We start from the raw sequence: 124,589 nt of genomic DNA, 5'->3' as shown, positions 1-124,589 counted from the left end.
AAAGATAAATAAAATCAGGACCCTACCTTAAGCTTGTAGATTAAAACACACACACATTTCTACAGACAATTTTAATACAAGATAGTGTACTTGCACCAAAAGCGGTAGTTTGTTCTGGGAGTTCAGAGGGGAGAGAATCTATGGGATGAGGGACATTGGAGTGGTTTGGTTTAGGAAAGATTTAATGGAAAGTATAGCAGGAGGCAACCTTAAAAAGAATTGATGGCTAGAACAGTGGATAGCACGTGTAAGACTGTGGATTTGTCATAGGACAGCTGTGTGCAAGTACAATGGAATAATGCAGGTTTACTGAAGCATGAAGTAAGTATGGTGGTGCTAGATCCAAATCATAAAGCTAGTAGGGACCTGGAGACCATCTAATTTTATTATGTCCATTGCATTTTTTATTAAGTTTTCGAATCATAGTAAAATATACAGAACACAAATGTTACCATTTTAATCATTTTAGAGTGCACAATAAAGTTTTTAGTATCGTCAGAATTTGTGCAAACACCATCTAATTTCAGGACATTTCATCACCTCAAAAGACACCATAGGCACATTGAACAGTCACTCCTCATTACCCTCTCCATCCAGCCTCTAGGAACCTCCATTTTACTTTATGTCTATATGAATTTGCATATTCTAGACACCACATATAAATGGAATGATACAGTATTTGTCCTTTAGTGTCTGGTTTATTTCAGTTAGCATAATGTTTTCAAGGTTCATCCATGTTATAGCATGATCCATTTATCTCCTGTTGGACACTTGGTTGTTTTCACCTTTTGGCTGTTGTGAATACTGCTGCTATAAACATTGGTTATAAGTGACTGAGTCCTTGTTTTCAATTCTTTGGGGTATGTACCTAAGAGTGGAATTTCTGGATCACATGGTAATTCTATGTTCAACTATTTGAGGCATTGCCAAACTGTTTTCCACAGTGGCTGCACCATTTTACATTCCAATCAGGAATGCATGAGGGTTCCAGTTTCTCAACATCTTTGCTAACACCTATTTTCTGTTTTGAGGTTTGTTTTGTTTTGTTTTTTATTATAGCCATCCTAATGGGTATGAAATGGTATCTTGTGGTTCGGATTTGCATTTCACTAATGGCTAGTGATGCTGAGCATCTTGTCATGTGCTTATTTGTATATCTTCTTTGAAGAAATGTCTATTCATATCCTTTGTCCATTTTTGAATTGGGTTGTTTGTTTTTTTGCTGTTGAATTGTAAGAGTATTTATATATTATGGATATTAATCTCTTTTCAGATATATGATTTGCAGATATTTTCTCCCATTCTGAATGTTGTCTTTTCATTCTTTTGATAGTGTCCTTTGATGCACAAAAGTTTTTAAATTTTTAAATTGAGATATCACTGACATATAACATTATGTTATTTTCAGGGTACACATAATGATTCAATATTTGTATATACTGCAAAATGATCACCACAATAAATCTAGTTAACGTCCATCACCACACATCAATACATTTTTTTCTTGTGATGAGAACTTTTAAGATCTACTCTCCTAGCAACTTGGAAATATACAATACAGTATTATTAGCTATAGCCACCATACTGTACAAAATGTTTCTAATTTTGATGAGGTCCAGTTTATCTATATTTTTTAAAAGATTGGCACCTGAGCTAACAACACTTGCCAATCTTTTTTTTTTTTTTTGCTTTTTCTCCCCTTCTCCCCAACTCCCCCCAGTACATAGTTGTGTATTGTAGTTGTGGGTCCTTTTAGTTGTGGCATATGTGATGCCACCTCAACATGGCCTGATGAGCAGTGCCATCTCCGTGCCCAGGATCTGAACTGATGAAACCCTGGGCCGCTGAAGTGGAGTGCACGAACTTAACCACTTGGCCACGAATCTGGTCCCCCTATTTTCTTTTTGATGCCTGTGTTTTGTGTCATATTTAAGAAATTATTGTCTAATCCATCACCATGAAGATTTTTACCTATGTTTTACCCTAAGAATTTTATAGTTTTACTCTTAAATTTAGATTTTATACATTTTGAGTTAATTTTTGTATTTGGTGTAAAGTAAGGATACAACTTCATTATTTTGCATATGGATATCCAGTTTCCCATTGCCATTTGTTGAAAAGACTGTCCTTTCCCAATTGAATGGTCTCAGCACTAGTTGAAAATCAACTGACGTATATGTGAAGGTTTTTTTCTAGGCTCTCTTATCTATTCCATTGGTCCATATGTCTATCCCTATTCCAGTACTACACCATTTAGATTAATACTGTAGCTTTGTGGTAAATTTTGAAATTAGGAGGCATGAATTTTCCAACTTGTTCTCCTTTATCAAGATTGTTTTGATCTTTTGAGGTCCCTTGACATTCCATATGAATTTTAGGAGGGATTTTTCTATTTCTGTAAGAAAAACATTGTTGGAAGTTTGATAAAGAATACATTGAATCTGATTTGAGTAGTATTGTCATCTTAACAATATTGTCTTCCAACCCATGAACATGGTATGTCTTTCCATTTATTTAGGTCTTTATAATTTCTTTCAGCAATGTTTTGTAGTTTTCAGTTGCAATGATTTCTAAAAGTCTTTTGCCTCCTTGGTTAAATTTATTCATAAGTATTTTATTCTTTTTGATGCTATTGCAAGTAGAATTCTTTACTTTCCTTTTCAGATTGTTCATAGCAAATGTATAGAAATACAGCTGAGTTTTGCATGTTGATTTTATATTCATTTATTATCTGTAACAATATTTTTGTAGATTCTTTAGGGTTTTCTACGTATAAGATCATGTCATCTGTGAACATAGATAACTTTACTGCTTCTTTTCCAATTGGATGCCATTTTATTTTTTTTTCTTGTTTAATTGCTCCAGCTAGAACTATAGTACTATAATGAATAGAAGTGGGAAGAGTGGGCATCCTTTGTTCCTGATCTTAGGGGGAAGTTTTTCAGTGTTTTACCATTGAGGATAATGTTAGCTATGGGTTTTTTCACACATGGCTTTTATGATGTTGACGAATTTCCTTCTATTCCTAGTTTATTGAGTATTGTTATCATGAAAGGATATTGAATTTTCTCAAATGCTTTTTCTGCATCAATTAAGAAGATCCTGTGGTTTAATTCCTTCTAAAAATGTGGAAATTCATGTGTAATCTATTGCATTGGTTGACTTTGTATGTTCAATCATATTTGCATGCCATTTGGTCAAGATGTACCATCTTTTTTAATATGCTACTGAGGTGGGTTTGCTAGCATTTTCTCGAGGATTTTTCCACCTTTATTCATAAGGGATATTGGTATGTAGTTTTCTTTTTTGTTGTTGTCTGACTTTGGTATCAGGGTAATGCTGGCTTCATATAATGAATTGTGAAGTGTTCCCTCCTCTTCAATGTTTTGGAAGAGTTTCAGGAGAATTTATGTTAATTCTTTAAATATTTAGTAGAATTTATTAGTAAAGCCATCCAGTCCTTGACCTTGTTTTGTTAGGAGACTTTTGATTACTGATTCAATCTCCTTATAAATTATAGATCTATTTAGATTGTCTATTTCTTCTTTAGTAAGTTTTAGTAGATTTTGTATTTATAGGAATTTGTCCATTTCATCCAGGTTATCCAATTTCATTGTATTCTCTAAAAATTATTTTTGTTTCTGTAAAATCAGTAGTACTGTCCCCCTTTCATTTCTGATTTTAGTAATTTGAGTCTTTAGTAATTTGAGTCTCTCTCTTTTTTTGGCTTAGTCAATCTAGATAATGAGTTAGTTTTGCTGATCTTTTCAAAGAACCAACTTTTGGTTTTGTTGATTTTCTCTATTTTTCTATTCTCTATTTTACTTATCTTTGCTCGGACCTTTATTATTTCCTTTCTTCTAGTACCTTTGGCTTTAGTTTGCTCTTTTTTTCTTAGTTCCAGAAGAGTATAATTAAGTTATTGCTTTGAGATCCTTCTTTTTTAATGTTTGCACATACAGCTATAAATTTCCCTATTAGCACTGCCTTTGCTTCACCCCACACATTTTGGTGTGTCTTACTTTTGTTTTCATTCTTCTCAGGTTATTTTCTAATTTTTTTAATGATTTCTTCTTTGATCCATTAGTTGAGGCTGTTTTATTTAATTTCCACATACTTGTGAATTTTCTAGTTTTCCTTATGTTATGATTTCTGGTTTCATTCATTTTGATTAGAATAGATATGTGCATTATATCAATCTTTTAAAGTTTTTAACACTTTTATTGTGGCCTAACATATGCTCTATCCTGGAGAATGTTCCATGCGCACTTGAGAAGGCATATTCTGCTGTTGTTGGGTGAAGTGTTCTATATTTATTTTGTTAGGTCCAATTGGTTTATATTGTTGCTCAAATCTTCTATTTCCTTACTGATTTTCTGTCTGGTTGTTCTATCCATTACTGAAAGTGGGGTATTGAAGTTTTAATTATTGTGGAATTTTCTATTTCTCTTTTCAATTCTGTCAATTTTTGCTTCATATATTTTGAAGCTCTGTGGTTATGTGCACATGTTTATAATTGCTATATCTTCTTCCTGTGTTGAACTTTTTACCAGTATATAAGTTTCCTCTTTGTCTCTTGTAACCTTATTTGATTTAAAGTCAATTTTTTCCAACATTAATATAGGTACTTCAGGTCTTTTTTGGTCACTATTTGTAGGGAATGTCTTTTTCCATCCTTTGACTTTCAACCTTTTTATGTCCTTATATCTCAGTTGTGTCTCTTGTAGACATATTGGTGGATCTTATTTATCCAATCTGACAATCTTTGTCTTCAATAGGAGAGTCAATTTAGTTACATTAAATGTGATTACTGATAAAGAAGCTTTTACTCTGTCATTTATGTATTGTTTTCCATATGTCATATATTTTTTTCCTTATTTCCTCCATTACTGCCTTTTCTGTCTTGATTTTTTGGTGGTGTATGGTTGTGATTCCCTTCTTTCCTTTTCAGCATATTTTTTAGTTATTTTCTTAGTGATTGCCATGAGGATTACAACTAACATCTTAAACTAACAACCTAGTTTGAATACCAGCTTAGTTTTAATAGTATACAGACACTGTGCTCCTATATATCCCTGTCTTTCCTGTTTTGGTTCTTAATTTACAGATTACCTCTTTATTCACTATATGCCCACTAACATAGAATTATAATTATTTATAATTACTTTATGTAATTAGAATTAAGTCCCCTTTGGCTGCCTGCCATAGTTTTGGGTTATGGGGGATGGTAGCCACTACATGAAACAGTGATATTCACCAAAATTTACCAACCTCTCCATCAATCTCGCCTCTGGACTCTGCAAGTGTTTAACTGGGTCCAGAATTCCAAGAGTCGCTTCATACAGTCCTGCCAGCTCAATGGTAATTTCCATGGAGGGACAGATACCTGGACATTCCTACTCACCCATCTTCTATGACACCACTGTCATTTCCTTTTACAAATTGTGGGATGAAGAGTGAAATGACACAGCCAGAGACAAGACTAGAATTAAATCTTGTGTTTTTTAAGGGGGCTGGGGTCTCCTGGATATAAGGAGCTTGAGCAATAAAAGGACAGAAAATGTATGGAAAAAGAGGGACAAGGAAAGATTGTTTTCTAAATCTTAAAAACAGAAGAAATGCTGTACATACTTCCGTCTTTCTGTCTGACCTCTTGGGATTTTTGTGTTTACAGTTTTTTCACTGCAGAGAAATATGAAAGCCATTTGCAAACAATTCCTGATTTGAATTTTGAAATGGTACTTTTATGAATCTCCACCAAACTTACCTTTAAGTTTCTCCCTTTTGTATATTTATTGCTTCACGTAAAAGAACTTTTGAAATTGAATTTAAGAAAGCATTCTTCAATCAACTATGAGGGATGACAGATTGACAAACTCTGCTGAAGGTGAATATGCAACCAGGATAAGTTTTGTTAATCATTGAGAAATTTGCAGAAGACTCAAAAACAGAAACTATGATGTTATTCATTACTGCAACACAGTAATATGTAGGTAAAAGTTTTTTCATCTTTTCCCCAAAATACATTAACATAATTAAAAATAGCAACCTATTATTTAAAAACGTTTTGGCTTAAAAATTTTTTTACTGGCATAATTATATACGAAGTTCAGTAAAAAATATTTAACTGGCCGTTATTATTATTCATTCCATTTCAGGATTACGGTGTATTACTGAAAATAATTTTTCTTGTACAGAAGACGAAAGTTTAAAAATTATCCGCTCTGGATGTTAAATATGCCTTGGGGAGGGTACCCAGGTTATTTTCCTAAGCAACATAAATGGAACCTGAGACTCTTCGTCTAACGCAGGTGTTATTCTCTGCTGAGAAGCTGAAGGCGTGGGAGGATCAACCAAGACCCCCACTGCGACCAAGCAGACATGCACACTTAGCGCCCCCAGCGAGTCCCTGGGTTCTTAGGTCCAGATCAAAAGCCGCTGCAGTTAGCTCTGGGCCCAATCTAAACTGCGGAGGTAGCTGTTGTCATGGAAACGGCCTGCTGTTGACTGGCGCACCATTCTTGGCGCCTTTGTTGCGTCATTTCCGGTCACCAGCCCCGGGCGCGGTAGCCCTAGCCCGCCTTAGCTGTAGGGGTGAGTGTATAGTGGAGTTTGAATGCTGTCTCCCGGAATACTAGTTGACAGTACGCTTTTCCCTAGAGCTTTCTTTGGAGAATGCCCCATGGTCGGTCGGAAGGTTGTGGTCCCACAACGCTCCGGACCGAGTCGCCAGAACGTCTGGATGCGTCGCGGCGCATCCTGGCAACCGCCCGACCTCTGTGTAACCTCTCAGGTCCTTTAGCCAATTTCGGGGTTGGCTTGTGTGGAGTGTGTGCATGAAAGTCTTTCTTTAGCACCTTTCTGCCTTTTCCGTTCTCTTCTCCCTGATAGGTTTCCCCATTGTGGGATCTGCGTCGCATCCTTTTCAGAGGACCGTTTGGGACACACTCGTTGTGACTTTCTGCCTAAATGGTTTCAGAGACTTATGCTTTTTCTTTAATAACGACACCATGCACCTGCTTTACATCCTTAAAATGGACTTGATAAAAATGGTTCGACCATTCTCGTGACATCCTGAAGTAAGACAGACTTGGGGATGAAGGTCGGGGTATGCTTTCTCAAACTGTGCAGTGAAGGTCCTATCTACATTCATTTTCTGAGTGGGGCAGTTCTCATTGTTTCTTTGAATCTCCAGATCCCAGAAACACAGAAATAAAATACTTTTTCAAATTGAACGCATAGAAAACTTTTTTTTCCCCCAAAATAGAATAGGAAATATCAGAGTGCAACACATACAGAAAGGGCAAGTTTTTGTTTTGTGAAGCTTTTGTGTAATCTGTGTGTACTGGGTTGTAAAACATTTCTTACTGTGTGGTCAAAAGTTGAAAGACACTGGTGATGCTTCCAGTGAAATGTATGACATTCAGGCGGAGACACAGGAGACCCAGAGAACTCCCTTTGTCAGACTTCAGGAGATGACCTGGGTCTATAAAGGAGAGCTTTGATTCTTGAAATTGTCAGATGGACAAAGTCCACTGGTGCTAAGGAATGCTCTGAATAGCCTACCAGCAAAGATTAGCATTTGGATGGGGGCACAATATCCGGGGATCAGGGAAGACTATTGACTAGTGTTTTTCAAACTTTGGACCATTGTGAGTCATGAAATCAATTCAGTGGCTTGCAAACAATGTTTAAAAAAAAAAAAGAAGTAGTAGAATAGCAAATATGTATATCGGAGTAGCTAATACACATAAGAGTAAGAGCAAACATATACAGTATAATAATTGTATTGTGAAATTTGGTCCAGTTAAACACACACCATATACATACAAAGGCAAGTTTGTAGTAGGTTGCAAAGTAACATGTATTTCTGAATGGAAAAAAAAATATTTCATTAGTAGATGATAAACTGAAATGCTTGAGGGGAAAAGATGAGAATAAATAAATGAGGGAAGGGGGTTGGTGTTCTCGGAATGAGTAAAATACAGCCATTTCAGGTATTGTGGTAGAGGTGGAGGGATTCTCAAATGGAGATTTAAGGAAAGAAAAGTAACCCTATTCTTAGGATTGAAGATAGATACTATTGCCTTGTGTGGGGACCTGGAATTGGCCACCCCAAGATATGTCTCTTTGGCATCAGGATTATTTGAGGCTGATTGCTTTTGATAAACTGGGACAGGGAAGGAGGCTCTGAGGAATGGAACTTGCCCTTTGTTAGGACACATTTACATTTGTAAGGTAAATCTCTATCTGTAAAGGTGCCTCCCTCACTGTACCAGGAAGAAGAAAGGAGATGACCTTCTCTCTAAAAACTCTTAATCAATACCAAAGGCAAGGACTTAAAATCTGCATTTTATTGTGCTAGTCTGGTAACCTCCTGTAACTGACTTCCCTCCCCCTCCCAACGTTGGCATTTCTTAAGGATTAAGCATCTTTCCTTAGGCTAGGAACTGATTGCTGCGCTCACCTGTGACCGCCCAGCTCCAGACAATCAACTAGCCTCCTGCTACGCCCACCAAGATAGCCGACCACTACCTGCTGTGTCCATCAAGCCCTGTGCTGACAGGGCAATCTTGTGACTGTTGTGGGAGGGACATTTCAATCACATGTGAAACACCCCGTTTGGGGGTATATAACCACTCTGTGCACCCCACTTCTTCGGTGCCCTTTCTTCCTTCGGGGCGAAAGGCCCCGGGCCATGGTTCCTCATAAAGCTTTGTTTAATTTTCTCTTGCTATTCTGTCTCATGTGAATTTAATTCGTTCTCCGGCCAGACGAACCCACATTTGGGGAGAGGAAATGTCCTCCTCTCCTACGCTTGTATCAGTAAGAATGTATCACACTTTATTTCTTTCTCAGCTGTTATGTGTCAGCCAGCCACCGAACCAGGAGAGGGAAAACAATTTAGGAAAAGAATCTTGGAGATAATCATATATAATTTGCAGGATTATTTTTCTCCCTTCTTCTTTCCCTCTTTTTCCTTCTTTTTTTTTTTTTTTGTAGTATATCTGCTTAAGAGGAAGAAATTATCCTCCTTATTACTCATATTTAAAACAATTATGGAAAGACCCAACCACACAAAAGTATAGAGCTTTGTACAATTAACCCCTTAATACCAATCGGTCAGCTTCAACAAACAACAGCTTTCTGCTGTTGATCATATATTTTCTGTCCTCAGAGGTGTTTTGAGAGGTAGATGAGGCATACAGAAGGAAATTAAGACATCATCTCTCATTTCAAAGAGATAGCCTGAAGTCATAGGAACAGAGATGAAAATATAATAGAGGTCTTCAGAATCTTCCTATCTTCTTTCTGTGGATCATATATCCTATATTCATGCTTGTGTCATATTTTATCAGTCACTTTATTTAAGGGATAGGAAATTTGTTCTTTTCCCCCTGTATTCAAGTTTAGTGAAGTCTTTATTTTTCTTCCGGTTTTGTGTCTATTTCTTGTTTTGTGTTTCGTTTCTGGTCTTAGGTTTTGTATTTCTAATTCAAGGAATTCTTTCATATCACCAAAATGCTTGTTGGAGGATATCTAATGTAGTTTAGTTTTCCTCAGCTTCATGATTGGCTTTTTGGGAGGTTTTTCATTAGCAGAAAAGCTTTTAATCACATTTTCTGACTTTTTGCAGTAGTTTTGCGTGGGTGTGGTCTGGGTTTTTTTTTTCTATTCATATTTTTTTTTTAGATGGGGGAGACTCAGTGTGTCTTGTTTTTCCTTAATTTCTACAGAATCCTTAATTTTTTCCTCTTATTTCCTTCTTTCCCTTCACTGCCTTGTCTCCAAGAGGTACTGCATCTTCTCTCTACATAGCAGATTTTCTCTCAGTATCTGCTTCGCAGAGGCTGTCACTTCTTACTGAAACTGGCAGAGAGTTAGCCATTGATGATTAAGTAGCTAGGAACTAAAGTTTTTTTTCCTTTTTGCAATTACTGATTATAGCTTTTAGCTGTTTAACCCACCCATTGTTAACTGTGCTGTTTAGGCACTATGCTGACTCCCACTAGGTTCCTGTAGATAATATCTCCCTGGAGCCTGGGTCACCATGGTAATGGGTGGGTGAGCTGTTTTTCACGAATTAGAACTCCTTGTCCACTTCAGGCCGGTTGAGACCACCAACTCATCAACTGGACCCATGCAGATGTCCGATAGGAGACCTTTTGATGTCAAGACTAAAAACTCCACCCTCAGATCATGCTAATGCCACCGTTTTGTGAACACGGGTCCTATGAAGAGGCATGGAGTCTGACTACGCTTGCGCAGATCATCAGTTACCTCACCTCTCACCTCCAATCACCTCTCTCCGCATTTCAGACCACCTTGCCACCTATCCCGTAAATATCCCTAAGTCCCTATTTTCAGGGAAGCGAATTTGAGACTCATGCTCTCGCTCCCTCATGTGGCTTCCTTGTGAGTAAACTCTCTGCTCGGTGTTTGGCTTTCTGGGCAGTGGGCAAAAACAAACCTGGTTCAGTAACATTATACTGCATATTTTCAGCCCATTTCCCATAGCCAGGGCTGTTAACTGCCAAGTCCTGATCTGTGTTCAGTGTTTTGGCATTTATGGTTTCACTTTTTCTTTCTGGGGGTGATCTTTTCTGTGTAACTGTAAGCCCTTTGCTCTTTCATGAAGTCTTTTCAGCCTTGCTCACCCTCCTTTCTGCACCCACTGGCTTTAGTGGCAGTGGATGGACTTCAGGAGCTCTGTTGGAATTTGTTTCTTTTCTTCCTCCTCTACTTATTTGAAAGTTGCTGTGTAATGCTGAAGGCATAGGTCCTGAATGTTTTCTTTCTTCTCTTTGTTGACTTTACAGTTGTTTCGGGAGAGTAAGGAGGAGATTTGGAATTTGGTTACTGCCCTTGTTCTCCAAACCCAGAAGTTACAGAAAACATTTTTGATAAAATTTAATATCCATTCATGACAAGAATGCTTAATAAAGTAGGATTACAAGGAAATATACTTAATTAGATAATGGGTATTTATAAAAAAAACCCATAGTAAATATCATACCTTAACCTCAAAATGGAGAAAAATTTCCCTTTGAGTTCAGGAACAAGACAAGAATGTTTCCTCTAGCATCACTTCTATCAACATTGTACTGGTGGTCTTAGCTAGTAACAGAAAGGGAAGAAAAAGTATAAAGATAAGAAGGCATAAAAATGATTATTCACATATGGTTGTATACATAGAAAATCCAAAAGGATCAACAAACAAGTTATTAGAATTAATAAGCGAGTTTAGCAAGATTTCTGGATGCTTCATCAGTGTACAAAAATGAATTGCATTTGTCTGGACCAGCAGCAAGCACTTACAAGATGAAATAAGAAAGATACCATTTATAATAGAAATATAACAAATACCTGGGAATAAACCTAATAAAAAACGTTAAAGATCTCTATTCAGAGAACCATAGAACATTATTGTGAGTCATTAAAGAAGATTTAAATAAATAGAAGGTTATATTCATGACTTGATGTTTCAGTATTGTAAAAATACAATTTCTCCCCCAAGTGATCTAAAGATTCAGTTTGATTCTTGCTGCTGCTTTGTAGAAACTGTCGAGCTGATAATAAAATTCGTATAGAAATGCAAAAATCCACAATAGTCAAGATTCTCTGGAAGATGAAGAAAAGAAGGAGAGCTTGCCCTACCATCCATCAAGGTTTATTATAAAACTACAGTAATTACGACAGTGTTGTATTGGCACAAGGACAGACAAAAAGTATAGAATATAGAGCCCAGAAACAAACCAATGTACATTTAGATGCTTGATCTATGACCAAGGTGATACTGCAGGGCAGAGGAAAAAGGATATTCTTTTCATGGTTTGGGACAATTAGCTGTATGAATGAAAAAAGAGGGAAAATTTATCCCCATTTCACATTGAATACAAAAATCAATTTCAAGTGGATTAACACGCTAAATATGAGAGGTAAAACAATGAAGCTTCTAGTACATAATGTAGGAGAATATCTTTATGACCTTGCTATAGAGAAAAATTTCTTGATACCAAAGAAATCACTAATAGTTAAATTGGACTGCATTAAAATTAAGAACTGGTGTCAAAAGACACCATTAAGAGGATGAAATTGAAAATGATTTTGTAATACACAAGACTAAGAAAATTCCTATGCCCAGAATATTTAAAGGAGTCAAACAAATCAATAAGATAATCCAGTAGAAAACTGGGCCAGAGACTTAAATAGGTGCTCTATTAGAAGAGACATGCAAGTAGTTAATAAACTTATGAAAGGATGCTTAAAACTGGCTAGCAATTAAAGAAATACAAATTAAAACCACAATGAGACACTACTACACATCCACTGGAACGGCTAAAAGTAAAAAGACTAACTACTATTGGCAATGATGTGAAACAACCATAACTCTGATGAGATTTTAAATTGGTACGGCTTTGAGAATGAGTTTGGTATTAACTAAGTTGAACATATATGTTATGACCTCATAATTCCATTCCTGGATAAATTCTCAACAGTGATGCATGGACAAGTGCCCTAAGCCATGTAAATGAATGTTCATAGGTGAATAATTCATAGTAGTCAAAAACTGAAAATAATTTGAATGTCCAAAAAAGTAGAATAGATAAATAAATTGTGGCATAGAATACTGCATCTAATTTTTGTTTTATGACATTAACATTTTTGAAGAATCAAGGTCAGTTGTCTGGTAGAAAGTTCGCAGTCAAGATTTGGCTAATTATTTCCATAAAATTAGATTCTGATTAAGCAGTTTTGGCAGAAGTACCACATAGGTAATGTGTTCTTCCCAAAATATCACATCAGAAGGCACATGATGTCAGTTTGTCCCACTATTGATTGATTGTTCACTTAGGTTAATATGGTGTTTGTGTAATATGTTAAGTTATATCTCTCCCCTTTGATCACTATTTTTACATACTCAAGGGTTCTTTTAAATAATTCAACATGTTATACACCATTACTGTCATCCTTTTTGATTCTCAAATTATCTAAAATTTTGCTAATGGGAGGCCCTTCAAGTTTGCTTCTGTGACTTTTTGCTATATCTCCGTCAGTCTTTGAGACCTTGTTTTCTGGCATAACTGGTTTTCTGCTTACTTTATATATCCCTTGCCTGAGAGTTGGATCAGTTATTTCTTCAAGGGGGCCTTTTTTTTCAGTTGGTTTGTTTGAGTTAGAGCCAGTTGGGGTCCATACATTGTGCTTAAGTCTCTCTCTCTTTTTAAAAGTAAACTTTTTTATTGTAAAATAGTTTTAGATTTACAGGAACATTGCAAAGATAGTACAGAGAGGTCCTGTACACCCCTGACCTAGTTTCCCCTATTGTTAACATCTTATGTTACTGTGGTATGTTTGTCACAACTAGGAAACCAACATTGGTACATTACTATTAACTAAATTCTACACTTCATTAGGATTTCACTATTTTTGCTTCATGTTTTTTTTTTTTTTCTGTTCCAGGATTCTATCCAGGATAGCACTTTACATTTAGATGCCATGTCTCTTTAGCCTCCTCTGATTTATGACATTTCCTCAGACTTTCCATGTTTTTGATGACCTTGACATCAACATACTGGTCAAATGTTTTTGTAAAATATTCCTTAATTAGGACTTTTCCGATTTTTTTCTCATGGTTAGACTGGGATTATAGGTTTAGGGTATGAAGACCACAGAGGTGAAGTCCCATTCTCATCACATCATCTCAAGGATACGTGCTAGTAACATGACTTGTCACTGATGATATTATTTTTGATCACTTGGCTGAGGTACTATTTACCAGCTGTTCCAACTGTAAAGTTACCCCTCCCTCTATACTCCATTCTTTGAAGCAAGTTGCTAAGCATAGCCCACACACAATGAGTGGGAAGGAGGGAAATTCACTTCCCCATCCTGGAGGGGAGAGTGACTGCATAAATAATTTGGACTTCTCTGTAAGGGAGATTTGTCTTTTTTTCTCCTTTTATTTATTCAATCATTTATTTATATCAATATCAATTCATAGATATTTATTTTATACTTTGTGTTATAATACAATGGTACATTACGTTATTGCTCAAATTATTTTAACTTTGGCCATTGTGAGCTCTTTTAGGTTGGCTCCTATGTCTCTTTGACATCTCCTCTCCCCATATCCTCTTTTTCTTTTTCACTGAGGAAGATTAGCCCTGAACTAACATCTATGCCAGTCTTCCTCTACTGTATATGTGGGTCGCCACCACAGCATGGCTGATGAGTGGTGTAGATCTGTGCCCAGGATCCAAACTCATGGACCTGGGCCCCCAAAGTGAAATGCACTTACTTTAACCACTACACCACAGGGCTGGCCCCTTCTCATTATTTTTTTAAAGCATTTCTTTACTTGCTGTCACTACAAGATTCTCCAGTCCCATCTTGTATTTTCTCTGTCCCAATCCTAGAGTCAAACATTTCTTCAAGAGGCCCAGATTCCTTTTATTGGTGAATGGTTTTAGAAACTAAGATCTAGGTGCTGGGTGTGCTCATTGTTACTGGAGTGCCACTGCTTCTAGGCCCTCTCAGCTGACAGTATTAGAATATATATTTATATGTGTTTACCCATGTATGCATATCTATAATTATTTCTGTATCCATCCATATCTATATTAAGCTAAACATGAATTCATGTTGGCATCTCTGACTCTAATCCAGTACCACAGGTATCACTTTTGCCTGTTCTCTGGCTTATGTGTAACTTCCCTCTCCAACACTGAGAAACCTGGCATTCACAGTCTACCATCCATTTACTTATTATATCAACTCCAGGCTACATGTATATCTATTTCAGAATTTCTATCCACATATTCCCATGAGAAACAAATTTACCAGCTAGGGTACATTGCTTATGTATGGTTTTTGTCTTTACTTTTATAGTTCTCAGTCATTTCAGAAGTTACTTAAGTCATGTCCTTTAGTCCCCATCTCCCTTAGTGAGGTTATGTCATACATTTGTAATACAGTTAGAATCTTTTTTCACAGCTTGCATTCTATAGGATCTAAGATCCTCAACCTCCTGATTGGAGTTTTTTTAAATTCTAATTTATTAAGGTTCAATATTTATATTGTAAAGTTGTTGATTTTGAAAAATGCATAGTGTTGTTTTCAAAGGACAGTATGATACAGATTAGTTCCATCAGCCTAAAAAATCTTCTATGCCTCCCCTAGTCAAATGCCTTCCCCTCCCCAAACTACTGGCAACCCCGATCTGTTTCCCATCCATATAATCTTGTCTTTCTAGAATGTTATATGAATGGAATCATGTAATATGTAGGCTTTTCTTTCATTTAACAAAATGCACTTAAGATTCATCCATACTGTTGTGTAAATTAATAGCTCATTCCTTTATATTTTTGGATAGTATCCTATTGTATGAGTGTATCACAGTTTATTTATCCATTTACCTGTTGAAGAACATCTTGATTGCTTTGAATTTTTGAAGATTATGCATAAAGCAGCTGTAAACATTTGCATGCAAGTTTTTGTGTAGATTAAGCTTCTCTTGTTTTGTTGAGATAAAATTCACCTAACATAAAATTCACCATTTTAACCATTTTAAAGTGTATAATTCAGTAGTTTTAAGTATATTTACAATGTTGTGCAATCATCACAACTATCTAATTCCAGAACATTTCTATCATCCCAAAAGAAAGGTGGGGTCCATTGAGCAATTACTCCCTATTTCTCTCTTCCCCAACCCTGCCATGCACTAATCTATTTTGTCTCTATGGATTTGCATATTCTGGATGTTTCATATGAATAGAATCATACAATAGGTGGCCTTTTGTGTTTGGCTTCTTTCACTTAGCATAATGTTTTCAAGGTTCACACATGTTGTACCATCTATCAGTACTTTATTCCTTTTTACAGCTGAATAACATTCCATTGTATATATATATATACCACATGTTTATCCATTAATCTGCTGATGGACATTTGGATTGTTTCCACTTTTTGGCTATTATGAATAATGCTGCTATGAAAATTCATGTACAAGATTTTATGTGAATATGTTTTCAATTTTCTTGGGTTTATGCCTAGGAGTAGAATTGCTGGATCATATGGTAAAATGACATCTAAATTTACAAGGAACTGCCAAAGTTTTCCACAGCAGCTGGACCATTTTACTTTCTAACCATTAATGCATGAGGGTTCCAGTTTCTCCACATCCTTGCCAACATTCATTGTTTTTCATTGTTTTGATTATAGTTATCCTAGTGAATGTCAAATGGTATCTTGTGGTTTTGATTTGCATTTTCCTAATGACTAATGGCATTGAGCATATTTTATGTGCTTATTACTCATTTGTATATCTTCTTTGGAGAAATGACTATTCAGATCCTTTGCCTGTTTTTTTAAATTGGGCTGTCTTTTTGTTGCTGAGTTGTAAGAGTCCTTTATTTATTCTGTATACTAGACCCTTGTCAGATATATTATTTTCAAATATTTTCACCCATTATGTGGGTTATCATTTCACTCTTTTGATAGTGTCCTTTTATCCACAAAAGTTTTTAATTTTGATGAAATCCAATTTATCTATTTTTTCTTTTGTCGCTTGTGCTTTTGGTGCCATATTTAAGACGCTGTTGCCTAACTTAAGGTCTTGGAGATTTATTCATATGCTTCCTTTTAAGAATTCTACAGTTTTAGGTCTTACATTTAGGTCTTTGATCCACCTGGAATTAATTTCTCTATATGGTGTGTGTAGGCGTCCAAATTCATTCTTCTGCATGTGGATATCCTATTATCCCAGCACCATTTGTTGAAAAGATAATTCTTTCCCCATTGATTGGTCTTGGAGCTCTTGTCAAAAATCAATTGACCATGGACACATGGGTTTATATCTGGACCCTGAATTATGTTCCATTGATCTGCATGTCTATCCTTATGCCCATATCATACTATTTTGATTAGTGTAGCTGTGGTGAAATCAGGCACTGTGCATCTTCTTATTTTGTTCTTTTTCAAGATTGTTTTTACTATTTGGCATCTCTTGAAATTCCATATGAATTTTAGGATCAGCTTGTCCATTTCTGCAAAGAAGGCAGCTAAGACTTTTAATCATTGAATCTGTAGATCATTTTGGGAGTATTGACATTTTAACAATATTAAGTTTTCTACTCCATAAACATTGAGTATCTTTCCATTTATTTTGGTCTTCTTTAATTTCCTTCAACAATGTTTTATAGCTTTCATTGTACAATTTTTGCACTTATTTGGCTAAAGTTATTCCTAAGAATTTTTTCTTTTTCATGGAAAATGGAATTTTTTTAAATATCATTTTGGATTATTCATTGTTAGTATGAAGAAATACAACTGATTTTTGAATATTGATCTTGTATCCTGTAACTTTGCTGAACTCGTTTATTAGCTTTAATAGTTTGTGTGCGTTTATTCTTTAAGGCTTTCAAGATACAAGATCATGTCATCATGAATAGAGATAGTTTTACTTGTGCCTTTTAAATCTGCATGGCTTTTATTTATTTATTTATTTATTTATCTTCTAAATTTCCTTGGCTAAAGCTTCCAGTACAGTGTTGAATAGAAGTGGCAAGAATGGACATTCTTGTCTTGTTCCTGATCTTAGGGAGAAAGCTTTCAGTCTTTTACTGTTAAGTATGGTGTCAGCTGTGCATTTTTGCATAGATGCCCTTAAGCTGGTTGAGGAAGTTCCCTTCTTTTCCTAGTTTGTTGAGTGGTTTTTGTATATTCTTTTAATTGTGAAAGGGTGTTAGATTTTGTCAAAGCTTTTTCTGCATCTGTTGAGATGATCAAGTGTCTTTTTTTCCCCTTCATTCTATTAATAAGGTGTATTAGATTGATATTTTTGTGTTGAATCATCCTGCATTCCTGCTATAAATCCATTTAGCCATGGTATATAATACTTTCAATATGCTGCTGGAATCAGTTTACTCGTGTTTTGTTGAGGATTTTGTCATCTGTATTGATAGGAGATATTAGCTAGTCTTCATATTATTTTGGTGGCATCTTTTGTCTAGCTTTGATATTAGGGTAATATTGGCCTCATAAAATAAATTAGGAAGTGTTTCCTCTTCTTATATTTTCTTTGAGTCATTCGTCCATCAAGCCACTAGACAGGTCAAAACAACTACCCACAGTTCTTTGTGGATGAGGTTTGTTCTGCTCCCTCTAGTACCTAGGCTGCAAATAGGAGCCATTATCTTCAAGGCCACTGCTGAACTGGGGAGCATAGAATGGGACCAGTTAAAATGCCACAAAGTTAAATGCCACAAAGCTTGCTGTTCTTACTAAGATTCAGCTACTTTTCTTTGATTAAGCATTCCACTGGTTGCTGCAAGCTTTTGGTTAATTTCCAAAATTTCAAAAATGTTGATTCTAGAATTCAAAAGCAGTTTTTGTGGGGCCACCTCATGGCGGAGTGGTTAAGTTCATGTGCTCCACTTCAGTGACCCAGGGTTTTGCTGGTTTGGATCCTGGGTGCAGACATGGCACCGCTCATCAGGCCATGCTGAGGTGGCATCCCACATAGCACAACCAGAAGGATCTACAACTAGAATATACAACTGTGTACTGGGGGTGCTTTGGGGAGAAGAAGAAGGCAAAAAAAAAAAAAAAAAGGAGAGTGGCAACAGATGTTAGCTCAGGTGCCAATCTTTAAAAAAAAAGTTTTTGCTAGAATTGCTTTGGTTGCTTTTTGGAGGGGGGACTTTTGGAGTTCCTTACTCTGCCATTTTCTCTGCCATTTTCAAGTCTCTTAATTTATAACAGTCTCCTTTCTTTTTCCCCCATGTCATTTGCTTGTTGTTGAAGAAACAGGTCATTTGTCACGTAGAATTTCCTATAGTCTGGATTTTGATAATTACATGATAGTAATGTCATTCAATGATTCATTTGTCTGCTGTAATTTCTATAAACTGGAGGTTATAGCTAAAGACTGTATTAGATTCAGTTTCAGTTTTCTGACAAGAATCCATATATCTGGGGCTTTGTTCTTCTTATTTCAATACCTCAGGAGGCATGTGATGGCTTAATGTTTCACTGTTAATGATCAGTGGGTTCAGGTGTCATCAATCTGATTTATACATTATAAAGATCTCCATCTACCTTCCTCCTAATAGTGTAACATCTTTTACGTTTGGAATTCTAGGTCCTCTACAGAGTACTGTTCAGTAAATGTTCACAATTGTGCTTCTGCCCACAGGTTCTCTGGATAGAGGCCTCAGTTTGGAGGTTAAAAGTACAGCTCAAATGCCAGGGATGGAGGTGAGCCTCCAAGGAAATTGCACCTCTGAAGAGAAGTCGTAGTCTGAAGAGAAGCTTTAGCTTCCAGCTCCTTTCAGACATCTTCTGAACGGCTGTTTGGAGGAAAAGCTGGTAGTGCTGGATCAGTCAACAGACAAATAGGACAAAGCTGACTTAGAGGTCCTCAGAGCATTGGCACTGGCAAGATCAGAGAGATGGGGAATTACTTGTGCTGAAGCAATTCCAGACCCTCTTGAGCAAGGAATCTAAAATTCGTCTGAAAATAATGAAAACTCTGTGTCTCTGGAAGATTTAACCCAAATGAGGAGATAAGTATGACTTACAGAAAGCATACACTAATGGACTAGACTCAGAAGAAGGCAGTCGGCAAAGTGAAAGTAGGAAACATAATTTTTCCTTACCTTTCTTTAGGCATAGGGTCAATCCTAGGTAATTTTATTTTTTATTATTGCACAAGCTTTGTAACAGTAATGGAAAGGGGAAGAAATCAGCCAGAATCTCATTTCCATAACACATCAAGTGTATTTTCCATGTGTCCTTCCTGTCCTTGCCTATATAAATGCATACTTTTTACTCAGTTATAATTGTGGAGTAGAAACAATAATTGTTTCAGACTTTTCATTCTATCACAAGCATTTTATGCATTGGCTGTGTAGTTTTCATAATTACTTTGACAGTGGTGTGTTATTCCCTCAAGATGCCATTTCGATACTTTGTAAATTTTGTTTCTTTTTATGGGATATTTGCATTGTTTGGAATTTCTGATGTTTTCGTGATGCAGGACTCATCTTTTAGCGTGTGGTATTTTTCTGTTTTTGTTTTGTTTTGTTTTCTGCTAAGGAAGATTCACCCTGAGCTAACATCTCTGCCAATCTTCCTCTATTTTGTATGTGGGTTGCCACCACAGAATGGCTGCTGATGAGTGGTGTAGGTCCACGCCCAGGAACCAAACCCAGGCCGCCGGAGCAGAGTGTGCCAAACATAAATACTAGGCCACTGGGCTGGCCCCTGTTTTTTTTTTAAATGATTTCTTTATAAGTAATTGCTAACAGTACTATTACTGCAAAGAAATACTGAACAATTCTGTGATATGAGGGGCCAAATTGCTTTCCAAAGAGGTCATAACAATTTACACTGCTTGAGCACCTTAATGAAGTGGAGTTTCTCCTTAGTACTCTCATCTTCCTTTTTGTACCTATTTCTACCTCCTAGTGTTCCCCTGTCCAGGCAGCCTATGTCCTCATGATCCCCTTTCAGTTTCTGCCCGTAAGAGCATCCAGATAACTGTTGCCTGCAACCCACTTTGATAACAGAGATAGGAATTCTTTTCTCTGAATCTCGGGAACTGGAAATTACATCTATCCTTTTGCTTTCTTTGATAGCTTTCTTTGTAGAGCAGGTAGGGGTCACATCTGTTGTTCTGGTGGGCTTATTGACCAGTAATTTGTCTTTGGACTCCATGTTCTTCTGACATCTCTATCTTCGTAGGATTCTCCCTCCCCTCACAATGGTGCACAAAGGAGAGAGTCTGGCTACCATGCTTCTGACTGCAAGGCACCAGGTAAGTAAGAGTTTGTTCCCAACAGAAATGACATTCAAGTGTTCACAGCATTAACACGTTTTACTCTCTCACCTTGAAATTTATGTTCTCATATGAGAATTCTGAAATCAAATGTTATTTGGCTTATTGTGGTAAATGGTAGGTTCTGTAGAGAAAGCTCTCTCAACAGTACCATTCTTTAGTAATTAGCTCCTCAAGCCATGCATTTATTTATGCATCCAGTAAACATTTTATATTAGTTTCCTATTGCTGCATAACAAATTACCACAGATTTCGCAGCTGAAAACAACACCCATTTATTATCTCACATTTTTGTAGGTCAGAAGTCAGAGCAGGGCTCATCTAAGTTCTCTGTTGAGGTTTTCATATAAGCTGAAATCAGGGTGTCAGCTGAAGTCACGATCGCATCTGAGGCTTGCAATCCTCTTTTAAATAAACTCACTTTGTTTGTTTGGCAGAATTCAGTTCCTTGTTTGTAGGACTAAAGTCCCATTTTCTTTCTGGTTGTTTTCTGGGCATTGTTCTCACAACTAGAGGCTGTCCTCAGGTCTTAGACATGTGGCCCTTTCACCACATGGCAGCTTGCTTCTTCAAAGTCAGCAGGAGAATCTGTCCAGTCTGCTGCCATACAGTCTTATATAATGTAACCTAATGAAGGGAATGATTATCCAATTGTAGTCACGGGAGCTGCTCACACTCAAAGAGAAAAGATTATACAGAGTGAGTACAATGGGAGTAGAAAACTAGGAGACACCTAGAATTCTGCCTACCATACATTTATGGAAAACTTAGTAATTAATTCAAGCAGTGCTTATTAAGTATTCACTATGTGTTTTCTTGGGGATGCTAGAGAAGTAGGAAATAGAATTTCTACCTTCAAGGAGCTTGGCATCTGAGTGAGGAAGTCAACATACAAGTAATACCATTGTAGCAGTCTTAGGTAGTAAATGACTAGTATTTTTGAAAGGAGTGGTACAGAAAAGAAGTGCTCTAGGAATTTTAAGATAGAAGGTATGGACTGCAAGGATCAGGAAAATTTCAAGTAAGAGGTGGAATCTATGTTGAGATGTGAAGGATGCATAGAATTTGAAAAATCTGGGAAGTATGATGGAGACTGTGGTTGTCTCCCAGTATCCATATTCCTCTTCTCAGTAACAGAACCCCTAAATTTTAGCTAGCCACATGGCCAGAAAGAATAAATGCCATGCTTTTCCTGCTTCTTTTGCCCCTGTTTCATGTGACTAACTTCTAGTTGATGTATGCAAAAGTGTCAGGTGACAGCTTCTGGGAAACTTTCTGAAAAAATGGCTGATATGTGCCCTTCTTTTCCCTTCTGCCCTTCTGCAGCCATCTTGGATTATGAAGTCAAGTTCATACATGATGGACCAACAAGATAGAAGAGCCTGGGTCCCTGATGCTTTGGAATGCCACGGCAGCCCTCACCACCTACCTAGACTTTTTGTGTGGTCCCTGGTTAAGTCACTGTTATTTTGAGGTTTTGGTTAGTTATAAGTGAACTGAGTCTTAATTAATGAAAGTATATTTCCAACAAAGTGAATAATACAATCAAATGCTAAGAAATGAGACTAGTTCAGCTGATAAATGAGAAGTTCAGCTGGTAGAAATAAAGCAGTTGTGCTAGAAAATAGAAGAAAATAAGACTAAATTATATGGTAGTCTAGATTGTGACAAAAGAAGCACCAATGGGCCAGCTGAGTAATTTGTAATTTATCTTGCATATAAACTAGAGCCAATGGAGTATTTTTTAAAAGAAATAGGCCATAGTGAATGTAATGTTTGAGAATGAAATTATAACCAAATGGATATATGAGGTAAAGGAAAGTGAAGAATTGAAAATGGTATGCTGGTATCCTTGAGAAATGGAGTCCTGAGGAAGAAGGGACATATTTAGGATTGAGTTAGTTCTGAAGATATTGCTTTTGAGATGATAAGAACATGAAGTGAACATGGTTTATGGGTAACTGAAGATTCAGAACTAAAGCTTGAGGTGTCGGTTCTTTATTTAGAGGAACAGTGCTAATAGCTGAAACAAAAAGAATATAGAGAGAATTGCCATGCCCAAGGCCTGAGCTTTGAAAAATACTCCCATAAAAAGCATAAAAGGTAGAAGGTACCATGAAAGATCAGAGAGATAGAAGAGCCAGAATAAAAGGAAGGGGAATGTATGGACAAGGAGTGAGTTTCATGACATGAAGGATGTCATCAAATCCAGCAGAAAAATTGAAAAGAATGAGGACAAAGGTAGTGGACAAAGATAGTGGGTTTAGGTGTAGCAAAGGGAGTAATTGTTATCTCAAAGGCTGAATCTCAGAAATAGCCTGGGAAAACTAAAGATTTGCAGTTCCACAAGGAAGGAATTTTTCAGTCTTCAAGAAAAGAAATCCTAGCAGGCTGTAGTGTATAGAAGGAGAGACTAAAGTATAATTGGGGCTTTTGCTAGTTGGTCCCAAGCTTATTTATGTGGTTAATGAGATCATTTACTCACAGTGAGGGTGGAGTGTGGAGGAGATTGAAGAAAAATCTGAATGATAGCCATCAGAGAAGAGAATAACCTAGGGAGTCCATGTAATACAAATAGTAGTGTTGTCTAACAGCAGTGAGGGATATATTGAAGATGGTCTGAGAGAACTTTTATTTATTTATTTTTATCAAGTCAATATATCAATTGAGAATGCTTTTGGCTACAAATAACAGAACATTTAAACTATAGCTTAAACTATAGTCTACAGCAGAGTATGGCAAACTAGGGCCTATAGGCCAAATCTGGCCTGTTTACGTAAATAAAATTTTAATGGAACACAGCCATGCCATTTGTACATATTGTCTGTGGCTGCTAGAGCACTATAATGGCAGAATTGAGTAATTGGGACATAGACTGGATGGCCTGTAAAGCCTAAATTATTTACTGTCTTTTCCTTTACAGAAGACATTTGCCACCGCTGGTCTAGACTAGAGGAACATTTAGTGCCTACTCAACCAGAAGTCTAAAGATAGACAGATTCAAGGTTGATTCACTGGTTCAATAATATAAGGAAATTATTATCCCTGCATATCTCTTCCTTATTTCTTATTGTTGCAAGATGGCTGCCACAGCTCCAACCATCATTCTACAGTGTTTAATGCAGGAAGAAAAGGCAAGAGATATGTGGCAGATGGCCATTTTCTCCTAAAGTGATTTTTTTCCTTTTATTAAGGAGCAAAATTCTAAGAAGTGCCCATCAGTGCCCTTAACTTTTCATTGGCCCAAACCATGAGACACTGAGAAATATTACTGCATAGAATACACAAGTGATGATAGTTCTCTTTCCCTAAGATCCAGTAGGTCATATTTCCAGTGTTTAAGGGGTGAGGAGAGGAAAAGGAACACACAGAGGAGATATAGGAAGAGTAGTCCTTCAGCTACAAGAAGAAGTAGAAGTGAGAATTGTTGAGGAAGACAAGGAAGTGGAGAGTTAAAAGAAAGAGGAGCAACCAAGCAGAGATTCTATAAGATAAGGACAAAAAATGCCCACAATATTTGGCAATTGAGTGGCCGCTGCTGACTTTAGTCTTTGCCGCAGTCTTTTAGACTTTGAGAGCAGAAGTCAGACTGAAGTTGAAAGTAAGGAAGTCAAACAGTGTAAGAAAGGGGAAAAAAAAGACTGAATAAATATTAACCAGAAGAAAGATATGGGTTAAAGAAAGGGAATTTTAGGTTGAGAAATGACCTGAATATTTTTAAAGGACAAGGAGAAAGAGCCATTGAGATGAGAGAGTTGAGGATGCAAAGAAGAGACTGACTGCTGGAGTGAGATTCCAAAGGAGACGAGATGAGGTCAGAGGTGCAGAAGATAAGATTAGCCTGGGGCAGGAGGGATGCTTAATCTCTGGGGTTGGAGGAAAACAGGTGAAGCGATGTGTAGAAAGAAACAAAAGTACCAGTTTGGGTGCTTTCATATGCTAGTAACTGAATACTAATGAGAGGTATCTTTAGCAGGAATTTTTAAATCATACACAAGAAATCCAGAGGTAGTTACAGCGTTGATTAATTCAGCCACTAAATGTGGAAAGTTCTGGAATGGCTTCTCTATGATTCTCTTAGCTTTCTCCTCTTAGTTGCAAGATGCGTGCCACAGATTCAAGCCCCATGTCCTCTCATAACAATGTTCAAAGGTGGGCCGGGGTAAGAATTCTTATCTTTCCCTGTCTGTCTTTTTTTTCTTTTGTTCTTTTTATTTTAATGTTTCAAACCTATTAAAAATTTGCAATAATAATGCGAGGAACTCCCATATGCTCTTCATCTAGATTCAGCAATTGTTTACATTTTGCATCATTTGCTTTATAATTCTGTGTGTGTATAATTTTTTTCTGAATCATATCTAAGCATGTTGCCAGCCCGATGCTTTTTTTCACTCCCATATACTTCTATGTATTTCCTAAAAACAAGGATATTCTCTTACAGTCATAGTATAATATCAAAATGTGGAAAATTAACATTGATACAATATAATTATTTAATCCACAATCCATATTCAAATTTCTCCTTGGTTGTACCACTAATGTCCTATATAGCTACCTTTTCCCCTTGTCCAGGATCCAGGCTGGACTCACTTGTATTAAGTTGCCATGTATTTAGGCTCCTTTGGAATAGTTCCTTAGGTTACTTAGCTTCTTTGTCTTTCTTGTTTTAACATGTTTGAAGAGCACAGGCCAGTAATTTTGTAGACTGTCCCTCAATTTGGATCTTCCTGATATTTCCTCATGAATAGATTTAGGTCTCGCAGTTTGTGCAGGAATAACAGTGTGGTGTGGTGTCCTTCACCATGCATGATATCAGGGTTCACATGATATCTATTTGTCCCAATATTGGTGATATTAACCTTGATCACTTAACAGTTTTCACCACTGTTAAATTATTTTTTCCCTTAGTAGTTCGTAAGCAATTTGTGGTGAGACACTTTGACAGTATGTAAATATCCTATACTTCATCAACCTTTCACCCATTAGTGTTATTATCCATTGATGATTTTTAAATTCCGTCATTCCTTCTACATTTATTAGTTGGCATTCTCCTGTAGGGAAGAACTCTCCCTTCACTTATATTCATTTATTTATTTATATCAGTATAGCTTTATGGATTCTTATTTTAGTCAATGAGATATAATCCATTATTATCATTATTTATTTTAATGCTTAAAGCATCTCAGATTTGGCCAATGGCAGTCCCTACAGTCTGGCTTCTGTGTTCTTTTAACACGTCCTCATTATTTTTGGAGCAGTTCCTTGTTTTTTGGCACAAGATATTTGGGGCTTATCTTGTTCTTTCCCTGACCCAGCCAGTCTTCAAATCAGCTATTACTCTACAGAGCTCCATTTTAGTGGAGCATGAAATTTAGACATGAAGGTTGGGACACTAAGTGCCACTCTTCTTCTGGGGTGTCATTGCCTCTAGGCCCTGTCAGTAACAGAGCTAACAAATAAGTCCTCCCCACCCCATTTACATATATATACACACATCTATTTTTGTATCATCTGTAGATAGATATAAAGCCATGAATTTTTACTGATAACTCCAATTTCAGTCCATCAATAAAGAGTTCATTGTATTCTGCTGTCTTTCCGTAATTATTACTCACTTTTCTAAACCTGTCTCCCATTTGCCTCCACTTATTTAGTCATTTGCTCAAGCCTAGAATACACAGGCATTATTTTCAGATTTCCTAATCCATACAACTGTAATAGAAAACCTACTAACTAGAGTTTGACATTTGTTTACAGTTCTTTTTTGAGATAAGATTATATACAGTGAAATGCACAGATGATATGTTTAAATTTGATAAATTTTAATAAATGCTTATACCCATTTAATAACCACCTTAATCAAGATATAGAATATTTCTATTAACCCACAAAGTTTCTTCATTCTCCCAATCAGTTCCCACCCCACTCCCTGTAAGCAACCACTGTTCTGATTTTTATCTCAATAGATTTTGCCTGTTCTTGAACTTAATGTACATGGAATCCTATTATTATGTTCTCTATTGTGTCTGCTGTTTTCCCTCAACATAATGTTTTTCAGATTTATCCATATCCTGGGTGTATCAGTATTGCATTCCTATTTATTGCTGAGTAGTATTTATTGTGTGAATAGACCACAGTTTATTTGTTCATTTACTTTTTGATGGACAGTCAAGTTTTTTCCAGTTTTTGGCAATTAGGAATAAAGCTGTTATAAACATTCTTGTACAAGTCTTTTGTGTACATATATTTTACTTTCTTGTGGGTCAATACCTAGGAGGGGAGTTTTGGGGTCATAAGGTAGTTGTATATTTAACTTTATGTAGAACTGCTGAACAATTTTCCATTTACATTCCCCTTAGCAATATATGATAGATCTAGTTACTCCACATCCTTAACCAACAATCTTTTTAATTTTAACCATTCTAGTGGGGGCAAGTGATGTCAGTAAAATAGGGGCATAGGAATTTCTAACGCTCATTCCTCCCCCTCCCCCAACATCAGTTTGAACAACTATCCATGCACAAAAATACCTTCAAAGAGCCAAGGATTCTACTTGAGGGATTATAGCACCTGAGTGAAGCGCAGAAGTAAGAAAAGATGCATTGAGGAGGATCAGAAAGCTAGATTTACACTACTCCCATCACCCCTCCAATAAGCCCCAGGAGCCCAGCACAGAGAGAAACAGCCTCTTCACAGAAGAAGGAGAGTGAAGTGAGTGCCTGACTTCACCACAAACCCCAGAGCCAGCGGCCCCAGCACCAAGCTGACTTCCACAGTCCTAAGTGGCTTTCTGCTGGATCCCATAAATCCACGCCCCTGGCTCACCCCAGTGCCTGCTGGCTCCAGTGGCCTCAGGCATCCTCCGTGGCACCAGGCTCCTGGCAGTCTTCTTTGAATCCAAGCCCTAGGTTCACCCCAGAGCCTGACAGCTCCAGGGGCCCCAGGTGGCTCCTGTGGCTCCAGGTGGCCTCCTCTGTTCCAGACTCCCAGGAGGCCCTCATTAGCCAATTTCCTCAGCCCACCCAGGTGCTGGCTGGCTCCAGCAGCCCCAGGTAGCTTCTATAGCACCAAGCACCAGGTGGGCTCTCATGAACACAGGCCCCCAATCTGCCTTGGCACCTGCTGGCTCCTATGGCCCCTGGAGGCTCCTGTGGCCTCAGGCACCCAATCACTCCCCGTGAACCCAGGTGCCAAGTGAGCACCTATGAACCCAGGTTCCCAGGCAGGCCAAGCACAAGGCTAGTTACTGCAGTACCAGATTCTGATCTACCCTGGTACCAGGCTGGGTCCCATGGCCCCGGGCTCTCAAGTGCCCCAACATTAGGCCAGCCCACATGGTCCTAGCCTTGAGACTGGCTCTTACACACCCAGGCTCCTACCCTGCCCCAGTGCCAGACTGGCCCCTGCAGACGCAACCTCCAGGCTGGCCCCTAAGGCCGCTGGTTACAGGCTGACTCCTGTGGTCCCAGGCTCCAAGCTTACCCTAGTGCATATAAAATTACAAATTTCCCTCTAGGCAATCCCTTTTAGCTATATCTCATGAATTTTGCTAGGTTGTACTTTTACTATCATTTAATTTGAAATATTTTCTAATTCCCCTGGTGATTTTTCTTTTGACTCATGAGTTACTTAGAAATGTTTTTTTAAATTTCCAAATATTTCAGGCTTTTCTGGATACCATATTGTTACTGATTACAAATTTGGTTCTGCTGTGGTTAGAATATATTATATTCAAGATTTCAACTCTGAAATTTATTGAAACTTAGACATATGGTGAAATAGTCTACTTTGAAAGATAAAATCAGCTGAGTAACTGACTGGTATGTAATCATCAGACAGACCAAGCTGTCAGAAAAATCGAATTAAAGGAAAGGCATTCATCCATTCATTATGTATTTAGTAAGTATCTACTATTTACTCAGTTCTATTCAATATGCATAAATGAGCAAAAATTTCTGTTCTCATGGAATATGCAACTAATGGGAGGAGGAGAGACAATTAGCACAATAAGTAGACTAGTATATTAAAGGCTGGTTCTGCCACCAGTTTGGTGGGATTTTCAGTCTTTCTTGGAAGCTACTGTTTGTTTTTTTCTCTCAAATAGGGCCCTCCAGGTCACCCTTCTGACCTCAAGATACTTTGCACTCTCCAGTTCTCACCTCCTAGATAAATTAGAAGATAATTTCTCATGGTTTCCCCCAAAGACCTCCCTTTGTCCTTAGGATATTAACTGAACTGTGAATATGTTGCTCAGTCTGCTTCATGGCTTCTATCACCCCGACCCCAAGAAGGACTGAGAATCCCACCAATTTGATGGCCAAGCTAGCTTCTGTCTATATCCACAGAGAGAAGTTCAAGTTCCTGTAGGGCAGAAGTGAGTGGCATCATGTAGGATGAGAGATATGTACTCCCTAAACTTGCCCACTTCCAATCTTATATTTTTATTCTTAAGTAGAAGCCCATCTTTAAAATGCCACCCTCACCTTATATAAAATGAAGGAAAGAGGGTTGTCATGGTGGATTGGTACTCTCTGTACTCTTGGAATGTCCTCCAGAAACTGGGGCTAGCACAGAGTAAGAAGGGAAACCTAGAGGGCAGTGATGGTAACATCTGTTAGTGTTGCTCCTTCCTTCCTGGTGTCTGATGTTATGTACTGCTTCTGTGCTGTCTTCTCAGACATTTAAATTTCATCACAGCACTTGCTGCTCAGAAGCCTCCAGTGACTTCCCGTCTCACTCATGAGTGAAAGCCAAAGTCCTTACATTCACTTATTAGGCCTCTTATTTCTTACCACTCTCCTTCTCACTCATTTTGATTCAGCCATACTGACTTCCTTGATAAACCTCAAACCCACTCTTGTACTTGCCATTTCTTTTCTCTGGAATATTATTCCTATGTATCTGCAGCCTTGCTTCCTTACCTACTCCGTCTTTGCATAGGATTCACCCTCTCAGTGATACTTGCCTTGACCACCTTATTTAAAATCGCTACCCTCATCCACCCCCCCCCCATATTGTACCTACTCCTCCTGTTTGTGAAATAAAGCATCTTATAATATGTGGTTTATTAATTTTATTTTTATCACTGCACACACTAGAAAGTAAGCTCTATGAACACAGGGATTGTTCTGTGTCGTTTATGACTTTATGCCAGGCACCTGGTGCTTGGCACACAGTAGGAGTTGGACAAATATTTACTGAATGAATCTTGACCTCTGTGTTTTGAATTTTTTCTCCATTAAAACTCAGATTTTGGGGGAAATTTTTCTCAGATAAAAACTCAGCTTTTATCATACACAAAATATAATTATTCTATGTATTCTTTTTTTTTTTTTCTAAATGTTTGTCAAAACACAGTATTGGGGGCCAGCCCGGTGGTGCAGTGGTTAAGTTCGCACGTTCTGCTTTGGCGGACCAGGGGTTTGTTGGTTCGGATCCCATGTGCAGACCTAAGCACTGCTTGTCAAGCAATGCTGTGGCAAGCATCCCACGTTAAATAGAAGAAAATTGGCAAGAATGTTAGCTCAGGGCCAGTCTTCCTCAGCAAAAAAAGGAAGGAAGGTTGGCAGCAGATGTTAGCTCAGGGCTAATCTTCCTCAAAAAAAATCCCAAAAAACGTCAGTGTTGGAAGATGCATTAGAATTCATCTGAAGCATAAATATTCAACCCAATCAAAGCCAGTGAACCCTTTTTATAATAAATATTTCATAATGCTTCCTTTACCTTCTTGAAATTTCATAGATAATTAAAACTATATACACACTTCATTTTAAAAATCAATATAATGCTCTAATTGTAACATGAAGAAAAAACAAAAGGAGAGCAATTTATATAAAATAATATGTATGTCAACTTGTAAATGCTCAGGCATGACTGCCCTGGACCACATAATGAAGGTGCCAAATGCTTGCACCTAAAAATGAGGAACAAGCTTGGCTTTAAGACAAGGAAGACAATATTGAATTGAATAGCATCTAGAATTTTTAAAAATATTTTATGTATTCAAATAAGGGCTAAATAAGTATATTAATATATATGTAGAATATCCATGAATGTACAGTTACAAATGTAGACAAAGGACAAGTGTCTCGTCCTCTTGTATCGACAACTCAAATACCATGAATGGCATTGTATCAATGAACAACTCTTGGCAAATATCTGATCAAAACAAAGTCCTCTTTTATCTTGATTCATCTGGCAGCTGCATCTTTGGAAAATTCAGACGTTGTTAAAATCACACAAAAAGTACTGCATGTTTATTAAAAAAATGGACTTAGGTTTATATTCAGATAATTAAAAACTAATTTTTCACGTATACGAATGCACAATTTTTTACTGTGTGGGACTGTCGAGCAGTACATTGCAGAATATCTGGCATATCTGGTCCCTGCTCACTAAATTCCATTATATCTTTTAATCATAGTGACAACTAAGAACTGCTCAACCCATTCCAGAATGCCTTCTGGGGTATTATACTGTCCCTGTTGAGAACAACAGATCTAACCCTATCACCTTTTCAATGACTGAGTCCTTTTTCTAACATCCTACCAAATAACCATCCAGGCTATGCTCGAACACATCAAGGGAGGGGGATTTGCTGCTTTTCAAGAGAGCCTCACCCAGTGTCGGACTATTTTGACAAACTTTCCCTTATAAACAGACCAAGTTTATTTCTAGTTATCCATCCTTTAATGTGTATAAGCAAATGTATTAAGTTTCTTGAGGGCACACAGACGGTATTTGATACTTCTTTATCCTGGCAAAATTCTTAGCATAGAGCAGGTATCCAAAATATACTTGATTGACTTCAGGCACTCAGAGCCTTAAGCTCTACTAACCACTTGCCCTCATTCTGTTCATTCTCCTAAAACGTCTGGCGAACAAGTATTTGTCTGTTTTTTAGGAATCCGTGACTTTTTGAGCTGTGGCTGTGTGTTTTACTCAGGAAGAGTGGTGGTGCCTGGACTCCATTCAGAGGGATTTATACAGAGATGTGATGCTGGAGAACTACAGAAATCTGGTCTCCGCTGGAAATCACAGTTTTCCCTTGAGATTCAGCATTGATCCAGTAGAGCAAATTGGGCTGTTAATAGCTGTGTGGAAAGGGCTTACTTAAGCGGTGATTTGGGGTCATGCATCACAAACTGCACATGTTCCTTAGGTTTAGCAATAGTGTTTCTGCTACTCATTCCCAAGGGAATGTCTACTGTTAGAGTTGGAAATAGGCAGTGGGGCTGCCATGTCTTTGGCTGCCCTTAAGGATTCTCTCCAGGGAGCAGGGTTGATGGGGTGAGAGAGCCCTCTCTCAGTAGCAAGACAAATAATAAATGAATCTTCCCATGTCGGAATGACCTCCTTACCATGGTCCCCTTCCTATGAACATAATGCCGACTCGCTTTCCCTTTCCTCTCTTTGCTGCCTTCAAAAGAAGTCTCGTGAGCCTCCTTCCAAGACTCCCTGTATTCTTATGTGATGAAATAATAAACAGTTTCAGATCTTATTATGTGTACTACTAACTGCCAGGTCACATGCCTTTCCTTATGAGTAGGGCTGCCAGTTTCCAAGCCTGATGTGATCATTTACCTACAACAAAGGGAAGAACCATGGCTGTTGAAGAGAGAATTTCCTACAGAAACCTCTTTAGGTGAGTGAGAACAATGGAAGCCAATGGAAGAAGCAACCCAATTGTTTGGTAACATATCTGAGGTAAGTTAGAGTTGTTCCTCATAGCCTAGCAAATCACTCTCCCCACATATTATCTAACATGTGTTTCTGGTCTCAGAGAAAGTGGCGTTCTTCCCTAAAGCTAATTACTCTCCCTGAGTTCTGGATCTCACCTCTGGATGTGTTTTTTTGGGACCTACCTAGCTCCTTCTCAAGCATCATCAGTATTTCATTTTCTATATTCTCCTTCCCTTGTGCCTTCAAACATTTATTGCTTTCCCTTATCTTAAAATTGCCAATTCTAGCTACTATTCAGTTTTTTTCTCCTGTCTTCTCTCAACGAATTCCAGGTTTGTGTGATATGCACCTGCTACCTCCACTTCTTTACCTTTTGTTTTTCTCCTTTGTAATTTGCCTTTCATTCATTCTCCTGAAAGTTATCTTCAGGAAGTTCTCAGCTTGCTTTGTTATATCTACCCCCTGCCATTTTATTTATTTATTCCCTTTTATCCTCATTCTGCATGCCTATTTCCCTCACCCTCTGTAGGCAACATTGTTTTTGAAATTAATCTATGTTGTTTGTGTATCAGCAGTTGGTTCTTTTTCATTGCTATGTAATAATGTGTATTTTTTTGGTAATGTTATAAGATTTCTATGGTTATTTTTAATTTACCTAAATGATTTTGTGTTACAAAGCTCATTTTGTTTATTTTCTTCTCAATACTGTGTCTCTGGAGGTTGCTCTGAGCATCTCTAATCTGGTGCTTCTAATTGCCGTATGGTGTACACCCATCACATTTTCCCAGTGATGGGTACTCAGATTGCCTCCAACTCCCCATGACCAAAGTCATGCTGCTATAAAATCATGAGACTTCTCCTAGTGATCTATGTGGGAATTTCTTTGGCATGTATATCTGTGACTTGCTCACTTTATTCTAGTCATGTTCATGGCCTCCTTTTCTTCTCTGTCATTTTTGACACAGTGGACTAGCTCTATTTAGTGCTCTCCACTTCCCTCTAGTATCTTTCATCATTCTTCTTTCTGTTCTCTAATAGTGTGTCTAAATTATTCATTTTTCATACTTCTGTTTCTCTTTGCCAGTGGTTTTCAACCAAGAGTGCTACTACTCCAGTAGGGGATATTTAGGGGGCATTTAGAAATATGTGGGGATGTATTAGAGGTGGAAGCACTACTAGTATTTAGTTCCTAGGGATGTTAAACATTCTATAATGCATGGGACATTCTATACAATGAAGAATTGCCCCTCTCACAATGCCCATACTGCCCCTATGGAAACCCTGCATGCTGATGACTTAGCTCCACCTCTCCAGCTCTAACCTCTCACCTTCCTCCATCTTCTTGTGTCACGTGCCCACATGTATGACCATCCATTCCCATAAGCTCAACTTGTCTAAGTCTAACTCATCATTGTTTCATAATCTCTCTTCTCAATATCCTGTTTCTTCAGTGAATTTGCTTTATAAACATTTTACTTTTTAAAAACTATTATGGAAAATCTCAAACATTTACAAAAGCCAACAAAATACTATAATAAAGCTCCATGTACCTATTGTCTAGCTTCAACAATATTCAACACATGGCAAATCTCATCTCATTTCCTTATTTTTTGAGTCTCTTAGGCTGAACATGATGGAATCATCTAACTATTCATTATCTTTTACTATCATATTCCTTTACTAGGATTGCTGTCATGTCCTATAGAGTCTTTAAAAGGTCTGTTAGATTAATCTTTGTTTTTTAAGACAAGTGGGAGTGTTCATTGATCTATTTACTCAAGAAATATTTTTTGAGTGCCTGCTGTGTGCCAGGCGCTCTTCAAAGTGCTGATGACGCAGCAGTAAACACAACAGACAAAAATCCCACCCTTCAAGGAGGGAGTTTTTATAGTTGAGGGAATAATTTAACAAATAAGATAGTGTTAAGGGTTATGGAAAAATAAAATCAGAGAATAGGCATAGGGAAGGCCAGGGTGAAGGAGAGATGCAATTTTAAATATCATGGTCAGGGAAGGCCTCCCGGAGAAAGTGATAACTGAGCAAAGATTTAACAGAAGGAAGTGAGTCATGGGGGTATTAGGTAAAAAAGCAGACCAGGCAGGGAGAAAAAAGTGCCTGGCGTGTCCAAGGAACACGAAAGAGACCAGCATGCTTGGGGGGCAGCTAGCAAAGGAGAAAGAAGTAGAAATTCATGTCAGAGGGTAACATGGGGCAAGATTGTTAGAGTCTTGTAGGCCCTTGTAAGGATTTTGATTCTACTCTGAGTGAGGTAGGAGACATGGCAGGGTCCTGAGCAAAGGAGTGACATGATCTAACTTGCCTTTTAACCAGATCACTTTGCTTGTGGTGTTGAGATTGTGGGGAGCAGATTGGGAGAATGTGGATGGTTGCAATGAGGAGAAACTGTCAGTCATGAGTTAGCCAGGAGACTCGCATAATTTAAGCACAAAGACCTGGATTCTAAGCTCAGATTCCTTTCCACAATTACTGTACATTGCATGTTTAAAGTAGGCTCGGGATTGGTGGGAAGAGAGCCTTCTCACAACACCCCCAAAAAGAAACCCTGGACATTTCTAAACTAATTAGCCAACCATCTTCAAACTTGAAGGTTAGGTGGTCTGATAGAGCAGGAACGAATGCAGCGTATCTCACCCTGGCTCACTACATTCCCCAGAACCCCCCAACAAAGGCCAGATACCTGAAGATGACACTGTTTTGCACTTGGTGAAGTTTTCAGGTCATAAAGCTTAGTTTCATGATGTACCACATAGTTGTATATTTGGGGCATTTGTCACTATTCAGGAAGCACAATGCTTTCATTTAAAGAATGTTTACTCATATCGGGCTTTACTGGTTCTCGTATTGAAAACACCAGCAGGAACTGATATTCTCATTTGAGTGCCCAAGCATCTCTGAGCAATTGCTCTGCCTCCAGCTTTTCAGTACTTTCCCCCTCATCTCCCCACCACTCATCCCCCTACCCCCACCCCAATGCATTTCCCTGCAAATCCCATCATCATTTTCTTTTTGTCTGGGCCATGTGTCTAATTTCTGAAGATGCTTCCCACTGGATCACCTTCCTTCCTTCCCTCACATTTTGAAATATGCATATAGATTGATATGGCCCCTTTCCTACAATTCTTTTACTATGTCTGCCTTTTCTCCTTCCCCATCCCTGTGTGCTGTTAAATGCAAAGACATATTTCAGAGTGTAAGAGTCATATATATATATCTGTGGACATATTTTCATGATACCAGTTCATCTTCACCAATTCCCTGTCACTTAGCACAAGAGACATACATTAAAAAAATTTCTTTAGGCTGGGAAAATAGTCTGGAGCAAGGAATCTATTGAAAACCAGGATGTTTCTTAAGAAGACTCAGCCTTGTGGCAGTAATGGAAAGACCCACCAATGATGGTCCTTGGAACTTAAACTTGGGAGAAGATGGGGAATGTGAGAATAAGTTGGAGAGCCAAAAGGGAGACCAGCAAAGAGTATAGGATCAAAAATCAGTTGCTAGCAAGAAAATACTCAACAAAGAGAGGGGCCAGGCAAAGAGAAAATTTGCAAGAACTTTTCTTAGTACACAACAAGAAATTCCTACAGGAAAGAGACCATATAAATGTGATATGACTGAAAATATTTTCAAACGGAATACAGAGCAAATGAAACATCATAAAATATGCAGTGTAGAGAAACCATACAAATGTAAGGAATAAAAACTCAGTTACCATTCTTTTCTTAATAATCATGTAATGATTCATTGTTTCTCATTTCATTTTGGAGAGAAATCTTCTGAATATAATAATTGGAAAGTCGTCAGAGATAATGTAACTTTTTTCAACATCAGAAAATCCACAGTGGAGGGAAACCCTTTAAATGCAACGACTGTGTGAAAACTTTCAGCAGGAGTTCTTCTCTCATTAAACATTAGAGAACTCATGCTGGTGAGAAACACTATGAGTGTAAGGAGTATGGGAAGTCCTTCAGCAAGAGTTCATCACTTATTAACTATAAAGAATACACACTGGTGAGAAACTCTGTGAGTGTAAATAATGTGAAAAAGCCTTCCAAAACCAGTCAACTCTTATTCAGTATCAGCTAATATACACTGGAGAGAAACCTTATGAATTTAATGAGTGTGGGGAAAGCCTCTGGCCAAAAGTCATCCCTGACTCATTATCAGAGAACACATAAGGGAGAAAAATCCTATAAATGTGTTGATTGTGGGAAGGCCTGCAGAGACCACTGCTCTCAGAAGTCATTCCAGAACTCACACTGGAGACAAACCCTACAGATGTAATGAATGTGGAAGAGTCTTAGCCAGAGTTCACACCTTACCATACATCAAGTAATCCACACTGGAGGGAAGCCTTGTGAATATAATGAATGTGGGAAGGCCTATAGCCAGAGTGGAAATCTTGTCAAACATCAGAAAATCACACTGAAGAGAGACCTTGTGAACGTAGCCAGTGTGGGAAAGCCTTCAGTCAGAGTTCACACCTTACCACACATCAGATAATCCATACTGGAGAGAAACCCTAGGAATATGGTGAATGTGGCAAAGTCTTCAGCCAGAGTGCAAGTCTCACCAAATATCCAAAGAATACTCACTGGAGAAAGACCCTGTGAACGTAGTCAGTGTGAAAACGCCTTTAACCAGCGTGCAATTCTTTAAGCAACTGCTAACTCACACTTCCTAGAAAGTCTGTGAATGTGATGAGTACTAATGACTTCTAGTAAATACTAATGACTTCTGGTAAATATTGGTCATCACCAGAGATCAAAGATTTTACTGGTAGGACAAGGAAAATTTAAGTAAGTCTTGACATTTCATGAAAGGTCAGCAAGTTAATGTTGTGAGCAAGAGACCACTAAATAAATTTTGTAAGATACTTGAGGAGAGGTATTGCGTGGTTTTGACATTCTTTAGTAGCTTTTTATTAGGGTTTTGTACAAAGACTCAACAGTAAATGCTTGTATCATTTACTAATACATTTTTGGTCAAATCTTTTGTACGCTCACCCTCAGAAACTTTCTTAGGATTTTTAAAATAGGAATGCCCCAACTGGAAATGGAACCACCTAAATAAAATTGAGAACGTGCTTTTAAGTGGGAAGAGCATCCCAAATTCTATATCTACAAGTTCTATTCAGAGAAGCAAGGAATCCAGGTATCTATCATGGGTCTTCTCAACTGTGAGAGATCAATACCAGAGGACTTGTAGGAGCAAAAGGATACCCTTTAAATAACTGACCCCTTTAACAGAGCAGTTCCATCACTATGCTTCTCTTTACCTCTTCATCCTCAACATCACAAGGTTGTATCTAAAGAGGAAAGACACGTGGGAAGAGAGTGACGTTCAAGATTTATTTCACAAGAATAAATTTTTACAGGATGTAGCCATGTACTCTTTGAAACCTATCTTGTCTCCTTTGAACACATCAGTGAACAAGTAAAAGATTAGGAAAGACACACAGATACTATATCTCTGAGCCTGTTCCTTATTTCTTGGCACTTGGTTTACAAAGCACCATGTAATTTTTCTTCATGCATGAATCCTAATTACTCATATTAAATGAGCCCATGCCGTTTTAAGAGATTGGGCCTTAGGTAGAAAGGTAAGATGATAGCAAATCAGAGTTCCCTTGAGATACCCACAACATACGAAGATGAAACCAGAAATGACCTAAACATGATGAAATCAGGAAACCTGACTTACTTCTTGCTTTCCCTTCATAGAAATGCTCTGCTCCCTCTTTAAAATTCATTTATATTTAGCTTTAGTTTACTGTTAATCAGTATAAGTTCAAACACGACTAAAGTATACTCCAAATTGTATGGCACTGCAGTAATTGCAATACAGACAAATAATGACAACAGAAATAGCAGCAATATATGGAAATTATTTCTCTAAACTTTTAGGCCCGTATTCAGTATGATAAAATGGAAAATACAAGTTAAACTTCAATTAACTTCAATTTTATCCATCCATTGATGAGTTAATGACAGTGTCCTTATTTGGGTACAGCTCTAACAGCTGGCATTTTGGGCAGTTTGAGTATGTTAAAGTCAATAATGCTAGTTTTCATTTGAAAAATCAGTCAAAGTTAGTTAAATGCCAAAAGACATAGCCTCAAACAAAGTACTATATAAATTTTCATTACAGAATCTATGAATCAAATATATTTTTAATAAAAATTTCTGATTTCATATATTTAATGGGAATACATTAAAATGTTATATACAGAGATACTGCCTGCCAAAGGGCACAAAGGAACTTTCTGGGGAGATAAAAATGTTCTATATCATGATTGGGGGTGGTGGTCATTCAGGTGTATACATCTGTCAAGCCGTTTACCTGTATACTTAAAAATTATACATCAATAAACCTTTTAAAAAATAATATGTAAACAGCCCATTCAAAAATTTCTATTATTTCTCTTTCAAATCACGTAATTTTTTTTCTTCAAAATATGTGCACTTTCTTGAGAAGTTTGTAAAACTAGGTCTTTATTTAGATTTGCAAGTCTACAAGATCCAGATTTGAGTTCAGCAGCATCTACTTCTCTCTCCACACATACATGTATGTCACACACACACATACACGCATTTTCATCTCTTGCTGCATCATTGAAGGCCATGAACTTTAATCTTGCCTAGTTTATTTTAACAATAACTATTCTCATTTTTTCAGATAGCATTGCTTGTATTTTTCCAATTTTGCTTTATTTGAATCTTTCATGGCAGTTTTTCATTTGGGAGCACTGAGTTTCTAGATATTTAATTCTGAGTTCTGTTTGACTCTCTCTTAACTTCCCAGTTTCCTTGAGATGCTCCTTGTGTCATTTGCCAGGCTGTGTTCTCAGCAGCATTACATTATTAACGCGTTTAATCTTCACAACAACCTATAGAAGGAACCACCGATATGCACTAAAGGAGAAAGCCACATACTTGGAGGGGTCTCAAATTTTGCCCATTCGTAACCAAAGGATTGTGCAAGACTTGTTTAGATATAGGAATCAAGAAATGTAAAGAGTCAATCAGATAAATCCATTGATCGTTGTTTTCCCAGGCTTGTCCATTTAGGAAGGAATTGAAGAGCTTAAGACACTTTAAGAGAGACAGATACAGCAGCACTTATTCAGCACCATGCACTGTGCTTTTCTGTGCATTACTGACTTCTCAAAACAACTCATGTGCGCCTCAGTGCTAGGTCCCTTAAGGTTCATCACTGTTAGAATGAACAACTGACATCAAGGCCATACCTTACCAGGGGATGGAACCTGGTTTAGTTTCCATTTTAAGTATGAAGCTAATGGAAACTTTAAGCAAGTGATATCTTGGGCCTGTTTTTATTTTTGCCTTTGGAAAGTAGTAAGGTACATAGCACAATAATTAAGAATGTGAGCTCATGTAGCCAAATCGTATGGGTGACTTTGGGGTGAGTTGCTTCTCTGAGCCAGTTTCATCATGTGTAAAATGAAGTTAATTATGACCTCAGTCATTCGTTCAAAAAATATTTGATTATCTACAATGTGCCAGTCTCTGTTCAAGCTTATGTTTTGAAGTAAAATGTGTTAAAGCACATCTGATAAGAACTACTAGGAATAAATTTATAGTCCAACAAAATTAGGCTTACTCATTCTCTGCAACAAAGTAGACTAGCACGAGCAGAAACCATGGGACATCTCACAAAGGATGAAACAGGGGTATTGTAGGATTTTGAGGGAGGGTTTAAAATAAGCTGTCTTTTGATTGGCTCAATGCAAGGCCACTCTGGATTAAAAGGTGGACTTAGGGTCCTGTTTCTTTGGAAATCTGTTAAGATAAATGTGATATGTCGTGACTGCAAATGCTGTATCTGAAGCTCTGCAGCTGGTTTGGAAATAGAGAATTTTTTTCTCTGCCAAAGATGGCTCTGATTCTCCAGGCAAGACTGGGATGTTCATTTATTCTGATATGATGTCAATTAGTCTCTAACAGCCTATGATTTTAGCAAACAAGATTTCTTAGTAATTTTTTTTTTAGTGGCAGTAGCAAGGCAAAGGCGGAGATGTCATTTGTAAGAAAGCAGTAATTATTTAAAGAGGATCATTATGACACTTTACAGCTGCAGTATGATTTTGGGAGAAATAACGTTTCCTGTTAACTTTGCAGCAGGTTTTATCAGTGTCATCCAGGTCTGGTTAATGGTGGGCAGGTTTTTGCTTTTTCAAAGGAGACAACACATAAAATGTGTTTAAAAGAGGGCCTGGCACACAGAATGTGGTTAATAGTAATTGACTATTCTTATTATAAAGTAAAGGAGTCTGATTTTCCTGTGTTCCAGTGACTTTTAATTAGTTGTTTATGTTGTAAAAAAATAATAGGAACCTACCTTTGTCCTTTGCTTACTAGAGAACAGTCAGTGTTGTAATACAGAGGAACTCTGCTACATGCAAATTATTGACGTATACCCTAGTTACCGTGGAAGAGTCTCATAAATCAGGACCCCAAGGAAAATAGCCAGACAAGCAACGCTCTCCAGTGGCCACGCCTCTGTCCAATTAGGATCACCTGGGCCGGCTCTAGCCACGCCCCTGTCCCTGAATCAGCACAGCCGCAGACATGCCTGGGAAATGTAGTCCGCGGAGGGAGAGTGGCTCCAGCCGTGGCAAGCACCGCCCAGGCGTAGTTCTTCTGGGACTGGAGAACCCTTTGTTGGTACTCCTGCCGCGCGCCGTGAGGCTGAGGTGTCTGCGGCACGGCGCAAGCGGGTCCTAGGTTTCACGGGTTCTGAAGCTTCGCGAGGCCTGGAGCTTCGCGGGGCCTGGGCCTTACCCTTTCGGAAAGATTGGGGGAGAGGGGCGGCTGTGTGCGGGCTGGAGAGGTGGGAGCGGTTCACTTTTTTACCTGCGGCTGTCTCTAACCCGGGAGGCGCGGGAAGAAACCAGGACGGTCCCTCCAGGCCACTGGACTTGCAGTGTCTCCGCGGGTACTCAAAGCAGCTCAGAACCGTGCGGGATCGGGGGTCCAGAGCCCCGGGGTTGGGGCGGCTTCTGGGCATTGGAGCCTGGGGCTGAGACTATCCAGAGAGTGACGGCGGCTGGCCGGCGCCAGTGATAAAATACGAGGCCCAGCCTCGTGCCAAGGGGTCAGAAATAGGTGGGGGCAGAGAGGAGAACTCCCTGAGAGCCACAAACTGGAGAATAGACGCCCCTTGGCTAGTCTAGGGGCTTGTCTGCAGGAGGCCCAGGATCACTAAGGAAGCAGAACTAGCGGTAGTATAGGAAACAGCCTGTGTGATGTCACAGAGCCGGGAGCACTGCAAGGTGCAGGGGACGACTTTCCGTGAAGAAAGAGGTAAGAAATAGACCACGTCGGGTGTGGGAGTGGTCCGAAGACTGAATTTGAGGAGAGGTAGCCTTCCTTTTGCTCACCTTAAGAATCCTGGGGAAAGAGCTTTGTGTGAGAAGGTGGGAAGAGAGCTTCTTTCCACGCCAGTGGTGGGGGCTGCATGAGAGGGAATGTTTGAAGCCTTGGCCGAAACCCCTCGTGTCACTTCGCATGACGCCTTTTTCCCACGCCAGCCTTTTATCTATCATGGCACAATGGAAACAGTCTGGTTTGTTTTACTTAGTTATTTTTTAAAATGTCATACTGTGAAATTGATATGAGAGGGGCGTACTGTTCTAACATATGTATAGATTCGTGTAAGCACCACCACAATCAGGATGCAGAGCTGTTTTATTCACTCCAAAAACCTTCCTTGTGCTATCCCTTTATATTCACACCCCCCCCCCCCCCCCCCGCCATTAACCCCTGGCAGCCACTGATTGTTCTCCATTTCTATGGTTTTGTCTTTTCCAGAATGTCATATCAATGGAATCATATGCTGTGTAACCTTTTGAGACTTGCTTCTGTCACTCAGCACAATGCCTTTCAGACTCATCCATCTTGTGTATGTGAGTTCCTTCTTACTGCTCAGTAATATTCCACTGAATAGATGTACCACAGTTTTTTTAATCCATTCATCTGTTAATGGAATTTGGATTGTTTCCAGATGCTTTTGGTAGTTATGAATTATGCTACTATAAATGTTCATGCACAGATTTTTGTGTGAACTTCAGTTTTCATTCAGCCTAGTGTTTGAAGGCAAACACATCAGAATTTGAATCCTGACTTTGAGACTTATGGCCTGTGTGGTAACCTTGGGCAAGTTAACTTTTTTGACTACCTTCATCAGGGAGTTGTTGTGAGGTTAAATGACCCAATGTATCAGTGTTCTCAACTCTTTCAGACCCAACAGGCCCTTTTTATAACAAATATTTTGTAATGCCCTTGTTTCTATTCTGAAAAGAAATTCATTAAATTGGTAAAACTAACCTACATGCATAAATTTTTAAAGCTATGTAATGCCCTTACTCTAAAATTAAGGAGAAATAAAAGGGAACACATTGCAACTCAAGAGAAAAAAATCACTGTATATTAGCACTGGGAAAAAAACCCCAAAACCAAAATTCTGTGGTTATGTATAAAAAAAGAGGTTCTGAGCTCTGATAAGTATCAACAGATTTTCACCCATGTGGATGTTCTGCAGGACATTTGAAAATTGTATGGAACTGTCCTGTGCTGAAGGGTGTGTAGCATCGCTGGCTCTCACACATTAAATGCTAGTGGGGCTCCTTTCTCTGGTCATAAGGATTGGTTCCTGTCCACTGAGAGCCTCTGATTTATGTGAAACGTTCAGTATATTTACTAACTCATGGCAGCCGCAAGCAACAACATTCTGAAACTCCAAGAGGAGATTCTCCATTACTGGCTCAACAGTTTCACCTTCTTCTAAACCAGTGCTTCTCAAACTTGAGTGTGCATCAGAATCACCTGGAGGATTTGTTCAACACGGATTACAAACCCACTGCTGGAGTTTCTGATTCAGTAGGTCTGGAGTGGGACCTAAGAATTTGTGTTTCTGGGAAGTTCCACGGTGATGCCGATGCTGCTGGTCTAGGGAGCACATTTTAAGAAGCAGTGTTCTAAACCTCTCCCTTCAAATGTTTAAATTCAGTAGGTCTTTTAAAAATTTTAATCTTGGTTAATCTCCGTAAAATTCTGTAAAGCAGTGGAAACAGATACTCTTATCCCTGTTATTTTGTTACTGAGGAAACTAATGTTCAAAGACATTAGCGACTTGCTCAATGCTTTACAGCATTTTGCTCACCTAGATATTAGAATCCAAGGTTCTTCATCCCCAGTTGAGTGTTTTTTCCTTTAAGTAACACTGCTTGTGATAATAAAGGCAGTATGTGCTATATTGAAAGAATTTGAAAAGCAATTTCTCCTAGATCCTTGAAGAACCAAGGGAGATGGCACTATTTTATATCACTTAATGATCCATTCTTCATTTCTTACACTCCCCTAGCTTACTACACTCTCCAGCCCCGCTAGCCTCCTGTTCTTCCTAGAGCATGCTGAGGGTATTCCTGCCTCAGGGTTTTGATGAAGGGACTTTGCACTTGCTTTTCTCTCAGTGTACCCTCAGATGTCTTCGTGGCTCACTCCCTGTTTTTATTCAAGTCTAATCAAATGTTGCCTCCCCAGAAAATCTTCCCTGGCCATCCTATCTAAAATAAAGGTCTTCTTTATCCACTTACCCTACTCTTTTGATAGCATTTATCACTACCTGAGGTTGTATATGCTTGTATGTATTTGTTGGGGTTTTTTTTGCTGCGTCTTTCTGAGGGACTTTTTTCTGTTGTGTCATTGTCACATCCCCAGTGCTTACAAGTGCCCTTAGCACAGAGTTGAATAGATACTTGAATCCAGTATGTTAGTAATTGGATTATGACTCCAACACAGATTTCAGCCCAGTTTATTCAGTTCAGCAAACATGTTGAGCACCCATCATATGTAGGTATGCACAGTGTTGGTATTAGGGATGTAAAGATGGATAAAACTTGATTCCTGCCTGAGGGAAGGGAGGAGAAAAGACACTCAAAAAGGTCATTTCAATACAGATAGTAAGTGCTATGATAGAGACTAGATTACTGCTCTTATTCTCTGGAACCTACTTTGGTCATTCATAGGATACAGCATGGGACTGAGGCCACAGTTTCTGTGGCCCCTCTGTGGTCATGGGATGGCACAGAATATCTAGATGCCCTTACTCACTGGAACTGAAGATTCAGTTGGTGTCGTCTCACAAAGTACCACATATGTGGATTTCTAGACCAGTGCTGTCCAATAGAACTTTCTGTGAATATGTTTTAAATCCGTGCTGTCCAGTACCATAGCCACTAACCACATTGGCCTTTGAGCAATTGAAATTTAGCTATTTCAATTCAAGAATTAAGTCATTAATTTTATTTAAGTAACTTAAATTTAGACAGCTACATGTGGCTAGTGGCTACCATATTGGAGAGTGCAGTTCTAGAATGTCAACTGTTGTAGCTGTAGACACAAACTGACTTCTTCATAGCTCCTTTCTCTCCCCTCAGTGCCACCATCTCAAGACTCTGCCCTTCCTCAAGAGCCCAAAAGAGGAGGGAAAGGCTGACACTAGGCCCATGATAGCCATGTTTAGGGTGAGTTGGATCTCCTTCCTAAATCCTAAAGTGTTAGCTTACATTTCCTACTTTCATTCTATTGGTTTAGGTCCCAACAAAATCCAGTACAGTGATCTGACCCCAGATATTTTCTTCCCCAGTAAGTAAGGCCTAGTCTCTGACCATAGCCTTCATAAGGCTTGTCATCATTTGCCTCCTGCCTTCCCATGGTTTTTCTGTCTTTCATTAGGTAAGCAACCGTAGCAGTTAGGTTGTCAAGTAAGCCATTGTCTGTGGTACTTAGTCCTTGAGGAGTCTATGGCCCAACCAAGGAGTTAAGGAAAAATTCAAGGAAAGACATAAATTATTTTCAAGTGATAAAGACAAAATATCCCACAGAAGTTCAGAGGAGAGAGAGTATAATTTGGAAAATTTCATGAAGGGGATAGAATTTTGGTCGGCACTAAAATATGGTTGGAATTTAGTCAAAGGCAGGACAGAGGGCCTTTAAGGGGAGAAAACATAAGGCCAGCCTTAGGAGTAGAAGTGAGCATGTTTCCTGTGGGGCAATAGGTGGTAGGTTTATATTGAAAATTGTGAGGGTGAGATTGAGTATACTAGATAGGAATGAGGCGTTTGGATTTTACTGTATGGCTGATGGTGAATTAGTAGAAATTTTTGAAAAAGAAAATCCCATAATGAAGCTTGTTTGGTTTGATTTAGATATAGGGGATAAAAGAGAGTAGAGTTAGAAATGACTCCAGTTGGGGAACCTGGAAGATTCGAGAGAAATTAGATGATTTGGAAGGGAAACCAGTGTGCTGTGGAGAGGATTCTGGTGGGAAGCTAATTAGGATGAGCTAATTTTTTAAGTATATATTTACAGCAAGGCATATAAGGCAAGTGAGAAGAGACCTCAAACTTGGATGAAGATAGGATTCCAGAGGTGAGGACTTGACGTGTACAGGCAGGGACCTGCCTGTGGTCTGCGTTATAGTAAACACACTTTCTGAAGCTCTGCAGTCTGGCCCTCATTACATCTCTGACCTCATCTCTTATCATGCTTCCCTTTATTCCTTTATTTCCAGCTGCGTTGATTTCTGTTTTTTTTGCATTGACTTCTTTTCTTTTCCTTGAATGTACCAGGCTCATTCTCTTGCCTCCTTCAAGTCTTTGCTCACATGTAACCCAATCAATGAAGCCTTTCCTGACCACTCAAGTTAAAATTGCACCACTATCCCCCTTACTCATGTCAGCATTTTCTATCTCCTTTGCCTGATCTATATTTCCCTACTGTACTTTTCACCTTTTAATATAATCTACAATTTATTTCTGTGGTTAGCATATTTTTTGTCTTCCCCTACTATGGAGTATGCTCTGTACAGGCAGAGTTTCTCTTTCTTTTCTTCCTTTTTTTTGTTTCTTATCCACTGCTATATCATCTGTGCCTAGAATAGTGCCTGATATATAGTAGCTACCCATTAAATTTGTGTTAAATAAATGTTGAATGATTTAATACAATTATAAATTTATGATTTCCAGCCTCACATTGCCCCTTGATAATCTTGGTAATCCTTGACACTTCTGTGGAAAACTTAGACTGCTATATCTATTTCACACTTCTTTTGTTTCCTCAGACCTTGAACCACTCTATTCTCTTCACAGATTACAAAGAAAATACAGTCTCTTAGATGGGAATCCTTTCACCATCCTGAAACGAACATCAGCCTGCCTAAATCTGTATAGTCCCGTTCTTTATCCCTCCCATTTGAATTGAGGAGCTCTATCTACCCTTCTGTAACAATTCTTCTACCTGTGCTTTGGATCTCATCTTTCCTGTATCTTCAATACCTTTATTCTGTTTCCCTTCTCCCTCTTTCTATTTTATACACCCTTGGCAGTTGTATCCTTCCTGTTATTTTTTCCCAGCTTTAAGGTATCTTTTACATGAAATAAAATTCATCAATTTCATCTGAATGTTTTGAATTTTAACAATTGTTTACAGTTGTGTAACTTCTACCACGTCAAGATATAGAACTCTTTGTCCAGTATAGTACCCATTAGCCATATGCAGCTATTTAAAATTAAATTAATTAAAATTAAATGAAATTAAAAGTTTATTTCCTTGCTTGTACTAGTAACATTTCAAATGCTTAGTAGTCACATGCGGCCAGCAGCTACTGTATTTGACAGTACAAGTATACAGTGCTTTGATCATTTCAGAAAGCTCTATTGGACAAGGCTATGAGTGCTACTGTAACTATGTCTCATAAATTTTGATATGATTACATATATTACCATTATATTTGAAATATTTTCTTATATTTTTTGTAATTTCTTTGACTAATTGACTTAGCACTACGTTGTTTAATTTCCAAATATCTAGGGATTTTTCCAGATATCTTATTGTTATTGATTGCTAGCTAAATTCCACTTTCCTCAGAGAATATATTCTGAATGATCTCAATCTTCTTATGTCTGAAAAATGCTTTTATTTTACTTTCATCTTTTAAAGATACTTCCTCTTGGTGTATAATTCTAGGTTGACAAGTTTTGTTTTTCTATCAGTACTTTAAAGAGGATGCGCCTCTGTCTTCCCAACTGCATGGTTTCTGGTGTGAAATCTGCTGTCATCTTATCTTTGTTCCTCTATGTGTAATATGTCTTTTTTTCCTCTGGCTGATTTTAAGATTTTCTCTTTATCACTAGTTTTGACCAATTTGATAAAGTGCATTGGTTCTGTTCTCCATGTTTCTTGTGCCTAGAATTTGTTGAGCTTCTTGGGTCAGTGGTTTAGTAGTTTTCATCAAATTTGTACAGTTATAAGCCACTATTTCTTCTAATATTTTTTTCTGCCTCGCTCCCCCAATTTGGGAATTCCAGTTACACAAACATTGGTCTGTTTAAATTTGTCCCACAGTTCATTGATGCTCTGTTCATTTCTTTTTTAAAAAAAATTCGTCATTCTCTGTTTCTTTTTGGATAGTTTTTATTGCTATGTCTTCAAGTTCACTGATCTTTTCTTCTGCAATTTTTAGTCTACCTTTAATTCTATCAGTGTATTTTTCATCTTGGTCATTTTAATTTTTATCACTAGAAATTCAATTTCAGTCTTTTTTATTTCATCCACGATTCTCTGCTTAACTCTTTGGACATATGGAATATAGCTATAATAATTCTAATTCTAACATCTGTCAGTTCTGGATTGGTTTTGATTAATTGTTTTTTGTTGTGAGTTGTAGTTTTCTTCTTATTTTTCCTAGTAATCTTTGTTTGGATTCCAAACATTAATTTTATCTTCTTGGGTGTTAGATGTTTTTGTATTCCTAGAAATATTTAAGAGCTTTTATCTGAGATGCAATTAAGTTACTTAGAAATGGTTTAATCCTTTCCGGTCTTACTTTTAAGATTTTAAGGTTAAGATATATATATATATATATATATAGTAGATCTATTTTCCTTTAACAAACCTTTCCTGTTGGGTAACACACTCCTGTGTGTTTCTCCTTTACTCTCATACTACTACCACACTCACAGCACTTCTGACACCAGATGTGTGGGATGTTTTTCCCACACCAAGCAGTTCGCTATGACACCAGCTGTGTGTCCTACAATTCAATTCAGTTCTGACACTAGTCAGAGTTAGTGAAGACCCCACAGGTTAAGGGCTTTTTCCTACAGGATGGCCTCCCACTTCAGATGCCAATTGCAATTAGTAGGCCCCCAGGTTGCCCACAACTTCTGTCTGACTTGGCTACAAATTGGACTGTCCCATGACCTCCCTTTTTGGATTCAGTCATTTGCTGTAACAGCTCACAGAACTCAGGGAAACACTTACTTATGTATTCCAGTTTTTTATGTCATAAAGGATGCAGATGAACAGCCAGATGAAGAGATATAAAGGGCAAGGTACAGAGGGTTGGAGCATAGGAGCTTTTGTCTCTATGGAGTTGAAGTGTGCCACCCTCCCAGTCCATAGATGGTTTCACCAACCTGGGGGCTCTCCAGACTTTGTACTTTGGGGATTTTTTAGGGAGGATTCATCATATAGGCATGACTGACTATTCATTCAATCTGTAGCCCCTCTCCCCTCCCTGGAGGATGGGAGGGTGGGGCTGAAAGTTCTAAGCTTCTAATCATGGCTTGGTCTTTCTGGTGACGAGCCCCTATCCTCAGGCTGTTCAGGAGCCTATGAAGAGTAACCTCAGAACAAAGGACACTCCTATCACTCAGAAATTCCAGGGGATTTAGGAACTCTTTGTCGGGAACCAAGGACAAAGACCAAATATTAGAACAAAAGATACTCCTGGTGCTTTTATCACTTAGGAAATTACAGGATATTTTAGGAGCTCTGTGCCAGGAATGGGGTCAGAGACCAATATATGTTCTTTCTGTTATTTCTCACCTTATATTTTCTTTATGACAGTGCATTTGAGTACTTGTAATACCGAATACTTTGTAAATGCTTTTGTATTATATGAATAATTTCTGTGTTTAAAAGAAAGAGTCATGCAGTATATTTTAGATCCTACATTACTTCCCAGATAGAGACTGATGAAGAGTCATTTATTTATTCAACCATGACTCATTGTACACTTTCTATGTACCAGGCACTAAGTGTGCCCAGGCACTACTTTGTTGTTACATGTTTTATGTATTGGCTATGTTCTCTCTGATATTCCTGGTGAGAGAGGCAGACTTATTTTTATCTGATCCTGAGCAATGTCACAATTCTCTTGTTCATTGTTTTTTATTGCTTCAACTCTACTAGTTTTCATACTAAGTTTTCAAGATATTATTTGTCAAATCTAGTTCAGTTATATTTGGCCTTCAACATAATTAGCTGGTTGCTACTCTCCATATCCTTCTGCCCTCACACATGCATAATCTCTCTCATATCAACATGACTCATGAGGATGGTACTTTTTTTTTTAATCAATGATGAACCTACAGTGACATGGCATAATCACTCAAAGTCCATAGTTTACCTTAGGGTTTTCACTTTTGGTGTTGTACATTCTATGGGTTTGGACAAATGTATAATGCCATATACCTGTCATTATTATGTCATACAGAGTATTTTCATTGCCCTAAAAATCACCTGTGCTCTGCCTATTCATCTTTCCCCTCACCCCCAACCCCTGATCTTTTTTTTTTAATTAAGATTACATTGGTTTATAACATTATATAAATTTCAGGTGTACATCATTATATTTTGATGTCTGTATAGACTGCATAGTGTTCACCACCAAAAGTCTGGTTTCCATCCATCAGCACTGGTGTTTTTATTGTCTCCATAGTTTTGCTTTTTTCAGAATGTCATATAATTAGAATTATACAACATAGAGTCTTTTCAGATTGACTTCTTTTACTTAGTAATATGTGTTTAAGTTTTCTCCATGTCCTTTCATCACTTGATATCTCATTTCTTTTTAGCACTGAACAATATTCCATTGTCTGGGTGTACCACAATTTATTTATCCATTCACCTACTGAAGGATATCTTGGTTGCTTCCAAGTTTTGGCAGTTGTGAATAGAGCTGCTATAAATATCCATGTGCAGGTTTTTGTGTGGACGTAAGGTTCAGCTCATTTGGGTATATACCAAGGAGCATGATTACTGGATCATTTGGTAAGAGTATGTTTAGTTTTATAAGAAACTGCCAAAGTGCTTCCAAAGTGGCTGTAGCATTTTGCATTCCCACTAGCAATGTAGGAGAGTTCCTGTTGTTCCACATCCTCCCCAGCATTTGGTGTTGTCATTGTTTCAGATTTTGGCCGTTCTAGCAGGTGTGTAGTGGTGTCACTTTGTTTTGATTTGCATTTCCCTGGTGACATATGATGTGGAACATTTTTTCATATGCTTTATTTGCCATCTGTATATCTTTTTTGGTGAAGTGTCTGTTAAGATCTTTGGTCCATTTTTAAATCAGCTTGTTTGTTTTCTTATTGTTGAGTTTTAAGAATTTTTCTGTGTTTTATTAACAATGCTTTAACAGATATGTCTTTTGCCAGTGTTTTCTTTCAGTATGACTTGTCTTCTAATTCTCTTGATACAGTCTTTTGCAGAGCAGAAGTTTTTAATTTTAATGAAGTCCAGCTTATCAATTATTTCTTTCATGCATTGTTTTGTATCTAAAAAGGCAATCAGCATACCCAATGTTATCTAGGTTTTCTCCTATGTTACTTCCAGGAATTTTATAGTTTTGCAGTTTATATTTGGGTCTGCAATCCATTCTGAGTGAATTTTTGTGAAAGGTGTAAGGGTCTGTGTCTAGGTTCACTTTTTGCATGTGGATGTCCAGTTGTTCCAGTACTATTTGTTGAAGAGACCATCTTTGCTCCATTTTTTAAAGTCTTTATTCTGTTGTCAAAGATCAGTTGAGTATATTTATGTGGGATTATTTCAGGGCTCTCTATTCTGTTTCATTGTCTATTTTTGACCACACTTTCTTGATTACTATAGCTTTATAATGAGTTTTGAAGTTGGGTGGTGTCAGTCCTCCAACTTTGTTCTTCACCTTCAATATTGCGTTGGCTATTCTGGGTCTTTTTCATTTCCGTATAAACTTTAAAATCACTTTGTTGATAGTCATAAGATAACTTCTTGGGGTTTTGATAAGGATTGCATTGACTCTATAGGTGAAGTTGGGAAGAACTGATATCTTGAAAATATTGAGTCTTCCTATCCATAAATATGGGATATCTCTCCATTTATTATTTCTTCTTTGATTTCATTCACCAGAATTTTGTAATTTTCTTCATATTGATTTGTACCTACTTTGTTAGATTTATGGCTGTTTCATTTTCTTTCAGTGCTCACATAAATGGTATTGTGGTTTTAATTTCAGATTCCACTGTTCATTGTTTGTATATAGGAGAGCAGTTGGCTTTTGTGTATTAACCTGGTATCCTGCAGTCCTGCTATAATGCCTTATAAGTTCCAGGAGTTTCTTTGTCTTTTATTTCAGATTTTCCACAGATGATCATGTCATCTGTGAACAAAGACAGTTTTATATCTTTCTTCCCAATTTGTATGTGTACCTTTTAATTACTTCTCTTGTTTTATTGCATTAGCAAAGACTTCTGGTACAGTGTTGAAAAGGAATGGTGAGAGTGGACATCCTTGCATTGTACCTGATGTTAGCAAGAAAGCTTCCAGTTTCTCACCATTAAGAATGATGTTAGCTGTCAGTTTTTTAAAATAGTCTTTATCAAGTTGAGAAAGTTCCCCTCTATTCTTAGTTTACTGAGAATTTTTTGTCATGAATGATTGTTGGATTTTGTCAAATGCTTTTTCCGCATCTATTAATGTGATCATATGGTTTCTCTTTTTTAGTTTGTTGATGTAATGGATTACATTAAGTGAAACTAGCCTTGCATACCTGGGATAAATCCCACTTGGTTGTGGTGTATAATTATTTTTATGCATCGTTGGATTCAATTTGCTAGTTTTTTTGTTGAGGATTTTTTGCATCTATGTTCATGAGAGATATTGGTCTATAGTATCTTTTCCTGTAGTGTCTTTATCTGGTTTTGGTGTTAGGGTAATGCTGGCCTCATAGAATGAGTTACAAAGTATTCCCTCTGCTTCTATCCTCTGGAAGAGATTATAGAAAATTGGTACAATTTCTTCTTTAAGTGTTTGGTAGAATTCATCAGTGAACCCATCTGGGCCTAGTGCTTTCTGTTTTGGAATATTATTAATTAGTTATTCCACGTCTTTAATAGCTATAGGCCTATTCAAATTGTGTATTTCTTCTTGTATGAGTTTTGGCAGATTGTCTTGCAATCTGCCAAATAGACCAGGAATTGGTCTGTTTCATCTAGGTTGTCCAATTTGTGGGCATTGAATCATTCATACTATTCCTTTATTATCCTTTTAATGCGTATGAAATCTTTAGTGATGTCTTCTCTTTATTTCTGATATTAGTAACTGGTATCATTTTTCTTTTTTTCTTAATTAGCCTGACTAGAGGCCTATCAATTTTATTGATCATTTCAACTTTTGGTTTTATTGATTTCTCTATTGATTTCCTGTTTACAATTTCACTGATTTCTACTCTAATTCTTTTTTTATTTTTCCTTCTGCTCACTTTGGATCTAATTTGTGCTGCTTTTTCTAGTTTCCTAAGGTGGAAACTTAGATTATTGATTTTAGATCTTTCTTCTTTTCTAATATATGCATTCGGTGCTATAAATTTCCCTCTAAACACTACTTTCACTGCATCTCACAAATTTTGATAAATTGTTTTCATTTTCGTTTAGTTCAAAGTATTTTAAAATTTCTCTCACGAATTCTTCTTTGACCCATTTGTTATGTAGAAGTGTGTTTTTACATTTTTTTTCTTTTTGAGGAAGATTAGCCCTGAGTTAACATCTGCTGCCATTCCTCCTCTTTTTGCTGAGGAAGACTGTCCCTGAGCTAACATCCATGCCCATCTTCCTCTACTTCCTATGTGGGATGCCTGCCACAGCATAGCTTGCCAAGCAGTGCCATGTCTGCACCCAGGATCCGAGCTGGTGAACCCCAGGCCAGCAAAGCAGAATGTGTGAACTTAACTCCTGCACCACCGGGCTGGCCCCTGTAGAAGTGTGTTTTTAAATCTCCATGTATTTCGGGATTTTCCAGTTATCTTTCTCTCATTGATTTCTAGTTTAATTCCACTGTGGTCTGAAAGCAGATATTGCATGATTTCTGATCTTTTAAATTTGTTAAGGTGTGTTTTATGGCCCAGAATGTGGTCTGTCTTGGTGAATGTTCCCTATTAGCTTGAGAAAAATATGTATTTTGCTGTTGTTGGATGAAGTAGTCTATAGATGTCCATTATATCCACTTGATTGATGATGATGTTGCATTCAGCTGTGTACTTACTGATTTTCTGCCTGCTGGATCTGTCCATTTCTGAGAGAAGTTGAAGTCTCCAATTATGGCAGTGGGTTCAGCTGTTTCTCCCTGTAGTTCTATCGGTTTTTGCCTCATATAGTTTGCCTCTCTATTGTTAGGTGCATACATGTTAAGAATTATTATGCCTTCTTGGAGGACTGACCACTTTGTCATTAGCTAAATGTCCTTCTTTATCCCTGATAACTTTTCTTACTTTGAGGTCTGCTCTGTCTGAAATTAATATAGCTGCTCCTGCTTTCTTTTGATTAGTGTTAGCATGGTATATTTTTTCCATCCATTTATTTTTAATCTGTATGTGTCTTTATATTTAAAGTGGATTTCTGGTAGACAATATATAGTTGGATCTTGTTTTTTGATCCACTCTGACAATCTCTGTCTTGTAATTGGTTCATTTAGACCATTCAAATAATCACCATTCAAAGTGATTATTGATATAGTTGGATTAATATCTACCATATTTGTTAGTGCTTTTTATTCTTCCACTCTTATTCTGCCTTTTGTGGTTGTAATTGAGCCTTTTATATGATTCTATTTTCTCTCCTTTTTTAGTATATCAGTTATGCGTTTTTAATTTTTTTAGTGGTTGCCGTAGAGTTTGTAATATACGTTTACAACTAATCCAAGTCCACTTTCAAATAATACTATACCACTTCACGGGTAGTGTGAGTGCGTTATAATAACAAAATAATCCTAATTCCTTCTTCCTTTGTCTTGTATCATTGCTGTCATTTATTTCGTTAATACACAAGCATACATATTATACATAGATATAGGATGTATACATAAGCATACGTAATCTATTATTGATATTTAAAAAAAAACTGTTATCTGTTAAATCAATTAAGAATAAGAATATTAAGTTTTTATTTTACCTTACTTATTCCATCTTTGGTGCGCCTCCTTTCTTTATGTAGATCTGAGTTTCTGACCTATATTATTTCCCCTCTCTCTAAAGAACTTCTTTTAACATTTTTTGCAAGGCAGGTCTGCTGGCAAATTCTCTCAAGTTTTGTCTGAGAAAGTCTTTATTTCTCCTTCACTTTTGAAGGATAATTTCACAGGGTATAGAATTCTAGGTTAATTTTTTTTCTGTCAATACTTTAAATGTTTTACTCCACTTTCTTGCTTGCAAGATTTCTGAGGAGAAGTTGGATGTAATTCTTATCTTTGTTCCTTTCTAGGTAAGGTATTTTTGTCCTCTGACTTCTTTCAGGAGTTTTTCTTTATTTTTTATTTTCTATAATTCAAAAATGATATGTCTAGCTGTAGTTTTTTGGGTGCTTGTCCTGCTTGGTGTTTTCTGGGCTTCCTGGATCTGTAGTTTAGTGTCTGACATTAATGTGTGTCATTGTTTCAGATATTTCTTCTGTTCCTTTTTCTCTTTCTTGTCCTTCTGTTATTCTCATTACACTTATTATACTTTCTGTAGTTGTCCCACAGTATTTGGATATTCTGTTCTGTTTTTTTCAGACTTTATACTCTTTGCTTTTCAGTTTTTGAGGATTCTGTTGATAATATCCTCTTGGAGATTCTTTCCTCAGCTGTGTCCAGTCAACTAAAGTGTCTCTCAAAGGCATTCTTCATTTCTGTTACATTTTCTCTTTTTATCTCTGGCATTTTTCTGTTATTCTTTCTTAGGATTTCCATCTCTCTGCTTACATTGCCCATCTGTTTTTGAATGCTGTCTACTTTATCCTTTAGAGCCCTTAGCATATTAATCATAGTAGTTTTAAATTCCCAGTCTGATAAATCCAGTATCCCTGCTATATCTGGTTCTGATGCTTGCTGTGTCTCTTCAAATTGTGTTTTTTGCCTTTTGGTAATTTTTCATTGATAATTGAACATGATGTACTGGGTAAAAGGAACTGCTGGAAATAGGCCTTAAGTAATGTGGTGGTAAGATATTGGGGGAAGGCAGGCATTCTATGGTCCTATGATTAGGTCTTAGTCCTTTAGTGAGCCTTTCTCTCTGGACTGTGAACCTCAAAAGTGTTTCTTTGTTTTTTCCTTCTCCCTTCGTCCCACAGGATAGCAGGAATGGGTTAGAGGATTTCTGCCATGTCAAAGGCCAGAGCCAGTTGGAGTTGGGTATTTCCCTTCTTTTAAGGTGAGTTAGGCTCTGATAAAACCCAAGCAGGTTAGGCTGAGGTTAACTAATTTCCCCTGAGGGTCAGCCCTGTTAAGAAGAACAGAATGTTCTGAGTTATTTCAGAATGGATCCTTTCTCCCTTCCCCTGCCAAAAGCCCAAGAGGACTTTTCTCAGATGTTTACTTTGGGAATTTAGTCGAGCTCTTGGAGCTAAATCTCACAATATTATGGATGCCCTCCCTCCCCATGACTGCATCCCCCTAGAGTGTTTTACTCTCAGAGTTGTCCACACTGAGCCTTCAGCAATTCATCAGTTATAGTTCAGATTTTTCTACCCCTGGCACTGGTTCTTGCAGCATTTTCCACTGGTGAGTCTCTGATCCTATAAGTTGTGACTGCCTGTATTCCTCTGTCTTTCCCTTCTCGGGGGCAGTGGTTTGCCCTGTGTCCTCTGGTCTCTTAAGGATCAAAGAAGAATTGCTGATTTTTCAGTTGTCCACCTTTGTATTTGTTGTTAGGATAGAGTGGTGACTTCCAAGCTCCTTATATGCAGAAGCAGAAACCTGATACTTCTTAAAGTATGGATTATTCCATCATGTAGACTTAGGAAATTTGATTTTGGGGGGGGGGGCGGCCTCCACATAGAGCTACAAACTGCTAAAGTCTAAGAGTAATGGAATGGACAACCTGGAAGAATCAAAATAGGAGGTTTTGGTGAGAATGTGTGTGATGTTTGTGAGTTCAAATTTCAGAGATTTAACACTCTGTGGAGATGGCTCAGTCTTACAGTTGACTTTGGGAATGGGTACAAGAATTATATAGAAAAATTAGAAACAAGATTTCTATATAAAATGAAAGCTGAAAGATCAAACATGCCACTTATAATAAAAACTGTAAATTGGATTAAAATACTTTCTAAGTATTCTAAATGCTTTACATATTTACATATTATTTACATATTAACTCATTTAATCTTTGTGATAAGCCTGAATTGTAGTACTTGTTATTGTCCCTATTTAAAGTACAGCCTCTTGGTTTAGTTGTGTTTTGGTTTTTGAACCAAAGTGATAAAGAAAGATTTCAAATAAAAGATTATACAGATATAAATAAAAAGGAAGCTGAACTACAGAATTAATTTAAAAATAGAATTTATAGCCAAAGAAAATAAGACAAAGGAGGTCTTTTAGGATTATGATTAAGTTTGCTTTTTTTTGAATATCTAATACATCCATATAGTTCAAAAATAAGAAATTGGAAAAGATATACAGTGAAAGGCCTTCTTCATATTCTTTTTCTGCCCAGTTCCAGCTCCCCACCCTCCTTAGATAATCCTGTTCTTATCTGACCAGACTTTATAACAAAAAAAGAACACGTTATGCATACTGTTTACCATCTTGCTTTTTTCACTATATCTTGGGGATCTTTCCATATCGGTATGTAGATCTTCCTGTTTTTTTACAACTGTGTATAATTCTGTTTTTAAATTTAACCAGTCAGTTCCCTATTGAGGAATATTTGGGTTTCCAGATAATGCTGCAATGAATTCCTCCATATATATGAATTTCCCAAAGTAGAATTGCTAGATAAAAGATTCAGTTATGTACCTGTAATTTTGGTAAATATTACCAAATTGCTTACCATTAGGGCTATCCTAGTTTATACACCCTTCAGCAGGGTATGAGTATGTCTGTTCCCTATGGCCAAGATAAGCATTTTTGTTAATTTGAGAGGTATAATCTACAATAAAGACATACCATGGCTTTTTCTATCCTGAATAGCATAGCACCAGAGTTTATAAATATATATAAATAAAATATACATATACGATATACAAAATATGTTAAAAATGCAAAAGAAATATTGACAAGTGTACAAAGATAATATGCCTTTCTTACTACTAGACAGAATCAAGCAAACAAAAAATGAAGATGTGTTGGTGCCGGGCCAGTGTCATAGTGGTTAAGATTGCAAGCTCCGTTTTGGCAGCCCAGGGTTTACAGATTCAGATCCCAGGCGCAGATGTAGCATCACTCATCAAGCCACACTGTGGCCGCATCCCACGTAAAATAGAGGAAGAATGACACAGATGTTAGCTCAGGGCCAATCTTCCTCACACACACACACACAAAATAAATAAATAAAAAATAAAGATGTGGAATGTCTGGATAATTCATTAAAGTTGATTATGTACCTCTACAAATGGAGCATACATTTTCTACTATAAAATCCAGGGAAAATTACAAGGTTAATCATATATATTAGGCAACCTAGCAAACCCTAATAAAGTTGTTGAAAACTTTCAGGCTCAGTTATCTGAATCTCATGCTCATTTTTATCTTAGTCTCTTTATTCATGTACTTCCATCTACTGTGCATGCTTCCTTTTATGCCAATCCTTGTGGCAGGTATTTACAGAGTTCCGCAGAATGATACACAAAAGAACTTTATTTATGCTAACAGTTATATATTAGTGGAATTAGTTATAGTATTCAGGATCTTGATATATATAATTTTTTTAAGTAAATACTTTTTTGAAGCAAGTTAATTTCTTTTAAAAGTGGTCGTTAATGTTGCTTTTTTAATGATCACACATTTATTTCTTGACTCTATAGTTTGTATTTGTCCCTCACCACTGTACTATAAATATGCTCATGAAGGGCATTCATTATTCCTTTCCTTTCAAAAGAATCTAGTGACTTTTCCTTAGCCCTCTTTTATCTTCTTAGATAAAATTGAGTTCATTGTCCTTATGAAACCATCTTTTTATACTGTGCATGACAGTGTAAAGCTCTGATTTACCTAATTTTCTAACTACTCCATGAGTTCCTTTCGTGGTTTCTCTTTCTGTCTCTTAGTAATGGGTATCTGTGAAAAGTTGTCTCTGCAGTGGTTGTTACGGTTTATAGGTTGAATCTCCCCCTTAGCATTTATTCCTGTAATTATTTAAAAAGTAGAAACTTGCCACCAAACATTTACTTTTCCAAAAATTAGGATAGTGCTTTTATCTTAACTTTTGCTTTAAACAGTTTCCAGGGCTTAGTTAAAAAAAAAAAAGTGACTGGACTGATTTTTAAAAACTACTGTCATTGTGGCATTCTCATTAAAAAAAAAACAGCCAACATTTGTCCACTCACCAAACATTTGGCAAACATATGCTGTGTGCCAGATATTGTGCCAGGAGTTGAGGGCTCAAATGTTAAAGACTTCAGTCTCTCATCTCCAGGAGTTCAGGGTCTAGTAAAAGAGGCTGTGATAAGTGCTGTGCTGAAGAATACGCTGACCCAACATGGGGAGCAGTGGTGAAGAAAGTGGACTCTGGGCCCCAGCTGACTGGGTTGAATCCTGGCTCTGCCACTTACTAGCTCTGTAGCCTTGAGAAAATTTCTTAATCTCTCTAAGCTAGCACTGATCAATAGAAATATAATGCGAACCACATATGTAATTTAAAATTTTCTAGTAGCCATGTTTAAAAAAAATAATGAGAAACAGGTAAAATTAATTTTAATCTTATCCCATAACCTAAAACATCGTCTTAACATGTACTCAATATAAAAATTTATTAAAGAGATATTTTACATTTGTTTTGTACTGGATCTTCAAAATCTGGTATGTATTTTACACTTATAGCACAGCTCAATTTGGACTAGCCATATTTCTAATGCTCAGTAGCCACATGTGGCTAGAGGTTACTGTATGGGATAATACAATTTTATGCCCTATTTCTTCATTCATAAAATGGGGATAATAATAGTTTCTATCTCACGGAGTTCTAGTGAGGAATAGGTGATTAAATACGTGTAAAGTACTTAGAACAGTGATGGTTCTAAGCATGGTAAGCGCTCATTAAATGTTAGCTGTTATTATTTTTAAGGATAATTATTTTATTGTTGTAGAGGCCATGAAAATATAGATAAGGAGCCTAGAAGAGGTGATGTTAAAATTGAATCCTGAAGAATGGGCAGGAATTAGATCAAAGACTAGGTGATGGGAGGGGAGTTCTACATGAAAAGAGCATTTACAGGGAGACATAAGAAATTTGATGAATACTAGGAAGTAAAAACAGTATGGTTAGAGTATAAGGTATGTGTGAAACTGACAGATGATGAGGCTGGATTGGTAGGTGGATCAAATCGTTAAGGACCTTTATCTCAAAGGGTCGGTCAATGACAAGCCACATATATGATGGTGGTCCCATAAGATTAGTACCGGATAGCCTAGGTGTGTAGTAGGCTATGCCATCACATATAGCATGTGTGAGTACAGTTTACGATGTTTGCATAAGGATGAAATTGCCTAATGACGCATTTCTCAGAACATATCCCAGTCGTTAAGTGATTCATTTCTGTATTTGAAAGATCACAGTATCAGCAGTATTGAGGGTTGGAAAGGGGCCAAATGAGAGGACTTCTTCTGATTTCACAGAGAGAGTCAGTAGAAAGCTGAGATTAAAACTGAGGATTTTATGAGCCTGTAGCCATGATAATTTCTACTACTTCAGACAGAGCAGTAGAGATTAAGTGCTTGGACTCTGGAGTTCTGGCTTATGTGTTTCTTGGGGCAAGTGGCTTCAGCACTCTGAACCTCCTTTGAAATAGAAATTCCATTATCCACCTGATAGGCTTCTAATTAACTATTGTTAATATTGTGAGGCAGCTTGGCATAAACTCAATACAACCAAAAAAGGCATCAAAGTTTCTTTCTCTTTCCTCTAAGACATGAAGTAGTGACTCTGGAGACACATATATGCACACATGAGATAATAGATAAACAATGTAAAACACTGCTTTTAAGTGCTAAAATTAGAAGTTAAAACAGTAGAGCAAATATTGTGGGAGATCAGGAAAACTGGGGAATTAGGAATGTCATGGGAATAGTATAATTTGAGTGGGGCTCTGAAATATGGTCAAGAATTAGATGAGCAAAACAAGGCAGGAAGGGCTTTTTGGGCAGGAGAAGCAACAATAAATTAGTTACAATGAGGAATGAATGTTGGATGTTAGTACAGTTAATTAAGTCATTAATTCCTCTTGTTTAATGCTTGCTTATTATATGCCAGCATCTAGGGGGTCACACTGAAGGCATGTTTAAGTGAAAATCTACATACTGAATAAAGAGGCTGTCCCCTCAATTTTTTCTTTCACTTGACTCAACATGGGCAGTCAGGCTTCTGCATACCACTCCTTCCCCAAGTAGAAGGTTGAAGTATTTCATTCTGGGGAAACTAATCAGCCCAAAATGAAAGACAATAGGTGCCAACGTTTGGGGGGTCCATTAACGATATAGGCAGGTGTCTGCCCAGTAATCCTGCAGTGAAACCCATTATTGATCATGCCTTTACACACAGACACTTATCTTTCAATCAACATATTAGAAACTCACTCTTAAGTATTAACCCATAGTGAAGGACTACTTCTAGATATGCTGATATATAAAAAGAAGGATCATCTGTCTTTTGTCCTCTATGCTTAATGTTTCTTGCCTTTCTGTCCATGACTGAGAGTAAAAAGAATCTAGATTTGTCTTAGGAAAGCCCTAAGAATTGTTTTTCACTTTAAAAGAGTAAATTTTCCCCTTTTCAACCTTTCTTTTTTCCTTTAGACCTAGTTTCTGCTCTTACATCAAATGTAAAGCAGTAATATTAGCAATTATTCTGCAAAAATGGATTAGGTAAAAGACCATCTCTCTTTGATAACAGTTTTTCTTTCTTTTTCTTTTTTTTTTTTTTTTGAGCAAGATTAGCCCTGAGCTAACTACTGCCAGTCCTCCTCTGTTTTGCTGAGGAAGCCTGGCCCTGAGCTAACGTCTGTGCCCATCTTCCTCTGCTTTATATGTGGGACACCTACCACAGCATGGTGTGCCAAGTGGTGCCATGTCCGCACCTGGGATTCGAGCTAGCGAACCCCAGGCCGCTGAGAAACAGAACGTGCAAACTTAACCGCTCTGCTACCTGGCTGGCCCCACAGTCTGTCTTTCTTAATCCTTGCTTATCTTCATGGGTTTTTTTTTTTCCACTCTCTGTAATTTAGCATTTTCCCTAATCATCCTTCTCTCCTGACAGCGTTTGCTTCATTCTCTTTGATTACATTATGTCTTGAATCAGACTCTTTCATACCACTAGCATTTCGAGTTAACCCCTCCCTAGATTACGAGGCCATATTTATATTCCCAGTATGGTATGTTCTCGGTATTTGTAATTTCATTATCTCATTCCTAATATAGCAGCTTCTTTTCTCCCAGCATTGGACATATAGTAGATTTGTATTTTTATGTCTTTTAGATGAGAAGTCTGGACCTAAAGCCAACAAATCAACAGTAAAGCAGCAGGACATTTTCAACGAAGGTTCATTCCAAGGAATAAAGATGGAAGAAATTACAAAGAGAAAGTCTGTATTGGGAGAATCCTGGAAATCTAGAGGCCAGTTTAAGAATCAGCACCTAAACCAGGAGAATTATCTGGGACAAGATATACTCACCTGCATGGAAATCCCTGCCAAAGAAAGAGATATAGAGTCTAATGAATTTGGAAAAGGTTTCAGTATAAGATCAGTAGTTGTTTTGGAGCAGAATGATCCTGTAGGAGAGTGTTGTCATGAATATGGTACACCTGGAAAAATATCCCAACAAAACTCAGATTTAATTAGACAGAAGAAGTGTGATGGAAAGAAACCTTGTAAATGTAGTGAATGTGGGAAAACCTTCAGAGACCACACTACTCTTATTCAGCATCAAAGAACTCATACTGGAGAGCGACCCTATAAATGTAATGAATGTGGAAAGAGGTTTAACCAGAGTTCCCACTTAACAAACCATCAGAAGACTCATACAGGAGAAAAGCCCTACAAATGCAATGAATGTGGGAAGGCCTTCAGTTATTGCTCAGTCCTTATTCAACATCAGAGAATTCATAGTGGGGAGAGACCTTATGAGTGCGTTGAATGTGGCAAGACATTCAGTCGTAGTACATACCTTACTCAGCATCAAAGAATTCACACTGGTGAGAAACCCTATAAATGTCTCGAATGTGGGAAGGCTTTTAGCCAGAGCACACATCTTACTCTACATCAGAGAATTCATACTGGAGAGAAACCTTATGAATGCAATGAATGTGGTAAAGCCTTTAGTCAGAGTGCACATCTTACTCAACATCAAAGAATTCATACAGGAGAAAAGCCCTATGAATGTAATGAATGTGGGAAAGCCTTCAGTGATCACTCAGCTCTTATTCGACATCATATTGTCCATACTGGGGAGAAACCTTATGAATGTAATGACTGTGGGAAAGCTTTCAGTTACTGTTCAGACCTCATTCAACATCAAAGAATGCATACTGGAGAGAAACCATACAGATGCAATGAATGTGGGAGTGCCTTTAGTGATTGTTCAGCCCTTATTCAGCATCAAAGAACTCACACTGGAGAGAAGCCCTACGAGTGTAATGAATGTGGGAAAGCTTTTGGTAACTACTCAGCTCTTATTCGACATCAAAGAATTCATACTGGAGAGAAACCCTATGAATGTAAGGAATGTGGAAAAGCCTTCAGCAGAAGTACATACCTTACTCAACATCAGAGAAGTCATACAGGAGAGAAACCATATAAATGTAATGAATGTGAGAAAAGTTTCACCCAGAGTTCATTCCTTACTCAACACATGAGAGTTCATACTGGAGAAAAACCCTACAAATGTATTGAATGTGGGAAAGCTTTTAGTGACCGCTCAGGGCATATTCAGCATCAGAGAACTCACACTGGAGAGAAGCCCTATGAATGTAATGATTGTGGGAAAGCTTTCAGTTTCTGTTCAGCTCTTATTCAGCATAAGAGAGTTCATACTGGGGAGAAGCCCTATAAATGCAATGACTGTGGAAAAGCCTTCAGTGATCGGTCAGCACTTATTCAACATCAGAGAACTCACACTGGAGAAAAGCCCTATAAATGTAATGTATGTGGAAAAGCCTTCAGTCAGAGTACAAACCTCACAAATCACCAGAAAACTCATACTAGTGAAAAATCTTATAAATGTAATGAATGTGGGAAAGCTTTTAGTTACTGTTCAGGCCTTGTTCAACATCAGATGACTCATAGTGGAGAGAAACCTTATGAATGCAGTAAATGTGGGAAAGCCTTCAGCTGGAGGACAGACCATAAAAAACATCAGAAAACTCGTACTGAAGAGAAACTCTACAAATGTAATGAGTGTGGGAAAGCCTTTAGCCAGAGCACATATCTTACAAAACACCAGAAAATTCATAGTTGAGAGAAAGCAAATACACATACTGAATGTAGGAAAACGTTCAGACAAAACTCTTCTGTTCCACATGAAAAACCTCACACTGGAGAGAAGTCCTCTGAATACCTTGGGAGTTTGGCCAGTATGGAGACTCTTCCCAAGGAAACAGAAGGAGGATCTTGAAAACTGTCAGCTACCTAGAGTGGCCACATGGCTTAGTGGAAAGAGCACAATTCTGAGTTTTAGAAGTCCTGGACTCTAATTTCAGCTCTCTTACTAACTAGGTCTAGTACTTACTTCGGGGTAAGTCACTTTACCTCTTTAGACCTTAATTTATTCATCTGAAAAATTGGAATGCCTGATTAATCTTTAAGATTCACATTTATTTTATTTACTACTAGTGCAGGCTTTTATAGATGTGATTCTTAATTTGTGACTTATTTATAATAAATACATCAGGTGTGATTCACAGTGTGAGCATGTAGTAGTCATTAAGGATTCAATAAAAATGTAGACCACATGCTATATATACTATTTATTACCTTTGCATTGGTTCTCCAAAGTTCAGCATATCATGAATATTGAAGAAAATTGAGAGATAAAATAGTATAGGATCTATGAATTATTGCAGTGGGAAAGTTGAGATCTTTTCTTGATTAAGAATCTGGTTGTTAGATAAAACCTTAGAAAAGAATGAACTAAAATGTTGGTAAAGGCTAGATTACCTAGAATCTGTCCAAACTTAGTCTTGAAATATAAACTTTCTCTACTAAGTTTAGTATTGTTGCCATCATGTCCCAGATGAAAAGGAACTAGAAAACATGTCTTGGGCAGGTTACCAAGAAAAGATAAAATTGGAAAGTTTGTTATTTCCATACCTAAATATATGAAGGCCAGGTGGATGAGAATAAATGCTGAGATCCAACACATCTAGAAAAGTCTGTTGTTCTATTGTCTGACTTTTTCCTGCGACTACAGAGACAATGGCCTGAAAATATGAAGATTTACCCCAGAAACCTGTGATTTTATTGACCAGCTAGGGAGAGAAAAAAGATAGAACTTATCCAATGTATGGTTTTGGAGACTCTTCTAGACTTACTGAATCTGGAGTTCATTTTGGTGTCCATGAAGATTGTTCACACATAAGGGTAGATTATTATGGACTTGCTACACAAGCTTTGAGAAAACCTGGACTTAAGGAAGTTGTGTTTAAGCCTTACTGAATTTATGTATCCTTCTAAGAACATGTGAAAGTCATGCTTTCTCATCAGAAAAATATGGGACAGATTTCATACAGTTTTGTGAGCAGTTACAATATATATATATATAATACTGGTAGTTCTATAATCACATATATATTATACTAACAATAGTTCATTTGAAAGTGTAATGGAGAAGAGATTCTATTCACAATAGCTATAGAAATATAAAATATTTAGGAATGAATTTAGTAAGAAATATGTAAGACCAAAAAATTCATTAAAATTTTTTTTATAGTGGCAATAAGTTAATCAGTACACGAGAAATGTATCATGTACCTGTAGGGGATGAGTGAATAAAATTGTTAGTTAAAATCATTAATTAGCAAATTTAATTTGAGGTTATTCTAAGTTTAATATGAAAGAAAAAAGGGATGAGAATGGGTAAAATATTTCCAAAATATAATAAAGCTGGGGTGGGGAGGTGTGCAAAAACAATTGATCCATAAAGCAGAAAAGAAGACTCTGAAACAGGCCCAGTACATAAAAGAATTTAGCATGTGAAATTCTTCATTAGGAGTGGTTGGATAACTAATTCAGTAACAGTTTTCAGACAAGTAGCTAACCTTTATAGTAAATAAATTTCCCAAGTGGATTAAAGATCAAATGTAAAAATGAAACTATGAGAGAAACAAATATATGTAGATAAATACCTAACTGATCTTGAGTTGTGGAAGCTTTCCAAACTGTTCACAAGAAGCAATAATTATTACTACCAAAAAAAAAAAGCTAAAATTTGTGTTTCAACATACCTCAAAAAGTGAAAAAGCAAATGACGGATTAGGAAAAGAACTTTCTTGGTGGTATATATGATGGAAAAAGTGTTAATATCTATTATATATGAGATTTTATGAAATAAAAAAACAGTAAAGGAAAACAAGGATATGACACAAAAGAAGAAATACAAGTAGCCAATAAAATGTGAAAAATAGCCTTATTTGTTTTCAGAGAATTGTGGATTAGAACAATTATTTATACATTTTTTGTTTCAACAAATTGACAAAGTACAAAAAATACAGTGTTATTCAATTTTGAAGGATGAATACTCTAACCCAACCTTGAATGCTATGTTTATTGGTACAGTATTTCTGGAGGCACTTTGACTCTATGTAACATGAGACTTAGGAATATATGTGTTGGTTAACCTAGTTAGGTTGGTTAACCGAAGTGGATATCACTTCTAGAAATGTATTCTAAGCAGCAGTCGTTGATGTGCACACACAGTTATCACCAAGGATTTCTATTTTAGCATTGTTACATGGATGAAAAGGTGGAAACAACCAATTTGTGTCAGACAATAAGAAACTGGCTACATCTGGAATATTTTGCAATCTTTAAAAATAATCTTATAGAAGAATATTTAGTGAAAACTAATTGATATGAAATAAAAAACAGGTAAAAACAGTAAGTACTATATATATCTATGTATAGGAAGAAGGCTGGAATTATATACAGCAAAATGTGTTTATTTTTGGTGGTTATAGTTAATTTTGCCAAATTTTCTGTAATGCCTATGTATTGTTTTATAACCAGAGAAACTATTTTTTAAAGGAAATTGATAACTAAGCAAATTTAATGGTTTTGTGGAATATGAGAACACCTTAGTGAATTATGCAGTGGATTTAAATAGTATGGGTACAAGTGTAAGACTGTCATAAAGCTGTTACTTTATGACTTTTTTGTTGCTATTTCAACCTGAGACAATGTGTTCACTTCTTACACCTTCTCCATACAGCAAATACCACTCCACTAACTGAGATAGTTTCAGTCAGGCAGTTCTCACACTCCTGCTCCCGACAATTTGACCGTTGTGCTAACTGCAATTGGAATACATCCTCATTTACTTTCCTTATTCCTGTCTCTTTCAAACTACATTTTATGGCCTAGCACATACATAGTGTCAGATTATTATTATTATTATTATTATTATTATTATTATTATTATTTGCCTTCAACAGCTCCTTGCGGTACTCATTTCTTCTTTCTTTGAATTTCTGTGGCATTTATTCACATGGTATTTAGTACTTAATGATTCTTTGATGTTCAATAATAAGTTATTTGAGTAGGATTCATACCTTAGAGTTTTATGACTTCACAGAGGCTAAGTAGAAGTGGATATATAGTAGATGCTCAGTAAATTTTCTTTGACTAGGAAGGGAGAGTGCTGTAGTAATATGGACTGAGGAAGGGACGATGCTGTAGTATGAAGACATGTGCTTTATCTGATTTTCAAGATGGCTCTTAGAACTCGCTGTCTTGTTCAGCCTACAAATATATAATCACATTTGCTTTTTACAATATATATTTTGTAAACTAATTAAAATTTATAGTGATTATATTACAATCGAAGGTGATACCATACATCAGTCTTTTTTCTTCTCTAAGAGACAGCTAAGGTCCATGAATATAGTTCTCCACAATAATTTCTAATTCCTATTTCAACACAACTATCTCGGAATTTTTTTTAACCTAACTTCCTCAATCTTCTCCAGCAACTTGCCACTGAACTCCAGCTACGAATACTGGACCTTCACACATATTTATTCTGACATGTTCTTTCATATCTTGCTTTGGAGATAACTCTTCTGCTGAATTATTGAATCAATCATTCATTTTGGTCTCCATGAAGTATCCAGTTCCCTTCTCCTGTTTATAATAGAAGCCAGTTAGTTTTTATAAATGTAAGATCATTTCTTCCATTTTCTCTTTAGATGAGTGAGGTTAATTATTTCTTATACCTAGTTGATTTCCTTTATCAACCCGTTAGCAACCAGGTTTGACTTTGTATTCAAAGAGTTACATTTGTTAGGATATAGGGATATCTCTTTTAACAGACCCAAAATATCAGTGGTTATACAGAATATGGACATAAACAACCCAGAGTTCCTAGGTGTAGGAACTCTGTGATGTCAGGAACACAGGATCTGTTAATCTTGGTGCTCCACCATCCTCAGTGTGTGCTTCTATCTTGAGGTCCAGGCATCTTACCTGTTTTCAAGTCAGCAGGAATGGAAAGACATCTCATTCCCATTAGGGGCATGACCAGGAAGTTTTGTGCATTATATTACTCATATCCCGTTGACCATAAATGAGTTATATGACCTCACGTACCTGTGAAGGAGAATGAGGAAAGTTTTATATATAGTTTTAAGGGGAAGAATGATGATAAACAGCAGAGATCTTAAAGCAATTGTCTCTCTTATTGGTTAAATTGCAATCGAAAATGACCTGGTTTCATAAAGTCATAGGCCATGAATTCAGTCTGGAGGGTGGGCTGGTTAGATATTCCAACTAGGGTAATCCAATAACAGAGGAAGTGGAAAGACTGAGAGCAAGCGTCTCCCTAGGCCAGCTGCACTCTCAGCAGGTGCAGGCCATGTTCAGCATGTGGGAGGTTAGGCCCATCCAAAAGGGGGATTTGAGCTTAATTCATTAACTTTTAATAGGCCTTTCTTTCCAAGTGATGTGCCCAGTTCTGAGTCAAGCCGAGTATAGGCACCCCCAAAACATATTACAAAGGAAATCTGAATCACATTTCAAGCAAGGTGAAGGTTTGTTGCTCTGCTATGTACTCATGTACTCTCCACTCAAATCTGTCAGGGGAATTGGAGCATTTGTTTTACTCCAGCTTACCTGGAAACCAGAGTGATCTCTCTGCTACTCTTTCAGGCTAGTTCAGACGTAAAACTTAGTAACCAGACTAGATCCTGTGCACCCCCTGACAGTATAATGTTGAGCAGTCTACATATTCTCTTAAGAAATGGAATGCTCAGTTGAGGAAACCAGTACGAAAAATGGTTAAGGGCACCAATTCCTCCACAAACCAATTGTGTAATATTTCCTCAGATAATATAATCTCTCAGAGTTAATTCCTTCATCTGTAAAATAGGGACAAGATTACCTATGTCAGAGTTACCTTAAGGATTAAATGAGATAATTTATAGAAAGCGTCACTTTGTTGGTACTTTATTATTGTTGTAGTTATATATTATACCTATTATATAACTTATGTGAACTGCTATTTTTATAATGCATTGATGACATAAGTTATGAATTATTGAGTCAGTCATAAAATGATAGGCTCAGAGGGAGTAGGAGATATCCTTTCTATTGAACAATAATACATAATGGCCCTGAATCCAAAATTAATTGGAAATGTCAACTTGCCAAAGGACATTTTTACAAGTTAGGTTTATTGAGGTATACTTGGATCAATAATTTAAAATCTTCCCACAACAAAGGCTCTAGGCACTGATGGCTTTACCAATGGATTCTATCAAACAGTAAAGAAAGAACTGTTCCATTGTTCCAGAAAGTAGAGCGTGTGCTCTCCCCAACTCATTCTGGGTGTAGTATAATCCTGATACAAAAATTGGACAAGGACAATATTTAGAAAGGACGATTATAAGCCAGTCTCATTGATGAACATAAATGTAAAACTCTTGAGTATATTATTGACCCACTGTCTAGTAATGTATGTGTGAAGGATAATATAGTGTGGCTAAGTTGGAGTTATCCAAAGAGTGAAAGATTGGCTGAAAGTCATAAAAATCAAGCCACGTTAATTCATCACATTGAAAGATCGAAGGAGAAACACATCTGGTCATCTCAATGGATACAGAAAAGGTGTTTGGTAAAATTCAACATACACTAATAATAATAATTTTAAGCAAACTAGGAATAGAAGAAAACTTCCTTTATCTGAAAAAGAATGTGTACAAAAAGCCAAAGGCAACATCATACTTAAGTGAAATTGTGAAAGCTATCTCAGAGAGGAAATAAGGCTGCTACTCCTCATCACTTTGCTGTAGGTCCTAGCCAGTGCAGCAAAGCAAGGTAAATTATAAGAGAATTGGAATGAAGTAATTATTATTATTTACAGATATTACTTTAGTATGCAGAAAATTTTAGAATCCTCAGATAAATGATTAAAATCATTAAGAGATTTAGCAAGATTGCTAGATACAAAGTTTTTTTCTATATAGCTTACCAACAAATTAATCTTAAAAACACACCATTTAAAATGGCCTGAGAATAAATTTAAGAGATGATGTAAAATCCTTCATAGTAAAAATAAAACTCTACTGAGAGACATTAAATAAGATCAGGTAAGTGAAATTATATATTATGTTCATAGATGGTAAAATGATACAGTATTGTAAAAATGTTCTTCTAAAATTGAACAGATTAAATCCAATTAAAATCTCAACACTTTTGTTGAACTTAATAAGCTCTTTCAAAACTTTTTTTATGGAATGCAAAGAGCCAAGAATAGCTAAACATTCAAGAAAAAGAAGAAGAGGAGGTGATAGGGAGAGAACTTGCTCATCCATATATGAAAACTTATTTTAAAGCCTTATCAACTCAGATGGTATGGTATTGATGCAAGGATAGACAAATGGGCCAATGAACAAAAAAAGAGCACATTTGATATATAATAAATGGGATACTGTAGAAGAGTAAGGAAAGGAAGAAGTGTTCAACAAATTTTGCTGGCTTAATTAGATATCTATATGGAAAAATATACCATACATAAAAATTAATTCCAGGTGTGTTTATGCTGAAAGGTATAAAGCATTTAGAAGAGAATAACAAAAAATATCCTGAGGACTTTGGGATAGAAGAAGGTTTCTTAAGGAATAAGATACAAGAGCACTAAGCATAAAAGCAAAATTGATCAATTTAATGACATTAAATTTATAAAATAAGAATAAGTGAAATTAAGAACTCTGTTCATCAAAAGACACTATAAAAGAATGAATCTAAGTCACAGAATAGGAGAAGGTATTTGCCACATAAATAACTTACGCAGACTAGCATGAAAATGCAGAATCTATAAAGACCTTCTATGACAGAGAGAGTGAGCCAGGCAGAAGATGCTTTGTCTTTTCTGATTTACCCTGAAATGTCAGGCATAGTATCACTTCTGCTTCATTCTGTTTGTTAGAAGTGAGTCACTAATTCTAGCCCATAGTCAAGGAGAGAGGATTTAGAATCCACCTTTTTTTTTTTTTTCCCAAAGATTGGCACCTGAGCTCACAACGGTTGCCAATCTTTTTTTTTTTTTTTCTCCTATATTTTCTCCCCACGTCACCCCAGTACATAGTTGAATATTTTAGTTGTGGGTCCTTCTAGTTGTGGCATGTGGGACACCACCTCAGTGTGGCCTGTTGAGCGGTGCCGTGTCTGCACACAGGATCCGAACCAGCAAAGTGGAGCACATGAACTTAACCACTCGCCCATGGGGCCGGCCCCTAGGATCCACCTTTTGATGAGAGGAGTGCTGAAGAATTTGTGGACATATTTTAAAACAACTACAGCAATCAGTTTTAATAGAAATGAGGAAAATGCTAATTAATCCTAGATGCTACTGGTCTTCCATCAGAATTGCTAAAATTAAAAAGACGAGAAGCACTAATTATTGACAAGGATGTGAAGTCATAACTTTCATCGCCACTATTGAAAGTCTAAACTGATAATAACTACTTGAGAAAACAGTTGGACTTTATCTAGTAAATTGAAGACATACATACTCTATTATCCTAGATATGTACCCAAGACAACTGTGCACATGTACACCAACAGATCTGTGTAAGAATATTCATAGTATTGTCGTTTGTAAAGGCAAGAATTGGAAACAACCTGAGTGAACATTTATGGTAAATTAGAAAAATAATGTTTAATACTATTCAACAATAAACAACAGGTCAGAGCTACAGCAACAATACGGATGAATCTTACCAACATAATTGTGTGAAAAGAAGTCACAAAGGAAACATTTAGTATGATTATACTTATATGAATTTCAAAACCAGAACAAATAATAATATTTAGGCATGTATATGTGTGTGGTAAATGCATTAGGAATATAAAGAAATGATTACCATTAAAGTCAAGACTGGTTTTCTGGGGGAATAAGGAGAGTGTGGAAGACAGAGGTTGTGAATGGAAGGGACATATAGAGGGTTGCCTGAGTGCCAGCAATGCTCTATTTTTTTGTCGTGAGTAATGGCTAAATGAGTATTCACTGTATAATTACTTGTTAAGCTATAGATACAGATTTTATTTACCTCTCTGTGTCTGACATTTTACAATAAAAATGTAAAACAAAACAGATGAGAAGCTTTCTATGTATTGATGTGTAAAGATTTCCAAAATATATCGTGAAGTATGAAAAGCAAGGCCCAGAACATTTGAATCTCTATATTTACATACAAGTGGATAAAGAAACTCCGGAAGAAGAGGTAAGAAATTAATAATAATAGAACCTGTGGAAGATGGAGGACAGAGTGGAAATCAGGTAGGCGGGTGACAGAGATGGGAGGGAAACTTCTCTGGAGAACTATTTATACTTCTCTTGAACTCTGTGAGTGTATTACCTTTTCAAAATACTAAATAAACAAATCTCTTAAAGCAGTATTCAGAAGCCTCACAGGAAAGTGTGTCTTCTTTAGAACAGATTCTCCTTCCCCCGGAGTCTCCTGTATTATCTTCATCTTTAGGCACCAATAGCTCAGGAGTCAGTTTATTCCTGGACAGCCTGAAGCTTTGCAAAGGGGAAGAACTAATGGTTACACAGATGAACATCTGCCGCTCTCCGGATGGGACTGGAAGTCTCAGGTGCTTAGTCCTACTGCAGGGTCAAGCTTTTAACTTCTTGCACAAGCATGAACCAGCATGGTGGATCACGTGATTAAACAGAAGACCCATGATTAGCAACTCCATCAGGTTTATACACACAACCACAACAGAGAGCTGTAGAAACAGAATCTAGAACATTTACCTATGAATAGACCATTCCTGTACCCTTTCAGGGTTAAACTCTTGAAATTTGCTTACACATCTACCTGTGGAAAAACATTGAGTGCTCCCTATGTACTCCAGTAGGGCATTCATTCAACATTTATTCAACAAAGTATTGAGTAGCTGCTATATTGTAAGTGAAGAAAAGTGAGGCCATCTTGTTTCGCTAAATGGCCTCCTCTGTGTGACTAATCGCTGCTCTGCACATACTTTAAAAAGTTCACATGTTCTCCTGATGTATGGCTTCTGCTTATGTGTATACTCCCTGAGAGCTTGATAAATTAAAACTTTGTTCTATGAATTTCTCTCCAGTTACAGGCTGACCACAGGAGGGAAACACACTTACAAGGTATTCATCAGAGCTGACAGAAGAATGGAACAATAAAAGACCCTGGAGTCCGTCATGCCTGAATGAAATCCCCTCCTAACTGCTCATTTTCCCTGTGTAACTACTTCAAGATTCTGCAATTTTTGAAGATGGGTTTTTTTTTTTGAGACATCAGTCTGCCATCTTCCTGATTATGCCGGCTAATCAAATTAAAACTTCCTTTCTTGATCCCTGACTCCTTGTGATTGATTGGCTCAGATCATGGAGAGCAGAGCCAGCCCATTGCTTGGTATCAATATGACATGTACTCCTCTAGATACTAGAGCTATAACTATGAACACAATGGGCAAAAACCTCTGTCCTCACGGAGTTTGCGTTCCAGTGGGAAATGCAGACAAATGAAATGAATAAGTAAAATAGTATAGTAACTAATGAAAAATAGCAGGAAAGATAATAGGGATGGCTGGTTTTTTAAAAAGTATTTTGTAATTTTAAATATGTTGAACAGTTAAGCCTTCACTGAGGAAGTGGTATTTGACCAAAGACCTGAAGGATATAAGGAAATGAGTTAAGCATATATTTGGGAAAAGTTGTTTCCAGGCAGAGGAATCAGCAAGTACAAAGGCCTGAGGCAGGAGGATGCCTGACTTGTTGGAGGAAGAGCAAGGAGGCTGGAGGTGGCTAGAGAGGAAAGGAGGAGAGAGGAGAGGGGAGGGCTCTTACAGGCCGCTAGAAGCACTTTGGCTTTTATACTGGATGAGAGAAGAACCCTTGAGAGGTTTGCACTACTGCTGTGTCTAGACTAGGCAGGGACAAGGATAAATAAAAAAGAGGGAGACCAGTGAAGCGTCTATTGCAAAAATCTAGGTGAGAAGTGATAGTAGACTTTCTAGTGTGCTAGCAATGGAAATAGTAAGAAAAACAGCTGGATTATGGATATATTTTGAAGGTGGAATTGATAGATGGGACGTAGGATGTAAGCAAAAAGGATTTACAGATGACGGCACAGATGGAGCAGTTGTTTACGGAGGTGGGGAAGATTGGTGAGGAGCAAATTTGGGAGGAAGATTAGGAGCTCAGTTTTTGACAATAAGTATAAAATACTTGTTGAGAAAGCAGTTGCATATGTGAATCTAGAGTTTCATGGAGCAGTCCAAGATGGAAAGAGATATTTGCATATACATGGTATTTAAAGACTGAGCCTTGAGCATGCTAAGGTTTAGGGAAAGATTATACAAGGGATAGTTATAATATGTCATAAGTGCTATTAATAGAATTGAAATAATCTCAGGAACCCTGGGTGTATTCCAGGAGCTTCTAAACCAGTCTTGAGGAGTCAGCAAAAGCCTCCAGATGGAAGTAACAGAAAATGTCTGACCTGAGATCCAAAGGACTAGTAGGAACTGGGAAATGGGAAAAGGGGAAAGAATTCCAGAGGAAATGCAACTGCAAATCCAAAAACAAGAGAGGACATGAAACAATGCGGAATTTCACTGTCCCTTTCCACTCCAACTCCTCTGTCACACCCTCCTGTTGGAGGAGAGACTACAGATGTTTAGGGGAAGTTAAATGGAGAGATTTAAAATTTGGATTTGGTGAGTAATATTTATGTGGCTTCTAATCATTTCTATGTGGAGTAAAGTTGTTATTGAACATCTAGTGGTATAATTTCTGGCATATACAGTGCAGAGGCAGCTTCAAACGACAGGAGCCTTCGTGTACAGAGACTTCCAAAAGCCCTATTTCCCAAGATAAGTCCCGGGAACAAAAATCTTGTTTTCAGACACAGCAACTCCTGGTCCCTGTCAAAATGGACCCAAACGTTATCCAGTGGGAAATGGAATTCTGAAAGTCTGGCTCCCTTGCAGATAAAAAAAAAGCTTTGGTACCAGCTGGTTAAAACATCGCTGCCCTGGAGGCAGGGGTGTTAATTCCACACATCCTCAGGTTTTTCTCAAGTGAGAGTTTCCTCAGGGCTTTGCTCTGTGGGCTCCTCCTGGGCTCCCTCTGCAGTTCCCCCTCAAGCCCAGAAAAGCGTTTGAAGAAGAGAGTTCAGAGGTTGGATCTTTGGCCGATTGGGAAAGCGCAGACTTGCAAGCACTGCTGGAACCATCTGGTTCTCAAGGGGGCTGATTTTAAAGAGGCCAAGAAAAGGGAGGAGCGAGCAAGGAAGAAGGAAGGAAAAAGATGGATGTGGAGGAAAAATATGAAACCATTCTCCTGTTGGAGAAAAACTAATTGTGATAATGGAATTGAATATTAGCGGGGTAGCATCAGATTATAAGCAGAGTAGCACAGCGGAAGCCTGCTGGATCGGTAACCCAGATAGCAATGAATTAAAACCATCATTAACTCTAAATTTATAGCAAATTCCTTGCTAAGCTGTATTCAAACAGTTGAACTAAATCTAGATCTTATATATTTAACCTTTCCTAAGGAAAAATCTTTCTAAAATTTGCCTCTCTGAGACTCAGTCTGCTGTAGAAGTGTGGCACGTAAATTCAAGGAAAAAAATCTCACCTTTCTGCTTGATAAATTAAGACATTTCTGATAAATTAAGGCTCAGTTGATGGTGGCACATTGCCCCAAGGGTGTAAAAATGCTTTCCTCTAGGTTTCTTGACATGGAAACAATTGGAAATACTGAGTCAGAGGCACCTCTTTCAATGGAGGTGGTCTCTATATGATTTCATGGAGGAGGCAGAATGACAATTCCACATTTTCTTCCAGTAAAGGGTTTTTCAAATTATTATCCATTATTATGCCTTAATGATTATGTGCTACAAGTAGATGCAAAAGTAACACAATCCACAAGAAATATTTTTAACAGAGATTTGGGGCCACAGGAAATAACAACAGCAGATTTCAATATTTATACCCGTACTTAGCACAGAGAAGTATGGTAGGAAGATTTGAAAGACTACAAAATGATGTTGTATTGGGATAAAATTCTATGGGAAATACGGAATCAAAATAACGAATTCAAGGAGATAAAGGATCATTGTAAAATCTCACCCTCTCTCAAGGGATGTTGCTAAGTATTAAATTACTGTAGTTTTTAGATTCTTTTGATGTAAGTCACTATATCCTTCAGAAGAATTTAAACTTATGAAGAAAAATGTTAGATGTCCAGTGAAAACATGTGATAGGGAATACCAAGTTTGCCAAAATTATTTTAGGAGGTTAAAAAAATCCCCAAAGCAGTGAAATGTACAGAGTAGGTCCACCACAGTCACCACATGACATTTCCCTCCTTTTTAATGACTTGATTTTTTCCCTTGGACTAAGAAAAACAGTGGTAGACTTTACCAAATTTGGCAAATTCTTACCATTGTTCTCCTCTGGTTGCTTTCACTTTCCTCTCCTTGCTTTTTTTTTTTTTTTTTTTTTTAATTTTTTTGTTGTTCCTTATGTCTTTTTTGGGTTATTTCTTGGTGCCCAGTAACTAAGGGCTAACAGACGTAACTAAGCATTCCATAAATATTTATTGGGAGCAATCAGTTGGGTTTTTTTTATTTCCCATTCTATAACTGTACAGAAAACAGAAACAAGTGCTGGGTAAGTTGACTGTGGAGGTTAAAAATCTGCTCAGTTGCTTTTCCTGAGTGCAAGAATGCATGTGCCACACCGTTGAATTGAAAAAGTCATTAATCCTATTTCTGTCCATGGCTATGCCATACCCCTGGAGCCTGGGTAGCTCAGTTGGTAGAGCATCAGACTTTTAATCTGAGGGTCCAGGGTTCAAGTCCCTGTCCAGGCACTGGGGTGTATTATTCCCTTGGTTCGAAAGCTACTTAATTCTCATCTGCTAAAGACAGAAGTTTGGGTTAAAGTTTCAAGACTTTTACCTGTATGGAGTGAGTAAATGCCAAGTCAGTTACTTTAACCAGTAGCTAAGATTTGCTATCCTATTCCAAGCAGAAGATGACTTTACCAGTTTTTAATAATGGAGATTTCCTGAGTAACACAGTACAAAGGCTTACAGACCATGAAATATAAGAAAGCTATCCTTCTAGATAAATGTGTTTTAGCAAAGGAACAAGAAACTGTGTTTATTGAGTAAAGTATTCACTGCGTCAGAACCCAGGACTTTTAGATTTTCAGTCCTTCACTCTTACAACTGAACTACATAACGGATGAGGAAAGCTCTCCACCAAACCATGGTAATGTCACATTCTGATGATAAACACACATGGTAGGGAGTTATATGACAAATACTGCAGTATGGTCTTTAGGCGAAATACTCACCCTACCCAGAAATAGCAGGACACTTTAACATTCAGTTCCACAGTTTTGGCCAATTGTTTGTTGATGGTGCAGTTGATTGCTCAGTGGATTGCATTTTTCTTTAGAAATATGCACTTCCCCCTCTCTCTTTGCCAAAGAATTGTACTTCCCATTCCGTTTGAAGGTTATATGATGATCTACGTAGAAAATCGTAAGGAACCTAAAAACAAACAAACAAAAAACTTCCTAGAACTACTAAGAATGTTCAGTAGAGTCACAGAATACAAGATCAAAACAGAAAAATCCATAGTATTTCTATATACTAGCAATAAACCCGTGGGCACCAGAATTAAAATACAGTACCATTTACATTGCTAAAAAAAGACAGAAAGAAAGAAAAACTTAGATGCAAATCTACCCAAACATGTACATGCTGAAAACTACAAAACTACACAACGCTGATGAAAGGAATCAAAGACCTAAGTAAATGGAGAGATATTCTGTGTTCATTGATAGGAAGACTCAACATAGTAGAGATATCAACTCTCCTCAAAATGGTATACAGGTTTAACACAATTCCTATCAAAATCTAGTAAGATGTTTTTGTAGATTTAGACATGACTATTCTAAAATTTATATGTAAAGGCAAATGAGTTAGAATACCTAAAATGACTCTGAAAAAGAGGAAGAGGGGCCGGCCCCGTGGCCGAGTGGTTAAGTTTGTGTGCTCTGCTTCAGCTGCCCAGAGTTTCGCCAGTTCGGATCGTGGGTGCAGACCTACACTGCTCATCAAGCCATGCTGAGGCAGCGGCCCACATAGCACAGCTAGAAGGACCGGTAGCTAGAATATACAATTATGTACTGGGGGACTTTGGGGAGAAGAAAGAAAAAAAGAGAAAGATTGGCCGCAGATGTAAGCTCAGGGCCATTTATTTTTTTAAAGAGGAAAAAGTGTAAAAAAGTCTCTCACGATTTCAAGACTTATTCTACTGCCACAGTAATTTAAAAAATGTGCATTATTGGCAGAGGGATAGACAGATAAGTCAATGAAACAGCATAGAGAACCCAGAAATCACATATAAATATAGCTAAGTTATTTTTGACAAAAATGCAAAAGCAATTAAGCAGAGGAAGGAAAGTCTTAGTCTTTTCAAAAAAATAGTGGTGGAGCAATTGGATATCCACGGGCAAAAAACGTGAACCTCAACCTAAACCTCACACTTTATTAAACAAATTAACTGAAAACAGTTCATAGATTTAAAATAAAATATAAAACTTTTAGAAGAAAAAAGTATAAGAGAAAATTTGTAGGACCAAATTGTGCTGCTGCACAATCTCCCACTCAGAAGTGACTGGACAGTGGTGAAAAGAAATCCTCCCAGTGGGTAGAGCTTTAGATGGTTCATTTGATCATCCACTTTATATGGAGAGAGGAGAGGCCTAAGGTAAGGCTGGATATGGAACCCTAGGCAGTAGGGAATGGTTGTCTGGATGGTCGGGAATCTGAAAAGAGCAAGATTTGAAGATTAGAGACCAGAAGAGTGGGGAAAGTCATGTGGACTGATTTATGGGAACTGTCACAATGCTGAGGATCTTTTTGTCATATATTAATGCCTACCAGATAAACCTCTACTTCAGAACAGGCACTGAACAATCAGGTGGACAGATCGACTCATCCTGTAGATGTTATCACCTTTAGGTTTCAATAAATAGGAATTCGTATTATAAAAAAATGAAGAAAGATGTCTACCCTCCTTTATTTTGGTGGGGGCTTAAGTGTGGTGAGTCATGTCTCTAAGTATCTCAAGTGATCCCAGATATCTTAAGATGCAAATTTCCCATATACAAATATCCAGCGGATGCTAGAAAGCCATAAACCACAGCTGACAAAAGTAAATGCTGAATGAACGGAGTAGCGTTTCAAACTACTGTACTGTGACAACAAACACAACAAAGGAAGGTGAGAATTACTGATCCGAGAAGAAGTGTAAGGGGAACTCAATATACAAATCTCTTTGAAGCATATACAGAAAACGAGGGCAGGTGCATCTATGCAAAGCCTTTAGAGCCATTGGTCCTGACATTTGAACGAAGGCTTGAGGGAAGCCGTGGAGTAAATCCTACAGACATCTAGGTAAGTATTTTCCAAGCAGAGAGAACCACATGAGAACAATATGTTGGATGAGGTAAAATAGAGGAATAAAAAAATTATTGGAACAAAATATGCTCCAAGAGATGAGGACCAATATCTACTTAACCACACGGGCAAGAATTCTTCAGCAGATGAGAGGAACAAGAAACCACCTCACAAGTGTGGGACAGAGGTGGAAAAAACTGAATCCAAGAGGACTGTTTAGACCAAGTGTGATTTTCCTTCGCCCACTGCAGGAATCAACACAGATAGGGGCAGATGGAGTGTAGCCCCTGGAGAGTTAACGTGTTTACTGTGTGATATCAAAAATGGCTTGTGGCATTAGAATACTCCTTTCAGTCTTTGACTACTGGTCCTACCATTAGGGAAAGGTCACTGTGTTCTACCCCATTATCTGACTCTAGAAGGACAAACCATTTCTAATACCATTATATAGGTAATAGTGTTTTTCAAATCGCTTTGTGACTCAGAAGTGAATGAGTGTGAAATCAATGTAAAAGAAAAGGTCATTATTAGTGTTTTAATAAATGAAACAGAATGTAGTGGGAATAGGAAATATCAGAATAAGCCCCACGTAGTAAAATATTGTTTTGTGGAGTTTGGCTTCTCTCTTTCCCTCTATATATAGGTAGATAGATACAGATGTAGATATAGATATAGGTAGATAGGTAGGTAGATTCAGATAGATATATCTCTCCATATAGACATATATATAGATGTTTGCATATTGTATTGAGTTTTGATTTAAAATGTATTTCTGACTCTGGATTGCAGTCAGAAAAGTTTGAAGAAAGACTGACTTTTGAGAGGATACAATTTGAAGATCGCAGCATCTGCTTGAGATGACAAAGATCTGGGAGGACAAATGCCCAAAAGGAATAATCGAGTTTCACTATCCTTGGATTCAGAACATCCCTGAAGACTTAAGAGAAACACATTGCTTGTCGTCTGGTTACTGTCTGTGGGCTCCCTTCCCCTTCACGTGAAGTCTGGGGAAAATATATCAAAATTCAAGAACACTCTTGTCCCAGTCTTGGTAAGGAAATCTTCGCTGAACAGAACATCCATCCCACCTGGGCTGCCTTAAGAAGGCCCACATAAACGCTGTTTCAAGTGAGGGCCGCTCCGGTGGGGCTGTGCGCACGGCTGGGAACCGGAGGCGGGTCCTCAGCTGTGCGAGCAACCTTCGCTCGCCCGTGTACCATGAAAGAAAATGCTGCAGAGGCTGTTCCTTAAGTTCCATTGTGGACAGGGAAATGGAGTAAAAAGAGAGAGAAGCAAACAAACAACAAACCCTAGCATGCAACCCATGGCCTAGCCGTGTGACTGAATGAACACATTACGCTCATCATCCAAAAGCTTACATCACTGAAGATAAAAGGTTTACAACATCCCAGATGGGCCCTATCTAGCGTCATCACAGAGGCAGCTGCAAACCAGAGCTGGTGTTCAGGGACTTCCTAAAGGTTCTGCTCTCTGATAGAAGCCACGAGAAAAGGAAGGTCCTATCTTTATTAGTTTAGTTTTTTAATTATTATTTCCTTGGGTTTTTTGTTTTATTTATTTTATTTTTATGTCAAAACGGCCCCAAACGAGATCCAATAGAAATTGAGGTCGCCATGTAATAAGTTGAGCAATAAATTTGGTTTATTCTCTCTGTTCCAGGGGCACCGTCCTCGTGAAAATCTTGTGCCCTTGCAAGCAAATAAAAACCTCTCTTTTATCCAAACGATGTTTATGAGATTTTTTTTTGCAGGAAACAAACAAGACGGTTAACACGATTCCTCTCCAGTGGCGGCAGGGTTGGCTCCAGGACTCCTCAGATCTTGCCCGAGAAGGGTTCACTAGAGTTTTATTCCGCGCGCTCTTCCTCGGCTCTCCCTGAGCAAGGAGCGGCTCCTGGAAGAAAAAAAAAAAAGAAATCCGAGTTTGGACACTCCGGCAGGTTAGAAAAGCGCAGTCCTGGACCCATTGGTTGTGGAGGAGTGGATCTCCGACTTGCCTGGGAGAGAGAGGGGCGGCGAAAACGTTCAAAAGGAAAGGGACGGAAAAGATAAAGAATGCTTTCTCTGCGCGGGAAAGGTGATCTGGATCATTGAAATGAAAAACAGGGAAAAAGTAAAAATGGCTAGCAGAGTGGCGCAGCGGAAGCGTGCTGGGCCCATAACCCAGAGGTCGATGGATCGAAACCATCCTCTGCTATGGGGTCTTTTCTTTTCTTAAACGCTTATTCCTTGCTAAGTTTTATTCCAACTAGGCTGTGAGTAAAAAGATAAAATCAGTTTCTATGCATAGTTCATATTTATCTCTTCCATGTGTAATCAATCTTAAAATTCACCTGTCTGAGAATCCTTCTCCAATTTGCGTTCTTCTTTCCCACCTTCCTTTGAAATGCCGTTTTCCCACTAGACAATTCCTAAACTCTTCTTCCTATCTGAAGTGGCACACTGCCCAGAATTGTAGAATTCCTTCCATCCCTGGCGTCCAACAAAAGAAAAATTGGAAATCTTCCTTCAGTTGAGGTAGTCTTGTACATCATACACCATTTCATGGAGAAAAACGAGACAAATTCCACATTTACTTCTGTTAAATCTTCCAGTAAAGGGTTTTCAAATTTATTATCTACTTATGATGTTTTGATTGTGTATTACCAGTAAATGCAAATATAACTCAAACCCAAAGAATTAATTATAACACAGATTTGTGGTCCCATCAAATAGCAAAACCGGATTTCAATATTTACACATATATTTGGTGCAGACTAATATAATCGAATGATCAAGTAAAGATTTTAAGTGTAAACATTCATTATATTGGCATAAAATTCTGTGGAAATACAAATTCAAGGAGAAAGAAGATCGATATAAAATTTCCAACTGTCACAGAAGGGCGTGCTCTTCTGTTTTTTTTTAAGGGATGTTGGCAGATATTAAATCACTATGGTTTTTAAAATCTATTTGATACAATAAAGGAATGTGATGCCATTGCTTAAAAAATATTTAAAAGTTTACAATATGCCAGTCAGTACAGTCTTTACACGTATCTGTTGAAAAATGTTAGGCGTCCATTAGAAAAATATATGAGGGTGTTCCAAGTTGGTAAAAATTCCTCTGGAAGGTAAAATCACCTAAAAACTAGTGAAGTTAAGGGCACAAAGGAGGATCGTACTCACCCAGGACATTCCCTTCCTTATGAATGATTTTTTCTTGCATCAATAAATATTTGGCAAAATGCAATAATTCTAACTACTGCTCTCCACTAATTGGTTTCCACTTCTCCTACTTTGTCATTATTTTTGTTTTTGTTTGTCACCAAAAGGTGACTAGTGAACGTATTAAGTATTAATAAATATTTACTGAAGACAATCAGTTGGTTCCACCTCTTGAGTCTCTCACCTTTTACAAACTGTGTGTAAATAAATAAGGATTGTTGTGTTGATGCTATTTACATTTCTTCTATATAGGCCAGCATGGCTTCTTAGACAGTGCAAACCAAACAAGTAACAGCTCACCAGTGAATACCAAGTAACGCTCAGAATACACGAATACACTTCTGTTCAATGAATTTGCCCTAAGGAATTTAAATCATTTCTTCAGCTATCGTTCCCGAGTCCAAGAATATATTTACAGTACCAATCAACAACAGTGATATTTGCTCAAACCATTTCTGGATATAAGAGGTTTTCCCTGGAGCCTGTGTGGCTTGGTTGGTAGAGCATCAGAACTTTGACCGGAGAATCAAGGATTCAAAGCCTTGTCCAGGTGTGACAGTATTTCCTCTCTTGGTGCACAAGGTTTGTTTCTATGTACTTGAAGGAATATACCTAAGGAACTATACTCAAGGTACCTCACATACACCTGGATGTAATTTAAATGTTAAATTCTGAGCCCTTTGAGGCCTCTTGGGTGATGGTGAGTGTGTTTTGCATGAGGAAGAGACATGGATCATTGGTGGTCAGAGGGCAGACTCTGGTAGGCAGCATCTAAGATGACCCCCAGTGATCTCCACCTCTTGAAATTCATGCCTCTATGTAGTTCCCTACCTAATTTTATCAGGGTTGGTCTTTTTGTGACCAACATAATTGATGGATCTGGCTCTAGGGGAAGCCAGTTGCTATGTCACCAGCAGCCCTGTGAAGAGGCCCAAGTAGGGAGAAAGTGTGACTTCCTATTAACACTCAGACAATTTGGAAAGGGATCCCCCAGCCCAGTCAAATCTTAAGATGACTAGAGCTGTAGCTGGCATCTTGATTGCAACTCATGAGAGACCCTGAGCTGGAACTACCCAGCTAAGACACTCCTAAATTTCTGACCTACAGACACCATGAGATAATAAAAGTTTATTGTTTTAAACCACTAAATTTGAAGTTATTTGTTAAAGTAGTAGGTAAATAATACAAACTTCAAACCAAGTTTATGACTTAAGGCTCCGTGAACTACCCAGGAATTCACATCTAGGATGCCTATCTGCTAGAGGTTCACTTTGTGGCTGACTTCTCAGTGACAGGGATGTTTTCTATTTCTTTTACTCCACACTTTCCTAAGTGACAAGACAATTTTTCCTGCAGTTCACTGGGGGTGAAGGTTGAGTTTTCTCTCTAGGTCATTATTAACCTGAATCTATACCACACGGGACATGTGCTAATATAGGGTGGTTCTCCATTTTGAGCAGGTCCAGTGACTTCACTTTGCCTCTGTTTAGAAGCTGCTAAAATATAAGCCCAATTTTTCCTCCATGAGTAAATGCTCTAAAAGAAAAGGCAATTGGGTGCTATAGTACTCTGCTTCTCTTGTTTTTATTTCCTTTTAGATTTTTTTTTTACATGCCCCTTAGTTCTCTTTAATGTTTTATTATTTTTGTTTTCTAAAATAAACTTTTAGGGTGCTGGCCCCATGGCTGAGTGGTTGAAGTTCTGCGCTCCGATTCAGTGACCCTGGGGTTCTGACCCGGATCCTGGGTGTGGACATACTCCACTCATCAGCCATGCTGTGGAGTCATCCGACATACTAAGAATTGATTCATAATATACGTATATACATATTGATTTATAACTTTCTTTAAGCTTTTTTGGAGGGAAATAAAGTATTTTATTTACTTTATTATTATTTTTTAAATTTTTATTGCAGCAGTAACATTGGTTTACAACGTAATATAAATTTCAGATGTACATCACCACATTTCGATTTCTGTGTAGATTACATCATGTTCACCACCCAAAGACTACAATCCATCAGCATACACACGTGCCTAAGCACCTCTTTTGCCTTCTTCCCTACCCCCCTCCCCTCTGGTAACCACCAATCCAATCTCTGTCTCTATGTGTTTGTTGTTGTTTTTATCTTCTCTTTATATGCGAGATCATATGGTATTTGACTTTCTACCTCTGACTTATTTTGCTTAGCATAATACCCTCAAGGTCCAACCATGTTGTCACAAATGGCCAGATTTCATTCTTGTGTATGGCTGAGTAGTATTCCATTGTGTATATATACCACATCTTCTTTATGGATTCACCCCTTGATGGGCACCTAGGTTGCTTCCAAGTCTTGGCTATTGTGAATAATGCTGCAATGAATATAGGGGTGCATATAAATATATATATATTTGCATTTATGTTTTCATGTTCTTTGGATAAATACCCAGCAGTGGAATAGCTGGACTGCATGATAGTTTTATTCTTAATTTTTTGAGGACTCCCCATACTGTTTTCCGTAGAGGTTGCACCAGTTTGCACTCCCACCAACAGTATGTGAGGGTTCCCCTTCCTCTACTTCCTCTTCAACATTTGTTATTTCCTGTTTTGTTAATTATAGCCTTTCTGAAGGTCATGAGGTGATATCTCTTTGTAGTTTTGATTCGCATTTCCCTGATAGTTAGTGATGTTGAACACCTTTCAAGTGTCTGTTGGCCATCTGTATGTCTTTTTTGGAGAAATGTCTGTTCAGATCTTTTGCCCATTTTCTAATTTGGTGGTTAGTTTTTTTGTTGTTGAGACATATGAGCTCTTTATATATTTTGGATATTAACCCCTTATCAGATATACGATTTGCAAATATCTTCTCCCAATTGGTAGGTCATCTTTTCCTTTTGTTTATGGTTTCCTTTGCTGTGCAGAAGCTTTTTACTTTGATGTAGACCCATTTGTTTACTTTTTCTATTGTTTTCCTTGCCGAGTCAGACATGGTACTTCAAAATATGCTGCTATGACTGATGTTGAAGAGCATACTACCTATGTTTTCTTCTAGAAGTTTCATGGTTTCAGGTATTACATTCAAGTCTTTAATCTATTTTGAGTTAATGTTTGTGTATGTTATAAGATAATGGTCTATGTGCATTCTTTTACACGTGGCTGTCTCTTTAAGCTTTTAAACAATTAATTTATAACATTTTTAAGCATACAAATCATATGGATAGGTAAATGAATTTTCACACAGGGAACCCACAAGTAACTTCCATCTACATCAAGAAATAAAATACTACCAACACCTCAGATACAATCTTTATGCTATCTCTCAGTCACATTTTCCTTGCTCTAAAGGTAATCACCATTCTGACTTCTAACACCAAAATTCAGTTTTTCCTGTCCTTAAAATTTATGTCAATGGAGTCATATTGTCTGTGCTCTTTTGTGTCTGGCTTCTTTTATTCAATTATATCTGTAAATTAATCTATGCTATTAAATGTAGCAGTAGTTTCTTCATTTTTGTGGCAGTAGAATATTCCATTGTATGTATATTATACAATTTAGATATTCTGCGGTTGATAGACATTTATGTTGCTCTCATTCTGGGACTATTATAAGTAAACACAACAAAAGGAACATTTTTGAATATGTCATGGTTCACAAATGTGTGCATTTTTTCTGGGTCTATATTTAGAAGCGAAATTTTTGGATTAATGGGTATGCGTAGGTCCAACATTATAAGATATTGCCAAACAGACTTCCAAAACAATGATTTGCATTCTTTTTAATTTTGCTATTTTGCTAGGTGTATAGTGGTAACTTAATGCATTTTAATTTGCATTTCCTTAATTAATAATGAAGCTGAGCATATTTTCATATATTTATTGGCCATTTGGATACTTTTGTTTTGGTAAAAAGACCTTTCAAATCTTTTTGCTTTTTCTATTGGGTTGTCTGTATTTTTATTATTGATTGGTATTATTGATTTGTATCCATACATATTATGGATAAGAGACTTGTATCAGTTATATATGTTGGAAATATCTTTTCCCATTCTGTAGTTTGACTATTAACTCTCTTAATAATGTCTTTTGATAGACAGAATTTCTTAATTTCAATTTAACCCAAAATATCACTATTTTCCTTTGTGGGTAGCCTACTCAATATTCTGTTTAAGAAATCTTTGCCTACCCCATGATCATGAAGATATTCTCTTGTGTTACGTTCTGGAAGCTTTCTTTCACCTTTCATATTTAAGTCTAAAATCAATCTGGTATTGATTTTTGTTTGTATAGAGAGAGAATAGGATTCATTTTTCCCCATTAGATATCCAATGGATTCAGTATTGTTTATTGAAAAAAACATCCGTTCCCCCACTGCTATACAGTGCAATCTTTTTCACAAATTGTGTCTACAAATGTTTGGTTCTGTGGTTCTGTTTTTGGACACTATTTTGCTGCATTGGTCTATTTTTAGCATACTGTCTTACCACAGCATTGCAATAACCATTGATATCTATCTATCTACATCCTCTCATTTTGTTCTTTTCAACATAGTATTGGCTACTCTTGGAATTTTGCATTTCCATATAATATTTAGAATAAGCTTGTCAATTTTCACAATACTGTCTTTTAATTGTAATTGCATTGACTTTATACTTCATTTTAAGGAGAATTGTAATCTTTACAATACTGTCTTCCATTCAATAAATACAGTGTATCATTACATTAATTTAGGCTTTCTTTACATTCTCTTGGCAATGTTTTATGGTTTTCTGGATAAAGATCCTGCACAATTTTGTAAGATTTATTTCTAGGTTAAAAATGTTTTTTGGAGCTATTGCAAATGAATAATTTTTAACATTTTAATGAAGTATAAGATAGATATATACGTGAAACTCCACATATAAGTATAAGCTTTGATAAATTTTTACAAACTGAACATATTCACGTAAAGAGCACCCATTGAATTAAATAGGGGTGCGATCTCAGGACAAATTGCTTAGGGGAAGAAAGTGGGAAGAATTTATCCACCAGCCACTGTCTCCAATTGGTCAAAGTTTTGCTCCATGAACCATTAATAGCTTCATACAAAAGAAGAAGTCCGCTACGTTCCTGACTCTTTTTATATCTTTTTCTAAACACCTTAAAGATAATCATTCTTTTAAATTTGACTTTTACCATCATCTTGCATTTCTTTATTTTAACATTAGAATTTTTTATTAATATAATTTTCCACGTTTTTAGAATTTATATGTATGCTGCACTATATGTACTCATCTGCAATATCCTCTTTTATGCTTGAAGAGACTGTCATAGGTTGAATCAAAATGAATTAGCATTTCTCGAATTTTTATCTTGGTGTAGTCAGGACTACTGTCTATATTCACAACAATTCTAAAAATATCTTCTCTTGCAATTAAAAGAATTTTCATCAGGAATTTTTTTTACTGAGGTTACGTTGGTTCATAACATTATATAAATTTCAGGGGTACATCATTATATTTTCATTTCTGTGTAAACTACATCATGTTCACCATCCAAAGACCAATTTCCATCTGTCACTGTACACATGTGCCCTGTTTTGGCCCTCCTCCCTTCCCTCTTCCCCTCAGGTAACTACCAATTTAACCTCTGCAGCTATGTGTTTGTTTGTTGTTGTTGTTATCTTCCACTTACAAATGAAATCATATGGTATTTGATTTTCTCTGTCTGACTTATTTTGCTTAGCATAATACCCTCAAGGTCTATCCATGTTGTCACAAGTGGCAAGATTTCATCTTTTTTATGGCTAAGTAGTATTCCATTGTGTATATATGCTACATCTTCTTTATCCATTCATCCATTGATGGGCGCTTAGGTTGTTTCCAAGTCTTGACGGTTGTGAATAATGCTGCAATGAACATAGGGATCCCTGCAAATATCTTTTTGCATTTGTGTTTTCATGTCCTTTGGATAAATACCCAGAAGTGGAATAGCTGGGTCATATTGTAGTCCTATTCTTAATTTTTTGAGGAATCTCCTTACTGTTTTCTATAGTGGTTGCACTAGTTTACATTTCCACCAGCAGTATATGAGAGTTTCCTTTTCTCCACATACTCTCCAACACTTGTTATTTCTTGTCTTAACTATACCCATTCTGATGGGTGTGAGGTGATATCTTATTGTAGTTTTGATTTGCATTTTCCTAATAATTAGTGATGTTGAATGTCTTTTCATGTGCTTATTGGCCATTTGTATATCTTCTTTGGAAAAATGTTCATATCCTTTGCTCATTTTTTAAGTGGGGGCTTGTTTTTTCCATTGAGTTGTATGAGTTCTTTATGTATGTTGGATATTAAGCCCTTATCGGATATATGACTTGCAAATATCTTCTCCCAATTGTTAGGCTGTGTTTTCATTGTGTTGATGGTTTAATTTGCTGTGCATAAGCTTTTTAGTTTGATGTATACCCATTTGTTTATTTTTTCTTCTGTTTCTCTTGCCTGGTGAGACATAGTATTCAAAAAGATACCACAAAGACTGATGCTGAAGAGTGTACTCCCTACGTTTTCTTCTAGAAGTTTTATGGTTTCAGGTCTCACATTCAAGTCTTTAATCCATTTTGAGTTAATTGTTGCGTATGGTGTAAGATAATGGTCTACTTTCATTCTTTTGCTTGTGGCTGTCCAGTTTTCCCAACACCATTTATTAAAGAGACTTTCCTTTCTCTATTGCATGTTCTTGGCTCCACTATCAAAAATTAGCTGTCCATAGGATTTCTCTCTCTCCCTTTTTTTTTTTTTTTTTTTTGGATGCAATAGAAAGCTCTATGGGGAGCAAGGGAAAATGATCATATTTGAAATGGCACAGGTAGATCTGGAAACTCTATTATCATGCTTAATCAACATCAAAGCACATATCACTGGGTAACAAGATGAAAGAAAACTAGTGGCATTCTCCAGCATCAGGTTTTTCTCATATATAGAGGACATATGAATGGAAAGACACAAGCTAGTTCCATAAAAGAAAACAAAGCAGCTCACCAGCAAGAGGACAAAATGGGTGGCTTTAGTTTCAGGAAAAGATTGTGGAGAGAGGCTGGTACTGTGAATATGCAAGATGACCTTGTGATGCCTGAACAGGACAATCACCATGTAGAAACTGGCCCAAATCATGAAGAACAACAAGAAGACATCTTGAATAAATATGACACTTTGAAATAGCATTTCATGATGGTATATAAACTGTCTTGTCTTACAGTACCTCAGAGAATATAAAAGTCCAACATTAGTGGAATTTCTGGTGGCAATGCTTATGATGACCCACACATTGATTAGCATGTTGCTCATCCAGGAATAAATCAACAAGGGCAGAATTTGTGTGAAGATTTTGGGTTTGAGCCATGCCCATTTAGAATAAGCCAGACTGATAATAACGGCCTGAAATATACTCACTAGAGAAGAAGTACATAGAGAAGCACCCCATGTCACTTTATAAATGTATAGCACTGCTTTACAACCAATATCCTGCAAAATATTTCTAATTCCAAAGGATGACATTATATATGGAATGCGCCTGAAAATAACTGTTATAACATTAGCCAATGTTAGCTGAGTGAGAATCACATCTAAGGGCTTCTTCTGATGAGGTTGAATGAATAAGATGACATATATATAATGAAAAGCAATAAGTTCCCCATAAGCCCAATACCAGTTTGAAAGATAACTAAAATTCCCAATATTATGTCACTTGAAAACAAAATGATCATGGTTTTCTTAGAACTTTAGATTGAAGCCAGAATAGCTTAAAGAGTCACATAAATATAATCCAAATATGAAAGCAATCACTGAATCCTTGGAAAGAAAGTTCAAACATTCAACTACTCAGGAATTCACAGCACATTTGTGGCATTTCCAGAGGCTCGATGTCGTGTATTGTTCTAACATCTAGAGAACAGATTAGGTTTATGTAACAATTGAACTTCACATGTACACTTTCACCATTTGTTCTAGCCCATTTTCCAGGAGTTGTCTGTTTTGTTTTAAAGAAAACTTTGCATATAATGAAAAGCAATTTTTCTTCCAAGTCTAACATTGTATTTTAATTTTATCTTAAAATTTTGCATATTTTGCCCTTTTTATCAACAGCAATCTTTATAACTTATAAATAGTAGTACATGTATGTCAATCCACTTTTCAAAATGATAATTGCACCACACTGTTCTTTCATGAATAATAAAACATATTTAGAGCATATAGTTAATAACTATTGCATCATTCCTGCTGTTAAAATGCTAATTTTGCTTGTTATGAAAAGTTTCCTTTGCTTAGGGAGCATATTTATTGTGTTTACAAATATAGTGATGGTTCAGTTGAAGTTGATAAAGTGACCAAATGTAGTAAGGTATTAGACAAATTTACTTTCCAGTCAGCCAACAAGACAATGAAGTGTCTATCATTTAATTAACAAGCAGCCCTTCTCCTGAGACTGAATTACCATTTGTAATTATATAATTCTGCTTCTTCACAACAAGGTATATTTAAAAGTCTGACCTCAAAAAGTTATGTCTTCTTTTGTGAAACTAACGCCACCCATGTTGTCCTCTTGCTGGTGAGCTGCTTTGTTTTCTTTTATGGAACTAGCTTGTGTCTTTCCATTCATATGTCCTCTATATATGAGAAAAACCTGATGCTGAAGAACGCCACTAGTTTTCTTTCATCTTGTTACCCAGTGATATGTGCTTTGATGTTGATTAAGCATGATAATAGAGTTTCCAGATCTACCTGTGCCATTTCAAATATGATCATTTTCCCTTGCTCCCCATAGAGCTTTCTATTGCATCCAAAAAAAAAAAAGAGAGAAATCCTACGGACAGCTAATTTTTGGCAGTGGAACCAAGAACATACAATGGAGAAAGGAAAGTCTCTTTAATAAATGGTGTTGGGAAAACTGGACAGCCACAAGCAAAAGAATGAAAGTAGACCATTATCTTACACTATACACAACAATTAACTCAAAATGGATTAAAGACTTGAATGTGAGATCTGAAACCATAAAACTTCTAGAAGAAAACTAAGCCAGAGTCAACTAGGTAACTAACATTCTAGAAAAGTCAGAAACAGGGAACTTTTAAAGATTACTAAAACAATTCCTTCTAATAACAATAAAATAGGCACGAATTGAGTACGACTCTTTCAAGAACACGTTAAGGTCATCCTTGAACTAGCTCTCTTCAAAACCCACTCTGTCCAAAAGCGAGTCCAGACATCCCCCACTTCTTGGCTCCGCTCCAGGAGCTCCGACCCACTGGGCTACGTGTGGACTGTGAGTGGAGAGATCGTGGGGGTGCGCTGAGCTAGGGACTAAGCCCGGTGGCTACCAAGGGCTCAGGTTCTGGGTCGATAGACAAAATATCCCTTCGGCCTCCTGCCGAGCCTCGAGTCCCCGCCAGATGGCGATCTTCCTTGCATTCTCAAAGTGCAAACAATCGGAAAGCGACCCGGATTCAGCCTCGGGGAAGCGACCCTGGATGGGGCCGGGAGGTGGCAGCGTCAGGAGTTTGCATTCCCAGCAGATGACTGGCGCCTACTGGCTGCAGAAAGGAAAGGGCAGCGGGAAAGGAGAAGTGCGGGAATCGCCATCCAGCAAATTAGGCCTCGAGTCTTCCTGGCTGCTGGTGCCACGAACGCCACCTGCGCTGCTAGGGTCCTCCCGAGCGGGTCTCCAGTCCTGCTCCGCGACTCACCCTGCCAGGCTCAGACTGCATTCCGCACTCCGACTCCGGGGAACCCGCGGGCGGAAGGATCGGTGCCGGGGCCGGGAGCCCGGAAGCCCGAGGCTGGCCGCAGCCGGAGCCTGGAGATGCCGCGCCCGCTGGACTCTAGCTCAGCGCCACTCAGTGAACTCGGCCCGCGCGGCTCCAGGCTGGCGCTGCGGAAGCCGGGCGAGGCGCCGCGCGCTGCCGCCAGCGGAGGTGAGAGCAGAGGTCCGAGCGCCCGGCTTCGGCCTCAAAATAATACTGGGGCTGCCGCGGCCCTGCGTGTCCTCTTTCCCACGGGGCGCTGACCTGCGAACGCGGAGCCTAGGGGGTGTCGAGCGCCCAAAGGTCCTTGCCCTTTCCTCGCGCCCAGATCCCAACCGTCATCCGAACACTACGCCCTTCGGCTCAGGCTGGATCACCAGACATCAGAAACTTCGTGAGTCAGGAGACGAAACCCTATTCAAAGTCACAGACCTCGCCTCATTGCTCCTCATGGGCAGTTACCTGGGCAAGCCGGGACCCCCGCGGTCGTCTCCAGCAGAGAGGTGCACAGACTTGCCCCAGAGGCCGGTGAACCGCCGACCAGCTCAGTCCCTTCACCAGGTTCACCGCGTTCAGCACATCCATCGCGTCCATCCTGCCCCGCGGCATAGACCTGCGAGGAGACCGATGAACTGGGATCCTACCAATCCCACTGCGAGGGTGGTCAATGAGGCTTGGAGGCGATTTCCCATGAAAAGGTCCCAGAATTCCATCATGGGGCCTCTTCCCTCAGACTGGTGGGAAAGTTACTTCAGGCGGAGTATCTGGTCTCTTCGGCACCCCAGGGCAGTATGGAGCCCGGTGACCATCAAGATCGCTCCTCCTCAGCGGGGAGTGCCCCCCTGCACTTCCCCAGCAGAGGTAATAAACTCTGCAGGGTCCTTACCCTCTGAGAAGACCCCAGACCCATGTGCAAAGGAGTCAGTGCTGAGGGCCCTCAGAGAGTGCAAGAAAGGGAAAGTGAGGCTGGAAGACCCGCTATTCCCTGAGAGCTTGGATAGTAAAAGAAGGAGTGCAGAGACGAGACCGTCTGCATTTAAACTGCTGAGGAAGAATGGAGTCCTCCCTTCTTTTGTGCCCAGGCCTGGTCCTCTGAAGAGAAGCCTCAACTCCTGGAGTTCAAACCACAGCTTGAATAGGAGGCCCAGTTGCTACTCCGTGAGCTCCTTGGCCAGCACACACACAGGTGGCCTCATCAGCTCCAAAAGAAATGCTATTACAAGCTCTTATAGCTCTTCTAGAGATTTGTCTGTTCCTTGGAAGAGAAGTGTTTCCAGTGTGTCATTCCAGATACCAGAGTGGCCAGTAAAAAAGAAAGAAAAAAGCCGTCAGTCTCACTCTCCACTGATACCACTATTGTCGAATGAGTCCCCAGCAGCATATGGCAGCTCTGGGCAGCAAAATCAAGAGATTCCACTGCTGCTTTCTAGCCCCGGGAACCTGCTGTCTCTGAGTCCACCTCCCCAGCTTGGTAATGCAGTCCCTGAAGAGATCTTGGCATTAGGGAAGAAAGCTGGACTCCAATGGAGCAACAAAGCCAGAGGGGATACAACTGAGGCCACCACAGATTCTGTCCCTGAGACTCACTCTGCCATTCAGCCTTCCCTGTCTCTCACCGTGCGTTCTGTAGGCACAGCTCCAACCCAGGGCAAAAATCCTCAGTTGGAAAGCTTAAAGAAAATGCAGAAGTCTCCAGGTCCACTGGCCTTCCCACAATCTACTGGAGAGGCAATCAGTGTAGGACATTCACCTCTGAAGACACCCAATCTACTGTCTCCACTTGGGTGCTCACAGACAGAGCCCCTTTCAGGCACCTCTTCAGACTCTAGGCCCACAGCTAGTTTCATCCTTCTGACCCCTATTTCTCCCACATGGCCACCTTTGACCTCTCAGACTAATAGGTCTGCCATGCCCCCAGACCCACCTGCCATTACCTCTGCAGCGCTCATTAGGCAAAGTTCTTTGTTTGGAATGAATAACCCAGCTTCTCATCCTGCATCTGCATTTCCTGCTGCAACTTCTGCTGGCCCCATGTCAAAACCCATTTTTGGTCTCCCACCCAACGGTGAGATTGGAGGCTCCTTATATTCCAGAATTTCAGTCACAGCTGCAGTATCTTCAACTCCGGGTATCTTAACTCCCACCTTCAAGCCTATCTTTGGCAACACAGAACCACTTAAAACTATGCCCATGATAGCTCCTTTCTCTTTCAAGCAGACCACTTCTCCAGCTACTCCTGCTTCTACCCACCTCTTCCATGGCCTGGTCAAGGCTACCTCTGTAGTCACGTCCACCAACTCAGCTAGCACATCTGAAGACTCTTCTTTCAAGCCACCTTTGGATTTTGGTATAGTGAATGTTACCAGTCCCATGGGCAACGCTTACTCCATCCCTTCCACTTGCCACACTCTCCTTCTTGGGGCTGCCCTTGCCTTCAGAGCCAGCTTCTCCCCAGCCACAGGCTTCATTTTCCCACCACACCAACGTCCTACCATTCCTACTGTACATACAGTCACCATTTTCAGCCGGGTTCTTCCCAGTGCTATCCAGATATCCTCTAGTAGAAGCACTGCCAATTTTAGAAGTATGGGCAGCCCTCTGTCAGCCTCAGCCCTAGTAACCACAAACCAGCCTGCACTGTTGTCCAGTACCTCCAATTTGACCTCCACATTTACAGTTCCCTTGGGGTCAAACTCAAGGCCACCTTTCTCACTATCCCTAGGAGCCACGCCCCCGCCTGCATTTGGGGCTGCAGATGGGCAGAAGCAAGGGGCCCCCCAACCAGCCATTGGCCCAAGCTTCAGTAGCTCTTTCATGTTTGGAAATTCAGCAGTGGCATCCCCAACCCCAACCGCAGCCCAGCCAGCCTTCAGCAGTACCACACAGTCAACCGTCGGGGGTTTGACACCCTCAGCCTCCACCTTTCACATCCCTGCCGGCATCTGGCCAGACATTGGCAGCACTCCAGCAGGTTTTCGCTTTGCTCAAGCTAATACAGCTGGCTTTGGAGTTGTCACCCAGACCTACCATAGTGGGGCTTGTGGCTCAGTGTTTGGCAGCACAGCCCCACGACCTTTTGCCTTTGGGGGCTTAGTGACTCCTATGGACTGCGGGGAGTCTGGAATCAGCATGACTGCTCCAGACATGAATTCCAACTCTGGAGCATTCAATGTTGGAGCAGTGCCAAGTGGGAGTACTAGCACCATCACACCCTTTGGAAAAGGCTGGAGCCAGAACTCCCAGGGCTTGACCAGCCAGAGCACATCTTTTGTGTTGGGGCGGGCTAGCATTTCCTCAAGAAAGGCTATGTTTGGGGGCTCCTCCATGGCCCCTTTTGCTCAGAGTACCCTTGTCCCTGGGCCAGTTGAAACAGGCCTTGGCTTTGGGCTGCCCTCTCCTCCTGCCCGGGGCTCTGGTGGAAGAGGATCTTTCAGATCATCAGCTCCTTCCTTTTCCATTGGTACAAAATCAAAAACCCCAAAGAATCGGGAGCAAAGGCGTTCCCGAATGCATCATACCCACAAGAAATAGCCTGTGTTCCCTGTGACCCATACCCTGATTTGGACCTCAGTATTGTTGTGAAGAGCTTTAGTCTCTTCCAATTCTCTAAAGCAAAAATACCCCAGATCTAAGGTTAGGGTTTTACATGCTCACCTTGTGGGTCCTAATCTACATTCTAGAAGAAGATGGAGGACCAAGGCTTCTAGTGGTGATAGCAGAATGAAACTGGGTGGAACCAAACCTTTGAAATTGAATAGAACCTTGCCTTCCCCTCCCTGCCCACTCCTCTCTGTGTCAGGTGTGAACTCAGGACACTGCCTCCTGCTTTTTCCCAGATATGCCAGGAAGCCGGCAAGTACAGCCTATATCCTCTTGCATCTTTGTGAGGAGGAATAGATTCTCTCTAAATCCTAACCTGCTTTATTTGGCTCTAAGAAGTGGTTCCCTTTCTCTGGTCCCCTGGGGATGCCAGTTCCTCATTTCTTGCTGCTTTATTGCTCAGTGGATTCTTGGAGGAACTTTTGATGTAATTTGACCTTGAATCCAGCTTTTCCTTGAGGATCAGCAGTCAGCCCTTAAGGGCAGCCGTGTGTGCTGCTCTTGAGGGGCACCCACACAGGCTGCCCTTGCTGTGCCACTTCCTGTCACCAAGTTGTTTTAATCTTTGCCCAAGAGAAGCGGTGTTCCAGTCCCATCCTTGTCTCTGCCAACTTAGCCCTAAGAGATTGGCGAGTCAAGACTCAGCCTGTCAGACCCCAGAAAATGCCAGCACTTAGCCAGCCTCCCGCCAGGCTTGGAGCAAGCGGCTTGGCCTTTCCTGCTTGCAACTTCATTTGTCTCTCTTTGTGTTGGGGCGGGCTATCATTTCCTCAAGAAAGGCTATGTTTGGGGGCTCCTCCATGGCCCCTTTTGTACATTTATATAGAGACTTGTTCTCTTCAGTTTGTCTGATACTGATGTGTATTTTGTGCTTTCAATGGAGTTTAGAGGAGAAATGACTTGCGGGCGTGGTTCTATGTTGATAGAGCCAGATTTAACTGTGTAAAGCTTCTGGGACCTGGCTAACTGGATGAGGCAAGCAGCATCAATTAATGGCTACAGGTGCTGATTCCTGAATTTACAACAGTATTTTGACTTTAAGGAATGACATCTGAAGAAATAATAGGGTCCAGAGAGGGAAAGACAGGGTGGTGCAACCTTCTTCTTCTCTCTCCGCTATAGGTCATGAGCCCTCCAATATAAGCCAGAGATACTCAGTTAGGGAACCAAAGCTTACACTTCAATTTTTCCTTTAATTTCTACCTCATGAAATCACTCCTCCACATTCACATCTCTCCCAGATATACGAGGCAGGGCCGGAAGCCTCTTGGGCCTGAGAACAGAGGGAGAAAAGGAAGAACAGCGGATTCCCAAGCTGACTTCTGCTCTGTACCCAATGGGCGGTCTCTGAGTGAGCTGTGACATATTCCTCGGCACTTCTTATCATCTTGATGGAAAAAAAAAAAAAGGCAAGAATGACTCCCTGAACACATCTATCTCCTGTTTTACGGTTATCTTGGAAGACGCCTAATTGCAAAAATAAGCAATTTTAAATTGGCTGGTACAATAAAAATAAATTGTTTAAATAAGTCTATGGTATAGGAATTACTGTTAAACTCATCAATTTGGAGGCAGAAACCTGTGAAGAAACTTGCCCAAGCCCACTCAGTAAAGGTTAGATTCAGGATCAAACTCCAGTGGCTCCAACGTCTGTGCTCACTTCTCCCTCACTATAGCAAGTTGCCAAAGTTAGAACTCTAACCTGGGTATGTCTGATTCTAAATATCCATGCCCTTTCAACTTTTCCAGGCCTCCCATGACCCAAGATTGTCATCTTACAGAAGGGGACCAGAAGAAAGTATTAGGCATTGTTTACTGCTGTCTACATTATAATTTATTTAACATTTATCTAGTGATGACTATATGTCCTGTATTGTGCTTTGCACAGGACATTCAGAGGTGGAGGACAACTTCTGTTTTGGAGATTACAATTTAGTGGGGAGACTGATAAGTAAGCTAGTGATTCCAATACAAATGACAAGTACCAGGGGAATGGAAGCAGGGCAGAGGGTCATCTTACCTAAGACTTGAAACTTGACTTCTGTCTTAAAGTGTGTGTTCTGGGTATCAAGTAGAGAAGGGCATTTCAGGCCAAAGACAAAACATGTGCACAAGCAGGTCTGGAAGATAGAGCAGATCTATTGAGAAAATTTCCAAGGAGTCAGGCATAGCTGGGGAGCAGCAGGGGGAGATCATGGATATGCTTATAAACCATGCAGTGCAGTATGGACAGTGTTCTAAATACAATGGATAGTGATAGAAAGATTTTAAGCAGGAAAGATAAAAGCTTGGACTTAGACTACTCTGGCTGTCACGTGAGGGCGGAATCAAATAGGGACAGACTGGAGCTTTGGGAACTGGTGGGAGACTGTGGAGACACCAATGAACATTAAAGATGTGAGTTTGAACTAGGTAGTTAACGGTGATTGCTAACCAGGTAGTTGACAGCTGGGATGAGGAGACAGTAGGGAGAGGAGGAATTAATGAGCAGAACTTGGTGACGGATTGCATGGTTCAGTAGAAGGCACTCAGAAAAGATTTATTGAAATAAAAAACTTCTATTTTACATAAGTTATATTATATATATGTATTTTAATACGTTACTTTTTATTTAATATTATACACATTTTCTCACTATGACAAATGTTCTTTGAAAATATACTTCTAAAAGTTCCATATATTCTACTGAATACAGGACACTTAGGGACCATAAGCTTCATGTCTGTTCTGAGCCCAGAGTAGAAACAAATTAGGCTCACAAATATTTGCTACATTGACCTGAAGATTATAGTTTATTTATACATTCCAAATATTTTTACTAATATTGCTAAGATGAATATCTCTGCCTGGAAATCTGCTTCTACATCTGTATTTCCAAAGGATTGAAGCTTGAAGTGGAACTATTGGGTATATATGGAAGAATACCTTTAGACTCTTGCTTTGCTTATTGATTTCTAACTTCACTCTGTTGTAGTTAGAGAAGATGTATTGTATTATTTCAATCTTTCTAAAATTTATTGAGACTTTTTTTTGTGGCCTAATGCAAGGTCCATTCTGGAGAATGTTTCATGTGCACTTGAGAATGTGTATTTTGAGGTTGTTGGGTATAGTGTTCCGCATATGTCTATTAGGTCTTGTTGGTTTATACTATTGTTTAAGTTCTCTATTTCCTTCTCAATCTTCTTTCTAGATATTCTATCCATTATTTAAAACTGAAGTCACCAACCATGACTGTAGAACTCTCTATTTCTCCCTTCAATTCTGTCAATGTTTACTTCCTATATATTTGGGACTCTGTTTGTTTGATGCATATATTTTTATACTTGTTATATCTTCTTGATGAATTGATCCTTTATCAACATATAATGTCCTTCTTTGTGCATTATAGCAATTTTTTGACTAAAGATATTTTGTCTATGGGCTAGCCCAGTGGCACAGCAGTTAAGTGCACACGTTCCACTTTGGTGGCCCGGGGTTTGCTGGTTCGGATCTTGGGCGCGGACATGGCACCGCTTGACAAGCCATGCTGTGGTAGGCGTCCCACATATAAAGTAGAGGAACATGGGCACAGATGTTAGCTCAGGGCCATCCTTCCTCAGCAAAAAGAGGAGAATTGGCAGCAGATGTTAGCTCAGGGCTAATCTTCCTCAAAAAAAAAAAAATTTTGCCTAATATTAGTATAGCCACCCCAGCTTTCTTTTAGTTACTATTTTCATGGAATATCTTTTTCCATCCTTTCACTTTCAATTTAGTTGTGTCTTTGGATCTAAGGTGAGGCTCTTGTAGACAGCACATCATTGGATCATTTAAAAAAATTCATTGTACTAATCTCAGCCTTTTGTTCAGAGAATTTAATCCATTTACATTTAAAGTACTGATAGGGAAGGATTTACTTCTACCACTTTGCTATTTCTTTTTTGTATGTCTTATACCTTCTTTGTTTCTCTTTTCTTCTATTACTGCTGTCTTTGGTATGTAATAGATTTTTTGTAGTGTATCATTTTGATACTCTTCTCATTTCTTGTTTTGTGTATTTTTTAGATATTTTCTCAGTTGTTACCATGGAAATTATGATTAACATCCTAAATTTATAACAAGATGGTTTGAGTTGATACCAACTTACCAACTCAGCTTCAATAGAATACAAAAACTGCTCCTATACAGCTCTGCCTCTTCCTTTATGTTGTTGTCGCAAATTACTTCATACATTGTGTGCCCTTTAGTACAGATTTATAATTATTGTTTTATGCATTTGCCTTCTAAGTCATTGGGAAATAAAAATAGGAGTTACAAAAAAATATATAATAATACTACCTTATATATTTACCTATGTAGTTACTTTTACTGTTCTTCTCTATATCCTCATATAGCTTCAAGTTGCTGTCTAGTATCCTTTCATTTCAGCCTGAAGGATTTTCTTTAGCATCTCTTATAGGGTAGGTCTACTAACAAGAGGCTCCTGCAGCTTTCATTTATCTGGGTAGGGACCAAATTAACAGAGTGCATTGGAAGCTGTCTAGCAAGCTACATGACACACTATCCCCTTTTGGGGACACACAACCTTAATGGCTACTTTGAACTACAAGTCCCTGTGACTGATAGTTTTGCTGGAGGGGGTCTCTGGAAAAAGACAGCAGCCCTCACTCAGAGGTACTCCTTGGGGTGTTTGACTCACTGCCTCCCTGGCAATGCTGTCAGATTCACCCTTTGTGAACAGCAGCTACTAGCTTGTTATGGAGCTCTTATTGAAATCGTATGCCTGATCCATGGAGCCTGATATTCCCATTTTGGTGTGAGTCAACTCAGGCTCAACAACTAACAAGGAGAAAGAGACAAACAAGCATTGCATGCCAAATGGAAATAGTATGTTCAAGGACACAGCTATTTTGGCCCCAATAACATCTCAGCTTTAGGTGAAAAAATGGCAGCTATCCCTCTGAAGAAAATGTCATCCCCTTCTTTAATACTTGAAGCTGGGCCATTGCCTCAGTGAAACCCTCAACTCACAGAGATTTCCTTAAATGCCTAGGCCTGGACCACTGATGGTTCAGCTAAGCTGAAACCCCGTGGTGTCTACAGGTTACTGTGGCTGTTAAAACTCAGACACAGCTATGTAGAACCAAAAATGTATGTGGTTACTCAACTCAGTAGGCAGAACTCAAGGTCATTCTCATAGCTCTAGCCAGTTGTCTCCTCAATGAACCTGACTGTTCCAGAGCATGATATATCTTTCCTTTCCCTAAGAACAGCCCCAGGGTGGCAGCCTAGACAAAAGGGGATTTAGGGTATGCAAACTTAATTCTGGTTCAACAACCTGCATTCTCTTGTTGGACTGACATGCTCTTAGATAAGGATAATGAACACCTGGAGGAGTATATTGCTTGCCAAGTCTCCCTACAATGATCCTACATGTGGGAAAAATGGGAGACATAATATGTTCCTGTGTTTTATAAAAGTACCTTTGTCCCTCTTTCACCTTAAAATGACTCTTCCAAATGAAATGTCTGAGTGTGAGTAAGAGGTGATTGACAAAAAGGGAAAGTTATAGCTACCTGAGTGGGATACGCTGGAGTGAAACAGCTACTGAGGCAACTTGGAAAAGAACACCTTTGACTTGGGGAGGCACTAAGGAGGAAGGGACATTAAGGATCTTTTCTCTCTCAGAATTGTCCCTTTTGCCCTCCTCATGGATGAAAATGCCTTGGAGTGGCTCTCTCAGGCTTACTAGCTACTGGCTTACTTAGATGGCTCTGACCACAATTTGGTCACCACTCCTGGTAAGTTTACCAAGAAATTTATTGGAATCTGCCACAGCTCCTGCACCTCCATGCAAAACACCTGTCAACACCTTCAAATATCTTCCCAGCCCATTTTTCTATGATCATCCCTCTGTCATTCTGTGGATCCAACTCTATGCTTCAGATTCTCCTCCCTCATGCTACCTCATTAGCTTGCTCTGAACACAGGTATTCTCAGCCGAAGGTGAGGAACTGAGGAATGAGTCTTTTAGCAGAGCTATGCTCCAAACCACCTGCCAGTGTTCAGGATAGGTGCACCACAGGAACTCCAGCCTGAGAGCTAATTTCGTGACTCTCATGTTGGATCTGTGTTCCTAACCCTTTGTGAGCTTCAGGCAGGGAGAAACGCTGGTTTTTGGGGGGCATATTCAGCTTCTTGTGAATTGCTCCATCTCTGGCCTTGTAACCACAGATCTGGAGTTGATGATGAGAGCTGTCCAAGCCCTCCCTCAGCTGTTTCCTTTTCTACTTGTCCTTGACTTCAGACATGCTAAATCCTGCAGTTTTCAGAAATGATTATCTCCTTTCTGGGAGGTGCCACATAGCAGTTAGATATCAGATTACAGATCATTTTAGAATCAAGCTAAGATGTCGTTGTTGCCAGGGGGTTGAAGGTGAGAGTCTCAAGACGGGTCTTCATGCCAGTGAGGTTTTTGGTATCTGGGCTGGAGGCATCTGGTCGAATCTTATCTTAAATGGCATCTTTTTTTTTTTTTTTTTCTGATAAATCAGTTCTCCCGGGAACCACTAGTTCATCACAAGTGAAAGATTCATCCTATTTTATGACCCCATAAAAGATAGACTTTCTAATGCAGTGTCACTTTCAATTACCTTCCTTTTTCTCCCCACAAAAGCAATTATTTGCAATAAGGGTGTGACGTCTGAGCTAGTTGGATTTGTTGGATTTGCAGACGTTGTTTTATCAACAAGCCACAGGAAAGACAAAAAAATTAACAATAATAGTCACAATAATACAGTTGGAGCCCCCGGTGACCTACCAGACCACTCTTTTTGATTTAAGAGCTTTTCTGATCAGCTTTGTACCACTATTATCTTTTAAATACAGAACTAGTAAGTGCTATTATAAAAAAATGACATCCTCATGTCTAGATTGTTACAAACAGAAAGTTAGCCTTTGGCAAACAATATATCTTTAAAGGCTCAAATTTTTTCTTAAACCATGCAAGCCTATGCTACATGAAACACACTTTTCTATTCTTCAGAAAACTAAGTTTCCAGTGTGGTTGTAACTTCTCATTTTTTTATTATTCTTCCATAACCTGAGATTTCTGCTCAAGTAGAACATCCTAATAGAGTCGAGACATATATCTGTCAAGTGTAGAGACAAGATTTTTTGTATTTTAGGGGTCTCATTTTACAGGAGTCTGGACTGTACCATAAAAAATACAAATAGTTTTCATGCTAAGGAGGAAGAAGGAAATTCTAACCAAGGTGATATTGTCCTCACAGGTGTGGCCAGGGATGAAGCAGACAGCTTCATTTTGCAACCTTATAAATTAAAGCATTTTCTTTGGGCATATGCAAGGTTCTAGTCACATCACATTGGGTTAAGTTAGGGAAGAAACTATGTGAAGGGCATTTGGCTATGTAGAGGGCCATATCAGGATTGGCCTCTTCACTATTTCTTCTCTCCTCAGTATTTTCTCCTTACTCAAATGTCTGCATTATGAAGTACCACACATATATATATATATATATATATTTTTTTTTTGGTTTGCTTTCGCTCTACTCTTTGTGGCTTCCTAACAGAAACCATGAAGCTAGACTTTAGAGACTCCCTAACTTCTCAGAGGTGGCATTACAGAGTTTCTGAGCATGTGCCTTTGGGCAGCATTCTTTATCAAAGGAATGCAAGACCAGCTTCCCAATTCAGCAACCACTAATTACAGCTTATAGATTTCCTAGTGTTGATGGAATTGTGACTTGTGGACAACATAGAGAAAACCTAAGTCTGTCTTTGCATACATAAGTCTTGAAAATATGTTTAGCTGAATGAAAGGACATAATTTTCACCTGTCTGAGAATGTGCTTCCAGAAACTGAATACTCTTGTTTTAGTTTTGATCGTCCCTATTTCACCTCTTAGAATTGTTATGAAGGAAATGGATTCCTGAAAGTAATACTTTAAAAGTAAACTTCCTTTCTACTTATTTAGGAGAATGCTTTCAAATCTATCAGAGCCTGCATCTCTATTAAATCTGTCATTGTTTCATGCATTAGGGGTTTTGAGGAAACCTACCATCCTGGGAGGAAAGCAAGGTTTGACGAAGAGGCATTTTGCATTGAGAAGGTGATGTCAGCTGGAGGCAGTTTCCCCAAAGAGTGTTGTGAATTTTCTCCTGCTTCTAAGGACCACTTCATGGTTCTACAACTTAGTTTTGGAAGTTGTCCTCTGGTGGCCTTAGCTACCTGAAGTATACAAAGAAGGTACTTTCTTTTCTTTTCTTCCTTCCTTCATCCTTTCCTTCCCTTCTCTCCCTCTTTCCCTTCCTTTCTTGGTTATTATGTCTCTGTGGTTCCCGTTTTTCAGTACTTTTTTGAAGTATATTTTGCGTGCAGTAAAATGCAAAGATCTTAAGTGTAGAAGAGCTCAATGAACTTTGCATATGTATACTCCCGTGCGACCACTACCCGGGTGAAGATTGAGAACATTTCCATTGCTCCAGAAAAATTGCATTATGTCTCTTTACCCGTCAATACCACATCCTGGAAGCTAATCACTATTCTGATTTCTATTACCAGATAGTTTTGCCTGCTCTTGAACTTCACATAAGTGGAATCATATAGTATGTCCTGTTGTGTAGCATATCTTTGCACAGCATGATGCTTTTGAGATTTACAGTTATTTGTGTCATTACATGTATGATAATTCACAGAGGTTCATTCTTCTTACTGTTAAATAGGATTCCATTTCGTAAACAAACCACAATTTATCTATATAAGGAAATGTGAGATAGCTGATGATACTACAATTAAAGGAAACAGTAGGACAGGAAAACTAACAAGCAGAGTGGCGCAGCGGGAGCGTGCTGGGCCCATAACCCAGAGGTCGATGGATCGAAACCATCCTCTGCTATGGTTGCTTTTGTAACACAGAGATTCTTTCTCCAGCATTGCAGGTAGAAGATAGTGGGAAGAAAGTCAATTTGCAGCTGTGCGTCCTTGTTTGACCACTCCTAAAATGTATTGCCACCCATCACCTAATCTCTAATAATTGTTAAGCATCTGCTTTTCCTGTTTTTGGAAAACCCACCCTTCTCACTCATTTCAAAAAAGAGACAAATCTCTCTCCCTTCTTACTCAGGAAGAGGTGACAAATTTACCGTTAACTTCCAAATGATCAGTGTTATGTCTTCCAGCGAATGAAATACACTCTTGTCTCTGGTTATGGTTTTATATTTTCTTTACACTTGAAAGAAAGACATATTTATTGATTTCTGCCCAATGATTATATTGCATTTTTACTTGGGCATCAGTCTCCTGCTCATTGTCACTTCTTTATTCACTCCTATGCATGATTTATCAAATTTAGATCAAGGTAATGGGAATGTTCTGAGAATCCTTCTCTAAAGCAATGCATGTTGCAGTAATCATGAAGACACCATTTTATGGACTTCATGCGAAAAACAGAGGCAAAAATCTGAAATGGTGAGAAAAATGGAAGGAATACATTAAAATAAAAAAGTTTGTGCATCAAGATCCCATGGGCAAACTCAGGGAAAAAAAACTGCAAAACAAAACACAGAAGTCTTAGGATATTTGCAAAAAATTGTTTAATTAAAGTGTTCTCTAGTGAGTCCCTACATTATGACAAGAAAATATAGATTCCTCTAAACAAGAAGCACCTTAAATAATGAGAATTTTAAAAAATCAAAAGGAAAAGTAGAAATAAGGTGACAGGGGAGAGACCTGTGTTGTTCCTTTACTTTGTTGCTTTGAAGATGTTCTTATTTAAAGGTCCCCTAAACTAACAGTCTTCAACTTATTTTGCCTACTTACCCCCCAAAAGCATTTTGACTAACTTTAAGTATCCAGGATTAGGAGATTGGATGGATAGCTTTGGTACATGTACACAATGGAGTACTACAAAGGAGAATGAATAAAAAAGATGTCCATTAACTGATATGGAGTAATTTCCAGGAGACATTAAATACAGAAAAAGTAAAGTGCAAAAGATTATATATCGTATATATATACATAGAAAGATAAATCAGAAAACACTGAAATTGATTACCTAAAAGGGTCGTGGTCATGGGGAAGATGGAGTAGAAGGGATGTGGGATGGAGTGACACTTCCCTGAGCATGTTTTTTTTTTTTTATTATGAGAAGGTGTAAAAATACCCTAAAACAGAAGGCAAAGTGAAAGAAATGAATCCAGTTGTGTTTGCAGTGAACACCATACCATACATAAGGGTAAAAAAGAAAGTACCAACGAAGTTATTTATTATCATGGAAACTGAGGCAGGGAGAGAAATACAAACAAATCCTGGATTCTTTCTAATTGTTTTCTTTTCTGTTATCACATGGACAAAGCAATTTTGAAGCTATTATAGGTGTATTATAGGATAGAGTTCATGAGTAAATGTGCTGGTGTCACTTCAACCAGTGTTCTCATTGTAGAAAAAGGAACATCCGAATATGAGGTGGAGGGAAGATAAAAAGGAATCCTGTGGGAATGGACTGGAATTGGAGATAGTGTGAACTCATGATTACTAAAATATGCATATGTATGTGCATATGCATACACACATATATATGTTTGCATGTGTCTATACATTTATTATGCATGTGTATGCAAATGCATACATTTCTTAGATATTTTTGCTAAAAGGTCCTAGAAGCAAGGACACCCCAGAAGCAATAAGCACACCCAGACCCTGGATATTGGTCTCTAACACTATTCCTCACTAAAAGGGCACCTCTAAGAAATAACTGACTTTAGGACTGGGACAGAGTCAATGCAAGTCGAGCCTGGAACAACTTATTATGCCAGATATTAAGAAAGTCCTCAAAAACATGATCATAGACTGTCAGAAGGACACAGTAATCAGCTTGAAGGGCCTACCACTGACCAAAACTGAGTTAATTTGAGTACCAAAATAGTTAAAGGCAATAATGATTGTAAACCACCAGAAAAAACAGGATTTCACCAGCCCATACTGAGAATAAATACATAAATAAGTGGAGGTTGAGGGAGAACTCTTATTTGCAATAGAACGCCAAAGTGCAGATTGGTAAACGTGAAGAGAATGCTGGAGTTGAAATATAATTTTGCAGCTATCATAATAAAGATTGGTTCAGGTAAGAATCCTCAATAGATGCTAAATCTGAGGGGTAATTTTGATGGGGAGCAAGATATTTGTATGGTCTTAAGATGTCTCCTTCAGATTGCTTATTAGTTGCAAGGGGGGAAAGTATACTATGTATCACCTTAACTGTGTGATCAGAATTAACCCCATTAATGAGAAGCAATGGACATTGCATGCCTCCAGATTTGATACCCTGGAGAAGGACATATCACTTACATGGTGTTCTGGCTGGGGGATGCATAACCTGAATGTAATTATGAGGAAAAAAATCACCAAAAGCCCAAATAAGGAGTGTTCTATTTTTGAAAAAATATGAGTGCTTACTGTATTCTTCAAAAATGTCAATATCTTAAGATACAAAGAGAGGCAGTAGAGTTGTTCTAGATTAAAGGAGACTAAGGGGCTATGGACAACTAATGCAATACCTAATCCTAGATGGAATCCTGTACTGGAGGGAAAAAATGCTACAAAGGGCATTATTGGGTCAATTGACAAAATTGAAAATTATTTTAAAAACAATATCAATGTTAAATATACTGAACCGATAATTATACTGTTGTTACGTGTAAAGAATATCTTTATTCTTAGGAAATATCCACTTAAATATTTAAGAACAAAGGGCCATGATACATACAACTTACTCTTAAATAGGTCTGAGAAAAATAGAGAAATACAGAGATAGAGATAGAGATTGAGATGGGGAGAGAGAGATGGAATGGTATAAAATGTTAATAGGTGAATCCCAATAAAAAGCATATGGGTGGTCTTTGTACTATTGTTCTTTTTATAAGTTTGAAGTTATTTCCAAATAAAAAGTTTAAGACCCTTTTAATGGAAATTTGAAAAACTAAGAAGAATGGTATAATGAACACTCAAGTTCCTACCAACCAGCTTAAACAATTAGCGATGTTTTGTCAGTGTTGTTTCTTCTACTATTCGCTAATCACCAACTAGCATTTTGAAGCAAATCGAAGACAGGAGGTTCCAAAGCGCTTCATTGTAACAATAAGCAAAGAAAGGTAGGGATTACTCTGACTTGAAGAAATGAAGAAGGTGATATGCAAACTTCTGTCAGTTGTTCAGAGGAGAGGGTAGCCAGGGTTCTGACTGAAGCCTGGGCTCCTCTGGCTCCGCGATTTGAGCCTCGATGTGATTGTGACGAGGGATTGCGCCATGGGGACACCTTTCCAAAGAGTCCCCAGGACAAGGTCACGGCACATCCATGTGCCTGATGTTTGGTAAGTTACAAGAACAAGCAGTAAGTGGTGTTCTAAGAGTAGAGTGTATTACACTCAGCCAGACATGCAAGAACACTAGAATATCTGAGAAGGAAAGGAAACTACCCGATTGGGGGCAGAGGGAGGAGGGAGGAAGCGAAGCAGGAAAGTTTGTACTTTTCTTTGAGCAATCAACTCAGAAATAAGGAGCAGAAAATGTGTGTCTCAACTCGTGTAAGCTGAGAGGAGGGGTCGACGAGGATGGGATTCGAACCCACGCGTGCAGAGCACAATGGATTAGCAGTCCATCGCCTTAACCACTCGGCCACCTCGTCCCACAGGAACGTGTGTCTCTTGAATACTCATTTAAGTCTTCCTTTTGGAAAACACTTGAACTTTGATCCTCATGTGTAGTATTGTTCTTCAAACTGCAGTCATGTTAAAGAATTTTCACACAGAACCAGTTCTTTTCACTTTTCTCAAGGGAGTATTTCACACATTGACAATCTTTTCCTAACCTGCCAGCGTCTCCAGCCTCTATCGTCATCCTTCCTCAGTACTCACACTTGCCTTTCAGTCGCGATGAAATTCTTTCTATTCTCCCCGGGCTCCATAATCTCCTCTTTTCCCACCCTCGACATGCTTTAGTCTTCTTGCTCTGCCCTCACTTCACCTGCCTTGGTTCTCTACTCATTCATCAGATCTCAACTTAGGCCATACATCCTCTTCCCCCACCCTCACCCCCTTTTTTCCTTACAGTCCTTTTTACTAAGCCATTACAGTTGAAACTTTTTTGAGAATATGTTTTCTCTTGCAAACATATTTTCATTTCATTTCTGCCACAGAATTTTATCCTAATAGTATGTATTTTTGTTCTCAAAGACCCTATGATGCCACTCTGTAACAGAAAATACTTATATAAATTGAAATTTAATTTTTAGTTATTTCCAGTGACTATAAATCTCTGCTTAGGAGTTTTACTTCTAACTTGAATTACCTTCACATTTAAAGTAGCATACAATAAAAGATATAAATAGATAGTTTTGATAACATTTATTATATATGTAAAGTAGAACTGCATTGGAAATGCATCTTTTAGTGAAAGGGCTGGGGATATTTGTTCCCATTAATTCATGTTTCTGGGGATGAAAATTTCTTATGACTGGAATAAGAAGAATTCGGTGGAAATAAATAGCAAAAAGACCACTAGTTTGTGGTTTTGAATAAGTGTGGGGCTTACAAAAGGTGCTTTTATATTTAAGTTGCATTTTTTAAAGTAGAATCTTCAATACATTTCCACTAAATGTAATAAACAAATAAAAATGATAGCTACCAGGGGACGTGCAACCACGTAAAAATATAGTTTTACAAAATATGGATATCTATTTTCTTTGACAAAAGTCAATGGGAATAATTTTCTCGTCTGAATAATCGTTAAAAAAATTAAAGCACTAACTTTCCATGATATGCGTATGTTCCCTTTCTTTAAGAGTGTAATGTTGTTAGTCGAGAGTAGACGAAGAATTTGTCAACTCCTCCTCCATGAAATCGCGTAAAATACACAACTGAGGCGGAGCCGTGTCTTGTTTAGGGGTGAGACTTCAGAGACACCAATATTTCCAATTGTTCTTGCTTGTCGGCAGGGAATATTTTTACCCCTGAGGTAACGTAGCCACAGTTAAAATGTTGTATAAAAAGTAATAGAACAGCATCATTTGCAAGGGAGTGTAAAAGTAGAGATCGTTCACATCCATGAGGAGCGGGGGCGTGGTCAGGAAGGCACAGTTTAGGAAAGTTTCGCTTTTTCCTGGTGGGTCTCGCGATCTCCGGCCTCCCAACGTTGCTGCCAAGTTGCTCCGCTGCCCGGCGCCCTCGCTCATCTCATCTTCCTGAACGCTAGAGCTGACTTTTCCTGTCCGCATTTCTTCTCTTCTCGCCTTTTCCGCCGCTCCCGTCTTCCCTCCGGGCCTCTCTCCAAAACTAAACGGCCCCAGCAATTCCTGGGGCGACTGCGCTTCCGCAATCTGCAGAAGAGGGTCCCAGCTCTGGGGGAGCCGAGCAACTGCAGAGAGAGCCGAGGAGCCCCGCGCCCAGCAAAGTCCCCCGGACCCCTCGTTGGGAAAGGTCGCGGCGGCGTGGAGTCAACACGTCTGTCCTCCGAAAGGAAGTCTGTTAATCGGCTCATTTCCCCGCTTCTCTAACAAGAAAAGCTTGCTCGTGCAAACTCGAAGCAGCGTGTCCACTGACTATTGACTATAGCCAGTTATAGCTTCCCGTCCCCTGGTCAATCGACCCAGACCTCTGAATTTGGGCTGCGATCCCCTTGTGTCTTGTCCGCGAACAGTTTTCTCTCGGCCTCCGTCGACTCTCTCAGACCCATTGCCTGGGAGTAAATCCGTTTCTAAATTTCTCTGCCCACAACTACCGCCGCATTTCCTCTCGCTCTTCTCACCTGCCGCTCTTCTCTAGAGATTTCCAGCTCCAGGAAAGCTCAGGCGACTTCCTTGTGCATTTCCTTTCGAGATTTCTCTTTTTTTCCCTCAAGAAGTAAGTGGTGTACAGTAAGCATTAAGTTGTCCTTTGGCTGGTGACTGCTGAGGCTGGGTTCAGCAGATTTGACTTGGGACTATCAGGAATAAAATCGGGCGCAGAGATTTGTAGAACAAGACAACGGGCTGCAGAGAGGTGATGGGGATCGAATAAGAAAAAGAAAGAGAAAACTAGGTCCCACCGAGATTTGAACTCGGATCGCTGGATTCAGAGTCCAGAGTGCTAACCATTACACCATGGGGCCCAGCCGTTCACGAAGTTTTCTGAAGACTGAGATGACCTAGTTCTTCTTCCTTAAATGTGGTTATTTGAAAGGTCAGTACATTTGGTTTTTCCTCCTCTGGATTTAAATCATGGATGGTTACCTGTTACACGCCAGCACACAACACCTTTTACACCAGAGTTTTAATGGAAAACGCCGACTTCCAAACGTCAGGAATACTCCCCCGCATTTCCTCCCAAGTGTTTCCGGAACCTTGTGACCCGGGGCCTCTCTTTCTACACTGGAAAACAGCGGAGTCCATGAACAAGACTGCGCCCTTACGGTGTTTATGGCTTTGTGACAGGTGTTTTGTTAGCTCACCTAAGGCTCACAACTATCCTGTGAGATGGGGACCGTTATCGCTGTTTTACGGGTGAGGAACCCGAGGCAGAGACCTGAGATCCTTCACTCTGCTTCATTATCAGGTCTTATCTTTCTCGAAAATCATCTTTAACTAGTGTGATATCTGGCACTTTTGCGGACGCGTTGAGGAAAGATTTTACCGGCCACAGGAGAGACGTTGGCGTTTAGGGAAAAATCGAAATCAGTGTGCTTGAATGACGGGGCTGGAGGAGGATCCCAGAAGCTCTGAGAGCGCAACTCCGGGGGCGAAAAGGAGGGAGAAGGACAGAGCGCAGCCCGCCGTCCTCCTACTCTGCCCTCACCAACCGGAAATACGAGCAGGAAAGACCCCCAAACGGACTCAGAAAGATTCCCCGCCCCTGCCTCGCATAGCCCTTTCTGGCACACACAGGACCATACTGTGAAAATCCACAAAACAAATTTCTGTTCCTGGGATGACTTTCATTGAGGGTCCTGTTTCAGCATCTTCGTAAACTTCTTCTGCTGACCGTTAACTGGCTTAGAGCGCGAAGGTTCTCCGTACAAGTTTAACAATGAATTTTGAGCAATTTCTTTGGTGGTATAACAATACACAGCTGTCCTCAAAGTCGTTTACTTGGGTTGCATTCTCGCTCAATGAGAGCGGACCTAGTGGGATTTGAAGTCTTCTGATTTTAAGCACCTGAGGCCAGGAGTCGAGGCCTGCGCGCCCCCTCTTGGGCACCGACGGTAAAGCGCAAACACAGCCAGGTGCCGTTCAAGAGCCTTACATGTTTTCTCATTGAATTCTACAAAATCCCGACTAGTAAACATCATCATCATCATCATGGCCTTGTACATTTTACGGATGAAGAAACATTGCCTCGATCCAGGAAATGGCAGAGCTGGGCATTCAAGCCAGGTTGTCTGGCTCCAGAGCGAACTAAGAACGCTAAGAGCTAACAATTACTATGTGACGTGGTCTCCCTTGTTGGACTTGGAGAAATATTGTTGGAAATAAGTATTTCTGTGTCTAGGCTTGGAGAATTACTTATGTCTTAATTTCTGTTAAAAGTGTCATCAATATTAATAATATTTTTTAAACATAGGGAAAAGCATGAAGATTTAAGAACCCCTTTTTACACATTTTTACCACAAATGCCCAGAATGGGATGTTTTTACACTGCAAACCCAATGACTTTATTAACAATGTGTTGAGAGGAACAAGTTTGTGACCTTGATGTCTACTCTCCTCACAATCACCTTAGATTGTCCTTCTCCCTTAGCTCTGGGGCCCACTCCTCCTGCCCAGAGACAGAGCCCAGGACACTCAGAGTCAATGTGACCAAGCTCAGAAGCCAGGCTACTTTCTCAGAGCCATCGGAGCCCAGGTCTAGGGTCTGAACCGGCAGACCCTGATGGAGGCCAGGTTTTGTGGAAGGGTGGGGAGGAAAGTTAAGTTCCTCAGATTGCCTCCTGTCAGTCTTGTGGGACAAAAATGTTAATAATTGCCAGAATTTGCTGAGTGCTTTGTTTGCTCAGGTAATAAATAATTACAGACCAGAGACTTGTGATATACATATACTTTAAAAATGATAAAACTGTGACTTACAGTTTTTAGAGACTTGTTCAGGGGCTCACAGCAAGTAATAAGTCAAACTGCCAGTAGCCCCTCAAACTGAGGTGTTTGATGCTCCCTGACTAACCCAGGGTGGCCTCTATGTTAACACCGCCATGATCACTCCAGTTATGCATGCAAAAATGCTTGGAGCTGCCTTCTCCACATGCTCTCACTCTCTGCCCTCTCTTCCTGCATCACACCTGAGCTGTGGCCTGAGTTTGCGGTCCATACACTCATTCAGGATTCACGGACAGACATGCTGAGTTCTTCCAGCTGCCTCCTCCCACATCTCAGCCTCTAACTCCAGATGCAAATCCTTTGTTCACCGATTTTTTATTCATTTTCTTTAAAATAGTAAACATCTTAGCGGCTTCTTATAGTATATAATCTTTGTAGAAAATATGAAACAATAAAGGAAAGATGAATGAATTCCTTCCAAACCTACTCCAGTACCACAGAGACAACCACTTTATTAACAGGTTGGACTATACTCCCTTAACCTTGCTCTAAGCCTATGGAAAAGAACTTTATTTACACATCTATAACTATAGTCATACATAAATAAAGCCCAATAAACCTAACGTTATGTAATTTTTAGACTTATGTGTCCTGGACACACTTCAAACATCGATACATAAAGGTCTGCCTTCTGTTAATTATTTAATTCTATACTGTAGCATAATTTATTTAACTAGACCTCATATGTTGGACATTCAGGTGGTTCCAGTTTTTCTCTCTCATAAAGAAGTTTCACATGAACACACCCATGCCCTCTGCCACTAGATCTGCCACCTGCTGTCTGTCCTCCCAAGGCCGACCCCTAATTCCTCACACAGGTACCCGGCTCCTGGGTCTCCTGGCTGGACCTCTGGCTGGCCCTCTCTGACCCTCACAGCCTGCTGCTAACCTTACCTTTGCCCCCTGGCTCCCATCCTTATTACCTTTGGCAGGGGCTCCTTTGTACTCACAGGCTGGGGAGCCCTGGGGCTGACGTTTTACTTCCCTGGGTTGTGGGAAATTGGGCCTGGCGCTCCTGTGTAGGATGTAGAGTGGGGTGAAGTGTGGAGGGGCTGCAGGCACAGAACCCCTCCTGGAGCCCTTTTCCGAGTCATGGTTAGAATCTCCCAGGCTCCAGGGTAGGCAGCAGAAGGGAGGACAGCAGCTTCTGCTTGACTCTTGGGAGGAGGCGGGGAGAGGGAAGCATAAGACCACGATTCTCTCATTTGTATAAAGGAATATTTTTCATGCCTTATAAATGCAAGCTTGGTCTTGCAAGTGTGGAACATACAGAACTCCCCTCTCCGAGCCCCTGTCCCTCCCTAGGGCACAGAGTGAAGTTGAGGGACCTGAGAAGAAAGTCATCCACAGAAAATCACTCATGAGAGGTGCAGGGAGAAAATCTGTAAACTTGACTTCAGACAAGTCCTGAGAGGGATTTTCTTTCCCCCGGGTCCTTCCCTTCCTTACAGTTTTCGCCTGATGGGTTCCTCTCCCGAGACCGAAATTCATGCTGTCAGCGCTCTGTCATCCTCCTGGCCTACTGAGTGGAGCTCTCCTCTTAGACGTCCCTCTGGCTCCACCTGCTAGAAAGTCTTTCTCTGTGGGTCCTTCCCTGCCATCCCTGAATGCAGCCTACCCCACTCCACCCCTACCTGCTGCAGGCCTGGTCCTCTGAGGAGTTTCCAGCCTGAATATAACAGCTGGTGGGTCAGGAAGAGGGTTCCCCTTCTGTTCAAGATTGAAAAAGGGCAGGGCGGGTGGAGAATTTAGTTGATAGAAGTGCAAGGTGAGGTGAAAGAGCAGGGGAGAGAGGTGCGCGAGACCACGCCTGAGGATGCCATTTCTGCAAATAGATGATGCGGATCCTACTCAACTCCAGGCTTCAAACCCCTGGGAAAAATAGTTGTGAGCTGACCTTGTGATTTACTGACTATGATTTCTTTATTTCCACTCATATATTTCTCATATAGATTTATTTCTAAAATAATCTTCATATAGCTTCCATTAAATAAAATATAACTAGTTATTTGCATAGAAAAAGTAGCTAAAAAGGTAAATAAAATGAAAAATTATTGTTATTTCCAAAAAGATACATCATTGATTTACAAAATTAGATAGATGAAATAATTTTCAATGAAGGTAAGGAAGTTCTCAGCTTGTAGTAAAAATGGTACATTAAATTTTCTGCAAATATACTTTAAAATTAGAAAATCAACTACTTGAAATGGTGAACATAAGGTTTCTTATCTCGATAGAATTGTAAGGCAACTAAGAACATCAATTTTTATACTAAATACCGTAAGGTCTAATTTAATGAGCTAAATATCTATGTCAAAATAGAGTCAACTGGGATGTCCTTATTCTCCTGAGAATTTCAAAATCAAATAGTACACAAACTACACTTTCTAACAACACAGTACAGGTTGAATGTGACTTTTACGAGAAAGGTCATTTAAAGATCATTGGCAAAGAACTTGTTCCCTCAAGACCCACCCAGGCCACAGGCAAGTCCAACCATGTCCCATCTCTCTGTATGCTCTGATGTGGACAGGGACAGGGACGGCCTAAGCCAGGGACTGAGCAGGGTCCCTCCAGTGGACTCATGTGCTGGGCAGGTCCCATTCATTTATCCACTTGCAGCCTCTGAGGCTGTGTCAGGTGACAATCACCGCCAGGCCTCCTAGGGGAACAACCAGAATTCACCCATGTCGAGGCACTGATGGAGGAAGGAGGTGTTTTGATTCCCCGCAGGTGAAGGGCAGTGTGATGACAAAGAAAACGTATATGATCTCGCTTACCCCAAGTCTTAGATAACCTTCATCAGAAAATCTTACCTTCAGCCTCCCAGCCCAACAGAGATCTGAATACTTCTTTTGGTTGTACTGTCCTCTCAGGAACCCTGGTCCCAGGCCCTACTCTCTTGCAAGCACCCTCCTCTCCCCTACCATCCCTGGCACACAGAAATCGTGGAGAAGATGATCTGACCTGTGTTGAGGCCTGTAGCCTGGACCCTACAGACAGGTTGACCTAGGTTGAGCCTGGAGACCCAGTCCAGTACCTGTGCAGACTTCTTGCCACAAGCAACAGGGGGCCCCAAGATTCCTAGAAAGGCAGTGCGAATTGCCCCAAGACAGGCCACTGAACTTACCGACGGACCCCTCTCTGCTCTCAAATGCCTGCAACCGGGAGCAGAAACAGCAGAGGCCTTAGCTTCCCCTTCTTTATCCTCCAAACAGTGGGGAGACTGGTTTCCAGTCAACATGGAATAACAGGGATCAGACTTACCATCCTGCCTGAAAGAACCAAAACCTCACAAAATATATGAAATAACAATTTTTAAGACACTAAACATCAGGTAAAGAAGGCTAGTAATCAGTGAAAGAGAAAAAAATGAGGTCATTGTGGGGGAAAATAAATTGAGAACTAGGATTGCCGCCAATGCACTGCCTTTAGAGAGTTTCTAGGGCCCATTTCAGGAAAGGGGGACCCAGGCAGAGGCTGGGAACTTCCTGAGCTGAGGAGAGGGAGCTGATAGTCCAGGAGACCAACACAGCCGGAGTTGGCAGGACAGAGTAGCAGAAAGGGGAGAGCTGTGAGAACAGGAAACTCCGGAAAGAACTTCCCATTGAGCTGAATACTGATCGTCTCATGCAGGCAGGGAAACTATACCAGGCTGATGAAAGACTACTTGCAAAGGTCAGAGGTAACTGTGATATTTAACTGTCCTTTCAAGTCAGAAGCAATGATGCAAGATGCATGTCTGTCTACTGATCACAAGAATCTAGATTGGACTCTTGTTCTAAAGAAAGAAAGTCTGTGTTCTGTGTTTCTTGTTCAAAGTGATACAGACACGTAGGCAGAGGAGGTCTCCTGAGCCAGTCCTTCACTTTCCCTGGTGCTTCCGCACAGGGTCATCTCAACTGTCAGTGAAACCTTAAAGAATCTTCAGAGACAGGGAAAGAACAATCTTTTAACTTCTCTTTACTTGTATCTCTGGATAATTTGAGAAAGGAGATTGGTTGCAAAAGTGCTTTGGAAAGACAATTTAAAATCACATAAGCTTTTTCCAAAAAGTTAGCAGAAATTTTTTCCACTTTTTTTTTCCCATTGGGCAGAGCTCCCACTCGGGCTTTCTGCCCTTGTGGGGCTCCCTGCATTGCTTCTGGAGGATCACTGCCCTGGGTAAATACTCAACTTGTGGCAATCCGAGAACTGAGATGGGTTATGAGTGGGTTATAGGAAAATGAGGGGAATGGATCTGGAACTTCTTAGAGCGTTGTAGCGGGTTTCTCTGAAAATAATTAACAACCTCCGTTTGGAGGTTAAGAAAAAGCCGATGGCCCGTACGGGGATCGAACCCGCGACCTTGGCGTTATTAGCACCACGCTCTAACCAACTGAGCTAACCGGCCCCCGGTCACTGTCAACGTCTTTTTTTTTTTTTTTTTTAAACTGTTCAGTTCAAACTAATTGTTAGAGTTATTTGTCTTAGGAGAATTTCTTTGCTGCTTGTCACCCTTAATAAAAAGAACGAGATGCTTTCTCTTACAACAAAAACAAAACAAAAGAATTGAAGAACATTGCTTTTAAGTCGCACTCATACACTTGAAAGGGGAAACACGCTTTTCAAATTGCGGCTAGTGGCCCGAGAATTCCTGGAAGTATTTGCTGCTCTCTACACGGCTGGTGATCAGCACGTGCAGATAATGAACCTGACGCCCTGAACTACGAGCGAGTCCAGGCTTCGGAAAGGCCGCTCACTAGTAGATAACACTTTGTGTCTGAAGAATATTCCCACAGGTCTGATTCTCGATTGTCCCAGAGTCTCCCAGGTCGCACTTGCCCAGCGCCTCCGGGGTCAGACTTGGTCGCCATTAGGGAGCCTTCCCATTTACCAGCTGCCTCAGATTTCCGGAGTGACCTCAAATTGGAGGTCACTTCAGGAGTCTCGGTACTGTCCAGTTCTAGAAACGTGGCTCTGCCACCGTTCCAGAGGCCGTTGAACCAGATTTTTCTGCCTGCTCAACCTTTCTTAGCAGTCTTCGTCCCCAAAAAATGTTAATATTGTTTTCAATATCTTGTTTATCCTTCCTGAGATTTTAAATGCACATAACACTTACATATATATTTTTTCTCTTTACAGGGAGTGGTATTTTATCCACATTTTTTTGTCTTGCTTTTTTATCTTTTACTTAGAATGTATTTTTGTGATCTTTCCATATCAGAACAGAGAAGTGTTTTTCATCTTCCTTTATCTCTGCATGGTATCCAATTACATGGAATGTACCACAGTTTAACAGACAGTTAGCTTAATCTTCCCCATCCTGCTGTTGCAAACACTGTTCACATCTCATGTGTGTCACGATGCCTTGCAGACATGCTGGAAAATGGCATCAAATAATATGTTCATTGGCAATTTTCATGGACGTCGTCTGATTGTGCTTCAGAGAGCTGACCCCAGTATTATTTTTATTTCTTTTAACTATATTGAGCGCAAATAAATAGGATCCTGGCCACATTCCCTATTCCTTCTTCTTTCTGAATTCCCTGCTACATACTACAGGTCTGAAGCAAAACTAGACAGCCAGTGAAGATGTGGAGGAATTCACAGTGCAGGCATGTTTAATTTGGAAATACCACCTTCTCGCTGGTAGATGAGACTTTGGGGGTGCAGTTAATGGTGTTTGACTAAGGGAAAGTGATAGAATCAGACAGAAGAAGGAGGGAGCTAAGTGGACAGCCAGGAGAAGGGCCAGCAGTGGCTTCCTTTTTTTACATCTCAGAAAGAACAGCATGGAAAAAAACACCTGAGGAGAAAGGAGCTAAGACGTGCTGGTGTGTCTGGAGAGTAAGACTGAACTGCAGAGCAATGGGGGAGAGTAGTAGGGGATCAGGCTAGAAGAGAAGAGAATGTGTAGATGATGCTGGACCCTCTAGCAGAATATAATATCTAAATCAGGGTACTTTTGTTGGTAGAGAGAGTGCTGAAAATAATTAATAGTCACTAATTGATCTGCATCAGATGTAAACTAAGAATAACAGGTGATAAATGATCTACCTCAGGTGTAAATTAAGAAGTATTGGGCCAGCTGGTGGTGCAGTGGTCAGGTTCACGTGCACTGCTTCAGTGACCCAGGGTTTACTGGTTTGAATCCTGGGTGCGGACATATGCACCACTTATCAAGCCATGCTGCGGCAGGCATTCCGCATATAAAACAGAGGAAGATGGGCATAGATGTTAGCTCAGGGCCTGTCTTCCTTAGCAAAAGAAAAGAGGAGGATTGCCAGTGGATGTTAGCTCGGAGCTAATCTTCCTGAAAAAAAGAAGAAAGACGTATTATTTATAGACAAAATTAAAGATTTTTGAATTGATTCTAACAAGAATGAGAATCCATGGAAGATTTTATGCAGAGCAGTCACATAAAGAGAGTTTCAGATGATCTCCCAGTTTCAGGTACTTGGGAGGCGTTAGACAATTACAGCAACAACATGTTACTACTACGAACAACAAAAAAAATTCTGCCTTCATAGAGGGTGGAAGCAGATATAACTAATAAACATGAGAAAAATGGGAATTTCATAATGTATACAGGACTGTAAATGTGATTGAAAAAATAGAGTTAGGTAGGGGGAACTGTAGTGTTGGGAGTAGGTTGGAATTCTAAACAGTTGTTAGTGTAGGCTTATTAAGGTTTCGGTAACACATTTGACTGGAAGAAGATGGCAGAGAGCACAGCCAGTGCAGAAGTCCAAAGCTGGGTGCTTGCATGGAATGTTTGAGGAATAGCAGGAGGGCCCATGTGGCCAGAGCACAAGTGAGGGAGAGAATAATGGAGATGAGACAGAGAGAAATGGAGGGTTAGAATGTGTAGGACCTTGTAGGAGATCTTGGGAATTTGGCTTCACCTCAAGTACAGTGGGGAGCTATTGGATAATTCTGATTTTAGGAGAGACAAATCTGACTTATGCCTTAAAATAATGTCTTTAGTAACTCTTTTGTGAGTAGAGTCTAGAGGAATGTATTAGACTGAGTTCTCTGGAAAACAGTCTCTGGGGCGTAGTTTTTATGAAGGAAGTTTATTGGGAAGTGTTTTCAAGAACAATATACAGGAGGAATTCAGAGGATAGAAGTATGAACTGGGATGTTATTGCAACAGAGGTGTCAGCCAAGCCCATGGGGAGCTCTGGAGTTGCAATGACCCTTGAGAGTTGTCCTGAATTGAGACACAGGAACTGACTTGTATCCACTCAGAGACCTGTCTTTAGATGTAGGCTGCTCTCAGAGAGAGGGTGTAACCTTAGACAAAGTAGTTTCCTTTAGTTGAAGCAATTCCTGGGAGGAGCTCAGCTTTGACCTATCAGCAAACAACACTCCAGGCTGCTGGGAGAAATGTGTGCCTTGCATTAGAAAGGAATGTTTCTGGATGGAACATCCATCACAGCCACTCCAGTCCACCACTTGTTCTACTCAGAGCCCCTTCCTTCACATAATGAATTTATCCCCTCTGGGAATATCTTCTCTTGGACTCTGGTTGATCTGGTTGCTCACTTTTCCTGAATGAACCGATAAAAGGCAAGTGGCTGCTTGGTCTCCTCCAGAGAAGCAGCATTGGTGTGTATTGTTGGCAGGTTCAATGTTTGGCAGTGGCAGTGACTTGATCAGCCTTCATGAATGGGAACCCTGGTTATTGGGCCATCCCTGCCACCAGGCTACTCCATTGATGTGACCAATTTGCCAGCACTGGAGTTGCTAATTACTAAGGCTGGCTGACAACAACTGGCAGAATCATTCTGGTTACTTGGTTGTTTAGTACTTCTGTGGTGGATGCACTCTGGTGGAAGTTAACGTGTGATAGAAAGATCTTCACACTTTGTGCTCTCTCTGACCAACAAGCCAAACCGTTAGTTGCTATGCATGAGTTCATGTCTATTCTGATATCCGAAAGAAGTAGATGTCTAGATCCACCACCCAAAGCTCTGTCCACTAGGAGGATCCTCCTCTCACTGCTCTCTTTCAGAGATATTACAGGATGGGAAGTGGTGCATCAGCACTTCTTTAATGCTGGTAGCCTGATAGAACTGTTAGAGAGATTCATTCAAGAACCTACTTAACACTCCCAATGAGGCACTTTAGTTTTAGGCTTGAAGAAAAAAAGACAGGGCTGTTTTTAGGTCTAAGAGGCAAAACAATAAAGAAAGACCCTGAATATTTTTCCTAATGTTTTAAATCGATTCACATTCTTACTAAGTCCAGGCTCATGCCCCAGCAAAAGGGACTTTCTTGTTGAGTTGAACACGAGCCAAAAGGGAGCTACTTATGCGGACTTTGCACTCAAATGAGGATACACATGATGGACTCAGCCATTTGCAAAGAAAGACTGTCCTGCATGGTCTGTGTTCTTGAGTAAAGTATGAGACTAACACACACAACCAAGTCACTATTAAACCTTTCCCTGTGTTCTTCCTCGCCTCCAAAAAATCCCAGTAAATGACTCCACTTATCTAGAGGATGCCGACTCCCTCCTCCTACCGGGAATGGCCTTGGTCAGAGCTCAGTGATCTCCACCAGCTGGATGCTGAGTCCTGGGAAATGTCCAGCAAGAACATCTGCAGGTCCAGGTTCCTTGTGAGGACCCCAGCGCACAGACACGCAGGGAAACGCACCCTAACCCCCATCCTAAATCCACCTGGAGCGTCCTGGACTAAGTGGAGCTTCGCATTGATCCCACTGAAGCTGAGCCACTGAGTCCTGGCGCTGCAGGCAAAGCGTGAGTGCCCTGAGCCAAGCCTTGGCCTGGAGGGGCGGGTTCAACCCAGGACTCCGCTCCACCGCAGCTTTCCGCAAAAGCGCATCCCAGGAGAAAGCCGTTGATCAAGTTGGCTGCGAACGGAGCTCCTGAGGTCTTCGTGGGGACCAGGCAGTGGGCGCATCCAGACAAGGATTCGTCAAAAGAGGCAGGGTCAGCTGTAGGGTCTGCTCCACTGACATCTCCCTGCAGAATCTTGTTTTATCCATCTCCCTCCCCACGATACCCTATGCCCCAAATGTCAAGAGATGCCTGAAAATATTCGGCAATAAATAAATTGCTGGAGATTGGTGATGTCCACTCAAGTGGCCATCAACACTCGATTTCGGATCTTTTCCTTTTAGAAATCCTGAGATCCCTCAGAGGGACACTTCAGATTCCCAAGAAGACGGAGAAAATCTCCCTCCACATCTGCTTGGGCGCCTCATTCCATTGACACCCGGGTGGACCACGGGCTGGAGATGGACACCTGACGGAAGAACCTTCTGTTTTCTAGCCAGCACCCTACTCCCCGCCAGCAAAGAGAGCCAAGTATCCTACTGTAGTGCAATTTTAAATACGACTTAGAGGAAATGTAGGAGAATCTTCAAAAGCAGATGCGTTTGGGCACAGTTGTTTCCGCCCGGTTTCGAACCGGGGACCTTTCGCGTGTGAGGCGAACGTGATAACCACTACACTACGGAAACCCGAACGCTTGTTTCTTCCTCTTCTCCAATAGAGAATAGATTTTTTTCTGGCTACCTCAGGTTCAGTAACATTGAACTGATCTTTTCTTTCGAGAATTTCTCAGGGCTACTGCGCCTTTCTATTTGTTCAAATCAATAATATTGGAGGCAATTAGTCACACCAAGGAAATACTACGCTTAGGGTTAGAATCGCTTTCTAAACGTAGGACAGAAATTTTAGGCAGCCTGGGGATATGGTAGATTTCAGAAAAATTCTTCGATTTTGTCCTATTTTGGTTTATCCGACCTGAGAAGGTTCTATGATGTCCATCTCTTGGGTGCCAGAAAATGATCCCAGGAAAACAACCGGGGTCCGGTGGACTGGAACTCTGGAAACTGCCCATTCTGTGCCAGGCTGCATTTAACCTACAGAAACTGGGGGGCGGAAAGGGGGATGTGCCCACTTGTCTGCCAGGCAGAGCTAGGACTGTGCATGGAGAAGGGAGGATCGTACTTCCTATGACTGGACTCAGAGCCCAGAGCGTCTAAAAGACGTCAAGTGGCCCCCTGACATGGAATGTGTATGCTCAGTGTCCACGTCTGTCACTGTTTTATAACAGGAGGAGGACCACTGTGATAACTGAAAGGCAGACCACGACTCAAGGGGTCTTGCCAGCAGCCTTTGGAATGGTGACTGGAACCGTATTTCAAAACCTCAGCAGTACCGAGACCTCGGAAAGAGATCTCATCTGATGCCCATGAAGGTTGCGATTTGAGGTCGCTCGGGAAATCTGAGGCCAAAAGGCAGGGCGACTGAATGGCGTCCAAGCCTGGCCCTGGACGCGTGGGCAAGGGAGATCGGAGGAGGAGGAGAACCAGCGCAAGGAAAATGAGACCCTTCAGAAACCCTTCCACCTTGGCATTAGATTTCCAATTTGTGGGGTGCCTGTGCATCCCAGAGTTAAAAGAGAAACAGAATGAAATCGCACCCAGAGGATCCGGTAGATCCTGGAAGCCAGCCCAGCATGACTTATGATCAATTTGCATAATTCATGTTCGTTTACAATTTTTTAGTAAAATGACAAGATAGAGCAAGTTTTCTCTTTCGAATATTTTATATGTTATGCTAAAACTGTGCTTCCCTTAACAGTTTCACATTCGTGTGGGAGTTTTTTGTTTTTGTTTTTACAAACTAGTGAATTTTTTTAAATGAAAGTTTATAGTTAGTTCAGCTTCTCACGCTTCCACCTAAATTCTCACATTTCTTTATAGACTTATACTGGAGACCAATGGTATGGATGCATCAACAATTAACATCTGAATTATTTTTAAATTTACTTAAGAAAAATAACCTGAGAGCACTGGAACACACTTTTAAATAAATCATAATATATTTTCACTCTGTC

At 39.0% G+C, this 124,589-nt stretch overlaps 2 protein-coding genes, 1 long non-coding RNA gene, 7 other non-coding genes and 2 pseudogenes across 17 annotated transcripts; 7 read left to right on the top strand and 5 right to left on the bottom strand.

The window, feature by feature from the left end:
- The first annotated feature begins 6,541 nt into the window (after positions 1 to 6,541).
- Positions 6,542 to 27,061, top strand: LOC111769178 (uncharacterized). Its single transcript, XR_002801968.2, has 4 exons — positions 6,542 to 6,594; positions 19,199 to 19,637; positions 20,749 to 20,821; positions 22,169 to 27,061. It is a non-coding gene; the product is annotated as an uncharacterized lncRNA (long non-coding RNA).
- A 9,309-nt stretch (positions 27,062 to 36,370) lies between these two features.
- Positions 36,371 to 37,071, top strand: LOC138919381 (zinc finger protein 79-like; annotated as a pseudogene).
- A 3,937-nt stretch (positions 37,072 to 41,008) lies between these two features.
- On the top strand, positions 41,009 to 73,896 carry LOC100064006 (zinc finger protein 184). Of its 8 annotated transcripts, XM_070245003.1 has the most exons (4): positions 41,229 to 41,871; positions 42,379 to 42,473; positions 55,989 to 56,068; positions 62,327 to 66,457. In XM_070245003.1, the coding sequence occupies exon 4, from the start codon at positions 62,410 to 62,412 to the stop codon at positions 64,303 to 64,305; it is 1,896 nt and encodes a 631-aa protein (XP_070101104.1). In that variant the 5' UTR covers positions 41,229 to 41,871; positions 42,379 to 42,473; positions 55,989 to 56,068; positions 62,327 to 62,409; the 3' UTR covers positions 64,306 to 66,457. The 8 variants fall into 8 exon arrangements, 7 of the variants coding, with proteins under 7 accessions (XP_070101103.1, XP_014589749.2, XP_070101101.1 ...); XM_070245002.1 differs by lacking the exon at positions 55,989 to 56,068 and having other exon boundaries at positions 41,009 to 41,871; positions 42,379 to 42,469; positions 62,327 to 66,305; XM_014734263.3 differs by lacking the exon at positions 55,989 to 56,068 and having other exon boundaries at positions 41,011 to 41,871; positions 62,327 to 66,320.
- Positions 73,897 to 77,354: 3,458 nt separating this feature from the next.
- On the top strand, positions 77,355 to 77,427 carry TRNAK-UUU (transfer RNA lysine (anticodon UUU)). Its single transcript has one exon. It is a non-coding gene; the product is annotated as a tRNA-Lys (tRNA).
- A 4,749-nt stretch (positions 77,428 to 82,176) lies between these two features.
- Positions 82,177 to 82,248, top strand: TRNAM-CAU (transfer RNA methionine (anticodon CAU)). The gene has a single exon. It is a non-coding gene; the product is annotated as a tRNA-Met (tRNA).
- EQUCABV1R-PS933 (vomeronasal 1 receptor equCabV1R-ps933 pseudogene) lies at positions 90,039 to 90,979 on the bottom strand (annotated as a pseudogene).
- POM121L2 (POM121 transmembrane nucleoporin like 2) lies at positions 92,697 to 96,690 on the top strand. Its single transcript, XM_001495084.7, has one exon. It carries the CDS (start codon positions 92,741 to 92,743, stop codon positions 96,542 to 96,544), a length of 3,804 nt encoding a protein of 1,267 aa, XP_001495134.5. The 5' UTR covers positions 92,697 to 92,740; the 3' UTR covers positions 96,545 to 96,690.
- Positions 96,691 to 105,435: 8,745 nt separating this feature from the next.
- On the top strand, positions 105,436 to 105,507 carry TRNAM-CAU (transfer RNA methionine (anticodon CAU)). Its single transcript has one exon. It is a non-coding gene; the product is annotated as a tRNA-Met (tRNA).
- A 3,704-nt stretch (positions 105,508 to 109,211) lies between these two features.
- TRNAS-GCU (transfer RNA serine (anticodon GCU)) lies at positions 109,212 to 109,293 on the bottom strand. Its single transcript has one exon. It is a non-coding gene; the product is annotated as a tRNA-Ser (tRNA).
- A 2,387-nt stretch (positions 109,294 to 111,680) lies between these two features.
- On the bottom strand, positions 111,681 to 111,752 carry TRNAQ-CUG (transfer RNA glutamine (anticodon CUG)). Its single transcript has one exon. It is a non-coding gene; the product is annotated as a tRNA-Gln (tRNA).
- A 6,297-nt stretch (positions 111,753 to 118,049) lies between these two features.
- On the bottom strand, positions 118,050 to 118,123 carry TRNAI-AAU (transfer RNA isoleucine (anticodon AAU)). Its single transcript has one exon. It is a non-coding gene; the product is annotated as a tRNA-Ile (tRNA).
- Positions 118,124 to 123,131: 5,008 nt separating this feature from the next.
- On the bottom strand, positions 123,132 to 123,204 carry TRNAV-CAC (transfer RNA valine (anticodon CAC)). Its single transcript has one exon. It is a non-coding gene; the product is annotated as a tRNA-Val (tRNA).
- Positions 123,205 to 124,589: the final 1,385 nt, after the last annotated feature.

Source organism: Equus caballus, chromosome 20 (assembly GCF_041296265.1).
Source record: "Equus caballus isolate H_3958 breed thoroughbred chromosome 20, TB-T2T, whole genome shotgun sequence".
NCBI classification, from domain to species: Eukaryota; Metazoa; Chordata; class Mammalia; order Perissodactyla; family Equidae; genus Equus; species Equus caballus.
The sequence above is the reverse complement of the archived record's forward strand: the minus strand, read 5'-3'. Positions and strand labels throughout refer to the sequence as shown.

Bases quoted from the DNA above. Each gene is read 5' to 3' on its own strand.
- LOC100064006 (XM_014734263.3), top strand. From the start codon at position 42,380: ATGTCATATCAATGGAATCATATGCTGTGTAACCTTTTGAGACTTGCT. The intron at 42,474-62,326 runs GTGAGTTCCTTC...TATGTCTTTTAG, and splicing joins GACTCATCCATCTTGTGTAT to ATGAGAAGTCTGGACCTAAA.
- POM121L2 (XM_001495084.7), top strand. From the start codon at position 92,741: ATGGGGCCGGGAGGTGGCAGCGTCAGGAGTTTGCATTCCCAGCAGATG.